Here is a 144,179-nt window from a genome sequence, read left to right on the forward strand (position 1 = left end):
ATGAAGATAGCACTGTATCACTTCTGTATCTTTAGATTTTGTGCTTCAGGTATTTTTATAATAAACAATTTTGTAAATGCAAAATATTTTCTTATTTATTCCTCTTGGATGGTCTTGCTATATACTGTGGACAGTGGATGAATATGATTATTTTGTTTGGAAAAGTTTGCCTCTTTGCTGATTACCTGAGATAACACACAACATCTGTAATGAGAGTGTGACATTTACATCATAAAGCAGATTGGGAAAGTTGTGAAAGCAACTCATTTTTTAATATATAGACATTAAGAAAGAATATGTCTGAAAAAGCCAAAGAATAGACGAGAAAAGGGGAATGAGGTAGATTAGGAACACACAAATATTAGGAATTTGTTGTGAAAACCTACCAGGCTCTGCCGGAAATTTGCTGCCCGGCTTTGCTACAATGATGCATCTAAGGGGGTGTATGTGAGGGGAATTTATATTATTTTGTTTGGCCCTCAAGAATATTGAGGCCTGGGCACATAACATTTCTGCCTTTTTGTCCTATGCCTGCATTGATTGCCACATATTTGCTGGACTTTGAAACATCTAGTCTCCTATTGATAGTTTGGGATACACAGGAAACTTGAAATTTCAAGTATGCATACAAATTCAGAAAAGGTTTTTGACTGGGAAACTGTTATCTGTAGAGTGATATTTTGTTGTACAATGCCTTCTCCTTCTATAAATAAGCTATAAACTCCTATTTGGTAGCTCTTGTTGTGGGCTGTAGCTATGAGAAGGAGGATTCTGTCACAGCCACTGTTTTATTGTGTGAGATGTCTGAGATTAGATCTCTGGGAAGTTCAGTTCCTAGTTTTAAGAACCTTGATATATGTGAGAACTGGTGAATTCTGGATTGATTTAAAAATCAGGGTGTGCTTTTCTTGATAAATATGATTCTTATTACTGAAGTTTAATATTGTTTGGGATGCTTATACTGGAAAGCTTCCTTTATGCTTTTGAGCAAACTGGCATGTGAATGGAAGGACTGACAGGGAAGCTGCAGGCTTCAGTGGGGGCAAAAGAGAAGCCAGATTTTTCACTTCAAATCACTGAGCATATGTGCATACATGCTCCCAAGACCTAAGGACTATTCCATTCTAACTGGTAAGTTCCCAAGCTACCTGCCTTAGGGTTATAATTTTTTATCTTGAGAAAATGTAGCAAAGGGATGTGAGCCTGAGGTTAAGCAGTAATAATTTGGCAGTGATTGGAAACTCTGAGATGAGCCTAATAGAGAAGCTAACAAATATTTATTTTTCTCTTAAGGTCAGTAGAGGAGGCAGAGTCAAGATATGCTTGGAATTAGGGCTCTGTGGGGAAAGCATATGTTGAGTTATGATGGTGCTGTTTCTTTATGGTTTAATCTGACCTTTTCCATTCTACGCAGTTCATGACCAGTCCTAGTCAAAAAAGCCAATGATGAGGAAAAGCACTTGCATTAATATGTGCTTAGAAAGGCATTCAAGGTCAGACCTCCTGCTCTCTGGCTCCTTAAAGCTTTTGACTAGACTTTTAAATACCACACAGCTTCTGTAGAGTAAAAGGTGGTGTACTCAGCTTCCCAAATTAATATTTTTTCATTTACAAATGATCTAGAGTTGCTAAAGTAGTACAGCCAAAGTCCTTGAAGTGGTGCAAATTGAGGCAATGTTCCAGTTTAACAGACATTTGTAGTGTGGTTTCAGAGGGAAAAGCGTTAATACAACTAGATACAAGATGGTAGAGATCTGACAAGTTAGTGGTGGGATGAATTGGTATAGTTTTAACTAAGAATAAGGAATTTTTTTAAATTATTTTTTTTTACAGTCATGAAGGAGTTCTTTTTGGTAAAGAAGTTTACTAGCTTACAGCAGGGGGAAGTGAGGGCTAGGACCAAGGAACTTGATTTAAAGTTGAATTATGGGTTAATGCTGCAAATCAGACATGCTTGAGTGGGCAGAGCTGAAGGAATTTGACATGTGCTGATAAGCTACGTGTACCTCGGGTATGCCTTGGGCAATATTTGACTTTGTGGAAACAGTTTTTACCTTTTTTAAAGGAACAGTCAGATAAATATCTGTAGATTTTATATATATACAGAAGTTTGCTTTAGGTGCCATCAGCATCACTAAAAATATTTGATAAAGCTAACTGTTGTCAGATGAAACATGCATGTGTGCATGTGAGTATGCAGTGTTTCTAGGGAAGTCATGTTACTCTTAGAAGCAAAGCTTTCTTGCAGAATACTTCTCTTGTGCATCAAAATACCTTAATCCAAAAGAAAAGTTAAGAAGCAAAAGAAAAAAGTGAAGGACACTTATAATTAACATGTAAATTCATGTGCCTTTTGTTTTCCATTTCTTCTTCAGTTGTTATATAAAGGAAAAAGTACAAAATGTTTTTGTAACATTTCAGTCTAAATTAATTCTCTAATATAACCAATGTTTTTGTCCATTGTAGCAGCTGTTTATTTCATTACACTCATGGGGATCTAAAACGAGTTTGTGCAAATAGGTATCTACACATTAGAAAATTCAATCAATTTGTTTAGTTTTTAACTTCTGTTGACCATCTTTCAGTTCTCAGTTACTCGTCACTAGCTCAGCAGTAGATTTGCTAAGGATGTTGGTCTTGATTCTATGCCTCTTTTACAAGAAAATGCAATTTATGTCTTCATATTTAGTGCAGTACAAACCTGAATTCTGCTGCCTTAAGATGTTTACACTAATTGAGCATTCCAAAGGCACAAGTATAAATGATTACATGGTGATAACATAGACCCATCAGAGCTAAACCAGGATGTGTGGGGCAGCACACAACTCCTGTTGCTGATATTTCAGTCTTGTGATAGTGGTGGCCCCTGGTAGCTCTGGTCCTGTTTGATACTCCCTGGTTTTAAAATAGTGGCACATCACTGTCCTGCTGCATATTTAAGCTTTTAGTGGACAGATATCTTAATGAAATTATTAGTGTGATGTTGGCAACAGTTCTAAGTTGTTTCAATGCCTCATCAACTTTCTTGCAGTATTATTTTCAGTTGTTGATTAAATTGCCTTTTCTAATTTTTTTATTACGTTTTCTGGTACTTAAAATCATGATAACTTTTTCTGTTTTCAGGTGCTGACTATGAGGGCATCAGTACAGGCTGTGGCAGTGTGGGGGAAAATAGCTCCTTCTCACAGCATCACTGCTATTATGATTACAGATGACCAGCAGACTATAGTTACAGGAAGTCAAGAAGGACACATATGTCTCTGGGATCTTTCATCAGAATTAAAGGTTTGTGTCCACTCTGCTACAATTTGCCAAATAGATTGGAGTTTTATATTTTATTAACAACAAGATTATTCAGATTTGCACTTCCTTAGGTTAAGTGTTAAAAATAGTGTGATTTTTGTTATGGGAAACTCATGCAGCAAAAAGTGTTGAAATGCCTGTAAGATCAATCAGTTATTTGCAGAGTGGAAATTTTTTAATAGATTATTAGGACCTGTGGATTATCATTTGAGATTGTGTTCTGTGAGTAATGGCAGCAACTGAACATATACAAATATCACAAATCCTGTCTTCTATAGTGTTGTTTTTTTTCTTTTGTTTATTTTTTTGCTTCTGTTTTAAATTGAATAGTGTGACCTGTCTAAGGAAAAAAAAATACCTATTTATAAAACCAGAGATCTCTAACAGGTTAACAATCGAAAAATTTGTAGAAAGATGGAAGAAGTAAGATAAAGTATATATGCAGTATAACTAAGCTGCAAACCTCCTGGCATGTCGTTGCTATTGCTTTGACTATTTCACGTTTGTTTTCTTGAGAATGGAAAAGAGTCAAAGCAGTTCCAATTTTTGTTATGCATTCCTAAACTATGGTTCTGTTCTCTTTGGATTTGGCTGTCCCATTTGTGCTCAAATACAGCACAGCTTTAGTTTGCACTTTTATAGGGCTTTTTTTTTTTCTATTAATATCTTTGCATGCAGTGAAGCTAATCAAAGGAGTTACTTCCACATGTTGTATGAAACACATACTTAAGAGCTTTGCTACATCAGTTCCCCACTTTACCGCTTTTGCTGCATATCTAGGGTGAAGGCCAGAGATATTCTGCACATTGCCTGTTTTGTAACACTTGACACTCCATAAATTCTTCAGACAAAGCAATTTTCAGACTGCAATGGATACAAAGACTACTTGGTGCAAACTGCAAAATCCATCCACATCTTTGTACATTCCAGAAGCATGACTGAAGAACATAAGAATATAAAACAGATTGACACTTACTCTTTAATGAAAACATCTACAAGTTGTATTCTCTAGCTCTTAGACCTCCTTAGCTAATATCAAAAATCTTATGTTAAAGTTAAATAATTGTATTATTCTCCTAGATTTCATCTAAAGAAATTCTCCTTGGTCATACTGCTTCTGTAACTTGTCTGGCAAAAGCAAGAGAGTTTGAGAAACAGCCATATGTAGTAAGTGCTACTGAAAATGGGTAGGTAACTGAATATTCCATTATTCATTTCTGAAATTGTGAAATATAAAGCAGATGTAGGTCAGATTCTGCATTTGGCAGAAGGCTTTTAATCCAATTCTTCCATGATATGAAAAAGATAAGTTATTTAGGACAATGACTGTATTGCTTATATACAATAGTCTAAGAGCTCATCTCTTGGACAACAAGAAGGGCTTGGAAAATTTGAAGATCCAGTTAGTCAGGAGAACAAAATCTTCAGAGGGATAGCTAAGCCCCATTCAAAGGGAGAGTAATGGGCTATTGCAGGGAACTGGCAGATTCAGAAGTGCTTTGATATCATGGTGCTTTTTTTCTGTCCCTTCCTGAACTCAGTCTTGAGAATTGAGTGGGTACAAAAGGCAAATGTGCTCTGATCCAGGTTATGCTTGCTCAGTGAAAACATATGGAAGCACAGAAAAGACTTCCCTTGAAAAAAAGGCATCTGTGTTCTGTGTCTTTGTTTAAATCTGACTTGCTATTTTGTAGAACATCTTTTTTGAGACTCCTGATCTTGCAGCTTTTCTCCTATGCATTTGTTGGGACTTGGCCCATCACTTGAGTCAAACTAATTTCTGCAGTACTCCTAGGTCAGCATTTAATTTTTTTTTTTCTCTTTGACTGTTTAATTATCTTTTCAGCTGGGATCTGAAGCACATCTGGTCAGGGCTTCAGCAGTTGAAAGTAGTTAGGACTAGCTTTTTACTTCCTGAGGGACTTTTTTTTAAACAATTTTGATTTGCTTCTTAATTGTATTCTTCTCTCATTTTGGGTTCATCTCTTCCAAGTAACAGGGCAGCTCTGTTAAAACCTCCCTGAATTAAGAGTTCCTGTCAATTGCCCTTTTTCAGGCTACATCTTCCAGTACCTTAAAGCTACTGCACTACTCCCTCACTGAGGAGCTTGTTTATTTTTTTGAGCTGCTAGGATCTCTGATTCTCTCACTCTGTCATGAATATAGAAGAGGATACCTTGAACCAACTGGTTCAGGCTTCTTAATCTTCAAAGGTTAGACTGCCCCACTGGACAGATAGAGGTAAACAGTTCTGTCTGTTCTGTGAAGAAAAGAGGGTGAGAAGTCTGCAGAACTAGTTTTGCATTGACCTCCTACAATTCTGCTCAAGGTTTCATAGGTGAAACTATTTTTTATCTTATTTATGAAGTTCTGTTAGTACAGTACTGTTTCCAGATCATACTGGGGTAAATGATACTGTGATTCCAAAAAGTTGGGATGAAAAGCATTAAGAAACAAATGAGTTTTTTGGTATAGATATGCCGTACAGAGAGACGTTCGTATCCTAGAGGTTCTGCCCATGAAGGGATTATAGAGCATGCTTGGAATGTATAGGTAGGACTGAATGGTTGTTGGGCCCTTTAAATGTTCTCTTTTACCAAATTACTGCTGACTTCTCATCTGTGTTATATAAGGGCAAAGCATCCATCACTTATCCCTGGAAGGCTGCAACATAGAGATGAGATAATTACAAATAGGAAGCTTCATCTTCAGCAGGTGCAGGGTTTGTTGAACCGCATTTTCTTGCTTGTGAATCATTGAATTCTGCCATTTTCAAGCTTTCATCTCCTTGTGTTGAGGGTGGAGGAAATTTTGTGGAAGATGATGATACTCTCCCCCTATCCCGCTTCAGAATCCCTTAAATGTTTGTATAACTGACTTATCCCAGAAGGATGAGTATTGAACAGTATTTATGAACTTTTTATACGGAAATCTATGTATTAATACATAATGATTTGGAACTTTTCCTTGTCCTGCGCATGCGTATAGCAGATGATGTAGGACAGTTTTATCAACATGCAGTATCACTTGCTCCTTGTTAGTAAATACAGTAATTTAAGTGCAGCACGCAGAAGCTGAAGTTACATTCTGGTCTCATTTGTGTGTTTGCATGTGTGTATCAACTCTACTGCTTTAGCTATATTACTGTAATTATTATTCTGATACGAAGAAGGAGAAATACACTGCCTTGAAATGTTTAGCAGCAAAAGGGCTTTGTTTATGTTACGATTTTTGAATAATACTAATACTGAACTTCAGATATATAAATTTCATTGCTCTTGCTTAGCTGAAAAATATAAATAAGTAATATGTTTAGATTATAATAAAATGTGAAATTGTGTAGATTAAAAGGGGAACCACTAAGTAGTATTTCTGAAATATGAAAATAATTTTTGCAATGTGTTTTGTCTCTTACAGAAAATTACTTAGAATGTGATTTCAGAAATAATGACTTTTTCAACTGTAGAAATAATGCTTTCTCTTCAAAGAAAATGTAAAAGCATCAAAATTTAACATTCAGTTGCAGAGCTATGACAACGTTCCTCATATAACCTCATTTCCAACATCTAAATTGATGGTGTTTCATGTGTGGTCTAGTCCCATAGCACGTTGAGTAATTTCTAGATTTGGACAACTAGCTAACAGGTTTTTCTTAAACATTAAGCTTGTTTGGAATAAAGCGTAGCTACGGTGTTGCATAGATATTTACGTTAAGAAGCAAGTGCTGAATCAGTAACACATTTCAGGAATAGCCTCATGGTGGCACTGTTTCTTCTTAACAGAAGTTGCCGTTCCTCTCAAGAACTGACGTCTGGTGCGGCAGAAGATGTATTATGTTTCTCCAAACGTGTGGTTTAAGTTCAGTGAAATGAATCATTTTCAGGAGGATGTAGTTCCAACGACAGATAGTTACAGTGATGTGTTGATGAGCTGTAATGGCAGTATACCCACAATTTGTTGTAGATCAGAGTTGGCCTGAAAGTCAGGTTTGCTGCAAGGCAGCAGGGTGTAATTACCAAAACAAAAAGAAACAGATAGTGCATGTCATCCCCTGCTAATGACCACAACACTTTCTTACCCAGTAATCTGTAACAAAAGGCTACGTAAACGACCAGACTGCACTTAAGTACAGCACTAAAGAAAAACTTGGTGGCACAAAATTATTCCAGCCAATTGAGTGGCAATGACAGAGAATAATATAAAGTTATCTTTGGCAGGGAGATGTGTGTTTGGAATGTCACTAGTGGACAGTGCATTGAGAACGCAAGGCTTCCCTATAGGCATACAGCAATCTATGTAAGTATAGCAACTTTTCATGGCATATGTTTGTTCATTAGAGAGGAGATTTGCTGTATTAACATGTTATTCTTCAGAAACATACAATTTTAGATGTCTAGCTCACAACATATCTAATAGAAGAGAACCCAAACTGTTGCAATATAAGTAGTTTTATATCTTTTTTTCTTTTTTTGACTTTTAAGAAAAAGTACTGAGACATTTATGTTTCTCTGAACTTAATGAAATGAAGCTGATTGTATTTTTTTAAACTGCAAATGTCTGGAATGCAGTATCAATGAAGTTACTGTAAAGTCTGGGCACCATGTAGCTGTATCAGTCTTTATTCTGTTAAAATTGTGTGGAAACTTCAAGTTTAATGTTGGCTTTTTTGATGACACGTTTTAGAAGTACAAATGATCTAGCCAAACATTGTGAAGCAGTCTGCTAAAAGACGCATTTTAAATGTTTGAAAGGTTTAGGTGCCTAACTGCTGACCTCCAAATGACTTCTGCCCCACTTCCAAAAATATATTTTCATTCATCACCGAACTTGGGACACATCACTTATTTTCAAAAGCCAAATGGCTTTATATATTACTTCATATCATTTCAAGTGTCTGTTCTGATGTCTATCCAGGTACACTAAGTATCTAGATTTTGGAGTGTGAGGGTGTGTTTGAAATACATATATGTATATGATGGAGGAATTCAGAATCCAAATGTTTGAAAGCTTCCAGAAGAAACATTATTTTTTCATGACACTGTTTTGGTTGAAGTGATGAATTTGCACACAGTTGCTAATCATGAAGGGAAGAGAAAAAGCTTGGATAAATTGCCAAATAAAAATGACAGAAGAATAACTTCTTAATAATATGTTTGTACATGTGTATGTGCATATACACATAAAAAAGCATATAATAAGTTATTCTTTTGTCATTTTTATTTGTGTATGCTTAAGGCATATATATTTTCACATATGTATATACACACTACAATGCCTTGTTTAAAATATAATAGAGGTGTAGTATGATCTTCTTTGTACTGTTGCTCAATTAGATTTAGATTAGAGGAGTTATGCAAAGAAATAGGCAGATCTGCCTTCTGGAGATCAGAGGTGGAATCTTCATTCTTAGCCTTCAAGTAGAAGCAGCCAATAATTTTAGAAACTTGTTCCTTCTCTATTAGGAGAAGTGAGCTCAGTCTAATTTTCTCTAGGTAATGATTTTTGTCCTGTAACTTGGGCAAGATGACTTAAAGGGAAACAGGAACATGTAACAGGAAAACTTAGGACAAAGAGTAGATGTTGCTAGGAGGGGAAGTTATTCTTAAAATGCAATCTTCAGATATTTATAAAAAATTGATTTAAATTGTTGTGAGGTTATTTTGGGGCCTTTTGTTGTGGTTTTGTTTTGTTGTAGGTTTTGTTGTTGTTGTTCCATTGGGAATGATTGCTTATGGTGTAATAGTGCTTGACAGAGTGTAATTTCCTACAGAATGTTATTGTCTGGGAGGCTTACTGCACACTGTTTTTGATAGCATCACCATTTTAAAATTGTTGCTTTATTTTTAGTAAAGGTTTTAGTAGGTTTTTCATTAAGCTACTGACCTATCTGGTCCAATAGGTTCCTTTTGTTCAGCATAGATGATTCAGCTATAAATGGCAGATGTCAAGCAGTGCAAACTGAATATTTGCCATTTGAAATTAAGTTTAACACCAGGGTCAACTCTTAACTGTTTGTGGATCTTATCAAGTGTGGGATTTTCTCAGAGGACTGACTATACAAATCTTCCAGTTCACGCTTAATTTAAGAGTAACAGTAATTACAAGTGGTTCCTACTGCTAAGCATTTCTGCCTCTGATATTTCATATTATCTGTATTAATACTTAACCTGTTTGCAGTTTTTTATACTTCTTTTGTTTACAGGCTTCAGGTACTTAACTGATAGACCAAAATTAATTGTCTAAGCAAAACTGAATGTACAAAGAGCCTGTAGTAAATAAGGCACAATTTTATGGATCTGTCAGTTATTTTCCTCTATGTGATTGTTACCTTTAAGGATAGTATTTACTTGTAAATTCCATTTGAGGTAGCTGCTTATGCATTTATAGAAATCCATGTGTATGATTATGGATAGATAGTAGAAGAAATACAGATGTCCTTGCACATATAAAACACCTAGCAAAAAAGAAATCTTCATAGTCACTCTACACCTCTGTCATCTCTGCTCCTTAGTACTTTCCTATGTGTCTTTTTATTTTCTTTAAGTCATTATTGAGAAAGAATTAATCTTCTGAACATTAGAGCATTTAGTGTCATAATGAGGAATATCTCATGAAGTAGAAATTATTCCTGGAAAATAAAGGATAATTTCACTATGAATCTTCTGCATCTCCACCTGACTTTTTTTTCATTTTTATGTACCTCTTGAAAGCTGAAGTTGATCAAATGTTTGGAGAGAGATTAGGCCTCAGAGAAACAAGTCACAGACTGTTTAGTGATTTATAATGAAAATTAACACCTTGATTGCTTAAAAAAAATTTCCAGTATTTAGGCACAGAAGATCCTGTTTTCAGTGCTGAGCACTTCTTGACTAGTCTGTATGCCTATATGAAATGGTTTGAAATGCTTGTGTCACTAGCAAAGCTGTGTATGATCTCACATGTGCATTAGATTTTTCTTTTTTAGTAATGCTGCAAGTGTAGATTACAATTCCAAGTATGACATGATTAATGGGGAAAATATACATGCATGATTGTGTAGCTCTCTATGCTGATTTCCTTCTTTCTGTTTGTACAGTATTACCATTGCTCCTTCCGAATGACAGGTGAAGGATGGCTGCTTTGCTGTGGAGAATATCAAGATGTTCTTATTATTGATGCAAAGACTTTAGGTGTTCTTCACACGTTATCGTCATCCCAGTCTTCTGATTGGATAAATTGTATGTGTATTGTACACTCTGCAAGAATTCAAGGTACACATTGTAGGTGTGTTTATGTAGGCCAATTAAATTGTTATAAAATATCTCTGTATTGATAGTACCGTCCTACTAGATGTGATCTGTTTGTTTTGCACAGCTGTTATATACAAGATGTTGTCAATGGAATATTAAAACTTAAGAAGGAGTTTTTAATATTCCAAATATTGGTCATGGTTAATACATTTCTTAGAGAAAAACAAGCAGGCTCTACACTGGTTATAAGCAACTAATTTCTTGGATATAAGTACAAATTATTTTGTAGTATCAGGGAAATGAAGAACAGACCCACTATTCTATGCCTTCTATTGAAATATATCTGGTTGGATAAAATAAGTTTTTGCTTTCCTATTTTTTATTTACAAAATCAGGGGATTTTTTGTGCAAAATTAATATTTCCTACAGAACCCTTGTTGTAGTGCTGTATAGAACACCAGTGTCTGTGCTAAGGTTCTCTTTTGGTGTTAGGCACTGTTTGAACTTGGTTTCAATTTTACTGTCTCACTGTTAACTTTTCACAGAAGACTCATTGGTTGCAGTGTCTGTAACTGGAGTTCTGAAAGTGTGGGACTTATCTTCATCTTTGAATAGCATACAGGTCAGTCTGAGGTGTGGAACAGCAGTTTGAACAATAACATGAACATAGTAATATTATCATGTGAAGGATATAATGAAGAGGAACACGAGTAAATCAGTCTTCTGGATATGTACTAAACAGAATTGATTTATTTTGTCACAAAATTCTGAAAACACACCCTCATATAGCTATTTAAAATTAGTTGGGCCACTGGACAGCTCTTGCCTTGACAACTGCAATGTCTTTTGCCCAGGCTTCATGTCTTTTCATATTCCATGATGCTGAAGTTGTAATGCTTTCCTTCTGTCCTGGTTATTTTTACTCCATTCATTGAACTCCTTCGTTCCTTCCTTTAAAATCAAGGCTCCTAAAAATAATCCTTTGTACTCCTTTTTACTTTGAAATGGTACATAGAAAAGACTCTTGCTCTGCCAAACACCATATTTCTCCATTGTCAAATTTGCTTGTTCTGTTCACTTGTCTGTGTTAATCTTCATTAACCATTCTGAATCTGATACTGTCAGTTTATAGGTTGTTGTAGCTGGTTTTGACTGAAGAATGCTTAGCAGATATTCATTACAGCAGATGCTATCTATGACCTGCCTTTAGTCCTTCTCCATATTCATTATCACTTCTTCTTCAATTGAGATCAAAGTCTGAGCCATGCTGAATGTCTTCTGTTTACATGGTACTTGTGAACCCTGCTGTCTTCCTGTCTCAGTCTTAATTAAGAATTATATGTTGCTTTGCATTTTGACAAGTGTATGTTAATAATTTTCAGAGGCTTGTTTTTATCCTAAAAGTAAAAGCTCAGAAGTATAGAATGAATCTTATGACTTTTTTCCTCTGCTGTAAAGGAGAGAGAAAGTGTGTACGAGAGAGAATCGAAATCTCTGGACTGTGTAAACTGTCAAGCAGTACGGTTTTGTACTTACACAGAAAGGCTCCTTCTAGTTGTGTCTTCCACATGCTGGCAGGTATATTATTAAGCATTATACTTTCTTTTTAATTTTGTTAATTTTGAAAATACAATGTGATTTTTATGTGAAGATGCTTTTTTCTCCTCAGCTTAAATAAAGTGTTCACTAATGATTAGGTAGAATAGGGGCTGTATTCTTTATCTGTGTATCTTAATTGCCTGTCTGGGATTTATTTTTTATTAGTATTTTTATTAATGGATTTTTATTTTAAAAGTTTAACATAAAATTGTGTAGAAAGGGAATTACTTTATTAGTCAATTTTAGAGCACTGGGTGCATTATAGTCTCCTCTAAAGTGCATTTCAGAAGGGACACAAAGATGCACAAAACCTGTTTAAGTATGACAGAAATAATCAGTTGGCAAGCCCTCAGCAGCCAGGGGCCTTTGTTCTATCAGGACCAATAGCCTGAGTTCCACTAATAGAAGCCTGCAAAGCTAAAGGCCCCAGAATATATAACTTTTTTGGTAGCTGTAAGAAAATGAATACATCTTGTAGATACTGAAACTGTTATTAGTTTATTTAAATCTTAGTTAAACTGAACTTTATTGTAAAAATTCTGTAGTTGTTTTTCCCATTGCTATGACATTACTTTTAAATTAGTCTTAGGCTATTAGTACAACATATGTACCTGATCCAAACACCACTCCTGTTAGGGGGTGGGAAGTAGATACTTTACATACAGCCCAGTCAACTTTGAATAATAAAGTTGTAGGGTATCCTTGAGACTGCTCTTGGGCTATTAAAAAAAGTCATGTGCATTGTTTTCTATTACTTTCATAATGTTTTCCCACAAGAGATGGAAGTTTGCAGCAATATCTTCATTATGCGTTTGAATGCTTATATTTTACTGCTTAAAGTAGTCTTATAGACATGTAAGTCATGTTGGATTTTCAAGCTTTGTTTCAATTAATATGTAAATTGAAAATAAATGATGATGAATAAACTGCTTAATTAGAAATGTATGTGATGTCTAGCATAGGAGAGATTCACATGTATGTTTAGAGGCCATGTGTGGCTCCCTAACCCACTTGATAGCAATGAAAATATAGAGCAAATCCTTAATGAATAGAGATTAACTATGAATAATTTGTAGAAATTCTCATTCTGAAATATATTTGCTCACCCTGCTGGAGTAAATTATAAAAATCTGACTCTCTCCAAAAGGCCACTAGGAATGTGAGCAAGCAGGCAGTACCCTGGATTGTCCTAATCATCTCCTGTTTCAGATAAAATGGGAAGGTCAGAGGAAGCAACAAGTCATACCACTTTTTATAAGCTCTAGAAATGAGAGAAGAATTTTTGCAGGCAAAGGGGATAACTGCTTTGTTGAGGTATATGCTGTGATTACACAAGCAAATAATCTTTGAAAGAATGCAGACAGAAGAGTTTTTAGCTTCTATCCAAGTCTTCAATGTTGTATTTCTGTGCTGAATTCACTACCTACCTCTTTATAAGAAATTAATAGTCCAATAAATATTAATAATGAATGCAAGGCAAAACAAAGTAAATCCCATCTAGAATCCCCTAATATAACAGAAGGCTCTAATACTGCTTTTTTTATTGTCAGTTTCTTCAAAATAGGTAGTTTGATTGCACTAGTTTGATAGTATGAAAACTGCTTTGACTTTAAAAGAGGTAGTCAAACTACAAAGACTCAAGCTCATGTTCTGCTTATTGATCCATGGCACAAAGCAAGCTTGAATTAAAATTAATGCAACAATACAGTTTTTCTTGTTTTTCTGATCTTAGGTCTATGATTATTGTGATTTCTCTTTGCTTTGTATGGAGTTCTGTAAAAGTGGTCAGTGCTTTGCTGGTGGAGAAGTACTAGCAGCTTACAGACTTATCATCTGGACAGAAGATGGTCACAGTTACATCTACCAGCTGCTTAACAGGTGGGCTCAGATGGGAAATTCACACAAAAAGTTCAGGTACAGGATGAACTTTGGGAGGTTTATTATGGAAAATCTCTGCATGTTGCAAATGATCAAAAACCAGAACAAAACCACTTTGGCACTCAAAGATTTACCCCGAGTTTGACAGCCTTCAGTCTTTGTTTGACACAGCAGGAGACCCAGGAATAAGATTAGCCATGTAGAACTTTGGCAGCTGGTGCTGTGATTTCAGAAAGTCACTCGTAATTACTTATTCAGCAACTTCTAATTGAACTTGTGAATCTTGGATGTTACTGTTCTGCTTTCCAAAAAATGACTGTCTAAAGCTTTTAATATTGTTTTTTTCTCAAATTATGCAGTGGGCTTTCTAAAAGCATGTATCCTGCTGAAGGGAAGGTGCTGAAAGAAACTGTTTATCCTCATTTACTCTGCTTTACTGATGTGAAGGAAAATAAGGTAAACTCATAAAAATTTACAGTGAGCTTTAAATGTTCATTTTTTATTTGTTCGCAATTAGCTGAATGGTCTCTAAAAAACTGTTGAGTTCATCAACAAATTTAATTGTTTTATGAAAACAATAAATAAGACTTATTCCTTCATTTTAAAATTTCTACTTACAAACTTGAAGATGCTCATTGCATGTATTTGTCTTAAATTTTGGCAATATTTACTTTTTTCATAGGGGAAAAAAATCCTGTATTTTCAGCTATAGTTAGCCTAATTTAAAGTTTGTTCCTACTTTTGTCAAAAAAGGAAAGCTTTTTTAACTTAAAGGTGGTCTAAAATAGTTACAGAAGCTTTTACATTCAAATCTGTAAAAAAAACCCAATTCTCTCCAGAATCATGGTCTCTGCTTGAAGAAGCATCTATGGTTAAGAAAAGAGGAAGTTAAATAAAGTAGGTGACCTATGCTTAGACTATGTCCCACCAATTTCAAGTTTAGAAGTTACTGCTTAGACAAGTATCTCAAGTGGATCAGCTGTTTTGGCAAATGTGAACTCACATTTTGAGGAATGCTTTGACCACAAAGAAATAAATAAGGAAAAACAATTGATGTAAAGAGTAGAAAACAGATTAGAATAGGGAAGTGGGAAAAAAAAAAATTAAAATCTGCGTCAAGTGTTCTTACTTGGCAAAGATAGAACAAAAAATAAAAATTAAAAAAAAAGTGTAGCTTTGATTCTGGTTTTGTTGCTGAATTTTTCTCCTTGCTAATACTATTAATGAAATTGTAATTGTTGAAAAAGGTGGATTTAATTCCTGCTTGCAAGTGCATTAGATTTTTTGTTTATTTGCATGAGAATTGAAGGTCTTTAAACAGTTCCTGAAGATATGCAAAGGAGACAGGTATTTTATTTGTAGCTGACTAGAAATACTGTCAAATATATACATACATGAGGCTTTATAGTTCTCTTTGTTGGCAACTGTAGGCTCTTAGAAAGCATCTTTGTTGCATATCCTTGCAAGGCCTGACAGATTTGATTTTCAGTTGAAGGGCAATAACACAAACCATGTAGCTTTTCCCCCAAATGCTGTGATCTAAAACCAGATAGGCTAACTGCTGAAGGATGCCAAAAGGTCAGATATGGGAGAAAAAAAATGTCCAAACCACAGGGTTTAGCAAATAATAGGGTTACAGTGGTGATAGCAAGCTCATATATGATTCCCAAAAAAAGTATATATTTTAAAAATAATGTACCCTGACCTTTTCTAATATTTACGTTATTACCTGAAAATTTTTATAGCAGATTTGAGAGACAACAAAACTGCATATGTGATGATCTGTTTTGGTCTGCATTTGTAAATTACAAACTGAACCACATGACAGTACAGTTGCTTATTGTGCAATTTACTCCCAAACTTCAATGTTGTAAATAAAACATATACAGGGTAAGGGGATGTTATTAAAATATCTTGAAGGAGCAAACAAAGAATCTGTGTCTGCAAGATGAAAGTAAAGGTGATGGTGTGGAACAAAACAGTTTGTGCTGATGACCTTTCATCCACAGAATCTACAGTACAGGGTGTGCTTTTGTTTTTTTCAGTGTAAAGGGTTTTGTTGTGCTCCTGCACATGTCTGCCCATTTACTTTCACAAAAAAATCTTCATTTGGTGCTCCAAGACACAACACAAACATAAGCATCCACTTCTGAAGTACATGCCTGGTGTATGTAAACTCAAACATACCTGAACTTTCCTAATTTTCTTGACATTTGTGAGGACCTTGAGCAAATAGAAGCTTCCCCTTAGACAATGTAATGATTTATTTTTTTTTCTCTGCTTGGATACATGAGAATGAAACTTACATAACAAATGAACAAGGATGTTCTTGACAAGTCGTCAGTAGATTATCTCAGTTTGGGTGTTACTGAATTAGTGATATAGAACTACATGTAGCATTATACCTACAGGGAAAGAAAACCTATAGACTTTAGGTCTTTATGGGAGAATAAAATAATGATGCTTGTCTGAGATAAATACACTGGAATAAGTCTGGCCATTACTAAACAAAGCTAGGTAGATGTCATTAAGTCTGTTTGTTATGCCTCTGTATTATCTAACATTTTCCAGGTCACTGAATGTTGGTGTTACGGACTGTTACCTGTCTATGTAAAAGCATAGTTCTTACCTTTATTTGTAGCAATTTAAACTGTCATAATTGAAGTTTTACTGAATTTGTTTTTATGTGAAGATTCAGTGTTTCGCTGCACTCTTTTTTTTCAGCCTGATCTTGGTACTTAGGCTACCATTTTTTTATATGCTGGTGATGCTATTGATAGACAGATGCTATTTAGAGACAGTAAGCCTAGGGAGCCCTCCCATTCCACTTTTTGTTTGGGAAGTAGACTTGGCCAAGGAGACTGGCAAAGTGGAGGTGATGTCGAAGGGCCTTGTGCCAGGCAGAGTAGACCTTGTGTGAGAAGGACTTAGTGACAGATACAATATTATTTGGTTTTTATTTCTATAGCTTTTGCTGTACAAAACCTTTGAATTTGCAATTAATTACTACATTATTTTGTCAACCTTTTTTGTATCAGCGTATTGATTTACTGTTACTTTTGGCAGAGTTTTCCTTTTGTTATGGGCTTCATGAATGAAAGAAAGGAGCCTTTCTATAAGGTTCTTTTTTCTGGTGAAGCTTCAGGAAGGATCACCTTGTGGCATATTCCTGATGTCCCTGTGTCAACACTTGATGGTTCACCAAAAGGTCTGGTGATTCTGTGCTCTTGATACAGTCTCTTTAATGATATCTTTAAGTCACTTTTAATGAAAACTTAAATTCTTATAAAAATATTTTCACATTAGAAAGTGATGTTCATTCATTCACTGTGTGATGATCACCTGTAGTTTGAAGGAGCAAGACACTAACAAAGATGAGTATCTAGAAATTCTTCTTGGGGCTAACAAATAAGTGTTCCTATTTCCTTACCATCTTCCCATAATTGCAAATGGTCCTGTTTATGGTTGTTCACAGGGAGGTATAAAAGGAAGGACTGAGTGAGATGTTACCTAGTGTTGGAATAGCAACTGCTGCCTTTCAGTTGCCAGGAAGTAGCAAGTTGGGGGGAAGTTATGATTAGATGAAAATGTATGTTTTGTTGTGTTTGTATTTTTACTTTGTTTTGAATTAAAAAATAATAAAATTCCTAACTCTTTTCCTCACCTTCTAGAGATCCCAATTACAGCAAAATGGGCTCTTCAGGATGATTTTGATAAACACCATTCAATGTCAGAGGGAATTATTGATCATCTTTGTGCATTTAAAGATGGAATTGAAAGTGCAGCTGTTAGTTCTTCTGTATACATACCCAGTCTTGATAAGCTTGTGTGTGGATGTGAAAATGGGAAAATTTTTGTAACTTTAGGTTTAAAAACTGCAAGAGCAAGACTTCTAGAAAACATAACTTTGCTGAAAGGTAGGTATTAACAACGTTGCCTAAATTCATCTCAGTCAAGCACAGGAGACTGCATACATAAGCAGTGATGCTCAGGGATTGAATGAGGAAAATGGAGATGATGATTTTCTTTCTCCCTCTGTGGCTGATCTATCAGATCACAGCTCAGTACTACCAAGGTGCTTTGCACTGTCAGGAGTCCTGGAATGGCTGTACAGGTGGAGTCACCTGAAAGAGATGTGGGATGTCACAGTATGAGCAGTAGTCATCTGTGTCACTTTCTAGAAGGTCATTGCCCTGAAGGAATGAGTGCATCTGAGTAGATGAAGTTCAGATTCTAGACCTTTTTCTAAAATTCTTTGATCCTACATAAAGGATTGTTGCATTTAATCTTTTGAGTCTCCTGACTTTTAGCACATGTACTGTAAAATATGGAACTTCTTAAAAAAAACAAACCAACAAAACAAAAAATAACTTATGTACCATCTTCTTTCAGATAATTTACCTTATAAGGTTCTGAATGGTCATAGTAGCAGAGTTACTTCTTTGCTTTATCCACATGATAAGTCAGTAAGATTTGATCCAAGCTGGCTGTTATCTGGTGGGCAGGATTCTGTTGTGATCTGCTGGAATATATTTACTGGAGACATTTTACACCAATTTAGTCTGCAGTCTGGTCCAGTGACAGAGCTCTTGCGATCTCCAGAAAACTACAGAGTAAGTACAACTGTAATGAATGATGTCTCAAAAACACCCCAAAAGTGTCTCTATACGGGAAAGAAATCACTGGGCAACATGTTAAAATGTGGTTATGACTGTGGTCATTGTGTTGAAACAGAAGTTCTTTCTGTTTTGCAGTTAAAAGATCACAGCATAGTGTGCTGTGTGTGCAGTGATCACTCAGTAGCGATTCTCCACCTCCAGAAAAGAGTGTGTCTCTTACATGCCAGAAAGCATCTCTTTCCTGTGAAGAAGATAAAATTTAACCCTGTTGAAAATCTGCTGATTGTTGGATGTGAAGATGATTCAGTTTATATTTGGGAAATTGAAACAGGTAATAAAACAAAGGGTTTTTCTTTTTTGTTCACTTCTTGTACATTTTGTCTGTCATGGTGTTTTACGAACTTAATGTATAGCAGACCAAAGCAGCAGTACTAACACATTGAATGTATTGATTAGAGAGTTTCAATATTTATATAAACAATCAAGAAATAAAATTTTCATATGGTTCAGGGTATGTTACTAATAAAATAGGGTAACTTAAGTCATATCCTGACAATCCAGTGGTTAGCTGACATTGCAGTGAATTGGGCAGAATACTTCTGGAAGCTGTAAATAAAATGCAAATTAATGTCTTTAATAAAAAGTAAAATTTTCAATCCTAACAATTCCAAATAAGAGCACAAAGTTCTGATTTCTTCAACAAAATAATCTGAGAAACCTTTTGAATGGATTATCACTTAATAGTAGAAGATAATTGCAAAGCCCACAAGTGTGTAGTCAGGAGAACTAAAGCTGAGTGTTTCAATTTAAGGTGTAGATTCCCAGGCGATTTGAGAGTGTAATGCTGATTCACAGTGGTAATAGATACAGTTATTTGAACTTGGACAGAACAAACTGTCAGAAGCTGTAATGGTGTAAGATACTACAACACAGTGTTTCCATCTGATTCAAAGCTTTGTGTTCTCAGATGGGGTGGAACCACTGAAAGTACAGCATATTAATATTGTATGATAACATAATTTTACTAATGTAACACTGAGATCACAATTTACCAGTTATTACAACATACAGTCAAGGCTGCTTGCTTCAGACAAAATGTCCCTTGTTTCAAAGTACAAAATATCTATGTTCAATGCAGTACTTGGCAAAATGAGTACAGCATAAATTACAGGCCTGTTGTGTTCGTAGACTGTTTAACATCATGAAGCTACTGGCATAGGAGATGCCTTCTGGCACTTAATATTTTCCCAGATTTACTGAATTGCTTCTTTAAATAAAAAGTCTTACAGTAAAATTAAATTGAACTAACTATTCTAGTCAGTTCATATCCCTGGTTTTACAATGTTTGGTTTTGGTTGTGTTTTTTTTCCCTACAGTTACTTAAAAAGATAAAGCTCACATATTTCTGCATTGCATTTTGAGATTAAAAAAATATTTATTTTTGTTCAAAAACATTAATAAAAAAATAAGAATAGATGGTGTGACTTTAGGAGGCTGTTAAATTGCGTATAGGGTGGTTCTTATTTGACTTTGCTGTCTTATTGTTGCTAAGTGACTGTGTTGTAGTTTTGCTTAGAGCCTTCACTTTAGTTGCACTGCTGGGAAAAACAATACAAGGTTAAGTTTCCAAAAGTAAATACTAGACTCCTAGGGTACTCTAAACTTGTTATGCTGCTTCTATTTGTTGCTGTTTCTTTCATAACTTTTAAATTATCTTTTCTGGTTAATATTTAAGATTCTTCTTGTGTGTGTTCTGCTCTTTATGTAGATGCATGGTATCACAGTTTTCAGTGCATTTTCTCCAGTCAGGAGGGGGCACGGGTTCTACCCTTCTGCTCAGTCCTCTTCCTGGAGGGTTTGTGGAACAGTAACAGTCTTATGATTGTTCTTCGTGCCTTGTCATTCCTCCAATACCTTCATTTTGTTAGTCTCTGTAAGGACATCTACAGTATTGCAAACTGTTAGTTCCCTCTCCTTTCTCCTTCCTGTAAAAAAGAACTGTTTCCTCTCCGGCACCTTCTTTTTTATTCCTGAAGGTATTACTAGCTCTCATTATTTCCCCCATGCAATGGCAACATGCACTTCGTCTATGCAAATAGTATTTGTGGTAACAGTAAACACTGTAAGCTATATCTATCCCATACTTTAGCACAAAGTAAATAAAACAGCAAAACTGAAAAATTAATTTGATTCATATATTTTCTTAACTGTTTATTTTGTAGCAATTGCCAGAACACCACCTTTAGCAGTGGTATTGAAGGTAGAATGGAAAGATGCTGTACTAGATCCCTGTTTCAACCAAGGGAAACTAGAGCAGGCATCTAAATATTCAGCAGTTGCTAATAAATACACATTTTTGTGGAGAAGTTTGTAAGGATGTGTTTTCAGTCTCCAGCTCTCTTCCATCTACGTCTTCATTGCTCTTTTAAAACTGAAAACAGTTAAATTTAGGTGGGGGAAATCTTAATATAGAATATTGTCAAGTATTTGACAAATAAAAGTATTTTCTCAAAAACATGTAACAGTACGTAGACTGTTTCCTACATCTGTATCAGTTCCTTGAAGGTTTTTAAACTTAAATGTTTATTAGCATTTCTTGCAGAGTCATCTCACAACCAAAGGATTAGTGTGCATTTGAAACTCTGCAATAAAATTGAGGAAATAAATGTAATAAAAGACCACTGAATATTTTTTCCTTGTTAACTGTTGTCACGACTATTGTTTTAAAATTATGTAATAGTTGATACAGAATTTTATGATGCATTTTATATAGATTCATCATAGTCTGTGCTGTTGTTGTTATATCTGTAGGATACTGTGTAACAGCTCCTCAGATGTACCTGTGATCCGAATTAAGGGTAGAGCTCACAAGGTGGCAAGTCTTAATGTGCCTCTTGACAAAACATTGGATTTTAAGGGGACTCGGCCCCCACAGTCTGTCAGTGCAACACTTATATCCCTTAACAAACAAACTAAAAAACCCAAACTAAAAAGCAACCTCAAACCAACCAGAAACCATCAAACTTTAAGCCAAAATAACTGTGCTAGTGCAATGAGAGAGTATAATTTTATTGTTTATAGGAGATTAAGTTAATTTAAAAGTTGAATTATTAGCAGAGCTTGTTTCTAGAGCTGAGAAGCATAATATCTTTGAAATTTTTAATTTATAGTGTGTACTCTGGTAAAAATTCTGATTTAAGTATACCCCACATGTAAAAAAGATTGTGCCAGTTCTCAGTTTTTTCACTCTTTCAGCCTTTTCAGTATTATTACTCCTTCATGGAACATGTACTATTAGCTAGAAACAGTGCTGACAGGTCATAAGTATTCTCAACTTCTGTGGCTAAGCAAATAATTGCTAAATAATTTACTCTGTCATTTTTTAATTGAAACGTTTGGCTGTTGATTTAAAGGAGTCATCTGTGTAGGCCTGAGAAAAGGCATTCCACATGTAGTATTACAGAAGGCCAGGTCTGCAATGCTCAGAAGGTGTCCTGCAGAACAAAATGGTACTTGGGCAGTGTACGTCTTTCAATTAACTCCTGACAGTGTGGTGCAATGAGGTTTTTAGTTAAAAACAAAACCAAAAAACAAGCCAAACACCAAACTGTAATTTGTTTCCTAGGTTTATGAACAGTAAACACTGTGGAATTATTTCAGTGGTGGTGCTGTGTGTGCTTAACAACATGGAAAATTACTTTGACTCATTAATTCTATGAAGCTGCTAGGCCCAAATGCAATGTGCTGCACTCAGAAATGTAAGAACTAATAGTTTCTTTCACCATACAGTGCCCAAGGCAGCCCAGAGAAGTTAAGTGTCTGGGGACAGAATTATATCTCGGGTGGAACTTCAGTTAGTATAGCTGGGTAAATTCACACTGAAGTATAGTGAATTCTTTGTAAATCCAAGATTTACTAGCATAGCATATGGTACCATAGAGACAAAAATTGGCATGTACTTTTAACTGTCTCTTAGCTATAAAAATATATATTTTAAAAATAAAGATTAAGTGAAATGTATATTTTTATGTGTATTATATATTCAGCTAGGGTGCAGGTTGTTAAAGGTGTGGGTTTTAATTGCTGTTTCTCTATCCTTGGTTACCAGTATCAAATAAGAGTTAAGAGCTATGATCACCACCTCTTAAGGAATAGCTGGGACACAAGAAGGGAAGCAGTTATTTGCTACATGAACAATTAACAAATTAATTTTTTTGTTTCTGTTATGCCTTGGTAAACTAAAAGATGCCATCTAGGGTGAATACCTGGGAAGGCTTACTAGGATAAACTGTAGTAGGTTTAATGTGAATTATATCTGTATTGCAGGGGAACAGGAGAGGTCATGGCGTTGATCCTTGAAATTGGCCTGACCTAGATCAAGAGCTATGTAGGTACTTCAGTGCCACTCAGGCAAAGCGTTGTTCAGATGTGTGGGAAAGATGTGTATACGGCATCACAGACAAACCTCTGCAGAAACACAACAGCCTTTTCTTAAGACTTTCATCTGCTGGCAAATGAATAGGCTGCTATACGTAGTACTGTTTGCCTGTGCAGTTACCTGCAAGCACGTTCCCTGGCTCAGTTAAACAGGATAAAGTCTAAGTAGTAGCCTTGGGCTTGCATTCCTCTGCAGAAACAGACATAACTTTTTATTTTTCTGTAGTCAGAGTTTTTCTTTCTTCTGGCAGTGCAGTTAGCTTCATGACTGAGGCTTTTTTTCTTTTGAAAGTCTGCAGAGGACCTGATTTTGTGTCAGACTCATATATCATTGTTTACAGTTTAAAAAAAAGCTACTGTACTAGAGTTAATGGATAACTGGGAAAACAGCCAGTCTGTTTATAATTTCAGGCTGTGGATTAAGGAATTTTCATGAATATTTCAATATTTATGCTCTTGCAGATTCAGCAATAATTCTGTTGAATTTGACACATGACTTTACAAAAGTTTAGAGCCATCTAGTACCTATGACTGTCTTTTATTTATGCCAGTTTAGCTCCAAAACTGCCTTCCACCAGGTAATTAAGGGGATGACCCCTTAAGCAAATCAAAGACTTCAAAATGTGTAATACTTTATTGTCCAATTCCCTATGACAGGGGCTGGCATGCTTTTTAAAACAAATTCTAAAGTTTTGAGAATTGAAGTTTTCTTTTAGGAGGCTTTCATAATAGGATTTTATACTTTATGAAGTGCAAGAAACATTGTCACAGATTTAACTAAACCAGTGCTACTTTATGTACAATCTGTTGCACTGTCTTCATGAACTTGTCAAAGATACCTTATATTACATGCTCAGTAGCAAGTTGCCTCAATACAATAGTCTGCCTATATTCCAAATAAACAGGCATGAATGTCAAAGGTATAGTTGATTTCAAGTGGAGTTTATCTTATCTAACTTGAGACTTCTAGCTATACTTAACCACTAGCTCTACCTATGCTGTTTTTGTAGTGACCAGGAGAAAGAAGGAATAAATGTCTACTGTTTCTTCATTGACTGCAAGGGGAGCCCAAAGAAGGGGGGAGCAAAGCTAATTGCCCGCTGCTGTTACAGGTCTAGAATAAGATAAATTGAATCCTATCCTTTCAGTCCTTTGGTTTGCAGAACAAAGTAGGATTATGCTATTCTAAGCTTAAATGTTGTTATTGCACATGCATGAGAGTTGTGCTACAGAAAACAACACAGAAGCCATGAACTAATATCTGTGTTGTTTAATGTATTTTGCCTAAATTTTAATGTATGGGTACAGCAACTTTCCATTACAGTGGAATATCTTTCCATGATAATAAATATTGATCTAATAATATATTTGGAATATTAATACAGCATGTGTAGAGCATATATTCCAAACTTGTGTGCTAGAAAAATATAAAAATCAATAACAAATTTTATTCTAATTAAAGGGCAGAATATTTCTTCTAATAGCTACCACTTGAAATCCACTTCAGTAAGGAAATTGGTGGTTATCTATATGGCTCTGACATTTTTCCTAAGCAGTTGATATCTCTTTTTTAAAAGCTAGATATCAGTGTGATAAGATGTAGAAATAAAAGGATCAGTAGTTTTTTCTTACTGTGTAGAACATATGGTAGCACCTCTACCAATCTAGGGATCTGTCTAATATGTATTAAGGAGTAAAGAATAGGTGGACTTTAAAGAGCAGTATTCCTTGCTCGGAGGAGGTAGTCTTCATTTATCAGAGGTAGATTTAGTCTTTCAGTTAGTACAAGTTTAATAAAAATGTATTCCTTGAAGTTCTTTATGCTCACAGAATAAATCTACTAATTTCCTGTTGTTTTTTTCTGCCTTAACAGTGTTGTTCTGTTTTGTTGTTTTACAACATGCTTAGTGTGAGTTTGAAAATAGAATAACATGATTTAATAAAAGAATGTGTTCAATTATCATGGTAATATGCAGTTAACTTTACACTGGCTACATTGTATTTTTCATATTCAACCAGGGAATTTTGAGAACTTTCTTGCATGAAACTAGCTCCACCCCAAAAAATCTGAAACATATGCCTAAAGAATGTTTCTGCTGAGCTCAGATCTCCTGTATAGTCAAAATTAAGGGTGTGCTTACAATCCTTACCAGAAAAGGTCAAAATCATCAATAAATAGTTGGATCTGTATAGTCAGTCATATTTTTGGAAGACTGTGTCCCATTAAGTCATTTAGAAGGCAGGTGAAATGGTTTGAATAGAGAGTATGTGAGATACTAAGGCAAAAGAATGATCTGATGTGTTGGGACAGTACTGCTCTGCAGTTTCAGAAGATGTGGTGTCTTGGGCATCTTACAGGCTTCTTGACTGAATACACTGGGATTGTCTTATTGCTAATGTGCTATATTAGAATACATTCATGCACATATATGGCTCACTTGCATTTATAGTATCAGTGTACACAGTATTTCATATGACAAGGGAAATCTGTCCAAAATGCAGCAAACCTCCTCCCTGGTTCATTTTCAGAGTACCAGTAATGGTAATTTCACATGTTACTGTACTAGTGTCATTAGAATTTTCCCTACCTGTTTGGAAGCTGTTTTTTTAAAAATGGTTTGTGAGCTCTAAAACCAGATTTCAGAAAACTTTGCCTAAAACTAAGTCCCTAGCTGGGGAAGGGGCATCTTGCATATTGTATACAAAGAGACATTTTTTTTTTATACATAAAACCCGATTTCTTGATTTTGCAAAAGCACTTGATAATCTGAGGGATGATCCGGTCCTGCAGGAGCAAGAAACTCCAATTATTTTTCTGCTTGAAAATACCTAATGCATTTTTACAAAACACTTCATATAAATTATTCATATGTCAATATCAAATTTGGTACAGGTTTTTCCACACTGGACTTGATATCTGTGCAAGTGCTGTGGTAATCATAGTGGTTTTTAGCACATAGTCTTCTTTTCTGTTAATGGTAGTGGTGATTTTATTGTATCTGCTTGAAATAAGCACTGCTGGGAAATATTATATTTGTATGTTATATATGGAGTTTTGCTTGGTTTGGTTTGTTTGGGTTTTTAAGTAGATTGTCATTTAGCATGTCCAACAGCTTTTCTCAAAAATAAATCAGCAATTAAACTGCTTAGAAAACTAAGGTTTAGATTTCATCAGGTGGCTGTGAGAAAATAAGCTGTACAGTTTTAAACTCATGGAACCTGTATCAAAGTAAACTTAGCCATTAGTTTACTATACATTTATACCTAGATCACTGAAGAAGAAACAACGATTACACTCCTGTGACTCTTTTTTCTTGCAAAATTTAGTGATTTGCATTTTCTTTTGATACCTTTTTCATTTTTCCTTTCTCTCCCTCTTGTGTCTTCATCTTTCTCTTTTTCTCTTTAGGTCATTGGTCTGAATTAGATTGAGTGGTTGATTGTTGTCTAGATGTGTTTGCATTTCACATGCTGGAGGCTGTGGCCACAGTCACAGCAGTTGCTACCTTATTTTAATGTTTTTACCAATGAACATAGCCTAAAGATCTGGGCTGGTGCAAAGTGCAGTTTGAGAGTCCTTGGTAACTAAATCTGTTAAGACTTTTGTGAAACACAACTACTTGCACACTACATGCACAATTTTTACATGCGTGGGAGCAAAAAAGCTTCCTGATCTTGAGTTTCTGTGAAGTCTATTTATGCATTCCCTTTCTCCTGGCTAACAAAGTTTGCCTGTAGGCAGGGTCCTATGCCCTAGGGCAGAAAACCAAGTGGTTTATGTATTTGTAGAAATAAGATGCAGTATCTGTTAAATGTTTTTGTTAGGAAGGTGCCAAGTCAATCTCTGTGGACCTCATGTGAGCAGGGCAGTAAACTTCTTCTTGAACTGATGATAAATCATAAATCTTCAAAAGTGCAAAATTACCAAATCATGCTAAGTCTTAATTGATAGAAGTGCCTATGGAGTAAACTCTTGTTAGACATTTGGATTGTAAAATTATTTTTTTCATGAAATTGCCATAATTTGTGTGAATGAAAGTATTAGAAGGCCCTTGGAGAGATGCAAGTTTTTCAGGAAGAGATGGTATATGACATTGTTTCATCATTTTTTTTGTTTTTTTTTTTCTAAGACAGTCTGAAGTTGAAGTAAAATTTCTCTTGTTTCAGTCTAACCTTATGCTTTAGAAAAAGTCCTAGAAGCCAAGGGCTTCTACATGTTCCTATATCCAGTGCTATAGTCACATGGCATCTCCATCACTAATCTATTCATTTATGTAAAATATTTAAAGATTATTAGGTTTTAATAGATTTGGTTTCTATCCATCCCATTTCTATTTGTTGGATTGCATTTGTTTTTGTCTTGATATTGGTTGGAAATATATATGCTTAATGCAATGTTTGTTCCATCTATTTGGGGCCATTTGATATTACAGTGGTGGCTGTTGCCTTCGGAAAGGCAAGGCGACCTGGTTCAGGAACGGCACGGCGACCAACCCCTGGTCGCTCGGTCCATATGCACACAGACACCAATGTGGTGGATGGCAAAATGGCGTTTATTGCCATGCGGCATGGCATTATATAGCTTGAGTAACGTCACATCCGTTTTGCTTACATCACAGTCTATACACTATTGGCTGTCCCGGGGTTGGGGGAGGGCCCTGTCTTTCCGTACAGCACGAGATCTTCCGGCCGCCAGACCCTGGCTACAGGTGGCAATTGCAGTTATGAGAAATTTTTCAAGCGAAGTACTTTGACCACTGTCTTGGTGCAAGATGGTAAATTAGGTGTCTTCTGCTGAGGAACATAAAACTTCTGCCTGACTCCCAGCATAGGTGGAGTTTCAGTTTCAGATGAGTTATCTGTGGAAAAGAAGATCTTGACAGAAAATAAACCAGATGATATTACAAGTTAAACTTGTTTTGAAAGGCAAGTTCTTTGTTTTGGCTACTAGTAAAGGAAAGGATTTGTTCTTGACATCCTTTGAAGCCATTTTTTATTCACAGATCACTGTCATACTGTAAGATGCAGCTGAGTTACTAGGTCACAGCAGCACTGCAATATTGAGTACTTCAGCTGTGACAGTGAACAGAAAGCACTGGAGCCTGGAGATATGACAGGTCATGTGATGTCAGTGAATATTTTGTCTTGAGGCAGGATAATGTGTGAACTCCCCAGTAAAAATGTGTAATACGAGCAGAATCTGGAGAACCGTGTGAAGCGCTGGTACCAAGAGACACAATTTGTAGTACTTGGTCCAGAAAAAGAATAAGATGTTGTAACAGTCTCTAGCCAGTCACATCTAGTGCTCCAGAGCTGCCCAGGAAAGTGAAATACTCCACTCTTGTCTGTTCCTGAGACTTGGTTGCCATGGTCACAGCTTTAGAGAGATAAAGACTTGATTTTCCTGTATTTTTATGTATAGAGTGGACATGGCTGTGGTGTTGCTGCTACGCAGAAAACCCTATCTTTTCTTTTTCATCTATTGCTATTTTATATTCCCCATTCAAAAGCTTTTGGGCTCATTTGGGTTTAAAATACATCAGGTTTGAGATTTTTTAAAATTTTTATGTTCTCACATGTACAGGTTCTGTCTTTTATTACTGTTCATTTTATTTTAAATCTTTAAAATCAGAGAACATATTTCTGACAGATAACTGCTTCTGGAACAGTAACCACCCTGCCTCAGTATTCTTTTGACTGTTTGCTGTAGTCAGAATGTCTTTGTTACTTAGAAAGGTTTTTCCATCCTTTCTTTATGCCCCCCTTCCTTGTTTTTTGTGTCTCAAAGATATTCAGGAATCACAGAATGCAGATCTCTTCCTTTGCCACCTACTCACTTTGCCAACAGTGTTTTGGGTTCCTTTGAAGTGTAAACTACAATGGGTAAAATTGTAATACTGTCGTGATCCCTTGCTGCCTTCCATCATGTGTTTTCCTATGCTCCAGATGTACAAACAAATCTGTACGTATATATACACGGAGATCCATAATTAAGAAGTATGTGTGAGCAAGAGTGTTTTTAAGAAAGGAACAATCTAGAAGGTGCTACTTCTAAGGGATTTGAGATAACTGTCATGAATGATACATAAATTGTTTACAGAGAGAATTGTAAGGTTCTGAAACTTACAGCCTTCTGTCAGGAAGAAGCTAAGGTGTTTGTCCAGGGCATTGTTTTCTATTCGATGTTCCTGTCTATAAATGAGCTTTTAAAAAAGTTGAAACTCCTCTGAGAGAGGCTGAGTTGTATTTCGTGCTTATCAACTTGGAATAGATTTTGGTTTTGGTTTATACGAATTTAAATTTTTCTTCTCCAAACTACACATAAAAAATGGTACACTTGCTGTGGCATGGTCCTACCACTTAGAAAAAAGTTTGGTATGTAGCAGAAGTATTCAGCAACCCAACAACCTCTAGTTTTTCAGTTTGCGCCCGTAAGTCTGGAATATGTAGAAGCACATCTACCAGCAGCTGAAAGTGAGATACATAAATGTATTTACATTTGCTTGTATAAAATATGTAAAGTATGACATTGATTCAATGTATATCAAGACTACCTGTTTATTCCATTCAGGCCATGGTTTTCAAAGGAGAAATGCTGCTGTCCCCAGCTGCTGTCTTTTACCACTTCTGGTCTGTTTCTTTTTCTTTCAACTAGAAATTTTTCCTTCAACCAGAGGTGAAAACTTGCTTCTGAAGCCATTGCCTGGGGAGAAGATCTAATATATGGAGAATAATGCAATAATTTTTATTCATTATTTTATGTGCATAAAAGGAGGATAAAAAGACAGACAACTCAGATCTTGATTTTTTTGTTGGAAATTTGGGTTCTCCATTTGCCACAGTAGCCTTAATAGAATTATTGCATTCAACATCCACGAGATTCTTCCATAGTATAGTCTGGCTCTGAGGTCGTGAGACCCTCAGAGATGTATCTGTAGCTAACAAAATGATTTTTGAATTTTTGAAGGTCTGTCTAATGCTAAAGAGTAGAATCAGGCCTTAGAAATTTACTATCCTTGAATTTCTTAAAAATGTATTGTAATCACTGCCTTAGCTCCTTGCCTATGAAAATAAGATGACATGCAGTAATTTCACAGGGATATTACAATAATAGTCTTTCTGAAGCACTTGAGTACTCTAGTAGTGCAGTGCACTGATAGAAGTGATACAGAAAACAAAGATGGATGTATGTCTGTATATATGTATAATATATGTATATATGTACAATATATAATATATACATATATAACATATGTAATATATGTATAATTCCCCATATAGGGGACTTGCTGCAGAAGATAGATATTTTACTCTGAATGATGCAGGCAGTTGTGTGGGGAAATACACTGTGCTTATAAGCTCGAGAGACTACATTGCATATATAAAGAGGCCAAAATTATATTAGCTGAGTGTATTATTTCCAAACTTCTCACCTTTGCAAATTCTTTTAAGAATGTGTGCTCTCCTGTCTAGTATGACTTGTATAATCCTTCCATGTGGGTGGCTATTAATGTAGTTTATGTGTTTCTGAAATATTGCAATGTTGGGAGCTTTGTAGCCAGTATTGTTTCCAAGTGTTTGTTGATAGTCCAACTGTAAAGGTCTTCAGGCAGTTAGCTTTCTTTCCAGTAAATATTTAGTTTTGTAACAATCCATCACACTGGCCACAAATCCTGGGGAGGGATGAGGAAAATAAACAAGGGAGCCTGATCCTTATTTTTTCAGTGCAGTATTATGCCATAGTAGTCTGTGCTATTTAATTGATTATGGTAGGGGACAAAGAATGGGTTGCATTACTTTTGTTCTCAATCAAGGACTCTGGGCCATACAAGTAATAGAGGTGATACTACAGTGAGCAGAAATGAATGAATTTCAGAGAAATAATTGCAGATAAGAGATTTTATACACACGTACACACACAAACACTTATCGTATGAGATCCCTCAATCCCAGTCCAATATTTTTAGCAGGTGTTACTGACAGAACTTCAATGTTACACATTTCTGGTAGCAATGAAAGGGAAAATTCATGTAGTATTACTTGAGGCTACAAAGAATTCAAATGAAAAAAACCCACCACATTTCATGTTCTAGCAGATATTTAATAATTTTTTAAAACTTCACATGTGTTTTATCTCTGATATTTATAGGAAACATGCTGTTTCAACATTTTCTTATGAATTTAATTCCTATAGGAGATATGTAGTATGTCATAGGATATTATTTCAAATACATTTAAGTCAGTTTAGATATCTTAAATGTTAGTTATACATTAAGTACTATTACAAAAACTATTACTAAAATAATATAACTGGGTATATAAGAGCTAAAGGAACTGGATTGTCTAGAGCCACTTAAGTCTCTGAACCATTGTATTAATGGCTACTAAGCTACATGTAGTATGTTTCGATGTTAAAAGGTGACAGAGATAAAGATGTTTTTAGGAATGAAAGAATTGAGCTTTCCCTTGCTATTTGTAATCTGGAACACTAGAGGACAGCACTAAAATATTACATAAATCTGTTATTGTTTACACTGTTAATGATACAGATGCTCTGTGATGCCTTTGTGAGAAGAAAACAAATGACATTGTTTTGAACAGAGTTAGGACAAGTGGTATTCTTTGGAATTTCCTTCACTTCTGAAAACTGACTCGACACATTATACAAAGTATAAGTTTTTTGTGGTCTGAATCAAACCTATTTGCTGCAGTGATTTCTGTGGAAATTAAGATGCATTATTTTAACATGGTAGTGCTGTAGAATAGACTGTTGTGTAAACTGACATTTTTAAGGTCTAGAAATGACTATTTGGTTGTCTCCTCTGCAAATGTTTCATGATTTATCCTCTCACACAAAATGTACTATGTTGATAATATACTGAAATATTAAATAGTGTAGTTTCTTGAAAAAATTACTGCTTCTGTTGTGTTTCTTTAGGCACGCTGGAACGGCATGAAACAGGTGAAACTGCAAAAGCAATTCTTACTTCCATTGAAGATTCAGAATATTTAGTGGCAGATGCTCTACTTCCTGTATCTCAAGAGTTGAAAAGAAATAATGGTGGATACAAACCATCTAGCTCTTATAAGCATGGCATGGGCTCTCACAATCTTACTCACACTGAAAAATCTTCAGATAAGGTAAGAATGAAGAGTAGATTGTTTCTCAAGAGCGAGGAGTTGTGATTCAAATGCCTTACCTTTTCACCTTCCCTGGTGTGTAGCCCTGAATAAGTGGCATGGGGGCTTGGTTTTAAGTTTATGAAGTCCTGTTTCAACTGGCTTAGTTTCTATGCCTTTACCCCATTTCCTAGAACAACTGGGGAAGATGAGAGCAGTGCCTTATGCAAGGTTACCAGTAGATCATGTCAGCTCATAGACTTAGCATCTATAGACCATATTTCCTTATGTCTCTGGCTTATAACTGCACCTGTTAACAGTGCCCCGAGAACAGTTGAACCCAGCAGTTCAGAAGTGTGTGTCTTGAAAAAGCACGTGGTGGCACAAATCTGCTGGCCTTCCTATTTTTGCTTTTCTGTGAAACTGCAGATTCCTATTGTCTTTAATGCTAGTTTTTATGGGGTATTTTTTTTGTTTGTTATCTCAGAACAGAGTACTTTACCTTTGTTGCAGTGTGATTAAATTTGGCATCTTACTGGTTAAAAAGAGGATGGTGGTGTTTCTTGTGAGATACTGGGCAGCAAATAAGTATGACAGTCTTCAGGAGAGCTAAATCCAGGTGTTATTCTTAGCTTTATCCAATTTATAGAATTTGTTAAACCAAACAATCACGACTGACTGAAAAGATATACTCTTTCTTTTGAAAAAAACAATAGAAGGAAATACCATGCTGAGACTAGTGTTAATATGCTGTTAAACCTGTGAAAATGAGTACTGAGACACCATAGAATGAGAAGTAAGGCTAAAAATGCAGTAGTCATTCTATTTGACTGTATTTGCTAAATGTAAAACCAGTTATTAAAACTGTGTCAAATCTAATCTGGTCTCAAATTCAATGAGGCAGGTATTACCTTATTCTAGTTGGAAGGTAATGGTACATCCATTCTTCTGAAAATCCTGTTTGTGCATCAAGATTTGAATGTATTCACTGACCTCTCAGTAAAAGTGTATCTTGACAATAGGGTCTTAATGTTGTTTGTTCATATTTGTAACTTTTTAATTAAAGAGGTTTTCCAAATTCCATTTTCTGCAATAAATAGAGGAAGTCATATTTACTACTTCTCAACTCTGAATGTAGATAAAAGAGAATTTTCCCACAAGTATGAGACTATGAAAAACACTTTTCCTCAACTTACATGTGGAAGCAGCCTTCAGAATAGTCTGTGGCCTTTTTCTGGCTGTATTAGTTATGGCAAACTAAACTGAAAATCTGTCTGATAAAGTACAGCTTAATCCAAGTTATACTCTTGACTTTTCTTTTTTAGTCTTTTTCTTTATTGTACCTATAAATTTACATATAACTGAGTTTATAATGATTGTTGTTCAACCCTTCATATTTATCTTTGACCTTTTACTGACCTTAGTTTGATTTCTCAAGTTCTTTTTGATCCCATTTTCTGCAAAGTCCTCTTAGAGGGTAATCCTGCTGAGCATGTTGTGGGGCAGATGGTGAGCTAGTTGGCCATTGACACAGAATCTGAGCTCACTGCTAGTTTATTAGAAGGAAGTTTCTTCTTGCCTTTTTAAAGAGGAAAAGCAGAAAAACTTCAAGTGGTTTTGTGTGGAGTGTAATTTTGGTCATACCTATTAAGTTGAAAATTGCATGGATTTATTGCTGGAAAAAATGTGCTGCTTGTGGAATATGGGAAAACAGTTTTTGGTAAATTTTAAAGTGTGGAGTTGACCATGTTTTGGGGATTATCATGATCTTAAATTGGAAGTCATATCACAATAGGTGGCAGTGGAGTTATAATTTCTAGCACTTCTCTTGATCAGACATACAACTCGGCTGCTCTAAATTCTCAATAAAACATTGGGTTTTTTGTTAAAATTTGTTCATTGATTATATTTTCCCAATGAAAACTTTTTATTGAAATATTATTGTCTCTTAAATTTCCCTGTGACTGTAAAAATAGATATTTAAAAAAAAACAACAAACTTGCCTTCATTTTGTCATTATAGTAATGTTACTTTAGTGTTATTTCCTAACAAATTAAGTTATTTACTTGGGAAACAACTTTTTATTCATCAAAAATCTGCCCTCCTTTATATCCAGTGCTGCTTCTCACCTCCACCCCCGTTAAAGCAGGTTCTGTAGATTGGTGTGGGAGAGATGCTGGAGGCTAAATTTATAAGGTGTAGCTGAACCTGGGAAGAATATGACAATGGAGGTCCCCTTCATGCTATTTCAGATGCCCAGCACGGTTTACACAAAAGGAGGGTGGAGCTCTGCAGCTTTTTTAACACCATTTTGTTATTGCTAAAATTAAGGCTTGTTATGAAGTCTAGTGTTTTTCTTAGCTCCCATACAGGACAATTGTGGTTTAGGTTTTTCAAGAAGTGTTGTATTGACTCTTTTGGGTTAGTGTATTTTTACATCTTGAAATAGTCTTCTGAAATCCAGATTCCCTGAAATTAAGGAGAGTTCTGTGGATTTCAGAGTTCAATATTTCATCCTTTATTAATAAGTGTGTAATGACCACACAGATGAAACTATCGTGAAACTTTCAGATTTTCAAAAGGTTCTAGTAAACATGCACACAATGAATATTTAATTATGAATTTGTTTCTTTGGCAAATTGTGTACTAGAATTTAACAACATGCTAAATTCTTAACATTTCTATTAAAAAAAAAAATCCACCATGGTCAATTTTGGTGTCTTTTTAAGAATTCAATTTCAGAGGATTTATGTAGTAGTAAAAACCAAGGGGTAGTAGTACCTGTTGGTATTATACTGGGGTGATTGTCATTTTGTACAATGAGCTGATCCACATGAAGATCACATGTAAGATTAAGCATTTTTCTTAACACTTATTATTAAATTGTTTTGTATTAGTATTTAAGACAAAATAACATTTGTAAAATAAGTCTTTCTTTACTCCACCCTAAGAAGAAAGAAGAAAAATATCCTTACACAGCAGTCCAGCTTCAAAGGCTTTATTTCAAAACATTTGTCATGATGTAAATCACAGATACAAAACCAGAATGCTTTGATTTCATGGTGTTTGGACCATTTTAATTCTTTTATTGTGCTGCACGTGTCAGTGGGAGTACCAATAACAGATGAGTGTGACAAATGCAGTTAACATAAGATCCATATTAATGTTGTCAAATCCCCTTGATATATTTAAACAGATTTTAATTATTTTCCATGTTGAAAGACCCAAAATATATAGTTTAATAGTTCTTCAAGAAAGCTTTACTTAATATGTGAATGTAAAACCTCTCATAAAAATGAAACTTTTATATTGGCCTTAGTCATTGACATAGGGTATTCATCAAGTCAGCAATTTGTGTGGCAAAGTGCCATTTGAATAGTGTATTGTTAGAATACTTATGGTCCACTTGACAAGGGCTCTTGCTGTAAATAGTGCAATTTGACTCCAGCTGTTAAAGAGTGGCTTTGACAGCAGCCAAATAGAATGGAGATGCTTTACTGCACCGCAGAAAAATCAATATTGGGCTCTTGTTCATAGTAACCTGTTTTTTCTTTTTTTGCGGATTTATACAAGACTAGAGTTCATTTGTGGAAGTTTAAATATAATTTTTAAAGTGGCTCTGTTTTATTTTTGTGTTGGTGATGAACGTTGCTTGTGTTTAGTAAAAAACCAACAAATAACAGTACTTTGTGGATATACCTAAATAATGTGGTAATGCAGTATTACTTCAACTCAGCTTACATGGATGAGTATTAGGATGTAGGTGTGTAAGTTATGTAACTAATGACAAAAATCATCTTTCCTTCCTCTCTGTTTTGTTTGTTGTGTTTCTTTTTTTCCCTTTTTGTAGTGCTGCTGTAGTATCCCTGTCAATTTTCTAAGCACAGGGTTTTTAAAAACAGATTTCTTTGTTGTTCTCCCTGTAACAACCCCCACAGATGTTGACAGTCTGTAGTGCCATTGTAGATTTTCCTGAAGCATAGTCTTGCTGGTGCTGAACAGTTTTCCAGCAGTATTCAGTGACACAAGGTTGCTATGATACCTGGCCAGTAGCAATAAGTATTGAATCACTGGTCTTAATTACAATAGACTACTCGCTAGATTTTGTGCTCATGGTGTTTATATGGAACTAGCTCTCATTATATCTCTAAGTCATAGTTATATTTGAAAATTGGAGCTGTGTAAAAAGCTGGTTTAAAAAAAAAATAATTAAATGCTTCAGTGCATCATGTGAAGGTTTCATTGACGCACATAAAAATCTGGATATGTCTGGGAATTGCATTCCTGATGTTCCAGAAAACTTGCATGTTAAAATGTTGCCTAGCTTTTCAGCTTAAAGAATTTGATTCAAGCCTGTGTTTATCATGCACTGATATTTTTAGTTACTTGAAGGATGTTATTAGAGCTTGTTCTGGGTAAAAATGTTGGAGGAAGAGCAGCTTCTGAAACTTGTGCAATAATTACTAAACCTTGGGCTGCTGACTTACACTACTGAAGAGCTAGTCCAGAAGGAAAAGGGACATTTTTGCTATGTGTTTAAGGCAAACAAGACAAAGATGAGGGGGAAAAATATATTTATATATAAACTTTTACAGGTTAGGTATATTTATTCCTTGTTACCTTAACGATTTGTTAAAACACCATTCTTTGCACATCCATGTATGGTGCAGAGAGTGGAGTTGAAATGTCTAAATAAGGATTTACACAAGATCTGTAAAAAAGAAATTTGATTTATGCAGTTATTAGATATAATTATGACCAGAGTAGTTAAGTACCAGTTACTGTAACACTTGGAAATGTATTTCAAACATTTTAAATTGACATACTGTGTATCAGTTGTTCTAAAGAACATACTGTTCACAGATGTCATGGCATGCATATTCTGCTCTAAGCAAAATATATAAAGGTGAGATGCTTATGAAAGAGGTATTTTCTTAGCAAGAAGGCCAAATTTTATATTTTTATAGTTTCTTAACACAAGAAACAAGAATGTACAGAAATTATAAATTTAAAAAATATCCACTTTCTGTTGCTGCACAGAATAAGTGAAAGATGCAGCCTGTAGGACAAGAGCAGTTATTTGTTTTAGTATAGTAAAGGGTGCAATTTGAAGATTTGTTATTGGAAGTCTGGAAAATCACTACTAGTTACATCTTAGTGATTGAAATATTGATAGAAAAATGCAAATAAGTTATAAGCACAAACACCAAATAATACTTACCATAAAGAAAATCAGGAGGAGTGTCATAAACAACAATGTTAGACATGGGTCCTTTTTATTTCTTTGCTTTTCTAATATTAGAGTATTGTTAAGATGAATTGCAGATCTTGATTATTTGTATGAAGTGGGTTATTAAGAACAAAGCAAAACAGGAAGTAGTAGAACATTTCACCTTAAAGTTACTAAGTAATCTTTCTATTGTTGCTGCCAGACTTTTGTGGGGGTTTTTGTGTTTTGGTTTGGTTTTGGGTGGGGTTTTTTTTGTTTGGGTTTTCTTGGTTGGTTGTTTTTTCTGGGATTGGTGTTCAGAAGCCATGATTAGTAGTATATTAATTAGGTGTAACAGGAAAATGAGTGAAGAAATGAAGGCATATATTGTTTTGTCTGTAACTCAAATTCAAAGCATTGTATTACTACATGTTCTGTGAACTTTCACATTTAAGTATTTTATCAAGGGACCAAGGTAGCAACATAAGTACAGGTAAGTCATAACTTTAGAGTTAAGAGATTAAATTGGTATCAGTTAAAAGGCAGCATGATCCTGAGGGATGTTAATAGCTTGGACCACAGGTCAGCTTTGCTGAAACTTACTGTAGCTTTCTGAATTGGTCAAGCAAATAAATTTTAATTTCAGTGTTTTCTCCATTCATTACCTCAAAGCAAAAAGCCTCCCTTGTGATACTGTAGCACATATTACTGCAGGTATGGATAGTAAGAAGCACAGGCTGACTGAAATTTGAGGATACTAAGGTATTTATTTGGCTACTTTTAGACATTGTTTCTATAAACTTCTACAGGCTTCTTTCTCTGTTATTATACTGAAGGAAAGTGACTTTTTTGTTGTTTTATTTTCCCTGCCTAGACAAGTAGTTGGATGCTGTGCTAAAGCTAAAGGAGGTGTTACATATTTTTCTTCTGTAGAACAACCTAATTGTTTCCTTGTAAGTTTCTACCTGAAACCTTTACCTACCTGATTGTAATTGTAAAATTAATCAACCGTCTTTGTTCCAACTTCTATATTTTAATGGCATTCTTGAGAATTCTTAAACATTCATGACAGGAGGATGGTGGAATCTTCTCAGTTGTGATATGAATATTTCCTAAACATCAATTTCCTCCCTTCTAATAGTTTAGTTAGTAATTTTTTGTGAAGAAAAATATCAACAGGAATTTAGATCCATGAGACTTCCCTAGTTTTATGCCTAACACCTATTAAAAAAACAAACCCTGACTTTTTCAGAAATACATGCACCTATGGAACTAGGATTTGCAATATCAAACTTCTCTCTGCAAAAGAAAGACTTGGTATCTGCTAGCTTCCTTCTGATAACAAGTGGAATCTCTGTCTCAGTTAAATAGAAATAAAATACTAAGCTAACCTGTGTTTTAATTTAAAACAAAGGAAGCAGTAGTGTTTACATTTCCATTTTCTTTATATGCCTTTCTATATGTTAATATTCAAAACTTAACTTATTCTGGTGGTCAGATTTGGTCTTGGAAGCCTGTGCAGTTCTGCTGCCTTCAGATGGATGGAATGGTGCTCAAGGAAAGAACAGCATGAAATCTATGGGTGCAGAGACTTAGCTCCTGTCCTGTGCATCCTAGAATGTTATAAGATCTGAAAGAAGTCTGGTTTATGTATTTGAGTTTTCTAGGATAGACAGATTTTAATATTTAACAATTTTTTTCTTTAGTGGAAAGTAATTTGCTTGAGGTTTGATCTAGACCTTTTTGCATAAATAAAATTTATGGGTGGGACTCTTATAATCCAATATGGGAAATGTACAATCAGAGCAGCCCAGGGGAAATATGTTGTTTCAGTTGGAGTCAGTAGTCAGCCATGGGTTAGTAACTTAATTTTTCTATACATCAATCCTTCTTAGGACAAAGCAATATTCTCATGCTTTTACCCTCCTTCTAAGGTCATGTTGGCGGTATCTCTGTGTTCAGCATTATTCTCACAGATATTTGGATGTTCGTTCATGCAGTAAATTGTTCAGTATAATAATTCCTAGATCCAGGCGTCAATCTGTGTTTTGTGGATTGCTTTGGAGTGTTGTTTGTCCAGTTGAATCATCTAGGAAATATGGGAGATGTTCCATCTTATGGCTTTTCTTTCTAAGTGCTTTGTAAGGCTGAACATGTTTAGGCTACCACCCATCCCTCACTAGATATTTCTAAAGATACAGGCAGGGAATTTACTTCTACATTCAAGATAAGCTAATATACTGAGGTATTTGAATATCGAGTACATAAATTAATAAGACTTAAAAACACCTTGTCTTTCCTTTCCATCTAAACTCTTCATAGTGCAGAGCCTGCCAAAGGTGGATCTTATTCTTAGATGAGTGCGTCGCCAGTTCATTTTTATATTCTTTTTATAATAAAAATCTTAAAAGAGACTTTTTCAAAGGAAGTGTTTAGAATTGCCTTTCTGATAGACAGTACCCAGACAGACAGTGATGTGAATTCTAGACCAAAGCAAAAGTTGAATGTATAAAGTTGTCTATCATATATATTTGAATATTTTTCTGAGAAACAAAATGTAGACTTGTTTCCTGTTGTTGAAAACTAAGGTGAAGAATATTAGCTTTACTTTCCAGTTATTTTTTGATATTATGTTGATGTCTCCAGAATCACACTTATATGTGCATTTTCATTAAATTCAATGAAAAATTTAAGTTCAGTGTTTGTGATGGAGAGACAGTGTAGATGTGAAAATAAAATGTGAGAAATATTTCATTTTCATAACAGGTCCCTACATTAAGCAATAGTTGTGTTAGCAGTTCTCCCTGAACAATTCTGTATGTATTGTGCCCAGTAGATCCATCTGGCCAACAATCTGCCCAACAGCAGTCTTCCATACATGATAAAAAGGGGGGTTTACCCAGTTGCTTAGTCTATTCATTGCACAGCTTGAGCCTGAAGACTCCTTGGTGTAATTATTGGCTTACACTGTGCCACAGACTCATCAAGAGTGATGCTACAATTGCCATTCTAAGTTCTGCAAAGGCAGAAACATTATACACTGGGATAAAATAAAAAAGGTATTACAGTGTTGGAAGGAAGAACTCTGCTTATGTTGTAGCTAAATGGGTAGACAAAGGTTAGTGATGTAAGCTCAAAAAATATTGTAGCCTTTTGTAGTAGTGTGGGAGCTGGATTCTTAGGAATCAGTCCTGTGACTAGAGTTGTTGTAATGGATAAGATAATAAAAGTAGTGTAAGGCAAGTTCAAAGCAATTTATTTCAACTAATTTGTATGGGGGAATTAAGAATGAATTGACACCTTTGTTTGGAACTCTATCAGTCAAATGCTGAAGCCTTAGGTCTAGTGTAGGTTGCACATGAAACCAAACTGAGGCACCACTATTCACTCCAGGCTTTTTACACTTAACTCTTTATATGTGAATACTGACATTTAAAAAGGGTAAATGAGAAAGCAAAAAGTTCTGAATGCCCCCTCAAGAGGATCCTCTGTACTAGGAGTAAGTGAAGTGTCTGAGGTAAAGAATAGGAATGACCTTGGTGTATAGTAACACCTTTACCCTGTGTAATCCACACACTGTGCATAAGGCCAGCAGTGCTTTGGAAGAGGATCGACCGGACCTGTCTGTCCACTTTGGAAGGCTATGGATACTTTTGCTGCCGGAAACTCTTCACATGCTCCCTAAATTCAATGCTTCAGGAGATAGACAGACCATGGATGTCTGCATGTGTGGATTGTCAACTGGAGATAGATTAGATTAGAAGGTGCATGTGGTCTTTACCTGGAGATGAAAGTGTAGCTGGTAATTTGTATCCTTTTTTCTTATGCTGGTTCTTCTAGAGATGGTGTATATTTAAGGGTTATTTCAATTATATACCTGCTGTTTGTAACTATTTTAAATGCATTTTTTGCACCCATCCTGGATTGTTCATCCACGTAGCTGAGCAAGAAAATAAGACAGCTGTGTGTTTGCAAATGACACTGTTAGTAAGACTGTTTTGAATTGTTGGTTGAGTTGGGGTGATACTACAATAAAGGGCTAAAAAATATTATGTGGAAGTATTCCTGTGAACCATCCATGACATCATGCAGAAAGATGCAGATGAGAATTTTAGCTCTTGGGAATTTAATCTTCTGAAAACTAAGATGGGTTTACAAAAAGAAAAACAAATAATCAGTGTCTCATGGGTTTATCCAATTTCAGAAATTTTCAATGCTAAACCTAATTAATCCTGTATAACATTGGCTATTTAAGGTTATGAACTTAACAATGCAGGTTTGCTGACGTGATTTAGCTCAAACAAAAAGACCATTCAGTGTTATTGTTGAACAATAGATTTTTTTCAGTTACAAATACATATATTTGTAAGACCACATTTATATCTAATTATTACCAGTTTTTTCTGGCATCACCCAGGGAATTTGAAGCTTTCTGTTATGTGTTGTAGGACTAAAATTTTGGTGCAGTTATTTCAAGAGTAAGAGCTTTTAGGAAACTTCAGTTGGGGAAATTTAAAGCCTTCTCTGAGTGCTCTGTAGTATCCAACTGTTTCAGTATTCCACAGAGTGATCTGTTTGATGTGCTGTGTGCTGCTCTGATGGATTGTCATGGTAAAAGACTATACTACATTTTCTTCTTACTTGTCTTTTAATGATCAAAGTAATTAAATTGAGCTTTCTAAATTCAGAAGTGACTTGATACTAACTGGACATGTAACTTATATCAAGTTTTCAGTTTTATCTATAGAAGCTACAACAACAAAAATACAATTTCCTAGTAGATAGAGGTGTTGTGTTCATGCTATAGTTTTAAGATGTGGTATTTGAAATCTAAGTTTTGTGGAACTTGCCAACAATATTTTATGCTCATAAACCAGTTTGAAGCCCCAAACACGGTTTCATTTATCTTTATATTCTAAGCTTTATAGAGTCTGCAAAAGTGTCCATCTGTTCAGCTGAGATTGCTTCAAATAGTGAGTGGTCAGAGAGACTTAGCTGATAAAGGTCAAAGGAGCCTCTTGACCCTGTGATACTTGGCAAAGCAATTGGAGCATAGGGACTGATCTACACTTTGATATAGCTTGCTAAGGCGATCTCTGCTTTAATTGGTAATGATAGCAGGAATACACAGTAAAGTCATTGCTGAAAGAAAACAAAAAGTATCCAATATAGTAATTTATTACCAGTCAGTGGGTTTCACGCACTAGGTTGTTTTACTCCTGCAGTGGTCAGAGAAAGCAAAAAGGTACTCTAACACTTAAGTGAAAATGGATGCCCTGCTGCTATCAGAGATGCATGGTGGTCAAATGATTGCCTGTGCCATTAGCTTGGTAATGTTTTCTCTATTGTAAACTCAGCTCCCCATGTTCTTCCTGTGCATCAGCTGCAGATTGAAGGCTTTCTCGTTTGTCTTCTATTTGTGCTGCCAATCACCAAGCTGCTGTCCACCAAGCACATTTCAAGGAGGCAATTTTTTTTACTACTATCGACTGCCATCTCTAGCAACCAAGGGCTCAGAGGATTTAGAAATGAATTTAATGCTTTAATTTACACTGTGCCAGCCATTTTGTGCATTGTTTATGTATTTGTTTTCTGAGACAACTCCATGAGACAATGACAGGTTTCCTATTTTGCAAAAGGTTGTATGTGAGAGAGCACCTGCAAACATGTCCTCAAAACATAATTCTTTCTCTTATGTATATGTAATGCTACTGTTTTATTTTAAGAAGTTAAAGAGAGAAAAAATCTATGCAAGTAGAGACATTTACTAAGCCATTCTGTGTTTAAAAAAAAAAGGCAAAACCCAAACAAAACCAATCACAGTTATTGCTTCCTACCGTCAAGGATAACGCATCATGGAGAGTAGAATAGAGCTGTTATTTGGCAGTACAAGTTAATGTTTAAGACCCCTAGGTACAGAAGCCATGCTTCAGTTAAAACAGTTTTTTCAGCTCCATGAAGTACAAATGGAAGAGACAGGGTAAGAGTAGCTAAATAACTTGTACAAGCATCTGTGTGATGTGCTTATTTTTTGGGAGCCTAGAGCCAGACAAATGATGAGAAGATCCTGAGAAGTTAGGAGCTCTGAACTCCTATTGACATTCCAGTGACTGGCATGATTGAGACAGAGAAAACTCTTAACTCTCAATAGCTTTTGGTTGGCAAATTCTACTGCCTCAACTTCCTCTTTCATTTCTGCAACTGAGGTTCTTCATGTTTTAGTTTAAAAAAAAAATCGTGTTTATTGTCAATGTCACAGAGGTAACAAACAGTGAGTGAGTCAATATGTAAATGCTCTTTAAAGTTTTGTCTTTGTAGTGGCCAGATTACAGCAAAGACATGAAAAAAAGTTAATTTCATTGAAATAAGCATATTGAAGTTATATTATCAAACTTCATTGTGGTATTTCTGAAATTATCATATCAAGATACTTCTTAAAGGCTACAAGATGAAGTAGTTTAATGATTGTGTATGGGGTTGTGCTTAAAAATGCTTGTTTGAAAGTGTGAAATACACATGCTTTGTTCACAGGATGTCTTCATTGAATACATGAGCAGACAGTATGATAGTTGTATTTTACTGCTTAAATTAACAACTTTCTTTATAGTAAATACATTTAGTAATGAACTCACGACTCTTCAAAAGAGGAGGTCTTGCTCATCTGGCAAACTTCTATCAAGTACTTGTGTGCTGCTGTATTGGGCCTGTATTAAAAGCTCACACTGTAATGACTGTCAAAGCAGAAAAGTATAAATCTGCCAAAATAGACAACTACAAGATAGAAAATCCCCCAGCCCAAAAATTTCAGAAGTGCAGCTTCTGTTGATGAAAGAATTTTCCAGTTCCCTTTGGCAATACTTTAGAATATGCTCACCTCCTCATCCTCCCCAGTCTAACTAAAATTTTGCTGAAAAATAAGTTTGATTTCTACCTAATTTTATTTTTGAGCCTTTGAGAGCAGCAAGTAGTGGATAAAGGACATAACTGATCTCTTTTTCAGACTTGTTTAATGTTAATGCATCAAAATACACTCTTTTTGAGAGAAAGCTCAACAAAACACAAACCCCTTGAATATTAAATAATTAACTGTTTAAACAGCAGAATAGCTCACATGCTTTATGCAGCATGATTCATTCTACTGGCAATGGGAACTTTGGGGAAAATTTTCTGGTACTTTTTTCTTGTTGTGTTTGGGATAAAGTGAGAGCACAGTGGAAAAGAGGCCAAGTCTCTAAGAAAAAGTCACATTTACTACTTCAGAACATGTTTTATGTAGAAGTTGATACTGCCTGTTCTATGAGAGCTGAGCAATTTCTTTTCAAAGTGACAACTAAGTATATTTGGGGTCTGATTTGCTTTCTAAAAATCTACCATGTGATTTTGCCACTTGACGTTCATTTTACATAAAGGAAATAAAGGCCATTCTTGTCAAATCTGTTTTTAGCACAAAACCCCCAACAGAATGCATCTGGTAGTGAGAGCTGATGTGGAGAAAATACGTATATAGGAGGAGTTGCAACAGTATGGGCATCCCTGCCAGCTAATGGAAGTGTGTATTTTAAGTGGAATAGTGTTCCTAGAATAAGTTGTATCCCAGTGGAAAAAGGCCTTTAGAGATGAGAAGGCAGCCAGGTAAAATAACACTTGAATTGTACTTCCCATGAAATTTTTATGTGGTGTGTTTGTCTTAAACCTCTTAAAGATAATGGTATGTGCTGATGTATTTTGGGGTAACAGTAAGGATAGCTCCATGCCTCCCCTTTCCCATAGATATGGGCAGATTTTTCCTTGGGTGCTATGGTGTTTTGGTAAAGATATGTAAAGATAAAAGTACTGGCTTGTAAGCTGTGAAGTGGGAAAGGATTGTACGCCAGAAGAAATCAATTAAAGTGAGCCTGCAAAGTTTGTTGCCCTAGGTCTTGTCCTGGCTCAGACACCTTGAGTGGCAAATCTGGGAGCTATTACAGAGGTGGAAGCTACCTTGCATGAAATATAGCTCACCATTTCACAGTCTCCCTGAATCCTGCTTTCCTGCATGTAGAAATCTTGTTCTGCTGTGGGTCAGTCACAGATGAAGCACAAGAAGCTCAGTAGTCTCAGGATATAATTTTGGTCTGTAGTCAGATGCCTGTCTTCTTTAAAGTTTACAGGTGGAGGTCTCCTAGGGAGCCTTATCAAGCAATGCAGATCTCTCCAAGCAATGAAAATGTTCAAAGTTCCATTTGTTAAGCAGGAACGTTATCAGCACACAAATGGTCTTATTTTGAACAAAGGAGTTCTAGCCTCATTGCTAAACTATTCACCTTCAAAAAGTGATTTGTTAATACTAAAAAAAAAAGACATTAAACAAACAAGTAGGATGTCCTAGTTTGGGATTTGGAAATGTTTAAATTAAGATCTAATAGTTATTTATAGAAGCTTCATGAGGTACTTACTAATCAGTGTTTGTTAGGGACTAGCAAATGTTTTTACTGAAATGGTTGCTGGTGCTATTAGATTCTATTTGAGATAATGCATGCATACACAAAATGAAATGAACAACAGCTTCCTAATTAGTTTCCAACAAAAATAAGTGGTAAGCTGTATCATTACAATAACAACCAGCTTTTATCCCTGAGCATGACAATTTTTACACTTTATGAAAACATGACTTAGTTTGTTACTAAAGTTTCCGTTCTTGACTAACATGCACCTCCTTTGGAGCAACTCCTTGCTGGACTTACTGCTAGTGATGCACAGAAAAGAGGCAGCACATTCTGCTCATTTTGACAACTTGAGCTACAGCAGGGAACCTTAACGTTTATAGCTATTTTAGATTCATACACTTGGACAATGATAAAGAGGACAAAGACCAGCTTTTAAAATCTTGATAAAATTGTTGCTAAAGCTGTGAAAAGCCAAACAGTTTGCCCTCTGTAATAGCTTCCAGAATTCTTCAACTAAATAATAGAAGTAGATAGAACATTGTTGGTCACAGGAGACCTGTAAATAGGGAGTCAGAAAGTTGACCATGTCAAAAATAAAATTTGAAACTAGCAATGGTGAAGTAAAAAAGATGCCTCTTTACTTTCTTTCAAAATTGTTATTATAAAAAATTGCAGGTTGTTTCAGTGTTGTTTTCAGTGTGGTAGTTGTTTAATGGAAGGAAGCCTCTGTATTACTGAACATTTTTTTATACGGTTGTTTGAAATTCACTAAGAGAATAATAAGGCTTGAATGGCTTGATATTTGGATATATGCAGTACTATCTTAAGTCCTTTGAGTTTGAAAGACAGTTCTATGATAACTGAGTCAGAGTTGTGCAAAAATTGTCAGGAAAGGAGGGAAAAGGGATCTTCATTAGTGAAGGCTGTGTTGGCAACCAGGAGGCCTCAAAGTTGGACAGTGTGGTTCAGAGACAAACCATGCTTTGTTATTGCTATTATTAGTCTACTTTTTTACACTGAGTTACTAATGTGTACATTTAAAAAAAAATACGCTGGCAATATTTATCTGAAAATATTAGCATTTATTTTTGTGAAATACTTCTGGAACTTCAGGAAAGACACAGTGCAGAATGTAAATATCTCTTAATCTGCTTTTCAATATCCATCAGCAAATGTTATTCCCAGCTCCCTAGTTCCTAGTTAGTTTTATAGGTTTCCTTCCATTTTCTGTCATCTTCTGTTACAGAGAATAGCTTGTCTGTATTTCCCAAATAGTGTTTTATGTCTAAAGCTTTAGATGTCCACCTTCTTTCATTGGAATGAAATGCCTATGGCAGAGAGCTAAGATAACTTGGTAGATGCTTTTAGGATCAATGTCAATAAGCTTTCATGTTGCCTATAAACATTTATTGTGGCTTCACACACAGTAGCATCCACCAGATGCCTCAACAGATTGACATTGTCAAAATATTTTTCTTTGTGTGGACGGTGATTTTCCTAAAGATTTCTAAATGTTAATCAGCCAAATATAAATGTATAGAACAAAAAATGAAAATGATAGTCCAAATAATAATAGCTTCTATTAATGTCAAAGCTAGCTTGTGAATTCCAGTGTTTGCATTCCATGGAGGTTCTCCCTATGTATTAGGAAAAAGCATAATTAAAGATTAAAATAATCCTAATGCTTAACTACAATGTATTTTTTAAAAAGGAAAAAGGAAAGGGATAAAAAGAAAACCTGAACAAGCAGTTATAATCTCTTACTTATGACTCCCTGTGGAGATCTTTAAATAAGATGATGTATTTAGAGTGCATCCTCATCTGGTGTGAGCATCCTTCTCTAAATAACAGAAAGCCGAATTATATTATTACCCAAAACTAAATAGTCAAGTAACTTTTAGGCTACAGAGAGTAAAATTTTTGCCTTATGTTGTTCATAACCATAATATTAACAGTTTAGAGATACCTAATCCTATAAAATCATAGTTTGTATATGTAAAAGGAGTTAAGGAAGGATGGATCTTGAGAAAGATGAGTTAATCACCATTGCATTTATGTTAAAGCCAGCTGTTGCCTTGTTTACTTACACTTGATGGTTTCTTTAAGATTCAGCTATTTTCAACAGGAATAGTTTTTTGCATTAGTGGAATATTTCTAATTATCGCAAAAAAATGAAAACCAACTAGTGATTTAGAAAAGTCTGTATCACTTGTGATAGATAGTTTTGCATGTTTTGAAATGGCATAAGGGACATAGTCTTTATCTCAGACATACACCAAGCTGCTATAAGGCATGCAGATTGTAAAAGTTTGGAAGAATTTTTCAACATTGTGTAATTTGTTTCCCCAGTTTTATTTTTGAAAAAACACCAAAAACCAAAACCATGACAAACCCCAAACACTCCAACAACATGCCATGGTCTTTAAAACTTTCCTAAAAGCCTTTCAGCTTGAAATAGGACCTAGCAGAGTAAATAGCAGTCAAGAGTTTTGGCAAAGATGTACACAATCTGTAGCATGACTGAAGACATTAGGGAGCCTGTATTACAGGATTTACATGCATATGTCTGTGTATCTTGAGCTGTTTAGAAGAAAATACTTTTTCCTTAGTGAGAAATTAATTACGTTGAACTTAACATTGTTAAGAGATTTGGTCTATTCCATATGCAATTCTGTGCTGTGATATCTTGAAAATTACAAATACTATGCATTTGTGTTTGGACACTTAATATTTTTCTTTCAGTTAACTGATACAAGCTGCATCCAACAGCCCTTTTCTATTTTACCAGTTAAAACAAAATGGAACAATGCAAACTTTCATGTTCTCTTATTTGATCTGGAAAAACTTGAAGAACTTCTACTGTCATCTCAACTCAACGGATTAAAGTCATCAAAATCATTCCACAACTATGACACTCTAGAAAGAGCCAAAAGTACTACTGAGAAAAGGGCACTGACATTAAAAAGAAATAAAACTGCTGGCTCCATATCTCCAGTGGATGGGCAAGTAGATACTGCTTGTTCAAACCAGGTCTGCAGGGATACTAACAGTGCAGCCAGGCCTTTGGAAGAAAATGGTGGCATGAAAAGACAGAAAAAAATGAAGAGTTCAAGAAAGATTAGAATGCAGCCACCAGGAAACATTGATGTGAATGTCACCACTGATACAGCTAAACTGCTTTTATCATGTCTCTTACCATGGGGTGTAGATCAAGAAATAGACAATCTTTGTGTTAGACACTTAGATATCTTGAGGCTTCAGTGTCCTGTTTCATTTGGACTTGTGTCAGATGAAAACCACCTATCACTAATGTTGCCAGGGTGGAAATGTATGGATTATGATGTGTTAGAAGAACATTCAGTAATCAACCTCTTTTCAAAAAGATTGCTGGATTTATCAAACAAGTACCTTGCTGCAACTGAAGGACAAAGTGGAAAGAAGGATGGACCTGAAAATAATGTTTATGGAACAAAGGGATTGGAAACAGTAGTCTTCTTATTCAGCAGAATAGCTATAATCAACAGGATAATTAACATACCTTCACCAGTTACAGGTGAAATTGAAAGGTAAGAAACTTTTCATTATGAGTCTTTTCTTCCTTTATAGGGATTAAAAAGTGAAAAATGTGAAATACTCTTCTTAGATACAGACTTCTGCAGTAGAGTTTAAATTCTTTCTGTAGAGCTTTTTTATGGAACGTTCTTTGAACTGAAGGAGATTGGGATAAAGATAAGTATATTTTTCTGTTTAGCAGAGGAGAAAACTGCTTCTAGGAATTTTTTTCAACAGAGCAAGGACTTGAATTCTCCAGTGTCACACAATGTTTTATCTAGAGATCACTCTCTTCCTTGCAGTTTAAGTAGAATAATGAGGTCTCTTCAGGCACATTTTGAGACTTGCACATTTGTGCTGTTTTAACATCCACTCCCTCTATGCAATATCCTTACTTTACCATGAAGCCCTGGGCTCCACAAGTAAATAAAACATGAGAGACAAGAACAGTCTGTCCTAGTTATACTGTCTAAAGTACAGCCCCTTCAGCAATAATGGCAGCTACTGGAATGAATTCCTCTTCAGCCCTTACGTTGTGAGAAACATCCCAAAGAACGTTTGTTACTCAAAACAAATTTATTGACTTAATGCTTTTTCAGCATTAAAGGTAGAATAGGACGTTTGACAATACTTGACCAAGCCAAATAGAGCATACTAATCAGGCAATGGATATTGTCCACAGACTTCTGCTGTTCAGCAAACCTAGGTTGGTCTGCATTTAGCATTTTAGGGACAATTAACCTCAGTGTTGGTGATGCTATAGCCCAGAGGCAAGAAGGGGGTCAAAAATATTGATCCTGATGCTGCAAATATCTGCGCATCTTCCACAAAGCTGTAGGCATTCAAAATACCTCAAGAGAGAACTGCACCATCTTGCAGGACAAACACAGGTTTCTCAGTTAGTTTTACTGCTTTTTTGACATGGCTTGGATTTCCCTTTTTTCCATAGCTGAGTAGTGTAGCTATTAATGGTTGTCTTGTAGCTAAGTTTTAGGTTGGTGCCATTTCTGATGCCCTCTGACATGGGTTGTTGCCTTCCAATGCCTTCATCTGGATAAGAGCCCTCGAGTTGCATGTGTTCCATTATTTTAATGAATTTGTTTTGTTTTGTGGGTTTTGGTGTTTTGAGGTGGGTTGTTTTGGGGTTTTCTGTTTTCCTCCTCAGCTTATTGCTTTTGTCTTGAGTTCCTAAGCAGCAACTGCAAATGCTGTGGGTCTGTACAGAGGCAACACACAGGTACTAGTCTCTTGAGCTTAAAGAAAAAAGATAAAGCCAGTCTTTTTTAACCATAATTTGAACATTTCACCAAAAAAATATTTAGAATACAAAAAAGAATATAATGTGAAAAGCATGACTTCAGAAAAACTGGAACCCAAGTCTACAAGCTCTTGTTTATAAATTTGTTCATATGTTTTTTTTTTTTGCAAATTGACCCAGCCTGTAAAAATAAAGGAACCTGCACTAAAATGTGTCAGATTATAAAAGTGGGACATAAACAAGCTAGAAAGAGATCTGCAAAGAATTTGTTTTCTGTCGTTTGAGATTTGTATCTGTAACTTAAAGCACTCAAGATGAAAGCTTTCAGAGTTGTATAATATTGAGAGGCTTTTGAAATATTATGTCTTACTGTTGATTGTAGTGAATTTGAAAAGTAAAATACATTATTTTTATTTTTAAATTACACCTAAATACAGTTTGTTCAGGGTTGCTATAGGAATGTAATTAAAACAAATAGTTTTAAGTAGTGCAAGGGTTTGGAGAAGTTTTTCACCACTTTCCCCTTCATCCATATCCTTTGTCTTCAAGGGTGAGGTTGCTGAGTTAGTGACAAAGTACTAAGAGCAGTAGATATACACAATAGAATCCTACATTGTAGCCATATAGTCAAATGCCAAGTATTGTAATTCTGTTCTAAATTACTTAACACTGTGGAAAACATGGAGAACTCTAAATATGTTAGTTTCCCTTGAACTTTTTTCCAACGTAATAGAAAAAAAACAAGCACAAGTCCATTCTGAAAATGGTATTTTTATTCCATTCTTCACCTATGACTTCATTAATGCAACATGAAAATTAATTATAATAAGTATTGAGCCAAATGTCAAGTTCCTGCATACTGATGGTACTTGTCAGTATTTGCATGTGAGGAGAAACCAAATTATGATTGATAGTAATTGATACCAGAGTTACTTGCCTTAATCCTACCTTAAGACAAGATTTTTGTAGGTGTGTTCAGGTTTTGTTTAATAGCTTCATTTTCTTTTAGTTCACAGAAATCAGAATCTGTACATGACAAATGGCGAAATATAGAAGCAGTAACACTTTCATTACCCAGTTTTCATGGAGAGTTGCCAAGCTGTAAGTATATGGAGGAGTGGCCATGTTAGCTTTTAAGTGTTATTTTGTGTGCTTTTTTTTTTTTACTAAAATGCATCATTTAACTTAAACAATGAAAAACGTATTTAATACTTTAGCTTCAAGCTGGTCCATTTGCAAATAAAGAAACTCTTCTATTCTGTCGTCTTCTGCAAAAATCACAAAAGATTGTAAACAAAATTTTGACTGTTCAGTAATAATGGAATCAAGGGTGTTTTTTCTGAGATGGCAAAACGTTCAGCTGAGTTTCTAAAGACATTTTCTAGCAATCTGAAAAACAGAAATGTAATAAAACAAACACTGTCTCTCCCCTCCCCCATCTCCCTCATCTCCATTGTGTGGCCACCCAATAATATATACAAGCCTTCAAGCAAACTGTTGCCTTAGCAATACAAGAGTCATCTTGACTCTTGAATAATGCCCTTAGACTGTTGACTTGGGGCAGAATATAGTAATCTCTTTATGTTCATGTCCCACAGGCAGTTGTTCACCAATTCTGGCTTTGAAAGCCAGGCAAAGTGTATTTTTACAGTAGGAAACTAATCAAAGACTGTTTAAATAAAAACCTAAACAAAACTTAGGTATTAGTCAGTACACATGATCTGTCACAGTGTTCCTGTTATAGACTTAAGTCCCATCCAGACTGATAACACAAATTATTCCAAGTCAAATCTTGATCCTCAGTAAATAAGCCTTAATATCCCCATCTAAAATCAGTTTTTCATGTACCTTTCCTTCCCTGACTCTTACAGTATCACTGTAGAACTTTTGATGACAGTGGAAAAGTTTGTTGAAATTAGGAGATGGAATATAAAATCAAGTGAAAAAGAAAATAAGTAGATGGGAGTTATGGAAATGATGTAGAGATGACTAAAATGTTTGTGAGCTTAAAAATAGACATAAAACTTATAAGGCAATCTAACTCATATTCCATATCTCCTAGTTAACAATTCTTTTGATTTGCAACTTAAAATCTTACCTGATACTTGCAGATCTCAAATATTTTAGGCCTGACCAGTTCTTTAGCATCAAGGACACACATTAGGCAGCAGAATGAGCAATATTACAACTTCACATTTCTGTTTTAGAGTTTACATAGTTGAGTAGTTCAAATCAGAAATTATTCTGAGTATCTTTAGAAAATTATTAAAATATACTCTGGGGGATATCAGGCCTCTGCTTAAAAAAAAGAAAACTAATCTGATTTAGGATAAGAATAAATGTTCACACAATGTATTATCTGAACCCTTTGTGCTTGTTCCATCAGAAGAAATAATATTCTAAGAAATTACACTTTTTCAGGTCTCTGCAGGTGTGTTGCTGAGATGAAAAATTAAAAAGATTAAATATCTTTCTTTGTTTATGTCTTTGTATATTGTCAGTTCATAAATTGTGTGTTTTTCAGGTAAAAGCAGGTACCATTCCCCGGACTTTGGGAGCACTTCCTTGCTGAAACTCATTTGTTGCTGGAGTGACCAATCTATAAAGGTAGAAAATAGCCTGCATCAGTTGTTATAGTGTAATCCTGAAGTGACATTGGCTGCATTTTAGTATTTGGAATCTATAATGTGACATAATAGTTATGGATTTATAGTGAAATGTTTATGTAAATAGTGCTATTGAGATCTATAGAAGGCAGATTATTATTTCATGATTAACTGTGCTATTCATGAAACTAGTTTGCCTTAAACTGCATGTTTAGATGTGGGAGGGTACTATCTAGTACTACTAGTTGTTAATCTAGATGATCTTGTTTATAGCACATGTTTGAAAAAAGTTACCTGTTCTTTAATAAACAGACATGACTTACCTTACAAATGCGATATTATGCTCCAGGAAAATGAAGGTCAAAATAAGGGCAGTGTCCTATACCAATGTATTGCAGAAAATGCCTTCTTAGGGGGCTAAATAATTAATGACAAATCCTTACTTATTAGAACACTCTTCAAGAATGACTTAGAAAGGTACATTATGGGTCCCCAGGTCAGATGAAGCTCAAGCCCATTGTTAGTGAAGAATCTGATGTTTTGAGAGATAAATTGTTGATTCTTGAGAGTTGACAGGTAACTGTGAAACAGTCTAAACAGTGAAACCATTTTGTATTTTGGAAATAAGCATTTAAATTAAGTTTTGTGGTTGCTTCAGGAGTACAAAACTCAAGGCAATATACTATGACCACAAGGGATTTTACTTCAGAAATGGGAAACTCCTCTTAAAAGTTAATTTTATTATTTTAATTTTAAAATTAAATACAATTCACTGCTGCATTTCAAGTGTGGAGAATATTTTCCAGAGCTGAGGTGTACAGAGGTCCTGTGGTGATATCCCCCTGTTCTATCTGACTGACAGTAACAGTTTCTGCAAATATTCAAATTCAATTGAGTACAGCATTTTATCTTACCAGCTGTTGATTACATCCCCACTTCCTGCACATCTTCTGTATTACCTCAGCATTCTGCTTTCCTCACAAGCTGCCCCCCTTTCTCTCACAAAAAGATTTTTTCCTTTTTTTAAATCTTTTTAATTAAAAAAAACTCTAGTACGGATCATCAGTTTCAATAGTTGCAATTGCTATATAGGTTGGACTTGATCTCAGAGGTCTTTTCCAGCCTCAGTGATTCTGTAAAATCCAGATAAACTCCTGCTGACCTCATCAGCCACCAAAACTATTTATAGAGTGGATTTGTGTAGCCATAAAACTTGTGTTTGCAGCATAGCTGATTATGTGAGATCTATGTGTTTGTGTTTTCCAATGCATTTAGTGATTGACCAGTTTATACAAAGACAATTATTTTACCTACCATAGGAGGTTAGTGTGCAGGAAGATAAGGTGTGTTGTAGTTTTGTTAACCTGCTTTGTAGTGCAGATTTTGGATCGTTTGCAGCCAAACTGCCATAAACAATTTAACTTTCAAAATACTTTGCAATGTTGGCAATAGGTGTGATTATTCATCAACCAGTGATTTATACAAAGTCACAAGTTTTGTTGAGAGTAGGGTGCGTTTGTTAAACCTTTTTTTATACAAACACTGATTTTTTTTTTTGCCAATTTATTAATCCTGAACAGCATGATTAGGCACTCATCTACTCAAACATCACCAGTTACCCTGCTTCTAAAAACTTTTTTATTTTTATTGTCAGTGGAGGATACTGACTCTCAGACATGACCCAAAGGACTTGCTGTTTATTGATTCCTCATCTCCTTATGGTACTGTAACAGATTCTGTGCAAACAAGCAAGCTGAAAAAAACCCACTGAAATGATTGATCAGGGGTCTACTGACTTGCTGAAGTTGAAGGGCTGAGTGAGGTCTTTTTCTGTCTTAAATTTTAAAAGTGCATATATTGTTTTAGATATTTTTCTGTTTTACTTTCCCCAGGTGATTTTAAAGGAAAGGTCATCTTCATGCATTTTGCTCTTCTTTCAAATAAAATATAGCTTGTTGCTGCCATACTCCCATTTCACCTAGAAATTACTTCAAGTGTGCTCCTCTTTTCAGACTTGCCCTGAAACATTTAATGTGAGGAAACAGTGGTTGCATTTCTGTCCTTGGTTGTTCTTGGTCTGTATTTAAAATAGCCTGTTCCTCAGTTATATCTGTGTATTTGCTATATGTTAATTGTTTTTAATAATATTATATTCTTGAAGCTTTATGGAACCTTTTGGACTGAAAGGGTAAACACTAAATTAAAACTTTAAAAGTTACCAGAATAGGTAAACTGCAGTACTGCAAATCCTCTTGCCTACTGTTGCCTCTAGCAGATAAAAGGATATTTTTTTTCCTCCAGAAAGATTTCTGTGATAATTAGTTCCTTGCTCTTCCTGGCTCCTTATTCTTCAAATGATAGCATATCAGTTTATACAGCTTCAGTGTACAACAGATCCTGATTTGGAAGTCCTCCACTGCCATCCTAGTGTTGCAGAATTCCTTTTCTGCTGGCTACGTAGCAGTCTCCCCATAGGATAATAGTCTGTAACACATTTAGGTGGTATAGGTCTCTGACATAATCATCTGCATGAGGAATGTAGCTGCTTGCTTTAACCTCCTTTTTTAACAGTGGAAGACAGACACCATGGAGGGACTGCTGAGATTTTTAGGAGGAATGAGTGATCTCAGGACTTTCTTATCTCCATCTGTTTATTATTGCAGAGCACCTGTATTTTTTCATTTCAGTTACTTCATTTCCATTAATATCTAAAATAAGGTGGGATGAAACTGAAATATCTTACAAAGGACATTGCTTTCAAAGAATAAACCCCTTCATGTTAAATGGCATTGGAGAGAGTAGTACTGATAAGTAACTTCACTGATGCCAGAGTTTACAGTAATTTCTGTAACAAACTCTGAATGCATTTGTTTTAACACCATTTGACTCTACCTGAAGCCAGCTGGCTTCAGTATAAGTGTCTAGACAACTCTGTTGACAATTGCTACCCAGAATTAGAGGACAACAGACTGGATAATACAAGTCTGTTTTGATATGTCTTTTTTTTTTTTGGACCCTAATGTGACTGTGCTATGGAGGCATCTGGGAGGCTGTTTCTGCAAGGCTCAGCCCCGGTAGAGGTTATGGCCTGAGCAATAACCAGGAGTGATGTCAATTGACTTCTCTCCTCAGACCCACTCATTCTGAAGAGAAGAGTAATCCCTGGAAGTAATTGATAAAGCACAGAAAGGAAAGCCAGAATAGCTGAGTAGAGATGTAACATTACAGCTTGCCTCAACTTCTGCTCACTGGTCTTTGAATTGTTCTCAAGTATTGCTGCTGCAGAGTCAGTCAATTACCTTTATGTCCTTAATATTTGTATTTCTAGTTGGACAAATGCTATTTATATTTTTCAGGCATAGACAAACCATAATTCCTGTCACTTCACAATCCCAGATAAAAACAGTATTTTCAATGGAGGTTACAATAATGGAGGGGGGGAAATGAGCACATATATTAGTAGCCAGTTTATATGTAATCGAAGGTGCTCATGTAGATTTGTTTTTGTGTTAGGCAGAGCTTCTGGAGATTTTTAAACTTGGTGATGATAGATAAGGTATAGGAATTCTTGGAGAAGATGTAGTGAGAGGACAAAACTAAACATGAAACTACACTGAGCACTGTGGAAATGCAGATTTATCAGAGCAGTAGACAAGTAGCATGCAGAGATGTTCAGGTACCTTTGCAATATCACATTGTACCATTTGCTAAATTTTTTATTTCATTTTAAGATTTTAGAGGAAATGACATGTTACAAATGCTGCCTGGAATACACAGCAATGGTACAGATAATTAATATCTGATCCAGATTAGAGTCAGGTCCTTAGCAGATCAGAATGCCATGAAAAGCACATAATGTGTGCAATTCTTTTGGGTACCTCTGTAAAAATACTTTTTTGGTTGAAAATTTTCCCAGGACAATGACAACATGTCTGTGTTTCCTTCTCTTAGTTATTGTAGATATATTGTAAAAGTCTGCTGTTAAGTCAGGGTCTGTAATCCCCAAAGCTCGGGGTGGTATGGATGTGAGGAATCAGAAACTGCCTTTAGTTTCCCCTCTAAAATAAAGTGTTATTATAACAAGATGAAGGTTTGTTCTATGTCAAAACACATAGGGCTAGGTTCACTTGCTGTGAACTTTCCTACTGTGGACCTGACTATAGTATACTTGTCTACAATAAAGGGTTTTGTCACAGAGGACACCACAGCCTTTGTTCTGCTTAATTATTTGAATTTACAAGGCCAGCTAGAAATGTGATTGAGGACAGCCCATGAATTCAGTGTACTTGATTAGTGAGACCAAACTGTCTTCCAGGCAGTTTGAGGGTACCTGCATATCACCTTCAATTCATATTAAAATTAAATTAATAGTTTATAATTAAAATAGCCTATGAACAGTAAATGTTTGTAATATAAATGTACTTAATTTTTTCTTATTTGATTTAAATTCATATTTATGTTGAAGTGGAGTATACTGTCCTGGGAACTATAGGTTGGCTCTGTTTTTTGGGAAGTCTCCTGTATTTCAGAATGACTGGAACAGTCTTCATATTTTGTAGTTATTTAAAATTTTCAGATGCTTGAATGAATAGCTGAAGCTACCATCCAATACTGATTTGCATTTATGATAGATGATTGAGGCAATGCAAGCAGTGCTGCTGGCAGAAGTTCAGAGGACTCTGAACACCTTGAGACAGATGGAGACCTGCAGAGAACCCTTGGGAGAGAATGGAACTGGTGAGTTACAGACACTGCCACAACTGAGGAGAGGGATTTGCAAGACATTAAACATGTTTCTTTGCTGCGTAGGTGGAAATACCATGTAGGAGTTATTCTTCTAAAAGAATAACTTTCCCTAGTACTCAGAACAAGTTAGGAGTGTGGGTTCATGAGAGATTATTTCTGTGTAAAACAAGGCAAATGATCTATTTCTGACCTTATCAGGCTGTGAGTTTCTTGTATGATTGTCAGGGAGAATTTCATGCTTTCTCATAATCTCTGAACATTAAATAAAAGGTATGATACTGTGGTTGTGTGATGGTTCTGGTATTGTAAATACATCTGCAGTGTGTTTTGAAACAGAATCAGGAAATCATTTTGAGAAGAAGGTTTATGAATTTGTCTTTTCAATGACATCAGAGCTGACACAGCACTAACAATCAGTTGCTTACATTTTACAACCTCAAAATATAATACAGAATATTTTTTTTATAAACTCCCTGCAAGAAGATAACAAATGCATTTTAGAGTTAGATCATTTCATTTTACAAGAAGCTTACTTTTTGCAACTTTACAATGGTGCTAATGTTTATAGTAAAAAAGATGTTGAATTATATTTTTTAGCTCGTTAGCTCAGTTTTATAATTAAGTGACCTAAATTTTAGATCCAATCTTATTAGTGAATCTTTTCCTGAGAAACTAATTTATAATCTTATTCAGTGCCTGTGTCTGTCATAAAAATTTGTTACTGATCTGCTTGTTCTAGGGTAGTAAAAATGATCAGTGATACTTCAGGCCACAAAACAAAACGGTGTCTTTATAATTTGGACTATTGGAATATAGTGAAACTCAAACAGTTTCAATAATTGTCATATAGGAGTTTCTACTTTTCTTATACTAAAGATTACATTGAATATTTTTTGTGGTTTAAGGCAAGTTGCATTGTAACTAAAACAACACCAGCTGTAAAGATCATCTGTGGATTTGGTTTCAACGTTTCTGAATTTTCAGGGTGGATTTCAGTGTAGTGTTTGACATGGGTTACAGCAAAAGTGGGACTAACTGGAAGTTGCAAATGCAGCTATTTGCAAATTCCAGTTGTGTTATGTCTCGGGGTTTGTTTTAAAACCTTCTAAACTAGATGAAAAACCTTTATGTAGAGTGCTGGCATATCACAAGAGTCTAGTAGTCAATGGTCATTTAATTCTTAGCTTGTGTGAGCTTTAATACTTAATTATTAATTCAGGGGAGTTATTTTAGCTTTCTGCCCATTGAAATAGGGGATTTAGTTGTTCGTACATCTAGTGAAGGATTTTTACTGTCATTTTGTTTTTAACCTTATTATTTGAAGGTTATTCAACAACTAGAAAATTGCTTTGCTAGAACAAGCACAGTATTTGTATGCATTTATACTGGCTAGAACTTTAATACTTTATTATGTGAACTACATAAATATATCTTGTAAAGCAGCTTGGATTTTTTGACGTATCAGTGTTGAGTAATAGAATAGACAGAAGACATATAAACATACAGAATGAGATGTTATACTGGGAGTATTTAATACTGTATTAGTTTTGTTGTTCTAATTTCCATTCTTGGTTTTGCTTGTTGCATTATTCATCTCAGTATGTAAATAGCACTAATATTCATGTTTTGGTTTGTATGATTTTCTAATAGGCACTGCAAAAATTAATGGGTTTATTCAGAATTGAACACATTTTGTGATTTCTATGATGATCCAGAGTAAAAACTATTTGTGACATGTGATAATATGCAGAAATTATTAAAAACCCAGCCAGGAGCAAGTCCACAACCAGTGTAATTACTGAGAGAAGTAATTATGTCTGGCCACTGTCATTTGTCTGATAGGTGTGTTGTCTTATTAAATACTCTGTATTTAGTGGTTGTAAAGTAGCTGTCATCTTGTGCCACATCAAGATAAAGGTTAAATATTGTTCTGGGTTTTAAAGTCAGAATTTAAGACTGGGATTGTGTGCTGTGACCAAGATCAGAAACTTGGCTGCCATCATCATTGTGTTGTAAGGCTTTTTTTTAATTGAAATTAATTTATTTTATCTGGAAAATATTTCATCATGTTTAATTCAACACATTTCTTCTGAAGTAAATAGAAGTGGTTTGTGTTGGTGTTTTTTTTTGTTGTTGTTGTTTGGGTTTTTTTTGTTTAAAGGCAAAGAACTTTCAGGATTTGACCTTCAGTTTCTACTATCTTCAATGTTTATAGTATATTAAATAGTTTTTTTCAGAAAGCTCCTTACTCCTTAGGAAGTTTTGGCATCCTTACTTCATGGCTAAGGGTAATAGCATTTAGACAAAAGCTTCAATTGCTGAATAATTTAAAATGTCATGTTTTTCTCTGTGGTTCCATACAGACAGAATTGTTTGTTAACTGAATTTTAGAAAAAACCTCAAGCTCAATATAATTTTCAGAAACAAAGACAAGGAATTTTAAAAAGCTATTCATGTAAACCATGAAGAGAAAGGGTTAAACGTGTTCTGTCCTAGTACATTCTCCTATTGTTGCTAAAAGGAAATACAAATGCAAACAGTTGCAGTTTCTTTATGTTAATGTCAGAGATTATGATTTTGGAGCTGTTCCAAACATACTGATAGCAATCTTACCATTGATTTCTGCAAGCTTTGCTTCAGCTCTTAAATGAAGCTGAGGTTTTCCCTAATTTTTTTGACATTCATCATAATTCTGAAAAAGTACATTGTGCTTTATCCCTTCTTGCCTTTCCTCTAAACACTGATGATTTCAGGTTAATCGTACTACTTAGCATTGTCAGTGTGGTGTTGTTTTCCACTGCCACGTGAGTCAGAGGCAGCGATTTCAAAACCTTAAGAATCTGCTTACAAATTTTTCATTGCATAAACTAAGAGGAACTAGGTTTACTGCCCTTCTCCATTTGTTTTTCATTTGTAGTATTTGATCTTAGGACATACATGCCCAGTCCATACCCAGCCATGTGCAGAACTTCTTTGATCAGAGGAAAGATGGTGGTAGCACCACTGCTCTCATTTGCCCAGTGGTTAGATACAAAGAAATGGTTTAGTTCTTCCTGCAGCTGATTTGAAGCTGTATCTTCTTCAACAGTAATTCATTGCATATCCCCAAGGTATTCTGCAGTGACTCATCTATAGAAATTGTTCATGTTTCATGGAAATCTCAAAATATTTGCAAGGATAAGAGTTAAAAATGAGATTCTTTCACTTCCAGGTGTGTTACCTGTAGGACTGTGATAGCCTTGCAGCTACTGCTCTGAAGCAGTTTCTTATGTCTCATCTTGTAACATCTGTCTCTTGAGTATGTAACAATAGGACAAGGGGTAATGGTTTTAAGCTAGAAAAGGGTAGATTTAGGTTGGCCATGAGGAAAAAGTTCTTTAACATGAAGGTGATGGATCACTGGAACAAGTTGCCTAGAGAGGTGGTGGAGGCCCCATCCCTGGACACGTTCAAGGTCAGGCTTGATGGGGCTCTGAGCAGTCTGGTCTAGTTGGAGACGTCCCTGCTTATGGAAGGGGGATGGCCTTGTAGGATGACCTTTAGAGGTCCCTTCCAACCCAAGACATTCTATGATCTTTGGATGCCTTTTTCTTCTAATGTATAGAGAGCCAAAACTATCTTACCTGAAACAGCAATATAGCACACTACTTCTGGTATTGTGCCTCAATTTTTTTGTAAAATGTGAAGAGCTGGATTTATTTGCTTTTTAAAGAAAATTCTGAGCATAAGTGTGTTTAAGAAGTTCATGCTCAGGTATTAAATTGAGGAACTGATGTATGTGACATTTCAGTAATGCTAAAAACAAGTGAAGGAAAACCATGAAGTCCAGGTCTTATTTCTTAATACAGAGTATTATTTTAAATGCCTCTTAGATTTGTGAAAAATCACACCACTAAGACTAGCTTGCAATAAATTCTGGTTTGCACTTAAAAATTTCTAGTTTAAGAAACTGCTAATGATTCAAGCTTTTAAGTATATTTGAAAGCTATTAGCTATAACCTCATCTTTTGTGTGTGGTTTTGGAGCTCTTTAAGCTATTCAATTAAATAAATTGGTTCTTGCAGTAAAAAAGCTTCTGCTGATAAATACCAGAGTGAAATTAATGGTGGCAATTGAATTCCATAGGTTAGTGTAAAGAATTGTCAAAGACTTATCTAGAATATAACAATATGTGTTGTTAAAATGAGGAATCCATTCAGTAATGGTAAATCAATGAAAGGCGGGATATAACAGCTTCTGTTCACTAGAAAAGTGTAGTGACCTGCAGCAGAGGATTTCAAACACTTCTATTGTCTGGGTTTCAGAAATCTGTCCAGTTGCAGACAACTTTTTTTTAATGTCAACTCTCAGGAAGTCATTCTGTGACAGTGTCTTTCTGTGTAGCAAATTAATCTTCTTTCTTTCCTGCCTGCAAAGTCTTAAGGAAGTGCAGATAAGGAGAAGGGTTGTTCCCTTTCTGATTTCTTCTTTCATATTGTCATCTTGTTACAAACTGCAGCCTTTTCATGTAAGTCCAAATACACATTTTTTACTTTGTATTTAAACAAACAAAAACCACCCAAAACCCAGCTGTAATTCTGAGTGTTGGTTTATGTGCACCATTGATACCACAAAGGTTACATGGGGTTTCAATGACAGTTTATCCTTGGTTTCCTGATTGCTGGGGAAATAACTTTTAGGGGTGGAAAATGCTTGATGCTTTTATTTACTGTAACCACATTGATTTAAGTTGTATTATGTTCGGATAAAATGCTACATGCCCAGGGAACTTAAACAACATCTGAGGAGTCAATTTCTGGCTTAACATTTTACATTCAGATAAGTGTACATCTGTCCTCATATCCTTAAATTTCCCTTATGTGTTGGTTTCAAGTTTGGATTTTGGGCTTGTGACATGTATTCAGTCCTTGAAACTGCTTGCCGTGCTGTGACTGGATTCCATACCCAACAAGAATCAAGTCATCAAGCAAAATCTGGTAAAAGGTGTCCAGACAGAATGTGCTGGAGTCCTAGAAATGCACATAACCAGAAAAGAAAAGCTATTGCTGCAGCTCTTGGGCAATCTCTCTTCTCTTGTGGATTGACTACCTGTACAATCGGGGATTAAGTCGCAGGGAGAGGGTAGGGAACCTCACGGGAGGATTTCTGATAAACAAAACAAGAAAAGGCTAAAGAGAAGAATAGTGTATGAAGGAACTGGAGGTAAAAAAATCAAATCTAGGAAAATGGAGAATAAAATTATAATGGAAGTATGGCAATGTGGTCATGTACAAAAGGTTACTGGTTTTCTAGTGGAAACTGCAACCAAGAAACTGCTGATTTAAAAAATCCAATAATAGAATTTTTTCCTATTTTTGGTGTGATAAAGGTTATTGAGATTAGTTGGAACTAGGAAATGAGAAAATTTTGACTGTGTGCATGATTTTGGATTGAAAGAAAAGAACATTAAATGCACAAATAGTTGAGAGTCTGTGTATTGCAGCAGCATGGGTTTTGAAGAGCATAAGAGTAAATGCTCCATTCTTGACACATTCAAATCACATAAAAGAAAATTGACAAGTCAGAAGAGAAGTACATGTCTGGAAGAAAACTAAAGACAAAGGACATTTTCTAAAGGAAAGCAAGTGAAGGGTTTCTGTTGGTTTTTATAATCTATTTTTTAAACTCACAAGCTTAAGTGGTTTGGGTTTTCTTTATATATTTGAAGGAATCTAAAGTGATTTACCCTATAGAGGCTGTTTAAAGATGGTATTGCTTTAGAGGAACTAGTAGTATATCCTGCTGCTTTCTCAGACTAGTTCCATTTTTCAAGGGCATTGAGATTAAGTATCTTCCTTTTGGCTTATCAAGATCTAGAGGTCTACAGAGCTTATGCTTCCACTGGCCAAAAAGTAAGTGCAACGTGAGTAATAGACCGCACTTAGTAGTAAATAAGTTACATTTTAAATGAACCAACCCTAAATTCTTTTCAAGAACAACATTTCTATGTTACATTAAAAATCTGTTTAGAAAATGTAGTGAGAGCTGATCTGCTTAGGTCAAAGCAGTGTTCTGTTCATTTAAACCGAGATCTGAATCAGGCTGTGCTACCATGAGGTAAGAATAAGTTTTGGTAAAAATGAGTGAGAATGTTGACATGAATAAATCTTTACACTTTAGGAATTATTTTTGTATGTGGATCCTCCAAAATGTATAAACTGGAATGTTTTTCTGAACCTTACATTATCTGTGATTAAAACATAGTGTCTCAAATGAAATTGATCAAAACTCTTCCTCTTTCTATATAGTCTCTCTGTGCTTTGAAGTATTTCCGTGTTCTAGAGCAACGTTTGAACCAAACACTATAATATTTTCTTGCAGTTGTTACTTTTCAACTGGTTTGACTTTTGGTTTCAGATATCTTCCTGTCTGGCATCTCTCACATTTTTCCAGTTTAACACACTCCTCCTGTTGCATGTTAAATCTTCCACCTGGATTCTTCCAGACTGTTTTGTTCCTTTACATTCCTATCTTTCACTTCCCTCTTTTTTACTGAGAAACAAGAATGTTAAAAGTTATCTTCAAAATGAAATTTCCCTGTCCACTGTGTTCTTCATATTAGTGCAAACATTTCAGCCAATAAGAACAAAGGGGTATTTAGATGGAACCTGAAGTTTTGTGCTCTTGGATAAGTTCGTGCATGCAACAAAAGTCATTAAACTTACTTCAGGCTGTGCTTAAAAAATTCTTGAGCAGGTCAGTTTTGTGTGTGTGCATTAGCAATAAGGAATGCAAGGAAATTATTGTATAATCAACATTTTGTCAGTCTTAATGAGAATTACATTCATCTGTAATCTCATTGTAGTCTGTGAAACAGCAAAACAGTCTAGCATTTTTTTGATGAATGGACTTTGAGGATAAGCTGGTGACAGCAGTGGCTTTCCTCTGTACTGAATATGCATTAAAATTGAGTGTATTATATCCTAGTTTCAGATTACAAATATTTCCAGTAAAAGAACGCAAATCAATGATGTATTTTAGCATTCTAACCTGTGGTTTAACTGTATCACTGTATCATGTCTTATATATCCAATTAGAACTGTATTTTGATCCAGTAGTCTTTAATATTAGTGGTCAAGTACTAAAGGAAGTAAGGTTAAAGACTCGTTTTAGAACTACAGCTTATTTCATTCCATGCGTCATATATTTTACCAGATAACTCCTTAATGTATCAGCAATCAGATTTGGTGTGTATTTTTACACAAAATCAAATTTTACAGGCGCCATCTCAGGCTCCTCCAAAACATTAGGAGGGATAGGATTCACTGGTCAAGGAGGCAGTGAGGATGACATGTATTCTATGTTCAAATCCACACTAGAGTTTGGACAATTTTGTTCTGTTTTTTTTTTTTTCCCCAGCATTTACTGAATGGAAAGAATCTCTAATATACCTTCTGTTTAGATCTTTAAATGTCATGTTTTTCAGGTACTTAATACAGGCATAGAAAATGATAATTCATTCATTTTTAGTCTCTGCTTGTTTAAAATTTCATTTGGTACTGGCAAAGTACAAAGATTTGAAAAAGATTCCAAAGAACCTTTTCTAAATAATATTCCAAATATTTGCAAGCTGCTTCTGAGTTGGGACTTCCGAATAACAAATGAAAGAGCTGCAAGTATTCCATGTGTAAAGCAGTGTTCCCAGCTTTTTTTGGAGCAAACATTGATATTCTCTGTCTTAAGTTTTTTGAAGAGCCGCTATTTGTTACTTCTTGCTCCCTTAATATCTCCTTGCCTGTATTGTGCTTAGTCAAACACAGTGTTCAGACTGGTCAAGAGCATATAATTTGTAATCCTAATAGTTTAGCTGGAACTCTGCTTTTTTATGAATAATTTAGTATTCAGAGCCTGTGTCAAACAAGCCTCCTAGTGTTCCCTTAGAGCTGGAAGAGAAGTACCATGGAAAATGTGTTACAATGTAATGTTTTAATTCCGCGTGTCATAATTTTCTTTACATCAAGCTGTCTGTATAAAATAAGTCTTAATTCAGTCCAAGAATGTAGAACAAAACCTGTTGTTTTGCACCCTGATTAGGTTATGTTTTCAAGTTTGCCCTCCTGGCAATACTAAAACTGCTCAAATTCTTTACTGTCCATTGTCCATACTTAAGTAACTCACAGGCCTTAATGGTGTTTTCCTGCTTTGCTCTTTATTTGTTCTTCTGCCACTCACCCAGCTTCTTTAAAAAAGTTGTGAATAAAACAGCAAAAAAACCCCAAACAAAGAAACAAACAAAAAAACAACCCAGAAACTTTGGTTCTAAACGTAGTGCTTCCTCTAGAATTTGTTGTGCTAATAATTCCTGCAGAGCTGGAGATTTCCTGTCATGGGTCTGTTATGAGAAGCAGACTGGGGGGCAAGTGCTCCTGTGTAAAGTCCATGGTTAGTTCTGAAACTTGGCCCTGTGCTAACAGCCACAGAGCAGAACAACACAACATCAGAACACCTGGGGTGTATTTACAATAACACTCCCATCTAGGGTTTTTCTGGGCTGTACTGATGTTCTGTAATCTCCAGCATCCTGATAGTATATTTATTACTTGATTTCTTTAAATTTTTTTGTTGTTTGATGTTCATGTACAGTGTTATGGGTACACAAAGGTCAGGAAAAACTGAAATAGGTCCTGCCCTGGAAGGACTGGAAAGCTGAATGCCTTTCTGAGAAATAAATGGTTCAGAAAAGGATGGATAGTGGGGATGATTCCCAGGTAGAAGGCTTTTTTTTTATTGCCTTAATGTTATGTGATTATACTGCTGTCTGCTTGGAAAAGCTTTGCAAGATTTTGTCAGTATTTTATTTTCTTTGGGCTGTGTTGCTTGGCTTGCTTATTGTGGGCAATAAAATCTTGCTGAGAGGTTTTGATTGCAGTTGGCTTGTGTTGTCCTGGGCCAATGAGAAGCCAGACCAATCTGCAGTGTGCAGTGAGCATTTTTTCCTGTGCTCTGGTTTGTCTTGTCTTATGTGATCAGAATAGCCTTTATTTAATTTTTTTTAGGATCTGTGAAGGAAATGACTACATATCTCCTAATTTTGAATCTTGTGGGTTTGAATCTTTTAGAAGATACAGAACTAATTCCTGAACCTAGTGTAACTCTAATGTTCCTGTCCTTGAATTTCAGAATATCTGACTCCCCAATTTATATAAAAGGGAATTATAAAATTAAGTCAACTCAAATATTGAACTGAAAAGTATTATAATAATTATCTGGCAATAAGACAAGTTAAATGCTTTAATAGTATTGTTTGTTAAAAAAATTCCTTGCTAAAAGAGAGAAATTACTTCAAAGTACTGCTAATAGTTTTCAGTAAGATGGAAGTTTCCCATCTTTTCTTGTGAAAAACACACTGAAAGATAGAAATAGTTTATTTGTGCAAGTCTTCATTAATGGCATTGAAGCTGAGAGCCTAGCTAACAGTCACCCAGCAGAGCAACACAACTGAGCAGTGCTTGTCTCAGTAAGAGAGCAAGACATCTGCCTCAGCAAACAAAAATGGAAATAACTCAAAAGAAACCTTTCTGGCCTGTCAAGCTTATCAAGAAAATATTGAGCCAGTTGGAGGTACATATATATCCATCACTATGTAGAATGTGTATCAACAGAACTATTAAATTTCATGATGGAGAATGTGTTAATCTGTGTGTGCTTCTGCACCTTCACACATTTTTAGAAGTCTTAGTACATGCATTTGTTTCATTTCTCTCATGTAATCCAGAATTTATTTTGCTTTTTATAGAACAGCTCACTGTTATTTCAAAGCAGATAAACATGATTAATATAAATACTATTTCATATTTGGATAATGCATAGAACTAATCAGCACAAGTTGACTTTCAAATTCTGAAATTCAAGAAGTATATTCTGTATATTCTTCTCGTGCCTGGTTCATATTTAGTATTTCAGCCTATGCTTTATTATAAGGCCCAAAATTAGATCCACCAAGCATCCTGTCTGGCCTTCAGTATTGTTTTAGTTCTTCAATTGTACACCCTAATAATGATGGCAATTCATGTGTTAATGAATACAGAAACCTTTCCAGTACATCTGAGGAAATTTTTTCAAAAATTCAAGGTGTATCAGCAGAAGATATTTTTCCCCTACTCTTGAAAAAATTCAACTTGTGTCACATTTAAGATACCTATCACTAATTCCCTAAAGACAAGGTGCCCGGATTGTTCTCATATGATGGATGTTAGTCGCATCACCTGCTGCACTGCTAGAAGATTCTCAGATAGCCTAAGTGAAGAGGGTGAAGTAGGAACCTGAATCCAGGAGGTATTTCTATAACATAATTAATAGCTGGTCAGTGTATTCTTTTCTTCTTCACCAGCCTTGTATCAGGATAGGTTTTGGATTTCCTTTTTTTTCCTTTAACCTCAACAATTAAATGTAAAAAGAAAGGAACAAAATATATCTGATAGAAGGAAAGCATGCCTGCTCAGTTTATGTTCTGATCATGTTCTGACACTAAATTTTCTGTTTCTTTTGGTAATGGAGTGCTGTCAAGGTTTTTCATCTCTTTAGGCTGGAGAGTTTAATGCTGACAATGAACATAAATCTTTGTCGTGACTGAAAAGACAATCCATTTTTTTTATTGTGTAAGTTAAGTAGGCACTGGTTTTAATTTGTGTTTTCAGGAAAGAGTAGCATTTTTATATGTTAGGAAGACATTTAAATAGGTGTTCTCTGGATAATTTTAGCAGATTAAGGCCATCCTCATCCCACAGACAAGAATGTTATTTAATCAGTATGTGCCTCTCGGAAGGTTGCAAAGGAAGCCCTTTCATTAGTGACCATTGTTATCCATGTCAAGGTAGGATATATGGTGAATTACATGAATTACATTGCTAGCAATAGACTATATTAATGAATCGTAAAAAAGAATCCTGAGTGTAAACCTGTGCTTTTCTGTAATGAAATTTATTTAGCTGCATAATTAGAAATGTTTTAAAATAGGACTTGTGTGTGGGTAATGACTATGTCAGCAACAGACACACTAGAAATAAAGTTAATGCATCAGTAGGAGAAGGTCTAATCTAACAGATGAAGCAAGCAGATCTACCTCGTGTATGGGAACAGCCAGACATGTCACAAAAAAATAACAGACTGATGGACAGGCCAGAGAGAACCTTTGTTTCCAGTCTTCTCGTGACAGTTGTGTGTAGCATCCATATTTGCAAAACAATTTTTTTGATGGTCCATGGCTTAGAGAGGAGTCATTTCCCTCACCCTGGAGGATTTTTGCGACCCGTCTGGGGCACTCAGCACAAACGTGTGTTGTTTGTACTTATGCTCTAATGTATTTCACAGATGTTAAAAGGCAGGGTTTTCGGGTTTTTTTCATTCTTTTTGCCTCTTAAAATATGCCTTTCACCATTTGTGTTCCACTACCTAATGAAGATTTAGGACATAGGGTTACACTGGAATGATACACCCACCCCTCCCTCACTGGCCCCCCAAGTCCCACCAAAGTTGATATTGCAGTTTGAACCTAGACTGTGTCATGTGGATGCATTTTTCTGGATTTGATGAATGAATAAGTGGATGAGCATAATCTACTTTATGAAGAAGCAAGATTGATAATTTTGGGATCAATGGTCAGATATGTTGCAGTATATTTTCTATCTTAAAAACAGATACCTAATATTGTATTATATTTATCCATGAGGTGGGAATATAATAACACAAAATGAATAATTTTTCCAGCTGTCTTTCTGTGATATTTGCAACTATTTGAGATTTTAGAGGAGAATGTGAGGGGGAGCTGCCCTCTTGTAAAAGATAATGTTGTAGTGCTCAGTGCTTTTAGGAGTCAAGCAGTAAAAGCCTTGCAACAACAACAAAAAACCCACCTTTAAGAACCTTGTTTATTGAATTCTATTGGCTAAAACTGCCAAAAATAAATTAATAGCTGTTACCACTGCAGTGCTTTTTTTGTTTGCAAGAAAAATATCTTGACATATTTTTTCATTTTGTGATTGGTGCACATTTCAAGGGTATAAATTAATCTTCAAAGGATCCTGGGGAATATCTTTCCTGGACACTTCACTTATACATCAAGTTGGCCATGTTAGCAATCTAATCACAAACCTGTAATTCAGTGGACAACAATTTCTTATTGTGAACAGCGTAGCAGCTTTTACTATCATTTAGGTCAGCCTAAGATTGCTGATGCACCATATGTTTCAGGCCATGGATGATGGATGGTATCCTCTGGTGCCCATCCCTAAGTGATTGGAAAGATTGAAGACACACAGTTCACTTAAGCTTGCTTACTATTACATCAAGTAATCAGTGTGATAGGCAAACCTGTGCTCTTTATGTCACACTGCCCAACTTTCTGCAGGGACATTGTGTCAAAAAAACAATCTAAGAACATTTCCAGATGACAGGCCAGTTACTAGAACAACCATTTAACAACTAGATTCATCTAAAAAGCTTAATAACATGGAAAAAGTCAATAGAGGTTTTAAAAACACCTTTATTTATATGAACCAGATGTGGTGTTTTGTTTTTAAAGGGTTTTTGTTCCAGGATTGAATTTGTGCAACAAAAAGATGTAATAAGGCAATCCTTCTCATAGTTCAGCCTTTAGGCTGTCAAAATATCTTAAAGTGTTCCCAATATAAATCAGAGAGGATTAATACTTGGAAATAATTTTAAATGCTCTAGAAGTATTTTGTGCTAAAACCCCACAAAATCAGTTTGAAATTCAAGACAGAAATCTCTTTTTATTTCCCAGTGTCTGTCTCTACTGATAGCAGTCAATATTATTTTCATTTTCCCCAGTTCCAGTGGACCAGTATCTAAGGCAGGCAATTGAGAGCATCTTCCTTTTTGTCAGGTTGTACTGTGGAGAGTCTTTTTCATGCCACAGGAGGAAAATCCAAGATGATAATCTAAATCTCATTTTTGCATAAAACCCCTGCAAGGCTTTTGCAGCCTGTGTGCCATCAGTCACTATAAATCCAACTGAGTAATATCAAGTGAGGTGTTTAAAATGTTAGAGTTTAAAACTGCTAATGGTGTTTGTTATGGTATAGATATTTTTTGTTGTAAAATAACTGAGTTGGAAGCTGAGTCCATAGGCCAAGGTATGTATATACCACATTAACCATGAAAAAGGAGTTAGGCAGTTCTGTGAATTCCAGCTCTAAAATGCTTGATTAGCCTGTCATTAACAAGTATATTTTTATGTACACCTCTTCTATTTAAAAAGCATAGCTACTGCATGCACTTTGATGAAATAGCTCATAGAATGAGAGAATTTTTTCCTGAACTAATAGATACTGTTTATTTTGAGCACTAAATTCCTGCAGCTGTTCTGCTGTTATTTTTTTAGTTTTGCCTCAATTTTGCCTTGATTGATTACTGGATTCACAGTTGTTATATTGACCTAGCTAGGTGAGTGTGGCCAAATACCAAAATAAATATTTCATGTTTTTAGAATGCGGTTAGTGCTAGTAAAAATAGTTTTAAAAGCATTTGAGAACTAGCCACTCCAAAGTCAGAATTTCAAGGCAGGTTTCCTTTTGTCAGTCCTTTGATAGCTGGGACATTGAATTCCATACCAAGAGATAATTTAGGCAGCAGCCTCTAAAGTAAATATTAAACTAAGGTAATGGGAAGAAAAAGCTATTCTGAGGAAGAGTTTGGGGAGCAGTGATTAACACTGACTTTGAAACCAAGGCTGTCAAAGAGGTGGGGAGGAAATGTGTTGGTATTGGTAAGGCTCATCACTTAACTACAGAGCTTTAGCAACCCCGGGAGCCATGGATGCAGCAGAAACTTCAAATAATATAGGGCACGATCAGAGTCAAACTCACACACTCTGAAAAATTCTTTGTTAAATTCTTGCTTTTCTAAAATCAGAAGCATCAGTCAATGTGAAAATGTGTACAGGATAAACAGTCATAGAATAGGTGGAAAAAAGAAAAAAATATTTGGAGACTGATTTGGATAACAGAGAAAAGTTACTGGTCATCTTCATTTGAAAGAACCCTGTGGAAATTAAAACCAGTACCTAAAACTGCATTGAGGTATCCAGAGTGAAGCTGGTAGAGCCAGAATCCCTATAAACAGGGTTTAGGCACTTGAGCAGTAGAGAAAATATTATCCTCCTATACTTGTGTTAATATTAGAGAATAATGTGGGGCTCCAGCCTATGCATTGATCTTCAATGTTGAGGTCTACATTTTCTTCACATTATGGCTGTCATGTGAGAATAGTGACAAGGATGGACCAGACTGGGAGAACCCATGCCCTGCATGTAGGAAGTCTAGAAGTGACTAGGTCGTAGCATTTGGCTCTAAGTTGAAATTTTCAAACTAAAAGAGCAGTACAGCCTCAGCCAGTGTGAATCACAGGCAGCCAAATACCTTTTAGAATCTAAACAAGCTACCCTCATTTCCTAACGTAAACAGAAGTCACTGTTCTCACCTGAATTTGTGTCTCACAGGCCAGGATCATTTAGGTGGCCCTAATTGCTTTATATTGGTCAGGTAGTCTTAGCTGTTTTGCATAACAGGACTGATTCCTGGATATCACAAACATGGTGATAAGCATTTGATTTCTACTGAAAACAGACACAGTAAGCTCAGGATTTTCAAATATGTATTCTTGAAATCAGTAGCATCATGTCAGTGAAGAATGGAAACACCTAAGTTGTTGGAAAGATAGAGATTAGGTTTTGGGAAAAGTAAATAACTTCACTTTTGAGGGAAGCAGCACAGCATGTAGATTTTGGCTATTAACCACAATAAAGTTTTTTCTTTATCTTTCAAATGAGGCACTTCTCCCTGAACAATCAGCCCTATCATTGCAAGAAGAAGCCTGTGATAAAACTATTACATTTTATTCAGTCACCAGAGATGAACAGAATGAAGGCAAAGCTTTTAACTACTGCAATCTGCTGTCCCTTTTAAAATCCTGTAAAGATGGCAGATACTTATGTTAAACACAGTGGATTGTTGGTAAAGCTAACCGTGTGCATCCAAAAGTGGCAGAATATGGACTAAGGTGCAACCTCAATCTGTGCTGTAATAAAGTAGCTGTTCATCTGTGGTCAGAGATCGTCATGAAAGACCTTGAGTTCCTTCACTTTATTTTGCAGAAAGGCCATCAGACAGCTTTGCATCATCTAACTCTATCAATCAAGGACCTCAACCACTGCTTTCTGCTGAAAGCTTTCCTGTTTGGCTCTGTTTTTCACAGACAGCTCAATAACTTGTCTGTGGAGCTGTGATAAATGTACCATGTGCTTCTAAACTGTCTCTTTAACACTGAACTGAATTTCAGATTAAAATGTTTGTGACTAATTGTTTTCATCAGAAACATTTTATTTATTTCCAATTATTATTCTGTAGTCCCCGATTATCTCTTTTTCATTTATTTCCTGGCAATGGTGACATTTGAAGGCTGCCTTGCATATAATGGACTGCTAAAAAACTGGATTTTACTCAGTGAATAAGCTGGATGGTATAAAGAATAAAATTAAACTGAGTGTGTATGAACAAGAAGTCTGAATTTCTAATACTTTTTTTAGCAAAGTATGTGTTAAGGCAATTTTTAAACCTAAATTTTCTTGCCTCTGATTTGTGAGTCAGTCTTAAGAGAAACATTTTTGCTTATTTTTTGGTATGTATAAAACAGGGCTGATATCACAAGACCTCGTGCTATTTGGATACAATTGTCTGTTTTTGCTGAGAAGGCCCAAAAAAGAGGTATTATGGCAAATGAATAACTTCTCACTCTGAAAGAAGGTGGTTCTTTCAGATCAGGTTGTAGGTCAATGGCAGGGCAGGGTGAGGAAACTCATATTGCAGCTGTCTGCAAATGAGCATCACTCCTGACACAATATAAAAAGGACTTCAAGGTTGGTAAGGTTAAAAATTTGAATGTGGGGCCAAATATGTAAAATATGGGGAGGGAAAAGAGTTTTCACAGTTGGATGCAAACTCCACAGGCAATTGCATAGATCATAAATGTTTAGAACTTGTAACTTATGGTTGTACAAAATCTGAAAGAGCAATTTAATGACTGAGAAAGTATGATGGTTTTTGACAAAAAAAACATGTAACATATTGTAGTAAATTAAGGTCCTAGTGAGGGATGCAAGTAAAGGCCTTAGGTTTTGCTTTGTTAGACATCTTATGGCTTATGAAATGACTTCTTAATAGAAAATAAGTCACAGATGACAGAAGCTGTTCCAGGGTACATGAATGTAGCTCCTATCAAGCATAATTGTGCTAAAAACTGGCAACTAGGACTTGAATTTGGCCTGCAGTTAAATAAAACATACCAAAATTAAGAACTAGTTTTCTACTTTTCTCTGTAGTGGTTTTAGAAGGAAGAGAAGAAAGAACATAAAGCATTTTAATTGCTTTTGGGAATATGCTGTTCCAGGTGAAGAAGAATAAATACTGTACACTCTAGAAAGCATGTTGATTTTTAGTGGACAGTGCTAATTTACACATTCCTCATTTAGAGCACAGAGGTAATGCTAAAAATGGATCCTTTGGTGGGTGCAGTAAATATATATATATCAGGACAATTCCCATTGTCCATGTCACTGCATAAACGTGCAGAATAAAAAAGGAAATGGAATGGTGGTGATGTACTGCATGAAAAGTAGGCCAAGTGGTGGAAAACAGCAGCCCACTATGCATTAGGCACAGGGGCAGAAGGTACATCAGAGCACAGCTAGGAGATCTGTTTAGCAAATTTAGTGTATAGGACCTCTCTGGGATGACTTTCTATAAGAGAATTAGTTCCTGTTATTCCAGTGCCAGTTGGATACACTAACCTTTCTGCACTTTTTGCTCCTGCTGAGCAGAGTCAGATAGAATTTCTGCTGACAGACGATCCCAGCAGGCAAATCTCTTGAGTTCCTTCTCTCTCTTTGATTAAAGCATTTTCAGATGTTGGTTAAGAGATGCATCTCAAAACTCTGGATCCGATTTAAGACTTCACTGTTCTGCTTCACACTGTTTTACTGGTCCACAATTAACATGGGCCCAGCTGATTTATGTAATGGAAGGTTTAGTCTCTTGGTAGAAGCTTCCGCTTGTGCATGGCCTTGTAGGGTCTTGTCAGGGAAAAATGGGTATGAAGTTATTGTGAACAACTCTTTGTTGCTTGCCTAAATAACTTGTACTCTTATAGCTATAGAGCAGCTATAAAGTCTGACTGTTTGTGATGTTTTCCTTTTATTATATTTTTCCTTTTTGGAGAGAGATGTGCCTTTGGAGTACCAAGACACTGTTCAGGAAGGGGGGATCAAGGAATGGGTTAAATTAGGAGCACAGCTGTATATTAAATGCTGCCTGCTACAGAGCTCATGTTGATTGTGAAGTAGAGTGAATGTCATGTTTTTAAGGAAATCTAGCAGACTCATAAAAATATGCACGTTATCTAGAGGTAAGGAAAGAAATAAAAGCAAGACTAAGTACACTTTCCTTTCCCACTGGATGCAGTAAGAAAGTCTTTCCCTTTGTGGAAACTACTGCTGTCTTAAATACATGAAACAAAGCTGTAGGCAGATTTTTGAGCAACTTTTATAATCTAATTATTTATAATCAAATTTCATTCCAATTGTGTCCAGGCTGGCAGTGCAGGAGCTGGTTACTGTTGCTGGTCCCCTAAATGAGTGCACTAAGATTTAGAAGCTGGTTCACTAAAAATGAGTTTAATTGGTATCTACACACAGTACTGAAGTCCCAAAATTGTATTCCAGGCACATGCTTGACTCAGTGAAAAATTGGGATAGATTATGTAGAGGCAGTGTGTAATTCACCTTGGGAAGTCCTCACAAGTGCGGAGGGAGGATGCGTGGTCAAGACGATCCCTTGCACCAGCTAACCTGGCTACTGGCTGCTACAGGGTCTTTGGAGGCAGTGGTAAATTTGGGGGTAGTCATCTGACTTACCTTCATCAGCACTGATTAAAAAGATCTAAATGGCTCCTGGCAGCCCCTGGATTCAGAAGGATAAAGATGCTCTCTCCCTAGTGATATGCCAGTCACCAGTGTGGAGGTAAATTCCATCTATAAATGTCAGGGGTAACATTTCAGTCAAAAGTTGTACAGTGGCACTCAGAAGAGCTGATACACTGTGAAGTTACAAGGAGAATGTAAATAACACTGCAGATATTACAAAGTTGTTATGTACATTGATTGTAGAGCCTTTTGGGGAGGTCACGTTCTTGTCTGTTGACTCTCTCTGAAAAGATATGGCATAAATAGAGATGAGCTCAAAGAGAGGCAAGAAAAACTAACAGACTCACATGTAAGTGTAATTTTAAAAGCTGGTTAGTTTAAAGAGTAGAGAAACAGAAAAGAATGTTGAAGTATACAGGATAGCAAATTGTTTGACAAAAGTAAATTACTCATTCTTCTTTATCCTTTCTTATAACTCAAGAACATGCTCTTCAGCTGAAAGGCTGAAACCTTAAAAAGCTTAAAAGAAAATGTTTCTTTATGATACATAAAGTCTCAGAGCTTCCTTCAATGAAATGGGGCTGCATTTTTTCTCCATTCAAAGTTGAAAGTTTGTGCACTTAGACACCAGTTGTTATGTAAACTAAAATTAGCTTAAACAAGGTAATGCAGAACTGAAAAGTGTGATAACTTTTCTATAGAGATTTTAACATAGCTTCTAGACTCCAGTGTCTAAAAGGCATCCTGCACAAAAGTAGTTATGGTGACTTTAAAAGAACATACAAAAACTCTTACAGCTTTTGTATTTCCTGTACCTAATTATATTGATGGTGAGCTATTTAGACATTGGGAGAAACCAAGCAGTTATCTTTCCTTACAAATCAGATCTCAAAAAACCCCAACAATAGTATTTAGAAGTTTGGCTTTCATTGCTAGTTCATCAGAATTTAAGTGAAGGTGCAGATTTATTCCTGCCAGTTCTAACAAGCAGCTGTAGCTACCTGTGGGATGAGGTGGCAGTTTGGGGAGCTCAGGGTGAGGTCAAAACTCAGGAATTCTGTGGTCTGGAGTTGTGGCCCTGAGCATTTTGCACAGTGAAATGGAATAGTGGGTGAGCACATGAAGAAGAGAGGGCAGTACACTAGAATTCATGAACCATCTACTTTGTAACTCTGAGCAGAGCTGTTGAAGAAGTGACCAGGAGAACATCATTCTTAGCCTTGCATGCACTAGTCTTGCCTTTAATCACAGAGGAAGGAATACCTTAGCTTGAATTTAAATACATTTAAAATAAGCAATATTTTTTTAAAAAAATGTGTATTAAATGAGATGCCAAATCATGCACTATTAAAGTATATATCTTCAAAGTACATCCACCAAATGGGAGCCATATAAATGTGAAGAGAATTACCTTAAAGGAAATGTTAGGTATTATATTTTGTGGTCAGGGGCCATGTAGAAGCAGTAAAATAATCACTTAGTGAGGACTGCAACCTCACTGTAAATATCACTAATTTTTTTATGGCACAGATTGTTTATAAGTTTGGTTTATATACTGCATAGCACTTAAATGTCACTGGATCTAAAGCCTTTCTCCAGGAAGCTCATTAGTTGAGCTGTCTGCCTCTGTATATCTGCCATCAGCATCTGGTGAGAGGGCTGCTGCTGACCCTGCCAGACTTGGGTCATGAGGTCAGCAGGTCTCATTTATTATTCAAAATTGCTTTCTGACCTTTTATCAGCTAGGTCAGAGAATGCTACATTCTCCTTGGTTGAATTTTATAGTGAAATCAGTATCATGCACAGATAATATAATTACCAATCCACATGCATCTCATCCCTCTCACTCCAAAAATGTACTTGCTTTGAGGTTGATGAAGTTTGAAGAGCTGCTTGTACAAATGCATGTGTGCTTCAAGACCGTGCCTAAACCTGGTCATCCTTGTGAAACAACACATGTATCTCCACATCTAATTCATGCTTCAAATTGTGCATCTACTTCCCACTGTTGTGGTAGTGAAACAGCTAGAAGCAGAGCACCATAGTTAACAGATGACCCCTCATTTTTACCACTCCCATTCTTATGAAGATTCTTTTCCCCTATTTATATATTCAGCACACATATTCAGTGTATTGTCAGTAGTAACTATATCTGCCCCTTCAGCTGCACGTGAATCAGTTGAATTTAGGAGAACTTAGAACTGTAAAACAAGAAAAGTCAATAAATACAAAGATAGTTTTCTTGGAGATCATAACAGATTCTGGAAAGAAAAACCAGTGACTGTCCAAAATATTTAAAAAAATATTTTCTGATTACAGATGTGGTCTGGGAAACCATTGCCCAGCATAGTTTCAGTCCCAAATAGAATCTAGAAGGACCCTGGCAAAATTAACAAATGATAATTTGAAATTTTCATTGAATGGTGAAAAATAAATAGGAAGCATAAATGACATTAAAAAAATATATTTTTGGAATTTCAGAACACTAAACTTTGAAGGGAAAATTAGCCATCAGATCTGAACAAGTCATACTACAGTATGGAAAATTGGAAACCATAAATGGCAGATTGCTTCCTAAAGGGAGCTGTGCAGTTCAGCAGTATTCCTCTGGAATAATTTCTTTCTTTTTAAAAGAAGGAGCCAAAGGTCACATTGGTCTTGCCCTTGAAGCAGACAATATGAGATGTCAGCTTGTGCTTTCTGACACTGCATATGATGAATAACCTTGACATAGTAATAAACAAATAACCTATATTAACGTTTATAAGCACAGTGAAGTATTAATGCAATATATACTTCAGCCATATATTGTGAATAAACAGCTTTCATAAAAATTGTTTTCCTCTGGCAATACTGTCGTAAATTTATAGTTTGTTAAATATTGCTGTGAAGTACATACTCTTTCAATGACAGAATGTATACATATTTCACCCATGACCAATCAGGTGTGCATAAACTAAGTGAAGTACTTTAAACAAGCAGGCACTGAATACTCAAATTGTTGTGAATAGTTTTATGTTTAGTATTTCAAATAACTGTAGTCAATTGTCTTTGTAAGTGCAGCTCTGTCATAAATTATGATTCACTAAGGTTATCAGCTTTTCTCTTTTGGTATTTCCAGTAGCAGAGAAAATACTGGTGCAGTGGTAAAATGTCAAGGTGCACGTAACACCTGGTTGGAATGAGGTGTTTTAATCTAAGTATGACAAGCTAAGAGTCCAGTTGTGGGGAGAGTTAGAACATCATGTACGTTCCTTTTAACTAATGCCGTAGCATTAAGAACAATGTTGCACCATTTCTGGCTGTCTGGATTGCATATTAAGGGTTTTGTTTGTGGTTTTGTAACTGAAAAGTAAGCAAAGCTATTGTATGTTACTGAAATAGGGGTTAACATTATAGGATTGTAAGATGGGTTTGATATTGCAAAACACCATAGCACATATCCCAGGTTACAGAGCAAAACCAGACAATTTTCATTCCTCCGTTGACATATTAGGAATATTACATATCCATGAAGGATACTTTGCAGGAGATGTGTGTACAGAAGAGATCGAGGATTCATTTTATAGTATCAAAAGTGTTGCCAGAAGTGTGGAGAATGGCATGTTGTGGAAAAAAAAAAAAAATCTTGCTATTTTAACAAATACCTCCTCGGAGAGTGTGATGTCTTTACACATACTCGTCATTATTTCTCTTATTAAGCAGGGTTAAGTGCTTGAACTAAATGAACCAAGAAGAAGGACAATCCCTCTTATCTCTATATTGAATTTTAAGTGAAATTTCTTTAGAAATTAAAAGTAAAGAAAATGCATATACATCCAAAAAAGAATGCAGACGCAGAGAAACTGATACAAATCTGCTCTTTAATGGGTGGCATTGTAGGAATAAAAAATAAGACAACAAAGAAAGTGAGCCCTGACTATTCATTTGCACTCAATAGCTGTCTTCATGAACTAAAACCAGGTGATTGGTTCTTCTAAACCACATTTTCACTTTCCTTTAGTTCTGAATGACTGAGTGATTCCCTTAGAATGGAGCCTAAAGTGGCAGCTGTGAATGCAACTATAGAAGTGTCAGATAGATACAGATAATATGGTTTTAGAATAATACAATATGGTAAAAGTGCTGTGATCCCAATTTTGTAAATCTGAATTTACCTCTTTGCATTGATAGAATTACTTTAATTTGTTCTTTAACCTTTCAGTTTTTCCTAGGAACAAAGAGTGTGTCCAAGTGAATTAGCACACCTAGGTACCAAAGGCCTGACAGGCCACCCGCACTGTAGATTTTCTTTCATATCCTACCACAAGAATATTTACAATTCTGTAGCAATCTAAAAATGTAAAATGGAGCTCTCTTGGCAGAGGTAGGTTATTCCTCTCTGGAAAACACGGCAGGCTGTGGAAGCAGTTTATAGCTGGAAGCCACCTGCATTTGTCATTTGGCTGTGATAGAGGATGTGCAAAGACTGTTGTGCCTGTGAGATTAATTAAAATCACCAAAATCAGGTACACTGCTGTGCTGCAACTGTGTAGTCTCACATTATTGGACTAAGAAGGCTGAGGCTTTATTTTGGAGCTGAGAGTTCATTTTGCTTAGTTTGGGAAAGATTTGACAGATTCCAGAGTGCTGGTTATACTCTGGTGGAAGTGAACTTGTCTTCTGTTCTTTTGAACACAATTATCAAAAGTCATATTACTTCTGCAATATCTTAATCTTTTTTACATATCTATTAGAATTTCTACACTGCCTGCTTCATGTCAGCCACCTTGGCCAAACTCAGGCTGAGGTAAATCTACTACTTTTTATAAAAGTGCACCTAGTTAACAGAGATGGACTGTGGGCCCTGAGCAGGAAGTGAGCATTCTGTGATTTATTTTACAAGAATGATTATGCTGCAGCCATTGCACCATGCTTTTGAAACTGCAGTCAAGGTCCTGCTGCACATTTTGTACCTTTTCTGTGCAGGAGCCCTTTTGGCCTTTTCACTTCACTCCTCTTACAAGCTGGAGTGCATCCGTTAGTGCTCTCCTGAACTGGCAGTTTTGTTTCCTGAAACACTAGATTTGTTTTTATCCTTACATATGTGGAGGGATATATATATACACACATACACACACACATATATATATATATATGGCTGTCCCTAGATTCACCTCTGATTGTGCAGACAGACTGGTAGTTGAAAACATGTAGGAACAGAAACAAATCCAACATTAAAGAGAAGAATACCAGTGATGCCATTTGAAATACCCACATAAGACAGGTAGGACAATTCCATATGGAATTCCTTTTTGAGGACTGGATGATTTCCAAATAGTCAGTGTATGCTTTTCTGTGTGAATTGCAATATAGATCTGTACAAATAAATTACACCTTGGAAGAGTTAGATTTCAGAATGCCTAAATGAAGATACTGCAGATACTTTTGACTTCAGATATTGCAGAAAGCAATAGAAGTATTTTCCTTCAGAATGAACAATCAACTAATAACCAGACATCAATGAAAATAAAATTCTAGCCAGTGACTTGGCTACCAAGGTGATGCAGCCAGTGAATGTTTTGTTTCACCAACTTTCCTAATTTTACAGCAAATCTTATGATACCTTGTGTGATTCTTGTTTGAAAGTTCTAGTCCTTATACGAAGCTGATAGTGGATAGAATTAACTTTTACTAAAGGAAAAAAAAAAAACAGAGAAAACTACATCTTCCAGAAGAATAAAGGCTCAACAATACAAAAGGCTAACACTTCAAACAAGTGGAAAAAAACCCTGAATAAAACTTGTGGTTTTTTTTTTAATCTCATACCTCTGTAGACTTGAGTCCTGTGCTGGAAGTGGGCAGTACCAAAACTGATTGCAAACTTTTAAAGTTCGGCTGCATTGAGCAGCAGGCTCCTGTTATATTTGGCCAAGCTTACTTAAGCAAAGTACAATGAATTTGAGATTTTAACAAATCTTGCTACTTCTCCATCTAGATTGTTTCTGCCTCACATTCTCACATAGCACTTGAATGCCCCAAAGCCAGCATGGAACAGCTTGCACTTGTGTTACTCCCTGGCTCTTCATTCCCCTGTGGTGCTTAACTCCAGTAAGAACCTGGACTTGTACCATGTTTCACCTATCAGCAGCAGATCATCTGCATTTTTTGGAAGCATGCTTTTTGGTTCCTTGCACATGTGGTTTCAGACAGCCTCTGAACCACAGAGATACTTGTCAGTCACCTCTTCAGATGCCCACCTTGGAAGTCACTGCAGTGTCTTTACCTGTTTATTACCCATCTCAGAGTGGAGAGTTGAGGGTCTTTTTCCCAGTTACGGATACATCTTGCTGATGGCCTGAAGAAAGAAGTTGAGTGTAGGTCAGTGGAGTGAAGGTGCAACCTTAGGGGCATCTTTTACCCACTCAGTGCTTCACAGCTCCTTGCTTATCTGCTCATTTGAGGGAGTGCCACATCCATTTCCTGGAGATACATCCTTTGCTGCTTTAAGGAGAACCTGTTTCCCAAATCTGTGTAAGTTTTGTGGTAAATATAATTGATTCATTCATGACAATACTATTACATATCATCCGTCGGTTCAACAGTGCATCTTTCTGATACTTAGACATATGAACTAATATTGCTTTTAAGTTCACAGAAAAGCAAAGTCCAGATTTTGTTCTCAATTGCATCAGGAAAGTAGTTGCCTTAAAATTAATCTAGATCTATGTTTCTGTAACATAGCCCGGAATCATTGTCCATAGATTTCCAGCTAGACAAAAAAGGAACAGCCACCCCTAGCAGGTGGTGTTTGGAAAAAAAAAAAAATGCAAAATTTTAAGAATTTGTCAGATGCTAGTTTGCTGCCCTAAACACCAGTTCATTGCAAATCTTAACCATGTAATTGAAAATCATTAATTAAATCCTGTGCAGTCAAGAAGCATGCATCATGTAACACAGCTACTGCAAACAGTTCACTCCTCCTTGCTCTTACAGACATGAGGAGCCTGAATTTGAAGTAGTTCCTGTTGAGATTTTGATTTTACATCCTTGGAGAGTATCCTTGTGCATATTTATAGGACAAAGCAGAAGGATTACATACATGGACTCTTGCTTTTATGCTTTTATCTGTAATCATTTAAAAATACCTATGTTGGCACAATATGATCACGTACATGCACTTCAAAAATCTTTTGACTGTACAGAAAATAAGTGGCCTGATGTTCTAAGCCTTTAAGTTATAATACTATGATTGGGGTATGTGTGTGAGAGAGCCACTTTTAAGTCGAGCATGCAATTTCATCTGAAATATAGACTTTCCATATCTTCTATTAATTTTTGCAAAGAGGGTTTTAGTAAGCAGCCCACTCTGTAAGGCAGTGTTTTTTCTATAGTGCTGTCATATCAGTGAAGAGAATGGATAGGTTACTGCATCAGCACTGCTAATGTTCCAAATGGCAAATTGTTTACAGGACAAAGAAAGAGGAAGAAGGAAGCGGACTTCAAAAATTTAAAACTGCACAACAGTTTCACTGCAAACCATCTACTAGCCATATACTACGATCCAATTAATCCATTATTCTTAGAAGAAGAATCCCTGTATATCCAGGTACAATCCTTGCCAAATATCTGGACACAATTGTAGGCTTTTAGGATTACAAGTAACATAATAAAGGATAATGATCAAAAATTAAGCACAGCAGTACAGAATGCTTGGGTTAACTGGGCCTGCCATGTGCACTATAAGGCAGGAGTCTGTTAGGTTTAAAGTGAGATTAAGGAGTTGTGTAACCTGCAATTATGCTGGTTTTCATTAAAAAAATAAGATGATTTGGCTCAGTAGGACCCTTCCTTATATTTACCTCTGTTTAATTGGATTGGGAACTGCTTAAACATCTTTGAGTTGGAGCTTATAAGAAGATGATCCCAGCTGTTTTTCGAAGCTTAAGACAGCAGGCAGACAACATGATCATGTCAAGACTCATACTAAAGCCTTAATCCTACTTTTTCATCAACTAGTGCTACAGCTGAGTCTTTAACCTCCTAAGTACTAAATGTGCTTTGGATCTCTCACAATACACTTGCTGTCAAATGTTATTGTCTAATAATATTCATTTTTGCTGCCTTTCGGAGAAGGACTTTAAAGAATAGTCTCTGTCTATCTGAATTTGGGGAGCTATAGTGTATAGCTGTATTTTCAGTCCTTATAAAAATACAATTTATAAGCTTGCACCTATTGAAGTCTGATGCTCTCTATGGAGTTGAAGAATTGCATTGACCTGTTCCTCACCCTGTTATAACGTAAACCCCAGTATGTTGGTAACTTTTTTTTATTGTATGTGTATTACTAGATTGAATATACTTTTATTTTTGATAGGAAAGAAATGGCAACAGCTTTAGATGTATTTGAGTCTTTTTCCTCAGAACTGTTAGCATGACCAGAAGAAATGTTCTGGTTTCCTATCCTCAAAACTTGCTAGCCAGAGAATTATATAGTTTGATAATCCTGGAGTTGCAGAAAGATTAAATGTTCTAATGAGTTTTTCCTGCATCTGTTAATAGTATCCATGCAATGCAATAATCTCCTCAGCCTTCTCTTCCCTTCTCTTTTTTTCCCTCTTTTATTTTATCTTCTTTTGTCTTTTCTTTCCTTTTCTCTTTTCCTTTTAATGTTCTTTTCTTTTTTTCTTTCTCTTTTTTTTTCTTTTCTTCTCCTCTGTCGGGTAGTGCTCCGATTTGTCCTAGTGACACAGGGCTGCCAGCAGGAAAGCAAGCGTAGTTAATGCTCAGCTGCTCAAACCAGTCAAGCAAGCTAGCAAGTCCCAGCTGTGCTACTTGATGTTTTTTGATTGCACCTAGTCCTCAATCTGTGAACTGTTTTCTGGACTTAGATTCATCAAGCTCTGCCGCTTTAAAAACTCATGCAGGCAGGCATCCTAGGATATGCCATTATAAGCTGCTGCCAGGGGATCTTCTAGGAGATAAATGGAATCTGTGTGAAGTAAATTAGTGTGAACCAGTCAATCTGTGTGTCAGCCTTGAGCCACGTCCATGGGTAACTAGCTTGCTGACTGAAAAGTCCACTGTCTTTTGCCAATCAGAGGTCTCAGCCACCAGGAAACAGTCCTATACAACATTAGTTTCTTGGAATAATGCCTGTTTGACCAGCTAGTGAAACTCTTCAGTATACAGTGCTGTACTGCCTGAGTTTACTTATTGCTTACAATTGAACTGAAAATCTTTTAAAGTCAGATAACATTTTAACAGTAGGGAGCATCACAGAAATACCTTGGAAATAAGTACTTCCACTTTCATACAGCAGCCATTCAGCAAAGTCATGCTGTGCTGCAGTTGGCTTTTCCTCCCCATCAGTAATACATCTTCAGGGCCATAATGCAAAGTAATAACAATAATCTGCTCAGAAGAGTTTAATAAAGAGGCTCTGTGTGTATTTCTTTTTTTTCTTTTTTTTTTTTCTATGGATTAAGCTATTTGGACAGCTTTGATCAAGAGCAGGATAGAGTATGCAAGCTACAACGTTCACATTATGCACAGGGATATGTCAGTGTCATAACCGTGCTGCACACTTGTGTTTCATTTTGGTTTTAAAAGCAAAGTGAGGCCATCTGCAGCTAGAATTCCTCTGTAGAAATGGACTGAATCAGAATCCACTGAAAATTCCCTGATTATTTTAGACATGAATACCAAAACAACCTACTGCCATGGAAATAATAATGTCAGTACTGTTAATAATGTTATTTTAAGAGCATGAAGTATTTCTTTATGTGCTTATTTTTATAGAAGCTACTGATACACTGATAGGCAGTCTTATCTGCAGGATGTGCTCTCCCACTCCATTGACCTAATGTGCAGAAACCAGGGGGAATGTTGTATTATGTTTTTAGAAAACTGGACAAGGTGCTATATACTTTAATGAAAAAGAAAAAAAGAAACTAGTTTAGTAACTACCAGAACTGAAATTTGACCACCTTTATGCATTCCTATAAACATTGTTTTTCTCTTACCTCCCAGTTGCTGGTTGAAAAAAACGAGAGAGGGATAAAAGTTGATCAAAAGTGATTAAATAATTCAATCTTACACCATATTTGATTAAAATATGCATTACCACACATTCAGAGAAATTGGAAAAAAATAAATTTGGGCTCTCTAACCAGAGAAGATATTGAGAAGAAAAACCAGTGTATAATGATAAAAGAATTAAATGAAGTTTGGGGTTGTATTTTCCTTTTTTAAATCCTCATAAGTTTTACAGAAGCATATGTATGCTTCTGAGCTGTGCAGTAAACACTGTGTGGGATTTTATGGGAAAGTATTTTATTTCTTGCAGGAGAACCTACTGAGACAAATTTAACTAGTTAGATGTTTTATTATATATACTACACAGAATACATGGACAGATTCTGGTATAAATCACAACTAAGATCAAGACAACTGCTTTAAAATTGAGTGAATGTTTCATTGCACTAATGAAACAAAAATGGGATGTCCTTTGAGATTGTAATTTGTTACATGCCATTATATTTTAGTTGAGAGAAGTAGGGAAGTCCCTCAGGGTGAATAAAACTTCAGGGTACGTTGGGAACAGGATCAGTGAAAATTTCAGTTTTCCTGAATGGAATAATGCTGCCTTCCTAGATATGGGGAAGAAGGAAAATGGAATTTTGTGAGGGTTTTTTTTCTAAATTTAAAATATGTAAAAATTTTAAAAGAAATTTTACACTTACAGAGGCAAAAGTGTTTAGTTGCAAAGGAGTTGGCACGGGGAATGAGCTTCATTTGCATCAGACTTAGAGTACAAGAGCGAACTTGGGCTTCCCCAGTTGCATGGGTTAATATTTCTGCAGACTGAGCTCTGCAATGTAATATTAAGTCCTACTTCTATGCTCAGTGTAATGGATTTAAGTTACTGCAGCTTCCAATTTGACTTGTTCCATACTGGCTTGTTTTAAGGAGAGTTTCAACTTCCATGTGCTGCAGCATTCACTTTAAAATAATAATAATGTGTTTCTCCAGGTCAGGTGCTTAATTTCTCTTCTTAAAATTAAAAAGTAATGAAAACTGGGTCAGTGCGATATTTAATCACCGGAAGGTAACAACCAGCCATTCTCAGTTAAATGACAACTGCATATATCAGTGCAGGTTTTTTTAAATGACACTAAAAATTATGAAATGACCAGCGACTGATGTCTGTTGTCAGTGAGATGAATTAGTGGTTTATACGGCCTGAGAAATGGTCTGGAAAAAAAAATAGGGTTCCATTCAATAAAGATGAGAGCATGGATCTAGGCTGAGGTGGGATTAATCTTCTGCAAAGAGGCAGGATAGGGAAGAAAGAGCAAGGTAACAGTTTCTCAGAAAAGAATACGGATCACAAGCTGAGCGAGAGGCGACAGTGTTCTGCTGTGGCAAAATAAAACCTGGGCTCTGGAACCGGGAGTATCACCGGGATCACCCAGGCCTGGGGCGGTGCCAGCACCGGTGCCAGCAGGGGAACCACGGCCTGACCCCACCTGACCCCGGGGCTGCTCCCTGCTGGAGCTCCAGGGGCTGCTCTCTCTGTTTCTGGGTGATTGTGGGGAGCACTGCTGACATTTCGCTTGGCATCTCATGAATCTTTTCTGCATTTCTTCTACAGTTAGTGAGGTAATCGTATCCTTTTAGGTTGGTGTCAAAATAAATGGGAAAAGCTAAGTTGAAAGAGGACTGAAAAAAGGACTGTTCAGTCACCAGCATCATGGAGGTGAGGGCTGGTACACCTGCCTTTTCTCATACAAGAGCAAGTTTCACACGAAGCTGGCAGGGACATGTGCAACCAACCCGAAGGGCAGGCCTGCCCGGGGGGTGAAACTACAGAGTTTGCCCTGTTATGACAAGGTAGGGTGTAGGTTGTTAAGGATGAAAAAGTTCGGCTTGTTTAAGGGAAAAGTGGAGAAGTTTGTGAAACAGAAATCTACTCTGAGTTACTAAACAAAACAAAACCAACCAAACAAAACCAAACAAAATTTCCCTGAGCTTCAAATTGGAGTTTAGGAGCAATTTCTGGTGCAGTATTACTGTCTGGTTGTTGGGCTCTTACACTGATGATATCTGGTCTCTGCAGGCACAGCTGTTCTTATGCCTTTTTTTTGTATCTAAGAAATGTGCTTTTTCAAGCAGTACTCAAAGCATTTCTTGCCCAGCTCTCCATCAAGGTTCTTAGGTGTAATTCACTAAGTGCCTCTAGATCCCATGCACGCTAGAAGTGGCACTGCAGCATGATTGTTTTATCCAATTAAGAAAATAAAAAATACCAGCGTTTTGTTTTCCTTTACAGCTTTTTCATGCAGTTCTTTTTAGATTCAGGTTGCTTTGTGTTCTGTATTCGACTTTAAATACTTTTCTCTTGCCTAATATTTTTGATTGAAAAATAATTTTTTGTTGCCTTATCCACTTGTTTTGCATGACAAGTCCTGATTTTCTCTGCAGAAAGACTGTCTTTAAGTTACTAATCCACATTATCAATAACAAAGGCACTTTATCAGAAAACACTAACTGTTTTTTTCACCTGTGTTTTGCAAACTTCTTTCTCCAACGTGTCTGCCCTCTGAAAATGGGTGTGCTGAGTAGGTTATGTAGACTTCAGTGTGTGACATTTCTGGACTGGAGCAAGGCTGTTCAGAGTTTAAACAGAACATGTAGAAATAAATGATAGTGATGAGTTGTTGGTGGAATTAGTGATTAGTTTCTATTCACAAAGAACAGTTTATAATTTAGCAGTTTGTTCATTAAAAGATTGTTTTTTCTTCAAAGACTGATCACCAATCAGTCTGTGATCTCTTTTTGGAAAGAATTGCTTTTATTTGGTGGAATTTTAAGTATTTTGAAAGTAGTTGCATAAATGTTTAATTGAATACTATGGTTTTAGGGTATTCTTTCACTAATCTGAATTCCACGCTTCATTTTTCATTTCTTGTTTCAATAATGTAAGAGAATGGGCATCAAGTTCAGTAAACAATTCTAAAGAGCTTATTAAGATGTATCAGAAAAAAATTACCACAATTCTCAAGATTGATTCTGTACAATGAAGATTTATGTCATTTTTATATGCTAAGTTCAAGGTCATTTGCCTCAATGAAATCTGTCCTTTTACCTTACTTCCATGCTAACAAAGGTAATCTCTGCTGTCCATGTAAATGCATTGCACTGAATAGAAAGAGAATATCATTGGAGTTGTTTTATCAGAAATTATTGTTTCTTAACTTTGTCTTGTAGATTTGGGGTTCATTTATACTCCAGTCATTTACATCACTTTGGCTACACAGATTGGCTTTCAAATGGAAGCAAAAGTAATTTTAAGGTCCATTTAAACCCAAAGTAGGATAGAGTATCCTCAGAATTAATAAAGATCACCCTGTTTATGTTTAAATAACTTAAATTCCATTCAGCATCTCAGGTATAAGCAGTTCAGAACAGTATTTCTGCTGTTGACATTTGAACACAGAATCCTATTCCCCTAAGGGAAGAATACAGTCGAGTAGGTGTCAGTGTTATATTTTTTTTATTATTATTGTTTTCATGATTATATAATGCCATTTTTTACCTTTGCTCTTTATTTGGGCCAACTGCTCCTTCCTTATTTTTAACTTTTCAGTTCCCTTTGTTCTTTCATGATATTTTTAAGGAATCTTCCCCTTCAAATTGAGCATATAACATGTGATGTTTTAAAAAAGGAAGACCTAGATCTCTGCCTAGGTGCCTTTCTTGCTCCCTGCATACACTCATTATGTAACTTCATCAACTAGGGTACAGGGAAGTTTATTTGCCTCAATTTTGTCCAGCGAGGTCTGTGTACTTCTGAGAATGCAACAAGGCTAAGATACACATCTCTCTTTTGCACCAGTGACCCCATCCTAGCCTGTCCCAGCCTGTCTCCTGGTTTTCTGAAAACTTTCCTTCCTTCTCTTTTTCTTGCTGAACTTTGTTCTCCCATAGCTCCTTTTACACAAGTCTGCTTCTCTGTCCCAGTGAAAACTCTTTTCATCCACGATTCCCACTCCATTTAAACTGCTCCTCGTGTCTCCTTGCCACCAACAAGTGATTCATCATTGGGTTTTGTAATTTTTCAGCCATATCAGCTCTGCCATTTTTGTCTTTCTTGGTTTTCAGGGATTCCATCGTCTCCCAAATGTGCCCGAGTCTCTACTCAAGTATATCAACTGGAGATCATCCTGGTTTTCCAAAGGATCTTGCTGTCTGTCTTAGTTTCTTTCTTGTTCACTTCACACCTTCCTTCTGATGTATCTCATCTGTGCACCGTCCTTCTTTTACCTGTCTTTCATGCATCATGTTCTGAGTCACTTCTCAGCCAAATCTGGTACCTGTGCTACACATACTGCTCAGCTCTACTTTGCTGTAAAACAAAGCAGGTTATTTAAAATTACTTTAATTATGCTCACACAGTCTGGGACAGAGGGAGAGCACTTAAACATGCTTGTCCTTGTCCCATTCAAGAACAACTACAGCACAGACTTCCAGCAGGGAAGTACCTGCCCTCTCCTAACTGGCACTGGTGCTCAGTGCTGTGGAAGCATCTCCCCTCTTTGGTTGGCTGTGGAAATTCTTTAATGGGTAAAAGCATTCGTTTTAAATTCTGAATTTTTGGTCACTGCTATGTCTTTTAGAGAGGGCTGATCTTGTGATTTTTCTCTTTCTCTGCAGAGACATAGCTGTACTTTTCGTTTTCTCCCTTTTATCACAGTGTTCTCTGCTGGAAATTTTCCTATTGCTCTACTTCAGGGTAGTTTTGTCTTGTAAATTCACAGAGCTATGACTCTATCACTAGACAGCAGAGCTGAATGTTTAATGGGAAGAACTGTTTCAGGAAGAATGTCCTAACAAATTTGGAACAATTCTAATTTTTAAAAATTATAATATGCATCCTTGCATTTTCCAATTTGTATTTTTTGAAGTGGGAGTCCTGGCCTTCAATTAGTGTATTTGAAAACTACTCAAATGTTGTAAAAATGCAAGAAGAGCACAGATATCTTTGAAGACATTTCTTCCTGCACATATCATAGCGTTTATATGTCTGAACAGGAACATTTGCCATTAGTGTAAGCTGTTCTTCAGTGTCAACTCACCTCATGCAAATCATGATGTCAGCACTTGCATGGTGGAGACAAGGACTAAAACTCCTCTTCGTGTGGATAAGTTCACTGTTGATACAAGTCTGTTGGCTTTTTGTAAGTTCAGAAATTTAACCAGTGTTCCTGCTCTACCTGGACAGGGTTTTGTACACAGGTTAGTTGCCATCCAAGGCAGATTTTTAAAGCCAAATTTACTGGTTGTTTGTTTTTTTAAGTTGAAATGCACTATGTTACTATAACAGATTTCAGTATTTGTTATGTTTTAATATTATATTTTCAAGGATCTATTTCCACAATTGTATTGAATTCTTGATTGCTTCAACAAGCTCTGTGTAGAGGCAGGAGCGGAGAACAATGGAACCTTTTGGTGACCTGGGATCAATAGTTGCAAACCAATGGCAAGTGCAGAGCACTGAGGTGGAATATGGCTTTTGAGCATTTCCTGTCTGAGTAATGCCCTGAGGCCATGTTGATTCACTCAAAGTTTTGGAAAATGTAAGTGGGTGCTTAAGTCATTCTTCAGCAAATATTCATTTGGTGGGGAAAAAAACCAACAAAACAATAAAAAGTTAAAAGTTATAAAGGAACAAATTTCTTGTTTTGAAAACAGGACAAAACTACACTGAGATTTTGCATAGCCATTGGTATCCCCATCCACATGGAAGTTTGGAACCTTGCTTGATTTTCTAGGTATTTATTAGGAAAAAAGTATCTGTGGAGCAGAAGAGTAGGAAATGGACATTGACAAGGGAATTACCTCCCTTCTGTCCAGGGAAAACTTACATAGTGTTTGTTCTAAAGTGAAGTGAATTAAAAAGTCATACACAGACAAATAATTGTTTCCACGAAAATATTTTGCTGCTCTGAAAGGAAAATGTTTTTAGCAATTAACAATAAAAGGAAATAAAATTTGGTAAATCTTAAACTGCAACTCAGGCTGTTTTTTACTGCACTTTTGGAATTATCACTGATTTTATTACACATTCTAGCTTGTTATATGCAACATATTTTCATCTTAAAGCAAACACCAATTCTCTCCCTGGTGAATGACTCCAGTAATTACAAAACCACCTCATTGATCTTTTATATTGTTTACTGGCTGCTTTGGTGAAACAGACAAGCACTTTTTATGGCTTCTAAATTATTGTTTTAGGATTCTATCAGAAAAATATTTTTTTTTCTTCGAAGGAATCACATTTAAGCCAAAGCCTCAAACTTCTCCCTGAATTAATTCTTGTCTATAGATTTTTCGACTCTTCTATGGTTGCTTGTAAGTGCTTTGAGTTTCTGTTTTATTTCAGTCTATTATTTGTGTTTACGAAGTATGTCTTCAGCACTGAGAGCTCTGCAGAAAACCAGGAAGTGTTTGTTTCTGAATACATTCCATTTCTCCCTCCCCCTGTTTTTATTCTTTATTACTCCAGTCAGTGCACTGAAGCATGACAAGAGCTCAAACTCGGCAAACTTCCAAGATGTGGAGGATACGCCTGACAGATGTGTCTTGGAAGAGTCTGAGAGCCCAGGTGAGAGGCATTTAAAGACAGTCACCAAGCATCAAGTGACAAATCTGACACAGTTTTTGGGTCTGTAAAAAAAGCACCCTGTAATGCTTGTTTCCTTTTTAGCAGCTGCAATGTCAAATTAATGGTCACCTCCAGGGGTCACAGTGTGGAGCTGTTATCCTTTCCTCTTTCATCAAGAATTCAGGTCTTAGAAAGGATAAAGGCTTTATGACCAAAAAGAAAGCTGACACTACTAGTTCATTATAATTACTTTTGGACTACGTTGCTTACTTAATATATGTACAGTGTCTGACCCTTTGAAGGTAGCATGAGATTATGAAAAATTAAAAGGACTGTATATACTGCAGTTGAATGTAGCAGTGGACATTCAAACACTGTATCTCTGGAGGAAAGCAAATTGGTCACGTTAAATAGCTTGATTCTTTTCTTTAATTCAGTTCACAATCATTATTTCATTTTAATGGCTCTTAACATTGATTCAGCTAAATACAGGAACATCCATAAAGTGCATTTTTTTTGGTGACTAAAAGATTTATCTTCATGTACTTTCATTATCTTTCTTGTTAGGGAACATCTATGAAATTTATTAAATGAATCTCAAAGGGAGACAATTAAATATAAAGTGTATTGAGTCACAGCTGATTAAAAATACTCTGGGCAACTAAATACTAAGATGTTTTAAGCAAACTGTGAGCTTGACCCACATACACTTTATCTGTAACCTGCACAGAGTCCTCATTAGAGAAGGAGTTAAACATCTTTCTTCACTTGATATTTTCCTTCCCGGCTTTATCTGGTTTCTGTGTACCCTCTTGCATCTTTGTGTGCTGATCCATGTATCATATTTTTGATTCATCATCTCTGCGGCCTGTCAGCTTAGTTAAGAGATTTCCAAATCTTGCAGCCTGTGCTGACAGGGGGCAGCTGCCAACAGTCCCCTGATCCTTCCCCAAGGAACACTGCTGAGATTTAATTTTCAGTCAAAGGGTGCAGTCTGAAATCCATGTCAGGTCCCCAAAGTCATCTCAGAACCCAGATAGGACCCATGTCTGGGGGATTATATTTCAGCACACTCCACTCCTCCAAGATTCCTTGGGAGTTCAACTGCTGTCATATACCTGATTTGAACTACATTCCCTTTTCATCTTTTCCACAGGAATGGACACCAGTATATGTTAGAATAATTGAAACCAATGAATTGTAAGTCTGTATTCATTTTAGAGCCACGTAGGCTTGGACTCAACACTGTATGGCAGAAACCAGCATGAGATTTAGAAAGAAATAGATAATCTACTAAGGAAGGAGCCAAGTTTAATTCCTTACAGCACCTACAATCTGTGGTGCATGGCACCTCCTTCAGAAATCATCCATAGTCTCTTCAACAATTATAATGGGCAAAAATGTGGGTTGTCCAAGTTCTGATCTGTTCTGAAGTGAGAAAGAATTAGAACAAGGTGGCACTGAAGTGTTCAGGTGAGAATTTATGTATCTTAAAGCTAACATTAATTTAACCTTAAGTTGAGTCAGTGTGGCAAAGTGTACACGTTTGGATGGGAACTTGAATATTGAGTTCTGCACTCTGCATACCTATATGAAGTAATGGAAGGGATAAAAGCCTGCCAAGAGGTGCATATTGACTAGCAAAAATACATGTTGATAAAGCATCTAAACTTAAAAACTGAGTTCCATTCGGTCCATCTGACATCATTAAACTAGTAATAAACAATGAATTACTCTGGCTTTCGTTTCTGTCCATTCCTGCATTTTAAGACATCTTGTCTTATAGGTCTGAAAACCTCAGGAGATTTCACTACTGGTCTCACTGCTTTCCACTGAGAATTTGTGGCTTGGTTGTCATGGAGACATCGTATTTCTCCAAGAATTGCTCATATTGATCCGTGGACAGGCGTAAATGGCCAGGCGAATGTGAGGAGTAAAGGGGGTTGGGCAGTACTATAAAATGACCAGAGGTTATGGGTCGGAAATAAGCTCATAGCAAACACTTAGGTAAAGAGAAAGAAACAGTTTCAATTTGTTTCAGGATTTTGTTTTTGCACTTTATGCCATTGTCTTCTTTCACTATAGACTGAAAGAAACTTGTTAGTCACTTGTCATGTCAGATCTTTGGTGCTTGTCCTGACACAGCTGTCAGCCTTCCAGCTCTGTGCAGTTCAGGGACACATAACAAAGAGCTGGGAACATGAATTATTTATTGCTCCTTGTGTGGATGAAATTCTGTGATAAGAAATTAAGACACTTCTGACAGAAGTGCTTGTTTGAAAGGAAAGATTTGGTAACACAATACATTTACTTAAAACTTACCACTTACTTTTAATAGCAAACATTGAAACAATAATATGACGTTCAGTTGGCTATGATTTTCCCTAGTATTTCTCAGGTGCCTTAACTTTGAATTGTATCTTGGAATTTGAGAGTGCCTGGGAGGTCAGCATTAGGTTTGGTGAAACCCGTGACTTTAGAGTCTCTCTCACACTTACTCAAAGTCTGGGCAAATTTACAAACTTATTTGTAAGTTTTTATTTGAAAGTCCATATTTGTGTTTTGCTGAGTCCCTTGAACTTCGCTTACAATATATTGTCATGTGCCAAAGTGATGTTAAGCGATGTTAAGAAATACATTGATTTTATTATCTGTTCCATTGAGGAAAAGGTGAAAATATGACAATATACCTGCATGGAATCCCAACTGTTCCTAAAAAGGGCTTTTTATTACAACTTCTGACAGATCAGGAAGGCTATAGAGCAGCTGTTAACAGACCTATCTGTGCCTTGAGTTTTCTGATGGTCGAAGGTGCTGTCTCGAACATTAACAGTAGACTGAGAGTGATTTTCAAAGTCATCTTAATTTTCTAAAATCACATAAAGCTTACTCTGCTTATTTTACTTGCACATTTTCGATGTGTCTGCACATGTTCTCAGTGCTCTAGAGGTGGGCCTCCAGCAATTCCAGGAACAGGCATATACTCAGATGAATAGCAGGAATCCATTTGACTACCCAAGACACCAATCTGAGATTTACCTGTGATTTCTTGTGTTCAGTGTGTGATCTGAACTACTCTCAGATGGGTAATGAAACCCCTCAACCTGCACTTTTCTCTTGGATAATTCACAGCAAACACTTTTCACATGTGACGGACACAGGCAAATATCAGACTGCAGTTTCTTGTGTAAGTGAAATGGATTTTAGTTGCTCCCTTCATGTGCCTACAAGCTGCCATTATCTGTGATAGTGGCTCATTTCTATTTTAGCCCACACACAGAGGAGATGCTGGGCTTCTCTCCCAGATGCCTAATAGTAGGTTTATCACTGCCATTTTCCTGACATGCTGAGGACCACTTCTGTTCAACATGCAAAGCCTTGGCTTTTCAAACTTGTTTCTGCTCTGGCCTTGGATATAATAATCAGATAAGAATTACACCAGCTTATGGTAGAACTTGACTTTCAGTCATATCAACCTCCTGTCAAGAATTCACTTTCCCTTAGAATGCTTCTTTATATAAATATTTTCTACATTTAGAGAAACTGAGAAAAAGGCTAAAACTGAGTGAACCTGGGTGTGTAAGTTAGACTTCTAGGTCTGAGCTATTCACCCAAGTTTTCTTCCACCACAAACAATGGTGGAAAATTCACACCTCCAGAGGGCGTATCAACTTCTCTAACCAGAATTGCTTCAGATCAGTTTTAAGGGGATTGAAAATGCTCTGAATTTTGTCAGTCAAAATATAAGAGGAGTATAGCAGGACTTGAGACAACATGAGATGTTTTGGTTTCATATGTGCTGCAATCCCACTAAAGAAGATTCTACGAGTATAGATCTTCTGAGAAAAATTACTATATTTGGGCTGAAGCCACAAGAAAAAATGTAGGCACAAATGCCCTTGCCTCTTATTTCTCCAAACACAGATATCGCAGGAGATGAGGCAACAGACTATTATTTCACTTGTCAATAGAGGGAAATTGAGGCTCCCTGATGGAAGACTGTGTTGGAAACTGTAGATGGAAATTGTTATAGAGTGTTTTCTATCTTTTGGATGAAAACCATGTAAACGTTAAGCTCCCTATATGCTTATGGCCTTCAGTAGCCAGCCAGTCCCTGCCTGAGTCAACTGGTGCATTCTGCAGCTCATGATCTCTCCCACCCCTCCATTCCAAAAACATTACTCATACTACATTTTCCCCTTGTCATTTTTGACTTTTCAGGACAGAATGTACTTTGGAGTGCACAACAGATAGTACAAAAATCTGAGCAGTTTTCACAGTTGTGCTTTGTTTCTTGTCCTAGACAGACCTTGGCACAGAGATGGGAAAGGTCTTTGTCCCTGAGGTAGTCTGTGAGCAACAGAACTGCAGCAAATAGAAATGAGAATGAGCACATGCATCAAGAACAACAGATTCTTGTTAGCCACAGTGTGCTTAAAAACACAGCACTAAAATTGTAGCTATCTTGTTATCAGGCGAGTTATAATTAGTCTATTGAATATTCACTTGCCAGCTCCAAGTTTCATCCACTGGAGAGTACACCAGTTAAATCAGCACCGTGTCCCCTGTATGGCTGTTGATGGGGTTGGACTAGATGATCTTTCGAGGTCCCTTCCAACCCCTAGGATTCTATGATTCTAGGATTCTATGATCAGTACAGAGGCAGAACGGAAAAGCAAACATTCAGTAAACTTCCAAATGAGGCACCCTGGAAAAGCATGATTTCCATTTTCTGTATCCTTATGAAAAGTAGGTAGAAATAAATGGGGACTGATTGAGGACTGGAGTCCTGGAGGCTGTTGACAGTGGGGCATGAAGCAAGAAGAGGCTGCAGTGTAGGGGCAGCCCAGTGGCCACAGGCACTGGTAGCCCATACTGCTCAGCCACTCTGGATAAAATGTTAGGGCTTAGGAATTCTTTCTGGAATTTCCAGTGTAGGCACAGATAAATCCATCAGAATTTCACTACAGCAAATGTGTTGTCATGTCCTGTCAGCATTCTGGGTTACTAGTATCCTGACTCTGAGGTTTTGGGCTTTTTAAAATAGTAAATCAAACTGTAAAACCAGAAGACTGCATAGTGGACATCAAGAAAATGTGTATTTCTCTGTGTCTAGGACATGGATAGACAGAAAGATGATAGATAATATGATAAATATGCAAAATGGACTGGGAAGGAAATAGTGTGTCCTTCTTTCTTGGTGTTTGTGTACTCATGGAAGGTGTTGGATCTGTCTGAGCAGTGTTTCTATTACAAGTACTACTTAAAATTCAGGTTGTAAATATTACCATACATCAAATAAGAAGAAATAATGAAGCTAAAATCTGGTGATTGAGAGTGCTTTTCTATGGAATCCTACTAAGCCATGGCAGAATTAAAATCTAATGCCTTATTAATACAGCTTTCTATTACTTCTGTTTAGAGCTATTGCAGTTCTGATGAAAGGAAATGCATAGAATATGAACATTATATTTGCGGAGGAAACAATTTATTACTTTAAAACAAGAGTTATCTTTCAGCTGATCTACTAAAATGTTTTCCTTTAAAACAAAATAGGAAGGAGAAGGCTGTTCAGGAAGAAAGTTCTGAGGATTGTTATACATTCTCTTGTCAAGTTTTGGGTTCCATATTGCCTCTTGTAGAATATCAATTATAATGTAAACAGTCTCCTGGTGGTAGGTTTGTGATATTTTTTTGACACTAGCATGTTGGTGCTGAAAGTTTTCATTCCATTACAAAATTGATAGTTTATTACTCTATTAAATGATTGTAAATAACATTGAAAACAAAACAAAACAAAATCTTGCCTATTTCCTCAAACTGTAAAATCATTAACCCAAATGTATTTCTTTTCTAGATGACATGAAACCACATCCCTGGATATCCAAGGTGTGCTCCTGCAAGGTGTGTTAGAAAACTCTGCTTAACTTAAAAGAATCAGAAGATGCACAAGAACAGCCAAGAAATGGCACACATGTGGTGTGGACATGGAATGACTTGTATTTATTATTGTATACCTTTAACAGCTTATTTTCACAAGAAATTCCTTCCATAACATCAGCTTCTTTTAGCTGATTTATTGACTTCAGTTCACTTCCATCACTAATAGCTTTACATTTATTCAATTAAATTTAGATAGTTCTAACATAGGAAATATAAAGTCTTTATTTATAGATATTTTTCACTAGTGTATGTAGTGATTACAAATCTTAGAGCTTTGATAGACCATAAAATGTTTGCATCAATTTTAATATCCTTTACATACATCAAATTTAAATTTTTCTCCCTTGCTTCTGACTTTTATTACCTCCAGCATTTTAACACTGGGCAAAACTAAATGCATGTGAAATAATTAGAAAATGTATTTACATTTAAAGGAAAATGCACATTTTTAATTAAGCATGGAATATTTAGAAACAACTGAAGTGTAAAGAATGTTGTGTGAATAGGACAGCATGGGAAATTGATTATAAATATGGTCATGTCTAGGATGTATGTTTTCCTTTTCTATAAATGCTGCCATCATCATTACCTGCAGAAATGTTATGCTGATATGAAGTTGGAGAAGGTCACTGAAATCCTCTTGTGAAATTATTTACCTCACTGAATTTCTGTTTGCTCATTGGAAAAAGCAGCTATACATTTTTGCCTGGAAAAATAATTATCTCATTATGTTTGGAGAATATTTACAGCTTATTAGACTCATTTATCACCTGAAGTTCTGGGGAATGGATGCTGGTTTGACAAAGAACAGCCACTCAGAGCAGTAAGCTCACTGTGTTACCAATAGTCAGGGTGCAGATGAAGTCAAAGGGACTCAAGGATGTGCTTTTCTGGAGCTGTATCTTATGGTGGAAACTGTGGTCTGATGTTATCCTTCCTAATTGTCACGTTAGCCACAAGCTGCCTTAGCTAGGAGAGTGAAGATGTCTTCAGTGTGGAAAGATTCTCAGGCAATGAATCTCTTTCTTACTCCTGGGGAAATGTCATGGCTTGACAAAACCAGGTTTCTGTTGCCATCCTATGGCTTGAATTTGGTTGAACAGGAAACAGAAATGAAGCCTTCTGTCTTCTGTCTTTTATTTTTGTCCCATGAGTCCATATCTCTAAGTGGAATGTATGGCAGCAAGGTCTTCAGAAACACTGAGTGGAAGGGCCTTCTGAGTAGTACTTCATTTTTTATTCAGCTAAAGAGCGTGCAGTATGCAGATAGGCTGCAATCCAGAGAAGGTAACATCTTCCTACAGAGAAGCCACTGGTTTTACACATTTGGTATTTTTCAGAAACAACTCTCCTTATTCTTATGAGGTGTTTTCCTGTGTAAAATCTATCTTTTGTTTGTATTTGAATTATGGTGGCTAAATAACCTGACTATTAATAGAGTGCTGTGGCTTCATTCTTTCACTTATGGTACTGGATGTCTGGAATAGTTTCATTGACTTATTTATACTTGTGCAACACAGCCAAGAGCTGAACATGTCTTCAGCTGACTTATATCCTCTTCTTCACTTCTCTGGTTAAATCAGAATTGCAAACATCAGGAAGGTAAAAAAAAATTGCAAGTATAACTACAGAAACTTAGTCACATTCCAGGAACCTTGCAGAAAGTAAAAGAAATGGCAGATAAAGGATGGGCCTTGCTATCTCCTTTGCCTCACATCCTTGTCACCAGTCACCTCGAGTTTGCTGCAGCAGTCTCCCATTGGCATTGAAAGTCCATTTCCCTTCACAGCAAACGTTACTGCTTTGCATCAGCATCTGCTCGCTAGGGTCAGCTCAGTTCTTAGTGCCAGGGTAACAAATCTCCTTAAAGCTATTCCTACTACATATTTTGCAAACTGATGTGTTCAAAGAGGTCTCATAGCTCATGGAATTGGCACTGTCCAACACCCAGTACTGCTGGGCAGTAGCAATTACATTTGTGCAACACAATATTTGATTGCTTGTCTTTAATTCTGCAAAGCAGTGCACATCAGCAGACTGCCAATACAGACAGCCCTTTGGAACGGTTTGTGCAGGGATGATTGCTGTTTGGCACATGCTTATGCCTGCTTTGTGCTAATTATAATTACAGTATTGGTAAGGTAAGGTAGGAACTTTTTTTATTAGGTACATTTATTTCCCAGTAAAGCAAATACATCTTCTGTGTGATCCAGATGTCTTTAAAACAACCAACTTTATATTCTCAAGCTGAACTCTTACTTAGAACAACCTTTTAACAAGAAAGTGACGATTTTAGAGCTATATACAAAAATACATATTAATCTCCTGCAATTGTTTCTTGTAAGCCAGAACTGAAGAAACATTTCTGTACTAATGCACTCTGATGTACCACTGTATTCGTGCTTGTGGAGACTGATTTTACAACAAAGTTGCAAGGTAATGAAGAACATCTTTTTTTATTGTGTTACACTGGAGGAATCCTGCCAAAAGGAGTAAGATGCTGATATTTTAGAGCAGATGCCTATATTTTAGATACAGGGTAAAAATTTCACAAATACCTAAACAACTTAAGGAGCAAGGTTGGGCTTCCCCCCCCAAGCCAGAATCACAGTAATAAAAGTCACAAGAAACTGCACGGCTCAAGTTGTGATTTCATACTTAGGGCAATTTCTCCCCACTCCAGCCATATGTTTCTGTGTTTCCTCACTGATGTTTGCACTAGTGCTTGTGTCAAGAGCAGCTCTGGCCCCAGTGCACAGAGCAGAGGAGGAACAAGCAAGCAGGGCAGGAAGAAGGCAGAGATACCCTGTAAGTGTGGGACAGCCCACACCTGCAGCAGTGTTAGCTCAGCCTGAAACTGGAATTCTAGGGGTCTTTCCTGTGAACAGATGTTCAGCTTTTGAGTCTTATAGGCATTTTTAACATTGTATACACAATTCATTATATTATTAAACAAACTGATGAGGAAGATACAGGTCCTTTAATACAAGCCCAAATCAAAACTTACTGATGTCTCTCTGATATCAGGGAATTGGTGTTTTCCAAATGATTCATACTTGCTAAATGGTCACTGACCTAGATTGCTGCCTGGCAACATCCCCAAACTTTGAACAACTGTTCATTTATGGCTCCAGATCCAAAGATTATATTTTTAAATCTTTCATGCTATTTACATACTTTAAATTTGATTATTGAAATCAACTGCTTCCCTTTTGGGATTGCATTTTGTTGAGTAATGCTCTTCCCCAACCCAATGAAAGATGTTCTCAAAGCAAATTGTTATAGAACTTGAAATATATATGAGATTCTTTAAAAAAGGAGACACTAACAAACCCACTATGTGACAGGACTACAGACTCTAGACATCAGAAATCTAGCAAGGGAAATGATTTTGCTAGTCTGACTGAGCTGAAGTGTTGGAAATTCAGAAAAGAATGGGCCGGGTGCCATTTGCAGCATTACCAGGTTTTTACTCCTTTTGAACGAGCATGTTCTCTGAAGGCAGATGAGGGCAGTGAGCTCCAGCACAAATCTCAAAGTCAATGTGCCACTGCTGAGGGAGCATTGCAAACACATTCCTGATGGGGCATCTGTGAAGGCAAAGTCCTACTTCTCATGCAGTAGATATTTCTACAGCATTTTGCAGGACATTTTTCTTGCATGAGAAAAGGATGCAGAGACATTTCAAGGGCTGGTCTTCCCCTTCTCCCTTCAGTTTGAATTCCTACATCCCTGAAGTGAAAAATTATCCATCTTATTTTTAAAGAAGTAATACTGAACTGGGATGCAACATAACATTCATACAATAACCCAGGATTGTCTTACTAGAGACCATGAGAATTTTGTTTCTTGAATGATACCTGCTGGAAAGTTTTAAGTGTATTGGAAGTCTGTGCTGAGGACAGAGGCACATCACATCAAGACTACCTTCCCCATCTTCTGATTAATTGAGCATTCTGCTTGTGGTGTGATGGGTAGGTACAAATGTAGCTGTCAAGGAGAAGCAGCACAAGTTGCTAAACAATACTAAACATTATGAAACCTAACAAACATCTGCAGAGTTTCTTAAGGTGCACTTCATGAAATTCTTCCACTGTACAGACGTAATTGCACTTGTCTTTTTCTTTCCTGTATTTCTAGAAACAATAGCGGAGCAGACAGATTTGTGCAGTCTGAATATACGTTGTGTCTTGCAAAAGGATAAAAGCTGTTTTTCCTCCTCTGACAATGCTCTCACTAAGTTAGCTGTGAAAAACAGCATCCCTGGAGTAAGTAATGTAAGTTGTTTCACTAAGTCTCACACTGTTCCCATTACTCCCTCCATTTTTACAGGAACTGGAAGATTTTTTTTTTAATTTTTTTTGTGTGTTTTGTTTTTGTTTGTTTGTTTTAGCATTTTAAAGCTTAATACTCAGCAGAAAACTACTAATATCCACACTACTAAAACAATATTCTCCTTACTCTCAAGTTTTATCTAAATAATGTGTAACCTTCTTGATAATAAGGACCTGGGAAAACTGTACAGTAAACCATTATGAATTTTCCACACAGAAACTCAGGGTAATAAAAGATTCTCTCTAGTTTCAGAGCTTTATTTTCTACAGCGGCACTGGCAAACAGGCTTCCAACTCTGCTCAGTAAATGCAACATGCATATTTTTGTTGTTTGTTTTGGTTTATAGTCTTCCTGCCATGTAGATGGCAGCAGCACTCAAGCCTTGAAATTCACTCCAGCTTTTTCTTGAGATTATTCAAGAAACACCATGTTTAAGAATATTCTTGTTGAGCACGAACTGAAAGCATGATTACTTTAAAGATGGATATCAGCTTAGTTATATACACCTTTGAAGAAGGTAACATCATAATATCAGTGTTTAAAAGGCAACGTATCATATCTGTCTGCAGGAATGTAGATGACAGCATTTTTTAATTATTATTTTTATATTATTTTGTACATCTATTTTCTTTTTGTAAGTTAAATTGCTAGTATTTTTTTCTATTGTGCTATTTCAGGACACACAGGGTGTTTCTGAAGGTTCAAAAATGTGAAGATTTACCAGGTTAGTTCCCAAGTTTATTTCCTTGCAGGACGAGAAGCAGCTAGCAGGTGCTTGGGCAGGAAAGCTGTTGACTGTGGGCATCCGTGTTGACAATACAAAAACGAGAGACAGTGGGATAGACAGTGTAGGATTTTGTGCTATGGCCTCTAGTAATCATAGTGCTTTGTAAAAAATATGAGTTATCCTGGAAAAAACACTTTGAAGGTCCAAATATCTTTAACTTGGCATAATGTGGAATTGTCTGCACGCTGACATTTACTTTGGCTGAGAAGCAGAGAGAGGTTTTGAAAGAGAAGCAGAAAAACTGAGACCCAGAATCAAAGCTGTCTGGTAGCCTCAGTCTCTGCAGCATCAGCTGAAACCTCCGGGAGGTTTTATGGGATCATCTCCAGGCCCTGGGAGATAACTGCAGGTGTTACACATGTGCCTGTGCAGAGAGGAAAAAACTGGCACACACAAAAAAAGCGCATAATTATGTAGTTCCTCGAACTAGGAAATATTGTTTAAATGCTGGAGGCAAACGGATCTGCACTAACTCCCTCACTGCTTCTTAACCAGTAGCAGCTGAAGTAATAGGGCAAGTTAAATATCCAATGGACAGCATTTCTCATTCCATAGGAACGTGATTGGGATGTATTTGGTGGAGGTTAATCCACACTGAATCAGCCAAGGTAAATGAGCAGGCTGGGGCATTTAACTGCCATCATCTGACTGCCACAGCTGCAGATTTGGACAGGTCTGCTCTAGCCTTGTCCAGAATCTGGGAAGCTGGGCAAGAGAACCAGGAACCAGCTGATGCCCTTGCAATGCAGTATGAAGTAGAAAGCCTTCGCCCAGTATATCACCCAGCCATTTGTAGTCAGGCAGATGATCTTCAGAGGACAGAATTCCACACTGCAGGGTCCATTACAGCTTCAAGTTAGACTCGGATGATCTGCGACCAGACTCCTGACACCTAATGGGGCTATGACCATCAAAGCCTCTAGAGATGTCATGAGACATATCCTGGGGCATTCTTCCTGCTTAACCTGCTTCAAGTAAAGAACTAACAAAGGGAAAGCATGAATTTGTTGCTGATAAAATTTGTGACAACAGTAAAAGTAAAATTAATGATGCTGAGAAGAGAGCAGCAGCAGGATACCTGTTCCATCAAAACACTGGGATGGACCAGCTTTTGTCTCTGCTGCCCACTGCTGAGTACAATGCTACAGCTGCTAAGTCAGAGAGTGTTAATGGGGAAGGCACTTCCCTTCTTACATCTCTTCCAGATAAATTCATGCCTAGAGCAAACGTATTTTAGCTACTTACAGGGTATATTTTGGAGCTTTGGCTACTTTTACTCTCCACTTCATTGCAGCCATTAAATCAATCTTAGATTCCATTCCAGTGAGCAGATATATGTCAGAAAGCTGCTTCAGGTTTCCTAAATCCACATGGGTTGGGGTTTTTTTTTCATATTTTCAAAATTATGAGTAATAAAAATATCTTTTTACCTTTCCTCTGACACACTGGTAGTACATTCAGTGTAGCTATGGGGTTATCTTACAACTAAAAATGCATTTAAATTCAGAGTTCATATTAGTACTGATTGTTCATGACCTATAAAGAATACATACTTAAGAAAACTCTCAGAAACTTAAAATAACTTTATGTTAATATGTTTTTTTGTGGAATGGAAAAACTTGCAAAGCCCTATCTTGCAGAAGTTTTGTACGGGCTCTGTGGGTGGCCAGGGCATTTTGTAAGTAAAATACACAACCAAAATAGTAAAATACACAAACAAAATTATTTAATAAAAAGTTTGATAGGTTTCTGTTATCCCTGCATGAACTTGCTTGGCTGAATCAACAAAACTGCCTGAGTATAATGATACTGAAACTCTGAGAACTGCCAAACGTGGCTTGCCTTAGAGATATTTTTGCAGAATCACTTTGGAGCATATCTGCTTCTTAGGAACTTGAGATTTGCAGCGATAAGATTTCCAGCTTTTAAAGAAGCTGCTGAACAATTTTAATGGATTGGATACCAAGAAAAACATCAGAGGAGACATCACGAGCGAAGACTCATTCCAGGCTCTGTTTCTTATATTTGTTGCTTTAGTTATATGGAGTGACAACCCAATGAATCACTGGGTGGTCTCTCGTTCTGACAGGTTGGGCATTGTCCAAACAATTAACAGGCAGTCAGCCAGTTGCAGTGGCTACTGATTAAATTACAGATGTTCTTTGGTGGTTTCCATAAAGAAATCTCTGGGAAGAGTTAGGTGGATCCACCATCTGTCATATGATGAACACGTGTCTTGTTATGTTTACATGTTTATTCCACTAAATATTGTCACTTGAGAAGAGTTGATATTTGAAAGACATTTTAAGCTTTTGGTTTCTGCTATGCTGACCTTGTACATGAGGAGAATTTGTGATACTGCTGGGTTAAGCCTTTAGCTTTAAAAGTGTTTTTGTAAGAGGTTTCAGAAGTGTCTTTCCTCATGTCTCAAGTCACATCTCTGACTAACTGCATGAGCCCTTCAGTGGTTTCATTCTAGATTTTTTATTAAAAATTGCTTTTCTGTTATTTAAGTCCTTTAAGAAGATATTACTGGTGTTAGCTTTTTGGTTAGCGCACAAAAATTGCTACTCCACTTTTTTTACAATGCCTAAATCTGTAGATGCTTGTCTGTGTTTCTGCTATTGGGCTGATTCTTTTCTTCCTCATGTGTGAGACAAATCTATCACTCTCTTCCCTGAATTTTGAGTTTTTTCTTCCTCCTATGATAGGCAGTGGTTAAACTTCCACTGGGAGAGAACAAGGTAAAAGCAGCCATAGGAAAAATAAGAAGTAGTAGACTCTATTAGCAAGAGTAAATACAGTAGCATGGCCAAATTATGATCACACTGACCTCCAAGTTGCACTCTGATCTTTTATGGTAATTCTGAACAGAGCTGCTGAAGGTAGATGTAAATGTCAATACTCTAGGAAGACTGGGAATTTATGGGAATTTGTATGGGATACATAGCCATAACCACAATCATACAGGTGTTGGGTACAGTTCCCACCACACTGAGCTCACATTTAGCATTCTGTAAAGGAGGATGAGACTAGAAAATTAATCTCAGGAACATTAAGTTTTCTTAATCCCTGAGCCCTTTTTCTTGGGGGTAATCTTTCTGGATTAGCCAGTAAAGTGCCCTTGCTGGCTAGCAGAGAAGGAAAGATGTAGTTCTGTACATTTTAAAGCTTTTACAGCTTCTGTTCTGAAAGACACTGGGAATAAGAGGGAAGCTTGCATAGCTTGCTTAGAGATAGATTCACCTCCCTTGCACACAAAGGTTTTGCCAAGCTTTTGACAAAATGAATCCCTACAGTAGATTACTCCTATTTTCTTATCCAGTATTCAGTCCTGGACATTCTCCCGCAGCTTTTATTCAGCCAAAGCTACTTCCAAAAGGGCTCAGGGGCATCACTTGGTCAGCAGCAATCAGTGGGTTAATACAGCCTGGCTTCTGCCTCTCTCAGATGTTCAGGAGAAGATAATGAGGCAGGATAGATCTGCAGGTTAATGAGATATCCCAACTGGAAGGCAGAAATCTGAGAGGAGAGACTTGGGAAGCAGAAGAGGAAGGGGGAATGTGAGAGTCTTTATATTCAGGTGTTACTCAGTTGAGAGAACTGCTGGGGCAGGAGGGTTTCCAGTATTACAAAGACCTTTGATTTGTTAGAGCATAGCTGAAATTACTCATCTACCTGGCAAAAATAGTCTGCCTTGTACACTCCTACTAAAATCAATACTGGACTACATTCAGAGCTCTGTTATGCTAAAAAAAAAGTGGCCCCCCCCCGCCCTCCGAACTCTAAACAAAACAACAAAATCCAAAGGCACTCATGTTAGTATTAACAGTAGGATCCCTCTAATAGATTCTAACTAGTGCTTGTGTAAATATTTTTAGAAACATCCCTCATGCATTTGAATAAAACCTATTAATAAAGTGAATGGGTAGAACTTGGACAACTATAAAGAGGTCCTACAGTAAAACAAATGGCCCTACTGCAAGAAGCTGTTGTACTATGCTGTTTTGAATATCTTCATGAAAGCAGCTTGCCTTTTTCCTGAGCCTTTTCAATAATCCTGGGCTGTAAACGATGCAGCCATGTAAATAACTCTGGCAGTTGCACTTTGACCATATAATACGAAAAAGAGCTAGTTCTCCATAATGACATTGTCAAAAAATTCCTCCCACTTATCAGTATGTGACCTCCCATTACAGACAAGCAGAATACAGAACAATCTACACAGTCTGCAGCCTTCAAGATGCTGTTCTTACTGTTATTATCAGCAATGACAATTACCTCTAAATGTTCAACAGTAAATCCAGAGGAATAAATGGAAATACTTCTCCTAAGTGGTGTATAACAATACCTGACGTTTATATAGCACCTTTCATCTGTAAGAATCCCAAAGTGCTTTACAAAGTCTGCTGGTATCACTTTACCCACCACTGAATGTTGCTGTCTCTATGGTGAATATCAACTCCTATTCCACACCAATGCCATTGCACAACAGTGTTTTTGAAAAAAGTGACAACTAAGAGAAATGCATTGAACAGTTCTTGTGAAAGCCAGCATAGGCTCCTCAGTGACAACCAGTGGTTTAAGCTTTGGCTTGGCACCTGGAGCAAAAAAACAGCAGATGCTTTGTTCTCCTCTGCCCTCATACATTTCTTTCCCAGCAAACACATTCCTGTTCTCTCTGTTCTCAGAAGATTGTGCCCATGGTGAGAAGAGCAGCTGCAAATACAGTAGCTATGCCCAGGTTTGACTTTGCTTATCTTACTTTTTACCAGCAATGACTACCAGTTGAAAAACTACTAATGAGGAAAGTTCTATTAATAAGATTACACCAGTAAGTGTGTTAAGTGTAATAATTGTGCATTCCTGGATATGATAAAAGTTAGTGTAAAAGTGGATTGAATCCTCTTCAAGAGAAACACATGGTATGCAGTGTGAGTCATCTGGAAAGTGCTCTACCACTGTTAATCAAATCATGGAGCTGAAAATACATGTTCTTGCTGGAGTTTCCTATTACAATTTAATCTCACAAAAAGATGGGAGAAAGCTCAGGCAGGAGATCTGAACCCTGCTGAATTTTTGAGAGCTTAGGTCTTGATGCTGATAGAGATTCGATCCCTCCAACTCAGTTTTATGTCTGTAATGTGTCATTTTAAAAAAAAACAAGGTCTCATATGGGTTCATTCCACTGCAGTGTTACTGCTTTATCTTATATTTCATCTCCTCTATGGGCTTGACTGTTCTTTGTCAGAATGTGACTTCCTTTTCTTTTAAGTCTGGGGAAACATTGGTCATATGTCACAACTGAGCTACAGAGTGTCTCTGAATCTCTTTAAGTCTCCGTTTCCATATAAATTGAGGAATAATTTCTATCTTCATGGAAGATTTGTGAGTGTAAGTTCATTAAGGTTTGAGAATCAGTTAGATACTACGGTGGAGGTGGGAGACCTAAGTATGTAGGTAGATAAAATCAGACTTAGATATTTATTACCACTTATTATTGTAAAACTAAAAGAAACACTTTATGAAGTGCTAAAGTGTGATTTTTCTTCTCTCAAGAAGCTTCATTGTACATTCAAAATAGTAACAAACTTATGTGGGGAAGAAAAGAAGTTTCCCACACGTGTGAAGCCTAAAATAACAACAATTACTCTGAATCCACCACAATATATTGAGTGGTGTTTAAGAAAGCACAGCATGAATAACACTGTCAGAATTTATCTTGCACATAAATCCAAAAAATTCCACTGCAGAGAGAAAAAAATTATATATGCTTATGATAAATGAATTTATTTGCACACTGAAGCAGGCTCACTGATTCTGAAGTATTTTGGGCCTTGTATGTATGTGTGTATATATATGTGTGTGTATGTATGTCTTTATATCTGCTGTTGTATGTTCCATATTGAGTCCTGTTTTAAAAGTGAATGTGAAGATGGCAGCTACAGTGTGAAATGTCAGCTGTAGTGCTGCAGAAAGAATGGATGTGGCAATGCTTAACTATTCTGCTGAATGTGTGTATTGCACACCAATCTTCATGTGTATTAGCCCATGTCCATTTATAATCAATAATATTGCCTCATCAAAATCTTCTATACTTTTACATACACATATGTTTAGCACTTTTAAAGTTATTTTAAAGATAAATTAGCCTAATTTGGTCCTGACAATCAGATCAGAACAATACAACTGATAGATTTGGCTCCACATTTGAAAATCTGTTACAAGACAGGTCTTAGCAAACATGCAAACAAAAAACAGGAGAATCTTACCAGTAATTTTCTTTTTTCAAAGACTTCTGCTTGGAGGCAGCATTTTATAAGTCTGCTGTTTATATTTAATTATAATTTGACTACCACATCTTCTGTAAAAGCCATATCCTACTTAAATTTTCCAATTTTTTTTCCATTAGTTGACAGGCAGTTGCTAATTACATACATAATTACCCTGAGCAAATTTCAGACTATGTGGGGATAGAGTAGCTTCCTGCATATTTTACCCCTGTCTATCCTTATTTTTTCCACTTTATACAAGTGACTGGTTTGCATTTGTGAATGAATGCTACAGTGTGTATTGCCTGGGATAAGAAGGATGGTGTGAATGTCAAGCCTCTAAACTTAGATGGTGAAGTTTAACAGAGGCTTTCAAATTCATACATACAAAGACAATATTTACAGCTCTTGCTGCCTTTTTTGAAGCACTCTGCAAAGAATCTGCCAAGTACGCAGAGTAAAATATTCCTTATACCAACCCTGGAGAGATACTTTGCAGTTTGCCTGGCAGCAGGACAGGGTGACACACTGTCCTATGAATGCCACACTGGGCTTTGCTGACAAAGCCTCTGCAGTTGGGAGCACAGGGGTATCAGAGTCTTTAGCCAGTATGTAGAAATCACATGAGAGCTCCAGAGAGATTCTTTTGAGAAGAAACATTCACTCCTGAGGTTGGGTTTGGAGTTTTAAAGATTTGGCATATTGGATTTTGATCTGGGAGTTGACTTAACAAAAAGTGAATTCCGTAACTTGTTCCACAAGGTCTGTTTGACTTTGCTGGAGGAAGAGTGCTTGTTCAAAGCCAGCCCAGCAATCATCATTCATCACACTGCCTGTCACACTCAGATACCAAGGTACCTTCAACACACATTTTCTATTGTAACCTCTTGGTTGGTTATTAAATTAGTGTTTCCCACAAAGTTTCAGTAGTCATAGGACATTTTGTGAACTTTATGGGATTTATATTAACTCATAGCAATCTCTACAAGGTTGCCAGAAGGTATAAGAAACTAATTATTAGCTAGATTCTTCTTAGTAATTTAGAAACATTGGTGAGTACTAGTTCAGCTTGCTGTTACCAGCAGAGTATTATCTGCAATGCTTGACTCCTGCTGAAGGAGTCAAGGAAATCTACTATACTGAAAACAATCTTACTTATTTCATATTTCTTAATATGCAAAATACTGTTCTTACTGTATCTGTCAAAATTAATTTTCAGCAGCTGCTGAAATTTCAAATCCTGCCAAGGACAGTCGTCAACTACAAAGTAAGTCCTGAGTCTAAAACAAATGCAGTATTCTCCTCAAAACCAGTAAAAGTAGTTGCAATAATTATCACTAATATTCAAATAGTCTTTTCCTTTTAATCTAGTATAATATGAACTAATTTCAGGGGCAGTTAATTTGACCTCATAACATGTATGTATACTATCTTAAACTATAGATTTAGTCTTATTTTAGCATATGAAGAAAAGTTTAAAAACATTTAAACTTTGTCCAAACTCTGTCTTGTGTACAGTTCAGGAAAATGTATGTATCTGATAACACACTGACAGTACCACATGCACCTGTTCCCAGAGAAGGCTGTTTACTTAAGGCCTGAAGCAAGGTCCAGTTTTGAAGAAAACTTGACAAGGACAATTTCTTACTTACCTTTACTAGCTGACAAAGCACACTAATAATAATGATGGGTAGTTGCCTTCTAAGCTTTCACTCACCTGAAACACCACCGAGCAATTTATATGTATTTGTTCTTTGCTTTTGCCATACTTTTACACAGCTGTGCTTTCAAAAGAAACCCAACAAATAAAGCACTCAGCTCTCAGAAAGAGTTACTGAACTGCATGAAGCTGTGCTTATTATTCCACAGCAAGGCTGAGTTTTTCTGAGACCTTGTGCTTAGGAATGGGAAGACCACACTCCTGGCACTTCCCTTGTGTCACTCCTCTCTCTGCAATATTGTCACATGCACCAGGCACTTTCTGGAACTAATACATGGATTTCCTTTATCTCCTTACTAAGAAAGGCTCACCCAATCATCTAGAGAAGTTTTGCTCTTTAATCCACCCCACTCCTCCTCTTTTCCAAGATCTAAACCCTCACCTCCTCCTGCCACTTAGCTGTGGATGTCTGAGATACAAGAGGTGCATTCCTCTCTGTTCTCTGAAAGGTACCAACACAGAACTGCTCCCTTGGAACCTCATCACTGGCAAGACAGTGATTTTTCTCTGATATCTGGCCCTGATCTGCATATGGTATTGGGAACAAACATTTCATCCTTCCCCACTCACTCTGTGCCCAGTTGGTACTGCAATACAAATATGAAGGGTCAGTGTTTCTTGGTCAGCTTTTTCATGGATATCCAAAATAGATAACAAATAAAAGGGACATTTATTTAACTCTAGAATATCTGCTCATAGGTGTTTTGGGTTGAAGCAAAGTAATTTTTACTTCCTTATAAAGCTCTCTAAACATTATCACATACTAATCCAAACCACAGAAGTTACATCATTGCAAGATCTGGTATTTCTGCAGTTTTGTCCCATAATCTTCTATAGAAGACAGTTCTGTGTCTTAAGTTTTGACCTTTATCCTTTAGCTGGACGAACAGCCCTGGAGAGTACTTGGTTGCTTTTGGGAAGGAACAAAGATTGTCTGAGCTTCCTAACATACTGCTTGTCATATTCAAGCAGTAAGTTGCAGAATTTTAATGTACTTTCCTACACTTCTCAGTATATGTTTTTGTGGTTTCCCACATCATATGCTAAAATCTTTCCATGGATTGAATATTTTTGTATGGCAAGCTTGTGTGCACATCTGACTCACCCTCTGATTTTGACCTGGGGATCAGTTTTTCCATGATGCCTTTTGAAAGACAGAGGTATCAGTTGAGCAAACCAGAGCAGGCAGTTTTCTCTAATCATCTATGCCATCATCTGTGCTGGATCATGGCAGCGACTGATCAATAGAGGAGTATTTAAATATGTTAGAGCCTGAATCTGATATTCTACATGTTTAACTGCATAAACAGATCAATGGGACAGGATTGATCTTCATTGATATTTGGCAGTTTTCAAATACAATTAAACCACATTTGGAGTACTGAAAGTACTTGAAATAAACAACTGGGCACTATTTATAATTTAAAGAGCTACTAAAAAAATTTAATAGATCAAGTGGTTGTTTTAACAATGCCAGTGTCAAGGGAAAAGTTGAAATCCATATGCTGTATATAAATAGCAAACTGAAATTAATCGCAAACTGAAATTCAATGTATTCTTTAGCACATATAATTATATAGAAATATTTCAGTATTAATGACTATAAGGATATGCAATTAAATTGTCATTAACTGATATATATGAATGATTATGCCTGAGCAGAATCTGGGATTGGAATTATTTGTACAGTAGGGGCACAGATTCTTCAAAAGTATAAATGATGCTATTAATAATTGGCTTAAAGGAAGTAAGATGCCAGTTTATAAATGACATGCTGGTAGTAAAATGGCAACCTTGGTTTTCTCACATTCATAAGAGTGGAATGCAAGAGTTGCCCAGCTGGTTTTTGGTTTCACTGATCCCTCTTGGCTGTATTCCCAATGTGTCTGACACACAGTATTCCAGCATTCCAGAGCACCTCCAAGAGTTGACACCTGGCATCTCCATTGTTCCTCCTGAGAGCCTGGCACTAGTAGGTTTTTAGGCTACCATCCAAACCTGTTTGCTCAGCTAGTGACAATCTAGGAGTGTCCATGGGTTACTTGAGTGTAGTGCCATTGTCACCACAAAGACACGCCAGATAGCGAAAGGCTGCTCAGGGTGTTTGACTCATTGACATGCAAAGTAGATGAATACTGGTGGTCATAAAAAAGACCAGTGCCCACAAGTTTCCTCCTTGGCCAATTCAACTGAATCCCACCAAAGTTGCCCAGAAGAATATTCATTTTGGGAAATAAGATTTATTGGCCATTCTGGTCTTCTGGTCAGTTTTACACAGCAACACAGATGCAGTCATAATGAAACATACTGTGAGAGCTGAGGAGCTGATCCAGAGCATACAAGGCGATTAGAAGGTTTATTTTCTAAAGAATTCTTTGCAAAGAAAGGCTTATGGTCTAAAGCAATTTGAAATACATAAAGGAAACATGGATCTGTAAGACTGCTCCTCTTCTCTAAGCCCAGAGCACACCACTGTAAACCCCATTTTCTGTGCAGACACAGGTTTGATTCATTACAAGGACACTGAATGTCAGCTCAGTAGTACATTTACCAGCCAACTTCAGTGTGAGCATGGGGAAATGTATTTTTTGCACTTTATGCTGACAACATTCTGAAACATATCTAAACAGTATCAAGGTGTTTTCCTTTCCCAGACACTTTGAAAATAATCTCATGTGTTTGTGCTAATGTCCGCACTGAACAGCTGGGACACGTGTACAATTTGCTAAATCTAATGCCAATGTAAAAAAAATAAGGTTTTTCTTGTTATATGGGTTGGAAAGAGGAAAATACAGCAGGCTCCTTTTGCCCAGGAAGGAGTATTGGTTAAGCAGCATAGAGACAGTAGGGATTCCCAGTGTATGCTTATCAGAGCAGGGACTTCCCTTCCCAAACCCAGATTCTGGAGGCTTTGGAACATGCAAATGGTGAGTACCCTTCTGCTGAAGCTGTATGTGTATCATTCCCAAGGGAACTGCTTTTCCTGTTAATGATCTCAGAAATACTTTTACTTAAGAGGCTGTTACAGGATAAGATTAAGAGGATATGTTCAGTATTAAACTCTGCCCTGTTCCAGTGGCCATGAGTACATCCCAACCAATCTCTGTTGCACAGAGCAGCACAGCGAAAACTGTACAACAGAAATACTTCAGCATTTTACCTGAAGAGACATGGTGATGACTTATAGTACACCCTGAATAATATTTCTTCTCTATGCTTTATCTGGACCAATAAATGCTTATGCTTCTGGATGCAGGAAGAGCTGTTTGTTCTCCTCAGCTGACAACCCATTAAAAAGAAAATAAAGTAAACATATCAGAATTAGTCCCCTAAAGCTTCTGTCAAGCCTTCTGCCATGAGCACTTTGCTGTAGTTTTTGTTGTTTTTTTTTCCTTTGCCAGTTTTTGGCACTCAGGGGCAATCTATCTTTGAGAGAGAGAATAGCATCACTCTTCTTCCCCAGGATGTACAATCCAAGAACTAAAACCAGAGGCTATCCAGAACAATATCAGAGGGCTGCATAACAAATATGTAGACAAAATTGCTGAAGAAATCTTCAGATGGTGAGCAGTATAATATACTTAAGAAAAACCCACAAAATCTTACAGTGGGCAATTATGAGATAATTAATAAGAAAAAGTTATTTCCTTAACCCACCCAGTAGTGATCAGTTTACATCGTGAACCTGGGGCAGTTTTCCCCAGGAATTATCCAACTTTTGATTATATTTCCTAAAAGTGACATTCCAATTTTATTGTTCACCATCAGATGGTAAAGAAAGAAAAGCAACACCAGCAGAAAAAAAAAACAATAACACAACAAAGTTGCAGTTTGACTCAAATTTTTCTGTAATGACTGTCAAGCAACGGACTTTAGGACCTACTGGAAATGCAAACCATCTAACAGCTTTCAGGCAAGCCCTTGTTTTCAGCTGATCATTACTAGTTTTGACCTTTTAAATCCTCTGCTGCTAAGGGAGAATCTGGTCTTTACAGAAAAGCTGTTCTGTATTCCATTCATAGACAATGGAGAACTTAACTATATTTACTGGTATTTAACATATGGAGCATATTTGCCTGGAAGGTAGATGAAATCTCCTGCATTTAAGATCAAATCAATTTGAATTTAAGGTCACATTTGCAGAAGTCAATGTTCCATAAAATCAAAGAAGAGCTTAATTCTACTATTTTTTTCTCTGCCAATCAACTGTGCAGTTTCACACAGCACAGGTCTGCGAGCCTTCCTCCCTGAAGGGATCCTCGAGCACACAAACATTCCTATGGGAGGCAGCAGCATGACCTCGGTCTTACTCACCTGAGTAGAGCTAGGAGTGTTTAGGTCCAAGGCAAACATGAACTGCATTCTGCAAACTTCATGTTCTTAATTCTCACTCAGGCTCAGTTGTATTCCTGAGACTACTCACGCTGCTTATAGTTGGGCTCTTAGGATCAAAACTCTTTTCTTAAGATGAGACGTATCCAATTTGGAACATCTAATTTCCAGGACTAAATAGAGAAAAGAGGCTCGTGATTTCAAGGTGAAAGCGTGTGTATCTTCATGAGCAAGTGCTGCTACTTCAAAGCAGGGGAGATTTGCAGGAATCAATGATCTCAAATATCTTTTTGCTTAAGGTGTAATAGCCATCTAACAACACTAAGGGACTTCGCTATTGCAGGGTTCTGGGAAACACAAGCCCAACATCCAGCTTTCTGGTTGGGAGATTTCTCATATTGGAACACTGTCTTTGTATGCTACTAACCCACAGCCTGTTCCCCTGGAAGTCTATACAGGAAAGGGGAGAACAGGAACTGGTGTTGATTCCCCCTTTCACTTTTCCCATGCAAGTGCAATACAGCAGGTCTCAAAATGACATTTTTGTTGTTAGTAATAATTCTTTTGTCTTTCTTTTTAAATGAAAATATTGATTACTTAGCTTTGATGAAATAGCAAAAATACATAGTCAAAGTGAAGTGGAAAAAATAAAATTGCTCTCCCATGGTCTAAAGGAAGAAGGATTTTTTTTTAACACTGTGGAAACAAGAACAGACAAATAGCGCAGAAAAGTGGGGAAAATTTGCAAATTGCTATTTAATGGAATTTAAGTGACACTATTCATACTGCATGTGGGACAGCAAATTGAAATGTGTCTAGCAGCATCTTCTGTTCAAATGAAAAATTACCAGCTACTTGAGCAAATTATTGTCAAAGATAAAATAGGACCAAAGACTATTATCACCAGCACACCACTAACAGATTCCATAACAAGTTAACAAAAACATCTTGCTGGCTGCTCCTACTTAGATCTTAAGCAAACACAAAGCAAACTGTAAACTTCTCTTTATATTTCATGTTGTTTAGTTGTTGGGTTTCTTAATAGATGAAACAATTTCTTATTTTAAGAAAACAACTTTTTGACCATATCATTATATGTCTTGAACATTTTTGAAAACTAATTATATATTTGAGTAATATTTGGAGGAAATAAGCAAAGAAATGATAATTTTTTAAGGGAAAGGAGGGGTTTGTTTAGGGTTTTTTTCTGTATGAAATGCCATATATTTGCAAATACATTTCTGAGCCAAGCCTTCTTGATTTCTGGGTGAGCTGTACCTTTCAGTAAAATAAGGGTTCCACTTTAATTCACAATAGCCCTTCCTAATCTAGCACTCATAAGAAACCTTCTTGTATTGCTGAGTTGACAAACCCTTCTTAACTTGTCCCTGGCTGCTGGGATTTGAATCTGTGTTCCCATGCAGTTTTGAGAGACAAATTCACCTCTGATGTAAATGAGCACAGTTCCATTGAAGTCAGCTGAGCTGCTTTCTCTTGCACCAAGGCTTAATTTGATCCTCGATATTTAGATCACTAAGCTATCCCCTCTGGCTTAGCAATTCTCCAGTTGAAAGATTACTTTCTGACTGTGAATGCCAATAGTCTTTTTACTCTGGTAGCTGAAGAGTAATAAGTGCATATAAGGGTTTCATGAAGTGCTTCACAGGTGAAGGGAGACAGCCCATTGCATTCTGGAAGTGTCTCTTACCCTTCAAATGAAGAAGAGAAAATCTGAGTCAATTAAAGTTTAGTGTAGTTTTGTGACTTCTACATCAAAACCAGAAGAGTTTGGACCTTTAGAGATGAGGGGGACCTTTGTATCTTGTTTCCCTGCAGCACTCATTCAGCTCAGAATCAACAGAGCTTGTAAACCTCTGACGTACAGATCGACCTGAGGCGGAAGAGGGGAAGAAGGATGTAATTGTGCCAATTAATCTGAAAAGGCATCTGAGAGAACAATGTCTTTAAAGAAAGCCTGATTCTGACCTTGGTTAGACTAGAGTAAATCTAGAGCGATGTCACTGAACCTAAAACATAATCTTGCTGGTGTAACCTGGATCAGACTTTGGCCTGGAATTGGTTATTCATCCTGGACTAGCCTTGGTAATTCTAATCACAGCTCTGTAAGAGAACACCAATGGTTGTAAGGAAGATCAAATATTACAAAAAATAAGAAATATCTTCTGCTGCATAATTAAAATCCCCAATGAATTAACAATGCTGTTTCACTGCTTTTGCATTTTGCTACAAAAGCCATGACATATTTTGAGAAGGGAGTTGTGTGGTGCTTATCAGGAAGTGAAGCAAAATCAGTAATGTGTACAGATCTGATCAGCAGGCTTATTCAAAGACCTATTCTATTCTACAGAGGAGTCAGGACAACATAAAGCAAAGTAACATGATCTCCAAAGCAGAATACAGATAATGAGCCATCTATCATTTTGATCTATTTTACATTAAGAGATCAGCAAGTCTGGGAAAGAAGAAAAACGTAGAACAGGAGTGCATTCTCATTTCTGAGAAATGGGGGCATTTGTGAGTCCTAGGAAGCTCTACAGCTAGAAGTAAGAACAGCTCTTGTATGCTCCTCCCTTTGTCCATACCTCCTGTCCCATTGATGCAGAAGCAAAGCCATCCTATCTGTTCACTCCTCCCATCAGAGGGGCTGCAAGACAAGGAGAGAGGTGTAGAATCCAGTCTGCCACCTTTGTATGTACCTACAACACAGAGGAATGTGATCAGGTGCCTTTCATCCTTGCAGTCCCACTTCCTGATGCAGGATTTACCGGACTTAATGGAAGACACACTGACAGCAAAGCCACAGCTAACACATAATTTAAATAATCCCTGATTAACTAGTGAAATGATAATTTTAGGAAGTATTGAGTGAATTGGAAAGTGTGGAGTCCCACTGAAACATAATATTGATTTGATGCCTTTTAATTTGTTAGAGATTGTAACTAGCAATTCTATTCACCTATTTACTCTTCCCAGGCTATTTGTTATTGACCAGAAATAGGTCTGGATGAGAGCTGTTAATATAGAAGTGCCAGATCCTGCCTAGACCTGAATGGGGGGATGAGTGGTTGGAAGTGATCCTAAAACAGATCTGGGTTGTGGTTGAGATTGTTTAGTTCCATGTTTTCCAAGCCTCTCCATTGTCTAACTTGCACATTTCAGTTTCTTGGAATTGTCTCCACGTAAGTATAATTGTTCAAACGTAAATCAGAACACACTGTCTTAGCCCCAAGCCACTCCTAGCACCCTGGCAGTAACAATAGCTGTTGCTGGAAATGTTAGAAAGAAACTATAGAGGTTATGCTGTTCGGTGTAGAGGAAAGGTCTGGGAATCCTGGCTTCTTGGCTGCCTTTACCATGGTCACTTGTATGGATTGCATATAGTGCTATAACCAAAATGTTTCCAACTCACAGCATTATGGATTCATCCTAGCTGATGAAATAGAAGGCTAGTGGAATGGTATGAGTCTTGTAGACTCAGTGGCTGCTGGCACTGTTTCTCTGACATTGCCAGACACAATGAGACTGGCTAGATTTTAATCCACCTCTTTTCTTAGGAAAAATGCAGTTGGGTGATTTAAGATCTGATCCTGTAAATTCTGTTTCACATGAGCAATCTCACTGCAGATTAAAGACTAATCAGAGAAGGATTTGGAGGATTGGGCCCTTTGATTTCTCTTCATGCTAAGGCTCTGTTTATCTGGATCATCCTGTTGATTATCCTTCTCCATCTTTTGCATAGGCCTTTAGGAATAATTAGAAGGAAATAAGATTTTCTGACTTCAACTTAATCAGTAACATGTCTACTTTGAAAAGTTACATTTTTACATGACAAAGAATGCATCATCCAAAAGCAAATATCTCCAAGGTATTTGGTCTTGCTTCTAACTGACAGCTTGGATGTTATCACAACTGTGTGGCTGCTCTTTGTTCTGACTCACAGACACTGTGAATGTTTGATAAATGTTACCTTTTTAATTCTTGATAACATTATGAAAATGTTAAGAAATGTTACAGCAGATAACCTTTCTAGACCAAACAGCCACATTAACCATGTGAAGTTAATAACTGACTACAGGACGTTTACTTAATTTAGTTTTTAAAAAAGTTTTGCTCACACTACTCAAACTTTCCCTTCATTTTTATCTCCTTTTCTCCAAGGCCACAGATAAGATTTTCCTCTTACTGGCTTGCAGGTCAGCTTTCCATGACACTCAGGTCTGCCTACAACCAAAACCAAATATTTATGGGTATGTGGGTATGAAACACCATAATGATAAATGCATGATTATACACCAGAATGAAAGATTTCAAGACAACAGTGTTTGCTGTCTGAGCTGGACATTTACTTAGTCTGTGTAGCCAGGAGCAGGTACTTTGATATAAATCAGATGAAGTGTTTTTGAATGAATAAGTCTATATTGTGAAGTATGACTTCAGGGATCAGGACATATGGGTGCACAGGTGTCATTTTGCAATGAAAGCTGCTAATGCTTTCTGTGCATGTCTAAAAACACTTTGTTTCAAGGTTGTGCTTCTGAGAATATAGCTCTGCAGGTTTCTTTTAAAGAATGAAGTGCTAAATAATGGATTAAAGGCTAAAAAAGGATTTTAAAGGTCTTTGCCGTATTTTTAGCACATTCCAGTTATACCTTTTACTCCTTAGAAGCACAGTTCCAGACTGTATTTAAATTTGAATCATGTCATGGCATTGCATATTCTTAGAATGATCAGATAGGCTTAGGAAATTTAATGTTTAACCTTTATTAATTATTACACAAAGCTCCTCATCTAGTAAAGCAGATGATTGCTTTTAAGTATGTCAGCAGCCACACTGGTTTTATTCATAAATGCTTTGAGGACATAGTGGACTTTCATGAAATTCACAATAGATTTAGATTTCTTTCATGAATGAAAGTTAGTATTGGTATCTGTTCTCATTTCCAGTGTTGCAGTCTTTTCAATTGCAATTTCTTTATTTTTACTTGGCATCATTTAAATTTTAACCTGACAAACTAAACTATTTCCTTTTGTTTAACAGAGTTCTGATTTACCTGGCATATGCTACTATGGCATCACTGGGGATGAGCTTAACTGTGGTGACATATCACGTCTGTTGAAATGAACACCCAAAGATCATTTAATCACTTGTAATGTTTTCTCCTTGTCTGGGCCAGGCTTTTGTAAGAGAAGAGTTCTGCTAATGCACACTTCTGCCGGGAAGCTTCCCAAGGTGGGGCACAAGAGATGCTAAGTGGCAGAAGGAGGATGAGCAGAAGCCATTAACATTTCCCCAGCAAGGTCAGATTTGATGTTTCCTTTGTTTGTAGTATCCAAATTAAGAAGATGCTTCTATGCTCTGAGTGTTGCCTCTACATAAACATACTCCTGGGTAATCTCACGCTGGTCACATCTCCTTACTATTAGCCACCCATTAACAAGTTGATTGAAAAGGAACCAGCACAACTTACACAAAGCACTATTTCCAGGAAGGCCAAATTTCTCATCACCTTCATCAACACTTCAGACCACCAATATACCAAATAAAACACTCTTGTTCTGAAAGGCTCTGATCACAGGAGAAACCTTTGCATTCTTTCTTATTTTTTTTTTTATTGCAAATGTGTTTGTGGGGGGGGAAGTGTTATCTTTCTCCTCTTTTTTTTTTTTCCTTTTTTTTTTTTGCTTTTTTCCTGAAGCCAGTATTACCAGCCATTTTACTTGTACTTTACTATTATTATCTAGGTGATGGCTGTGACATGTTGATCATATATGGCAGTGAGAAAATTGATTTCCTTCAACAAAAATGCTTCCAATTTTCCCTGGGCCATAATTTTATGTCCACAACAAAATAAAAGGGTCATTTTCCTTAAGATGAGGGAATTGAAATCTTTGATAAAAGCCATAGTAAATGTTGTACTTTTGATTGCGGAAACTGCAGTTTTCACAAACATCTCTCCTGTCTGTTCTGTGCTTACGTGTGTTTCTGGGGAGTATGTGGGGTGAGAAAAGGAGAGAGGAAGGAGGCAAAAAACAGCTTCTGGAAAGACTGAAGTTTCTTTAAGAAATTCTGCAAATGTACGGATTCTTTCTGGACACAATGTTTGTTTTCTCAGCGAAAATTTAGGACTCTATTGGTAGCTTTCAGTTAAAACTCTTCTTTTAAAAAATGACTTAAATCCATACTTCTCAGTCACCTGGTTTTAGATACAACTGCCTAACTTTCTGGTAAGATTTTGACCAATAATTTTGGAATTTTTTAATATAAATATTTTTTAAATACATTTTTAAGAGACTATAATCACAGTACAGCAATAAAAAATAAAATTAATTAAACTAATTTATAATTTTTTTCTGAAGGAGGATCTCTTCTATCCTTACACAATTCTGCAGCTATATTTATTAAACCACTATTTCTGGGAATATTCAGGAACTACTGACTGATGAGACTAAAAGCTACTTAAGGTTGATTCTTTAAAAATACTTTAAAAAGTATTTAAAAGTATAGTAGACATTTATTTAAAATCTTTGTTTCTTCTTTGACTCTGTATAGTAGAGAAGCAAGTAGAAAAGGTCTGGGAATTTGACCGGACAGTCCACAAGCAGAGTTTTTTTCTTTTAAATTGGATTTGTTCAATAGTTTGAATAAAATACATGCTGGATTTTTGAATATTCAGAAAATCCTGAAAACTGACCTTTTGGTACACTTCTACATTGATCTTTTATGTCCCTAGTCCCATGTGTGAGTGTAACACGTGATACTGTCTCACTAGAAGTTTTTGCCTCTCTAAAACTACACTCTTTGATACTTCATTTCTACAAGATGAGAGATTCCCATAAGTGGCCTCATCTCAGTTTGGCCTGTGGAATGGCAAGGGAATTGTGCCCAATCAAAGCTGTGCTTTCAGAATTTGCAGTGAGGGAGTGTTTGAACAAGAGACAATGCATGAATAAACCTTTCTCTAGGACTCTGATCCAAGTCTAATACTTAGAGCCAGATATAAAGAGTAGTCATTATTTTGACTGAAACATCATAAATATGAAGTTTTCTTTTGCTTTCATGTAGTTGAGAGAGAGTTTGATGGCTTGATGGTTTTACTTGGCTGCATTTTCTCATACATTTATGATAGTCCATGTTTTCAAAAGCTGGTGGAAACTGAAGCATTTGATATCCTTTAAATCAGATTTCTTTCAGACTTTCTTCTGCTCATAGGGAAAATATATGCAAGAATCCAGAATATAAGGAGCATAGGACTGCAAATTAAGATGCTGAGGTGCTGCTGACATCTAAAGAGAATAGTGGTTTAAAAGTCTGGCCCATCCTTGCATGTTATATATGAATTGCTCCCAACATCCAGAAGATGTTTAGTTGACAGAGGAGTTAATCTTGTGATCTCTTTGCTTATTTCATCTGTACTCAGAGGGGAGAGATGGAGGTCAGTTTAGATGGGTAGGTTGTGATTGTTTCACCAGGGACATAAACAGGAGGCAGGAAGTTGTGAAACAAGAGTTATGTTGAAAAAAATTCACAAGAGCTTTTTTTGATACAGTAATTTTCACAGAGCCAAGAAAAGTTATTATTCTTTTTTTGTTTGTTTGTTTTTTACTTGAAGGTACTTTTTGATTAATATCATGTTAATAAAATCACAGTTCTTATAATTTTCTTTAACATCAGCACACAGGTTCCACTGTGTGTGATTTTTCACATGCTGGACTAGTGGAGAATATACAGTCAAGAGAAGCACATCTTAAGGACAAAAGGAATTCTGCACTGTGTTTGGAAGTGTTGGGAAAGAGTCACCAATAAAAATGGAAAGAGCATGTGCAATCAAAAGCAAGAATCACTTTCTGGTGGAGTGAGCAAAAGAGAGAGGTAGATGGGTTTGATATGACATTATGTCTCATCAAATAGAGCAAGCTCTGTAGCATAAAAAGAAGGCACTTGAGAGTCAGATGCTAGAAAGAGGCTCTTCCTTTTCTTCCTAGAATAGACACGCTCTTGAACTCTCCTTTTAACTGTTTCTTCAGAAAATAGTACAAGAAAGAAAAAGTTCAGCTCTGAGGTGACATTGATACCAGCAGTGACAAAATTGGTCACTTTTGTTGTCCTCCCTCAGAGAAAGGAAGGGCTCAAACACACTGAAATGTTCCTGGATAGCCAATAGCAGCCTAATTTGGTCTTGGAGACTGACAAATGTGTATTACATGGACTGTATTTTGCCACTTTTTGCTAACTGTTTGGAAACATGAATTGGAGTTTATGGTACACTGGGACCAATGACCCATTACAGCTGGAAGTGGATGCTGGGAAATGAGATGGCAAAAGGGAACAGACAGGATATGCTGGGATTCTGAAATTGGGCAGATACAGAGTACACAGAAGGCAGAGATGCTTAGAAATCTTAGGATTGCGTCATTATGCATGGTCCACACTCCCTATCATCCTTGTCATGTAAATGCAAAACCATCTGGGGACAGCATATAGTATTGTGAAATGGTTTTCAGGACTGCAGGGGCCAGGTGCTACTATCACTTGCACCTGAGCAATTCTGGTCACTTCAGCGAGCTCACACACATGTAACTGAGAATGGAACCTGGATTGCTTTGTGTATGAGAATTGATTAACGTGTTTGTCATCTAGTTGGACTCTGGCTCTTTCACAGATTATTTCTACACAAAACAATTTCCTAAAGCTTTTTTTTCAAAAGCAAGGGAATACAGTTGCCAAAGTGCAACTCTTCATGGTTCCTTGGAGCACTGGACATTACTCGCTTTCACTCAGCAAGAAGATTGGAAAAAAACCCAACCAAAACCCAAAAGAAAATATTACTAATATATACCTTATTAAATAATAATAAAGTTATTGGTTATTCCTAAGTCAGCTCAAATTTACCTCCTCAAATCACCTAGATCCCATATTTGTCGGGTGTGCTGGTATGGTGCATTGTTTCTTTGAAAATGACTGTGATATAAATAGCTGGTATTCATAGCCAAAATAGGACAGATGCATTGAAAAATAAGTGAATTGAAAGGGTAAAAAACGGACATTCTGGAAAAGTAAAAAACCGTTTTGTTACATACTTATGCAAAATGTATTTGTGAAAGTGCTGCTTTCAAATGCTTCAGTTCACATCCTGTGCTTTCTCCATGAAGGGAAGTAAAGATATTTGCCCTTGTTATCCTTAACATTTGCCTCTTACTTTCCTCTGAGAATTCGCATTCTTAAATTCTGGCTCATTTGTACTCAACTAAGGTTATTTGTCTTTTTCTTTCCCTGCCCTGTATATTTCCCTGGATCTCTACAGATGTACATCCCAGTTTCTCTCTCAGACGTTTTTCCATCATCAAGATAAAAATGTTATTAAGGATCAAATCCACACCTATGTGGTGACAGTTTGAGACTCTCATGAGCAGACACAGCTGGTACTGCCTTACTAACATCTGCAGAGATTTTCAGGTGTTCGAGAATGGCAGAAAATGGCAGATCCTAATTACTTTTCACTAAAAACCTAACTAGACAGAAACAATTCTTTCTGGAATACAAGTAGTTTTGGGGTCCTTGCAGTTCTCCATACAGAGGTGGATTTTACCCAAGAAAGTTATGGTAAGTAAGGGTTAGTATTAAGCAAAGATATTAGTAAAACCTACACTTTTATCATATACATTTAATAACATGAAGTCTTTGTATATTAGATCATTGTTTTCAAAATAGCACAGATTTTCAGAGACATATTTATAATGAAAATTTCAGCTGATATAATAGAATTTTCATCCCAAAGGCTTCTTATTTGCAAGGCTTACTACCCTAAAAGAAACTTACATAATGAGAAATAATGTAATTTTAAAATTATACCAGTACATAATTTCCAGATACATGACTGTGGCTGTTGCCGAGGCACTTACTCCTTTTGGAAATTTAAGTCCTGAAAATCAAACACAGCGTATGGAAAAATAAGCCCCACCCAACAGGGTTGCTTCTGAAAGTTTGGGTCTGACTAAAACATCCATCATCCAAGCCAGAATCAAGGAACAGGATACTTAGTTCCCTCTTTTATCCTCAGTTCTTCCAGATACGTTTCTTAGTGGGCAGTTTGCCAGCATGTGATGATGTTGCCAGAAAATACTATTTCTTTTAGTAGCCAAGTGAATCACTGAAACAAAATACATTGGCAGTTGAGAAACAAATCACCAGGCAACACAACAGGTACCCTGAACAACGGTGGGGAAGTGGTTGGCACAGCCAAGGTAAGAATCAAGAAAAAAAAAACATAAATCAGAAAATATTTGAAAGACTAGAGGAAAGCTTTTTCCAGATCTCTTGCAGGGGTGTACTCTACTGAGTATTCCAGCTGTGACACAGGTCACACCACCTCCCATCATACCTCTGCTGGAAGTTGTGGAACCTCATAAAGCCATATAGTAAGTGTGGACCAATGCAGTAAACTGCATTGCATATCCATGCAAATTCTTTCCTTTGCATCTCAGCTAATCATATATATTAGGTTACTAAGCCCTTTCTGCTGATGGAGCAGAGCAAATGGGACATAATGGAACAGAAAATATAACCCCATAGCAGTAATAATGTTATCCCTGTGTCTCTGTATCCCTGTATCCTCCTATAGTACTACAGGCTGGATACCAAATCTTATCTATTTTAAACAATGCAGAACTTGGTGCCATTGATAGGAATAAGGTCTTTTTCATTATTTTTAACTGAATTCCTCTCTTTTTCTCCTCAGTCATCTCAACCAGCCATAACTCATAATTCTATAGAAACGTATTTGGTGAAATATTATTGCATATTTTTCCTACAGATTGCAGAGAGAGATGCCCTATTTGGGGCAAGTAAAATGTCAAATTAGTGCTTAAGGAGCTTGGAGCAATGGTCCTACCGTCAGGTATGTAGATAGAAATTTTGATACAAGAGTATCTGATTGCTTAGTCCTCATCATATAGAAGAGAAATACCTACATTCAAAGCTGGAGGTTGGAACCAAAAGGACAATTGCAAAGCTAAAACAAAGTTCTCTACCTTTCCTTTTTAATGGATAACAGGGCTCTGTGACTATTATTAGAAGTGATTTGGCACCTCAGCATGCAATAGGCATAGAGTGAGATTTTTCAAAACCACTACACATCTAATTTACATTGACTGAATATCCCATGAGACACCTAAATACTTCTGAACAACCTTACTATGTCAATTCATAAAGCTCACTTATCTTCCTCTTTCTCACATTGTGCAAAATCCTGATTTTAACCATGTGTAACACTACAAATTCCTGTTCCCTTGATTACAAGGCCAATTTTACATGTAACAATTTTCAGCTATTATGGCAAACCTTTGTAAGCAATGCTTTCTTTTTCTTTTAGTTCTCACTGCATCCTGCTGCTGAGCATGCGGGTCAGATTTAGATCAAGACAGTGTGATGCAACAAGCTGAATTTCTGGACTGACCTTCAGCTCTCCCCTTCTGTTGCGATACACAGCTTTCTGTTCTGCTAAGTGAGAGTCAGAAATGGGGGCCAAGTGAAAAGTGATTTTTTTTTCACTCTTTTGCAGAAACAACAAAAAGGTGGCTTCTTTATGTGAGAAACTCTTTTGCTCATCTCTGTTGGAGACTGCATTGTTTACTGTATTGAACTGCACATCATTGTGGGCTGGGTTTTAACAGATATGACAATTTATCAATGATTGGAGGGGGTGTTTTGATACATTAAATACCTTTGAATTTTTTTTTTCTCTCTTTATTTCTCTTTTTTTTTTTTTCCTTTTTTTTTTTTTTTCCCAAGCACTAAATCTCAGCATGACTGTATCCTGCAGTGGAAAATTACTACCCATTCAGAAATGTGCCTTGTTGCATTACAGTCGTACATTTGAAGAGTCAAAGCTCTATCTGCAGCACAAAGGCAGGCTCAACAAATGACTTAGCATCTTTGTTGTTTCCTTTATCACAGCACTTCATGGCAATATTTGCTTCTTATAATCAAGGTATACTTGTGAAATGAGTATTTTTTACTCTTTAGCTTACATTAAAATTATGCATCTTTATTAAAATGGGATGATGCTGTTAATATATCGCTGAAATTGTTTGTAGTAGTGCCTGAATTACTCTCTGAATTAATGAATGAATGAATGAATGAATGAATGAATATTTTTACAGCATCAGATGACAAAACATACTGTGTCCTATCTCTTCATCAAAAAGCTTGCCTGAGAAAATAATTAAAATAAGTTATTTTCTAAATCCAAATACAAAGAGGCACATTCCTTGTCAGCTTTGTATGTAAGATGCAAAAGGTAAGAGGATCCAGCTACACCTACCCTTTTGGGGGGTTGATTGCTACGAATTTCTCTCTCAATATGCACTTGGATTCACATTTGAAGCAGTCAGAGGCTTTTAAGGGGAGAAAATCTCAGGACAGTGTACAAAATCAGAGCCAGGGTCATGACCTTGACTATTGATCCAGCCTCTCTTATTTCCACAGCTTGCTGAGGCTTGTTCTTCCAACCTGCTGGTGTACATTAGAGCAGAAATCCATAACATGGCCATGTTCATCCAAGCACAGGAAGAAACTAAATTAAATGTTAAAAAACAATCTGAGGCTAGAGTTGGAGACAATTCATCATGATCCTAGACGTCAGGCAGGTAGGATGACCAAGAGTTCCTCAGCCAATAGACCCCAAAGAGAATATGGAGGGACCTCACTGCCTCATTTGTCAGGTGCAGAGCAGATAGTCGGAAAAACACTGAGGAGAAAAAAAAAGTCTACCAGAGGTCAGCATTTTAATTCCCAGCCATGCACAAATATTCATTTTTTGGAATGCAACCTGTAATTGAGGTTTAGAGGAGAAAGAGAGGGAGATAAAAAATTATCTGACATTAATACCTTAGCAGTCACAATTAGGAGAAAATAAAATTTTGCATGGAAAAAGTGTAATAAAAATGGAGTCCGGCTGAGTTCTTAAAACTCTGGAACCCAAGTTTAGGTGAGAGAATTTGCCTGCAGACTCGAGTAGCCTATGAAAATCAGCAGTCAATCTCTTTCACTTTCAAAAGGTATCTCAGTGGAGTGCTAACCGTTCTTGATAAAAGGGGTTTAAAGGTATAGAATCTGTGATGCATAGAATGAACACAGCATGTTTAATAAGAGGTTCTGTAGGCTGGTTAAACTGTTTAGAAACTAACCTTTGCTGCTTCTCAAGCTGATGTTATTTGTACTGGTCACAGAACTTGTGTCCCTTATATACTAATCCAAAACATGTAACTTAAAAAATACTTCTCAAATGGCAGTTTTTTTCTTCTGGGAACTACAAAACATACATCCCTTGAAAGTACTGTGCAAATATTATGATGATTGAAAATGGTCACAAACCCCACTGCAGTCTGCACAGCTGCTGTTCTAATTTAGCTAGCTAGTGAAAAGAAGAACTTGCCAGTTTTGTGAATATGAATTACATTTCCTGTTGTGGTTGAATTGTGTTCTCTCTCAAAACATTGATAAGTGGGTATCTGGGCTGAAAATAGTCTACTGCCCTTTAATTTTATTCCTAAATTACGATACACTATTTGTGCATTATCAGCATGTGCTGTTAAACCTCATCATGCTGGATGCCAATCTGATGAAACATAATAAGACATAACACAGTTTGACAGCTAATATTTAAAGAAGCAATCTTATCTCTCACTATCTAAATAGCAAAGGGCTCCCATTCAGACGCTTACAGATTCTTAGTGGATATCTTGAGAGAACAGTTAACCTGAGCTTTCTTGGAACGGTTCCCCAGTATAGACAGCACTTACATGTTTGTGTGAGTTTAGAACAAAATGCACTCTTACAGATTGTTAAATTCCCACTGAACAATTTCTAAACTGCATTTTTCATTTGTAGTACTCTAAGCAAGATCATGTAGGAAATATGAGTCAACTGATGGAATTTTGTTCCCTAGACCTCTTTTACCAAATACTCCAAATCAGATAATATATTTTAACAAGACAGTAAACACTGAGGTAATTTCCAGTTGACAAAAGTGGGAAAGATTTGACATAACAAAGGTGGGAAAGATTTGACATATCTTGGGTGTTGGAGTTTGCTGAACATGAATTCCTGGGTGCTGTGCATCACAATTTGCTCTGTTTTCTTGCCTGGTTCTTTCCAGTTAGCCCAGGGGGATTATAATTCCATTTTACTGCATTGTTATGACTTACCATTCACACAGGCTTAACAAAGCACTTGTGGATCTACATATTGAAAGAAGATCTGTATTCTGCTGTTAAAGGTTTATGCTTTGCCATATTTTCAAAAGTGTCTCAGTTTTTGGATTTTTACTTTCGTCCATCATTAGCCTGATTTTTACCACTAAAAACTAACTTACAGTTAATGCTTTTAACTTACATTAATTTCAAAATATAGGAAAATTATCGATACCTATGGATAAATATCAAGGAAAAAATGCCTTATGTTGAGCACTTGAATATAAAAGCATCTCAGATTTCCTTATTTGCAAAGTTTGGCTTGAATATATCTGAGTTTCAGATTAACTTTTTAAATTGTAAGACCCTTTGAAAGCAGATGAGTTGAAAGGAACTTCAGAACTAGTAAAAACATCCATCTGTGCCCCACAGTGGCTTTTTTTCTTTTCTGAAACTATAGGATCAACTTTACACCTGGCATGATCAAGCATGTTGTGTCACATGTACATCTACTGTCACTGAATTCCAGAAATACCTCTGATCCAGACTGGGTAAATTACTTACATGTCAAGATTCTGTGAAAATCTGTCCAGATGACAAATTTTGGCAAGGGCACTGCCCATCCAGAACAGCACTCTGAGAGATGTCAGTATGCCATCTCCTTGCTGTGCCTACTCCCCTCACCTCTGCTCACCCCTGTCCTGACCAGCACACACACACAAGGACCTGGCATCAGACACACCAGACTCCTTTGAAAGTGCAGTAACAAAAAGCAAAGCCATTCTCAGTTCAACCAGGTAGGATCTGTTCTTCTGGCAGTTTTGTCATGTGCTATAGGAAGGGGATGCTTCCCACGTGTGGTAATAATGATCCATGGCTTTTCCCTGCAAGACTTTACTCCTGACAACATATAAATTTCAGTTTTCTAACAATCAAATAACAGAGAACACCACCAGAACGGGCTGGGAAATTCTGTCAAGGAAATTTAGGCAAATTTGGACAAATTCAGCAACACTTTGAAATATTTATTTGCCATAGTATATTAGCAGCTTGAATCTACATAGTTGTTTATCATGTGCCAATTATTATTTTTATTTTTATATATTACTGCTGTATTTGACTGAGAAATAAGGTCCAGAATGAAGCAGAAACCTGTCAGAAATTGTGGCTCTGATGAAATGACTGAACAGCAAAGTTATATTTAAAAATTAAATTGGAATCACATAAGTGTTTCTGAGAAACTTGACAGTATTTGCCAGTCTTAGACATAGGTAAGAAGGATAAAAACGCCAATGGCACATGGCTGGCCATTTGCACTGGTTTTGCAGGTACTGTTAAACCATATAAATCTGCATTTTAATAACTTTAATCTAGTGGTTATAACAGTTCAATCCAAAAGATTTTGCAAAGTTTCTACATAGGCTTAGAGTACCTGCAGCTGTGCTTTCTTTCTGTAGCCTGAATGTAATCCTATAGGTTGTGTCACCCAGTCATGAAAGATGAAAATAATAGGTGAATAACACAGGCACTGGTTAGCTAAATGTAAGCTGAACTCACAAAACTAGACTGTATCTTACTGCAACATAAAATGACTCCTGGACACAGTTATCATATAGATTTCTGAATTATTGTAAAATAAATAAATAAATAAATAAATAAATAAAATTTCATTTGGAATCAGTATTTTTAACTTTTGTACCCTGTTAACATCTAAAAAAATAGATCTGAAAATAGTTTTTTTTGGCCCAGTAGTTAGAATGAAATTCTCCAGGGACATGTTATTTTAATTGTTTGCTTAACTTAGCTGTGAAATCTGACTTGGCTTTTTATCACACTCGAGCCTACACTTCAGTGCAGTTCCCTACTGCCTAGGTAACAGGGAATAGCACACCTGATAATTTACTTCATTGGACTCCTAGTATTTTATGTCTTACATGAAGGAAAGTGGCATCAGTATTTGGGTGTGCTGCATTAGAGCCAGAACAGGGCTTAAAGGTAGGAACTTAAATAATTGTGGTCTCTTTATGAACTATAATCCAGTAAAACTCACCAATACTTTGCAGATAAAGAAATACCATCAAAAGTAATGTTTGAATCAGTTTTGATTGTCTTTTTTAAGACATCACAGAGGACTTAAAGGACCATGACAGATAAATGCAGTCTTTAAAGCTACTCATGCATTCTTAATGGACAGCCTGTTAATTTGAGGTCTAGGTCATGAATTTGAATGCCATTCACTAAACACCTCTTTGTCAACAAAAGCTAGTTTTCCCTTAGGGTAAATTGTAACTCATTAATTGTAATTAAATTAAACATATGCGACAACTAGAAAAACCAGGATGTGTGCTGTGAGGAACATTGGTCTAGCAGTCCATGGCTGAGTTCTGGGATGTTCAGGGGTCTTGCAAGTCAGAAGAAAATAGAAGTCTATGGTTTTATTAACAGGTTGAATAAAGAGGACAAGGAGTAAATATCTTGCCTGTTTAATATGTTTTTCTTTTTGGTCATGTTCCGTCAGATACAAATGGTAACAAAAATTTTAACGTTAAAAGTCAGCTGGTTTTTTGTTGTTTTTTTTTTTGCAAATATAAGCCAGTAGTCATGCTATTCAAGATATTTTGCATCCTGTACATCAACCCTAAGAAGATATAACCAATTTAAAGCCTGTATTTACGTTTATAGTAGTGATTAAACTGTGTTAACAGCAGAGGCCTTTGTATTTGGAAGCTCTGTATAATCCATCCTAAGGTCCTAAGGTAAATCACTTTGGTTGTCAAAGATGAGTCCCTAATGGGCAATGGTCCACATCACAAAGCCATCATGTAATTGCCACTATTTGGCATATTTGGCAGTTCCTATTAGGAGAGGCTCAGGACTGAGCTAGTACACTGAAGCGTTACATCACTGCAGATTGGAAGCAACAAAACAAGAACTGGGATGAAAAAGATATACAGGTTTGGATATGTTTCCAGTGAAAATCTGGAAGCATTTTTTTATTCAGGAGATTTGCAGACTTTTGCCATGTTTTTGATCTAAGTATTTGGCTTTCAGGCTTTTGTAACATTTTCTTTTTTACAAAAAAAATAATTTTTCTTTCCAATTAATTTGTTAAAATGGTTATAAATTCACTAGATGCTTCACACATTTTGGGTGAAAAGAATGTTTTATTAGAGTGTTTGGTCTGCTTTCATGTGGAAAGATATAGTTGGCTCTGTATTGTTGTGCTGAAGTTTGACACACATGAGGGGAGAGATACCTATGGTGCATACAGATGCTGGAACTGCATTTGTGATCTGAACAGTAAGTGGTTAACTTGAAGACTGAGGACATTCAGAAACAGTAGATAACTGACCTTGGATTTTTTGTTCAGCTGAGATATGTGCTTATAAAAATTCAGTTAACATGCTCTCTGCAGTTTCCTAGCTGCAACTCTGTTGGGAGCATATGTCTCTATTAAAACACGTGGGTTGTTTAGCATGGCTATTTGTATCAAAATCCCCACTGTGAATAGTCAAGTGACAAATATTAAAGTGGGGAACTGTGTATAAACAGGAGTGCTAGGCCCCTTCTGAAAGTGTTTGGAGAATGTTAAATGGAGTATAGGGGGGAAGATACACCTCATGGATGGGAAGGTATACCTCATCTCTCCCCTATGCTTATTCTTCAGAAACCTGATAATGTGTGTTATCAATTAACACCCCGTGTTGCAGATCCATGAACACCTGTACCTAAGGCTTCTTTCACATTACTAAATTGACAAGCCAAAAATCTCTCTCACCTTCACCACTGATCTAGTTGTAAGAAGAGTGTCTCATCAGCAATAGACATACCATTTCCAAAAGTTCTGACTCAAACAGGCAGTTTGACTTAACAGACCTCCAGCACTGTAAAAAGGGTTTGAATCTCTCCCTGCTCTACAAAATGCAAGCTACTGTTCAAGTGATATGAGTACATGGGAAATGCAAAGTCCCAAAGAAGGCTGCAAAGCAGAGGGAAGCCGGAAGGTAAGTATCAGATTTGCTTCCTTCACTGGCATTAGAAACATAATCTTGAGAAAAAGCCATTGCCTGGGAGCTAAGCAAGCCTTGATCCAAATGCTGGCTCTGTCACAACTTAGTCCTGAGGTCTTGGAGTTAATAAACCCACTACCACAGGGAGTTACTTTTTCCTGCTTCAAGTTGCAGTGTAGCAATGCTTAAATAATACAAGAATGATGGACAAAAGAGTAGGAATAATTCTTAAAATTAAAAAAGCTTTTTTCAGCTTTCATTCAGCTCCTATAATGGAGCTTGGCATGAACTCCTTTTTCTTTGTATTTTCTGTTTTTTGCTTACTTCCTTTGGAGAGTTTTTAGTATCAAAAACCTTTCTGAGAACTAGCAGTTTTAACTCTGGAAACCTGATTTATAGGCAGGTGAATGGAAGCTGAATGGGATTATACACATGCCAGTGTCTAAAACAACCTGTGAAATTCTTCATTGAGCCCTCTCTGTGGTAGGCTCATTGTTCCCTTTCTCTATCAATGATCACCATCCTGTTTGCTCAAGTCTAGCACCTGTCCTACACTTTATGTGACAAAATGATGATCAGGAGGTGGCATACCTGTTTTGCTTTGCAAGGTGTTATGGGCTTCTCATAAAACATGTTCTTGCTGTGGAATACACTGCTTCTTGCTTTGTACTCTGCTATTTTTCCCCCTCTAGTTTACTGCAGTTGAAGAAGAATTGCTTTCAGAATCCTGACATTAATACACCCAGTCACCTCCCCCTGCTACCAAAACTCAAGAGAGAATGCTCCCTCCATTTGGCTTCTTGTATTCTCTAACTAAATCCTCAGTTTGGAAGCAGTGATTTGGATTTTGTTAAGTGCCAATGCAATACATGATGTGAGGCTTTGCCATGATACTTGGCATTGTCTGGAAGGCAGACAAATGTAGAAAATGCTCCTCATAGTTCAGCAGGTACCACTTCTCTGCAGGCTGGATCAACTATGAGCTTTGTAGCATATTCTGACCTTGGGTGGATGGAGCCTTGAAGCTGCCCATCCCTTTTCCCAAACCTTAAGATTTACCTGAACAATGCGGCAGTGGCCCTTGACCACATCTCCTTGCCTATCCAGCAAACCATAAGACTGTCAATCACATTGTCCTTTGTTATTGAAGATGACCTTTATTCATTAAATCATCATTAAATAGGGACACATTACAATATTTAGGGTTTGGGTCTCATTGGCTTTGTTTTTATTGATTTTGCAAAGAAATAAAAAATACCTGACTGGTTTTAGCCTATCTGGTCATCTCAAGAAAACCCTTTCTTTACCTCTGCAAATACTAGACATCCCATAGCATGTATCCTGCCATTTGTAATTGCACCATGATGACAGTGATCATGGCTTTATCACTGTGGTCACAAGAAGATAATGGAAGTTCAGTAAGTGCAAACAAAATACCCCTTGCTGGCTTCCTTGAGGGGTGCTTGTGACCAGAATCTAAAGTCAGGAAGGACTGCAGTGGACTGATGAAAGAGTGGTCACAACCTCTTCCCATCATCCTAGCCTAGTCAAAAACCTAGGAGAGGGGACAGCAGTGCACGGCTTCTGGTCTCATGTAATATATGAGGAACAGGAAATAATAGTTAGAGCTAGTGAAAGAAAATGGTTAACACTGAGAGAAAGCACTAATGCAAGTAATACATCTTACTCACAGGTTGGTGTTAGCTTGCTTGAGGGGGTCGACTCTCTGGCTGTCTGGCTATATGATTGCCATTGTTAAGACCTGTCAACTATTTGTGATTTGATTAATTATGTGAGTGCTCTACTTCTCCATTAAATGAAGTTTTATGCAGGTACAACAGTGCCATGGGAGATCATTGCTAGGCTGTTCCTCCAGTGCACGCATCTCCTGTCCAAAACGTGAAGTCAGACATTAGTGAAAATGCATTTCAATTGGGGAACAAAAAAACAAACCAAAACCAAAACAAACCTAGTAGGTGATTTCTATGTCTGTAATAAGTTTGAGAAGCTTTTTGTAACCAACAGTATTAACATTTCCTTTCATGTGTCAAGAATTGATGACATGTTTTTATGAGGGTGTGTGTTTTTGTATGTGGTTGTGTGCATGTGTGCATCTCTTATTCGACTGCTTCTCATGTCAAGAACTCATGTTTCATGGAAGTTTCAGAGAAATCTAATGTTCTTTTCTACTAGCTTAGTTTAGTTTTGAGTGAACTCAAATAAGATACTAGAGTCTATGAAAAAGGAAAATATTTCTGAATGTGCAAAGAGAATATTAGCAGCTGTCTTCAGCGATTTTCATAAAGGTTTTGCAACAGCTACTAACATTGTCCCATAATGATGACAAATGGAGCCTTAAAAGAATTCATACTCCCAAGAAAGATGGAACAGAAAATTTAACATCAGGATAGCTATGTACAAGATAAAGTATGCATTTCTGGGACTGCCAACACTTGCTGACCAGCCTCACCTGTAGATGCAGCTGGGGGCCCTCTATTAACACACTTCTACATTTCAAATGTTTTGGAAAGACTCATTTCTTAAAAGCAAAATAATAATAGTAAAAAAGCTAGCTAAATATGTCGTAGCTATCATAAATATGAAATAATTTCCCTGGTGAATGGACAGAAAAGGAATCTGATGAAAACTCTGCTTCATCTGAAACAGAGCTTAGGTGTTAATCAGTATATAACACAAACACGCTGCTACAACAGCTAGCCAGGGGGACACAACCCAGCCCTGTGCTCACCCTGCGTCTCACAACCACCCCGGAACATGCCGTGAATCCCTGCGGGATGCCCAGGGACTGGGGTTTGGGCACAGCAGTGCAGGGCACTATTGGGCGTGGGTGGCATCAACCAGCCCCAGCTGGGGCCTCCTCACAGCCTGGGGTGGCCCGGCAGCTCCTCGTCAGCCTGGCCCGGCCTCAGCTGGGGGGGACTGCTGCCCAGCCGCTGGTGCTGGGCCTGCCTTCCCCTCTCAGTCTCAGGCTGCCTCATCGCCACAGCCTTACCTGAGGGGGACAACATTTTCCAGCCACTGCAGTAAAACGTGTAGATCTGATGCCTGCCTGGCATGTGTGTGGCACAAGCCTCGAATCACCTCAGAAGTGGCGCGGGAAGAAAAGGTACTCAAAATCTAAACACCAAGGCCAGGTGGGCTTGCTCTGGCTGCTGATTTTATGAAGGATTACCTAAGTGGGACACCAACTCCTGTCTGAACTGTGACAGAAAACTCCAAACATTATCAGGGAGTGGAACCTTTTTCTTTCCTCAGGTGGCACTGGAGTAATAACCTGCTTCTGCAGAGGTTATTAGGAAACCCAGCGAGCTAATGGGTCTCATCAGGCCTCCCCCCAGCACCTGACAGGAAGGTACAAGGAGGAGCCGGTCAGGAGTCTGTGGCAGAAGTGTGGGGAGAGTTGTGTGCTCTCAGCTTGAGGGTGAAGGTGCTGCTGGAGGGTGCACGATAGTGGCCTCAGAGAGCTCATTTGTGCCTTGGAAAAGGGACCTGATTACATGACCTTGTGCTACCAGCCTGCTGCTGCGACTGAGTGGATTCTGCCTTGGTGGTTGCAAGAGTGAGGGGTGCCTGTTGGGCCCTTATGTGAATAAGCTGAAGGGCTTGCTCTTGAGAGTTATGCAAACCCAGCTCTTCTTGCTTGCTCCTGACAGGCCATGTGGCCCCGTGGTAGCCCAGGCTATTCATCTCCCTGCAAGACCATCATGACTGAAGTGAGCAGCGGCCTCTTGTCTCCTCAGTCCTGCAGTCAGAGCTCTCTCTGTGTAACTTATGAGCTTGCAATAGTGGCCATAATGACTCTGGGACAGGAAAAGAAATGCTTCAAGGAGCAGTACTGACAAAAGAGGACAGATAAAAGGCATCTTATGCCATTCCATGGCAGACTGCATAAGGACACTTGAAACTCAAAGTGGTGTGTGGTACCTGCTGGGCTGTGTGAAGAGAGCGGTTGAGACTCAGGTAAGAGACCTGTTGGGTGCTGTGGGTGCTTGACTTTGTTCATATAATTGAATCCCCCTGGACTGAAGGAGTGTGCAACTCTGTGTTGAAAAGCTGTATGTAGGGAGGCAACTGAGGGCAGAAAAGATTAAACAATACAGGGAATGTAGTGGAAATATTTGGAGCAGAATTTTGTTATGTTTCAAGCTTCAGTATCATTCTTATTATTTGATTTCTTTGTTTTGCTTTCATGATTGTTTGTTTAAGAACAGCAAAGGCTAGGAAATTCAGAAGCTATGGGATATAATTAAAGTAAGGCATTTCACCTGTTGCTAGAATTCTTGTTTGCTGTTAAGTCAGGAGACAAATATTAAAAAAAAAACCAACCCTGATCTTCTTAGGCATTGATGCTATAGTACAGATTAAGGGTTAAGATATTAAACAGTAGAGATTTTAACTGTTTTGCATCTGGTTTTATAAATGAAGATGGTGGAGATTTACTTAAACTGCATCAGATGTCTAAGGGTAACAGATGAAGAATTAGGAAGTGTGCAGATTAACACAAGTGATGATTAAGTAAAGCTTACAGCTTTAAACCCTATTAATGTTTCTGACAAATGACAAGTGATACAAGAAGGACATGCACAAATGTGGTTTCAAGGGGCACATAAGCAGGCAGAGCAAAGACTGCTTGGTTGGATTTGGGGAGCTGAACATCATTGCAAGGATAAAATTAACTTTTAGAAACTCATAGCTCTGTAGATGCCCTTCATCTGTCCTCTTTCCATGACCTATTAGCTCTGAATTTATTTATGATCTGTCTACCACTGGTTGCACAGTATTAAAAAGTACTCTGTGGCCTGCAGTGTATTACCTGGTTGCCTAAGACTGCATAAAGTGAGACTTGAAAGATAAACCTGGGTCATCTGGTTTCTAAATAACAAATAGGTCCTGTCATGGCACTTAATTCTTACTTTAGCTGTAATAAAAAGGAACTACAATGTTTTTGAAGAAATTGGTGCTTTCAGTGAGAAATATAAGAGTATGACATACATTTTACAGACTAATAGAAATATAAGGATTTCCTTTTACCTCTTGCAGTAGAAGCATCCCAGCATCTGAAATCTTACAGCTAGTATTTGGTAACAGCCATCCTACCTCTTTTCTGGGACCTGCTCTATAACTTCTGGAGAAAGTAAAAGGAGAAGATGTAACCATAGATAATGGCCTCAGAGCAAGGGGTGATGCTAAAAGGAGATTTTTTTAATTTCAACAAAAAGAAATAAAAGAGGTTGTGAGCAAAAAGAGAAGTTTCTGGAGTTCTGGGGAGGGAGATGGGCAACTACCTGTGCTTGGAGATAAAAAACCTGAAATAGAGGAGTGAAATATAACGTATATGGAAGAATAATTTAATCTACTATCCACTGAGCCTGGACATGAATACCATAACTGTAAGAGAAAAGGTAAGTGCAAGTAGTGAGGTGGTGACTATTGTGAAGAAAAGTGGGAAGGAGTTGTTGCCAGTGTAGTGCTGGCCTTGGTCTGGCAATGTTGCTGAGAAGCAGGACAGGGGGTAGCCCTACAGCAGGGATGGGGATGCAGTAAATTCTGGGCTATTTAACAAAACAAATTGAGACTGAGAAAAATATCTGATGCAGGGGGATATTTTGGTGCTAGAATAAACAATGCCAACGCAGGGTGAAATGCTGAGACAGGAGGGGATGGGGTGTATTCTTCCCTATCCTTATGGGAGGGAAAGAGGAATAAAAGGGGCAAACCCCGTTACCCTGATGCTTTCTTTTCCTCTCCTCCTTCCCAAGGCTGGATAGTCTGCCCTACTTGATAAGTGCCCAAGGGCTGCACTGGCTTCTTTCTACCATTTCTCTAGCCATAAGCTTGTTTCCTCTGACTCCTTTACTTGTGCTCGGCGCTCCCACTCTCTTCCCTTTAGATTCCTTTTGTGTCTGAAAATGCAAAGTGAATGAAATTTGTGTGAGCAATCAAGAGTGTTGTCCTCTTGTTTGTCTAGTTTTCATGTGGAAACTTCTGCTTGCTTTTTCTTTTTTGCACTCAAAATACTACTACAGGGATATAGTATACTGCAAAAACACTATACAGCCTTACATGTCTCTTGAGTACAACAAATAAAAATTGAAAACCAGGGTGGTTATTACAACTGAATTCAGAAACCTTTTAAGGCGATGTTTAAAAGTTATCAATGTATTCCAACAGTTATAGCCTGAAAAATAAAGGGCAGGTTTACTTCCCTGGTGTGACATGAGCAGGGCACCAGCAGTGACCTCCAGGGAGTCCTGGCTCACAGTGATCAGAGGGCTTTCTATTCTGAGACACCATTTGAAATGTTGCTTCATTTTTGTAGACTGTCAGTCATGTGCCAGAACTGAAGTAATATTTTCATTTTTTTTTCTCCTGAAATTGTATTTTTCGTTCTGTTAATCCAGCTTTTTCAGGTATTGCCTCTTCATTCTTGTGTGACGCATTAGCTGAGAAAGACTATTATTGTAACTGAGGTTCTTACACAGTCTTAAGTTACATACTCTGCAAAGTGACTCTGATGCTTTTGTTAATATGCAGAGATAAGTTTCAAGGAAAGTTTTTGTGGAAATTGTGACTGAATTCTTTGTTGATACAAAGAATTGGACTCCTATTTTAGCTCTGATCAGGGAGGTAATGCTCTGTATTTTGCCCAGGTATAGGTGACACTTTTAATAGTAATTACTATTTTATCAGAAAGTGTAGTTTACCAGAAACTACATAACATTGAAGGATTTTCACCCTAGGCCATATGTGTGTATGCAGACCATATGTGTACCCAGCAGTTGAGCACAGCCTCTCTCTATTGCCTGTCACACTTTGATAACTTTAGTGCTTGTGTTATTCACTATGCTAAGGTGTTTTTTGGGGTTTTTTTGCCATGTTTTGTGAGAGAGAGACTTGGGGAAATGGAGTCCTGCTTCCTCTCTGCTGGATGCTGGTTTAGCTGGATAAATGTGGGAACATGGGGGAAGCTGTGTCAACAGTAAGGGTCACCAGTTAGTGGTATCTCCTGTTCTGGGGGCTAAAGGAGGGCAGAGAGTGGCTTTCCAGGCTGAACAACAGGAGGAGGACAAGACATCCCAGAGGGAATTTGGCCTCACTTTTTAACCTAGGGTTGGTACAGAATCTCTGCCTGCCGTTCAGTTACGGTGTAGAGATCTTGGCAGTTTGTAGCATGTGGATATAGTCTGTGAAAGTGAATCCAAGGCTGTTCCTGTAGGAAAGTGAGTGCTATGTCATGGCAATGAACCACTAACTTGGACTGCTGTCTGCTTTAAGGCTATAGATGTTTTTTGGTCGTGGAAGCTCAGCTGCTGGGCCTTGAGAGTGCAGCATTAGAAGACACAGTTTGCAGTAAAAATCTTTTGATAAATAAATTTTTAAACTATAATTTTTCCACAAGAGTTGATCTAAAGCGGGGAGGGAAGTTTGAAGAGAAAATGTGAGTTTGACTCTTCCATGGCTTGGTTTGCTCCCAGTGTTGAGATAGCTGGAATGTGTTAAAAAGCTGAGGGAAAAATTCTGAAAGCTCCTCTAAAAAGGGCAATTGAAATTGAAGAGTAAATTACAATGCAAATAATTTTTTTTCTTTTAAGTTAACTACAGTAAATCAGTACAGTTACAACTTGCCAACAGGTTTTCAATATATTTGAACAGAAAGTGCATACAGGAGTGCCCCTGTTTTAATTTGAAGTCATGTTCCCTTCCTGGTGCAATGATGATTGTAGCGTCACCAAAGACTAGTGACCAGTAATGAATGTGTCGCACTCAAAGATCCCTCCAGGGTTCTGATTCAATCTTTTGAGTTATAGGATCAGGACAAAATGAACTATTTTTCAGGCTTGTAAATATGTGACAAATGACAGCGCAGGAACTATTGATTCCAATCACACTGATACAATGTTTCATAGTCAGGATAGACCTGCTTTACAAATTACTTGCAAGTTGAACAGTAGAGCCATACATAACATGCTTCAAACCGTATCAATCTTCTAGGGTGTTTCTGTCATGAGTTGCCTTCAAATTTGAATAAAGTGCTCAAAATTGAAATGTGAGCTTTAAATATTTTTCTGGATCAAGTCCATGCAGCAGTGCTTTGACTTGATGCCGAATCAGAAAGTGGGACTTCAGCCCATGATGGGGCTTTTGTACATCAGTGAGCACACAGTGTCATTTATCTAATGCTGGCAATGTTTAAAATGTCTGTAGATGTGAATAATAGGCCCTCCTCCATGTAGAGATAGTTACTGCAGTTATTGCAGTACAAGAAATCTCTAAAGATGAATCTAGGACACTTCAGTTGACTCTGAGGAACCAGTTAATTTAGGGGGTGGGAATTCTTTTAAAACAGTAGGTGCAGGTAGAAAACTGCTACCCTCTTGAAAAGGAGAGACCAGAATGAACAAAGAAATTATACTGATCAAACACATGTTGAATACACAGTTTTCTTCAAGAAGATGCTCAGAGGTGACAACTGTATGTGGCAAGTTAGTGGTGTCGCTTAACATATTAATGAAAACTGTCTAGATGCTATGGTAATGAAGGCAATTTAGTAAAATAAAAAAAAAAATCTGTAGGCCAGTGTCTTGTATAAAAATAGGTTTTTTGGTGGTAGCTACTTGTTATAACTAGGGGATCTACAGTATTGATAATACTTGAAATCTCCCTCTGCTGTATAGCAAAGCCAAATGAAAGCCAAAAATAGAACATAGTTTTCATAGTGGTAAAATCACAGGAGGTTTAGAAAAGTTTCTTTGATAAACTGATTATAGATGGCCTATAATGCTTTCAAGTGGGATATGACTAAATAGCTTCACCTGAGAACAGTTCTTAGTTATTAGTCAGCATTCAAAGTTAGTTGCAGCAGGAAAACAATAAAAAGAAATATCCATGTTACTAATGAATTATTATAGTGCACTTGTGTTTGCAGAAAGGGATACAATAATTTGAGTTATGTAGCTATTCTTTCTGTTGTCTGGCTTGCTGCCATTATCCAGAATTCAGCCTTATTTCACTGTACTTACCTTATACGCACCTTAAAGAAACCCTGTGTGATGATTTATTATAGACCTTTTTCCCTGCTGCTTGAAGGAACAAGCCATCTCTGTGCCATACGGGTATGATAAAAAGCTTTACAGTGTTGTGTGTGAGGCAGATCTAGATAGTTATTATAAAGGGAAGCTCCTGTTTTAGAAGGTACTTCCACCACTGAGCTGTGCTGGACCAGCTGGGATGTAGTCCTATCCTTCGCTTCACGCCCTTTCCCCTCCTTCCTTCTCATCTGTTATTCTTCTCTGTTAAAGTGTGATGAACTCAAAGGCAAGGGAGGTTAGGGAAACAGTAATGGTACAACCAATCTCCTATTAGAAAGTCAAGCTTGTGGCAAGGCTGTAATTAAGTAGGATTTTGTTTGACTGCATAACCATATCAAACAATGTCATTGGCTCAGTCTACTCAAGCCAGGTCAAGCTTCATCTACTGACCTCACTAAGTGACATCCTGGTCTGGAAACTATTTTAACAGCAGCATGCAGCTAAATGCTACAATTGCTTGCAGTTTATTTGGCTGTGCAGGCTACAGGTACAACCCAAAGGATAAAGAATTCAGCTTTGCCAAACCAGGCTTGCAGCTTCCCAAGCAAATTTTTCCTCAAGCTGGAATCCATTCTTTTACTGCTTCACTGGGTTGATCAATGGGTCCCATTTGATGATAATATTGACTTAGAAAACTAGCTCAGAATGTCAGATGAAGTTCATACTGCTCCCGCCTACAGGAGGCAATGGTAATCATCTGCACTTTATAGCAGAGCAAGAGCACAAAATGGAGAGGTTTTATTTAGTCCTTTCCTCAATCTATAGTAAGATGCTGTTCCAGTGCTTTGTCATGGGTTTAGGGAAGCACTTAATTGCAACTTTTCACTAGCCTCTGTTACTCCCTGGATGCATGTG

General features: G+C 36.8%; 1 protein-coding gene across 1 annotated transcript; it reads left to right on the forward strand.

Annotated features, from left to right (window-relative positions):
• The first annotated feature begins 3,132 nt into the window (after positions 1–3,132).
• WDR72 (WD repeat domain 72) lies at positions 3,133–98,524 on the forward strand. Its single transcript, XM_051628323.1, has 19 exons — positions 3,133–3,285; positions 4,384–4,490; positions 7,521–7,599; positions 10,379–10,553; positions 11,078–11,154; positions 11,991–12,110; positions 13,864–14,009; positions 14,369–14,465; positions 17,076–17,217; positions 17,681–17,926; positions 18,402–18,622; positions 18,764–18,959; positions 32,004–32,206; positions 48,563–49,386; positions 51,640–51,731; positions 53,155–53,237; positions 57,868–57,973; positions 92,506–92,604; positions 98,462–98,524. Exons 1-19 carry the CDS (start codon positions 3,133–3,135, stop codon positions 98,515–98,517), a joined length of 3,222 nt encoding a protein of 1,073 aa, XP_051484283.1. The 3' UTR covers positions 98,518–98,524.
• Positions 98,525–144,179: the final 45,655 nt, after the last annotated feature.

Source organism: Apus apus, chromosome 10, assembly GCF_020740795.1.
Source record: "Apus apus isolate bApuApu2 chromosome 10, bApuApu2.pri.cur, whole genome shotgun sequence".
In the NCBI taxonomy this organism is placed as follows: domain Eukaryota; kingdom Metazoa; phylum Chordata; class Aves; order Apodiformes; family Apodidae; genus Apus; species Apus apus.

Bases quoted from the DNA above. Each gene is read 5' to 3' on its own strand.
- WDR72 (XM_051628323.1), top strand. From the start codon at position 3,133: ATGAGGGCATCAGTACAGGCTGTGGCAGTGTGGGGGAAAATAGCTCCT. The intron at 17,927-18,401 runs GTAGGTATTAAC...ATCTTCTTTCAG, and splicing joins AAACATAACTTTGCTGAAAG to ATAATTTACCTTATAAGGTT. The intron at 51,732-53,154 runs GTAAGTATATGG...TGTGTTTTTCAG, and splicing joins TCATGGAGAGTTGCCAAGCT to GTAAAAGCAGGTACCATTCC.